Source organism: Cynocephalus volans, chromosome 5, assembly GCF_027409185.1.
Source record: "Cynocephalus volans isolate mCynVol1 chromosome 5, mCynVol1.pri, whole genome shotgun sequence".
Classification (NCBI taxonomy): Eukaryota; Metazoa; Chordata; class Mammalia; order Dermoptera; family Cynocephalidae; genus Cynocephalus; species Cynocephalus volans.
Window position 1 is genome coordinate 148,907,095 of NC_084464.1, and position 115,000 is coordinate 149,022,094.

General features: G+C 44.9%; 2 protein-coding genes and 2 pseudogenes across 2 annotated transcripts; 1 reads left to right on the forward strand and 3 right to left on the reverse strand.

Annotated features, from left to right (window-relative positions):
- Positions 1–9,744: 9,744 nt before the first annotated feature.
- Positions 9,745–28,697, forward strand: LOC134379174 (translocating chain-associated membrane protein 1-like; annotated as a pseudogene).
- A 602-nt stretch (positions 28,698–29,299) lies between these two features.
- Positions 29,300–33,676, reverse strand: LOC134379175 (UL16-binding protein 1-like). The gene is made up of 4 exons (XM_063098370.1): positions 33,589–33,676; positions 30,391–30,651; positions 29,903–30,169; positions 29,300–29,426 (listed from the first exon to the last, which is right to left on the reverse strand). Exons 1-4 carry the CDS (start codon positions 33,674–33,676, stop codon positions 29,302–29,304), a joined length of 741 nt encoding a protein of 246 aa, XP_062954440.1. The 3' UTR covers positions 29,300–29,301.
- A 14,655-nt stretch (positions 33,677–48,331) lies between these two features.
- LOC134379176 (UL16-binding protein 1-like) lies at positions 48,332–55,475 on the reverse strand. Its single transcript, XM_063098371.1, has 5 exons — positions 55,379–55,475; positions 51,106–51,366; positions 50,619–50,885; positions 50,037–50,169; positions 48,332–48,838 (listed from the first exon to the last, which is right to left on the reverse strand). Exons 1-4 carry the CDS (start codon positions 55,473–55,475, stop codon positions 50,057–50,059), a joined length of 738 nt encoding a protein of 245 aa, XP_062954441.1. The 3' UTR covers positions 48,332–48,838; positions 50,037–50,056.
- Positions 55,476–91,342: 35,867 nt separating this feature from the next.
- On the reverse strand, positions 91,343–91,827 carry LOC134379245 (large ribosomal subunit protein eL21-like; annotated as a pseudogene).
- Between the last annotated feature and the right edge of the window lie 23,173 nt (positions 91,828–115,000).

A 115,000-nucleotide genomic window follows, 5' to 3' on the forward strand; every position in this document is an offset into this window, starting at 1 on the left:
TTGTCAATTAAAAATTAAAGAATAATAACTACAATTATCACTGATTACAGCAAAAAAAAAGATCAAGATTTTGGTTTCATTGATTTTCGCTATCATATTGCTGTTTTCTACTTTTTTTCCTCTGATCTTTATTATTTTCTTTCATCTGCTTTCTGTGGGTATACTTTGCTTCCTTCCTCCACTCCTAGTTTTCAAGCCTTGGAATGGTTGATGAAATCAGGAAGAAACATTAGGACAGTCACAGGGCATGACACGCAAGTCTCTTGACATTCTCTGGTGCCCATACGGGGATGAAAGAGCAGGTAGACAGCAACTGTCAAGCACTAAGGGGTTCTGGTGAGCTGAGCCATCTCTGTCCTGGAGCAATCTTCAGCCTTCAGAAGAGAAACAACTGTTTATCTTAGATTCTGGGGAAATGCTGGGTCAGATCATCTTGGGCTCACCCCCTGTCTTTTGTCTCCCAATTTGAGATGCTCCCCGTCAATCCTTCCATCTGTCACTTAGTTTTGGTCAGTCTTCTCTCTCCTCTGTTGCATCGGCAGAAGTAATGCAAAGAATGCTAACAATGACAAAATAGGTATGTGTCATGGGCACACAGAGCTCTTTTCTTCCCCCAGGTGCTGATCCTCTGTGACAAGAAGAACCATGAGACACTGTGGGGAGGCTCTCCCCAAAGGTGGAGGAAGGGTGGGAGGATATATTTTCTATCCCCCAATTCTAACACACGCTTCTCTGGGACTGCTCTGCCTCCCACCTCTGTTCAGCTCAGCTGTGGGCACCAACATGCACCAGCAGGTGAGCTTTCTCTTCCCCTGCCGGGACATGGATCCCTTCAGCAGCATGCTCACATAGCCAGGAGGAGGCTGGCTGAGCCAGGGACCCCCAGGTGTCCATGGAGGCCCAGCCTCCTTTAAATCCTCTCTGTTCAAACCCAGTTCCTAGATCTGGTCTTCTGCTTCTCTTCCTGTTCACCAATCCTTTTTGCTACTGGGTATGGCACCTAAATCCAGCCTAGTTGGTTGGGGTAATGAAGCCTTTCTTGGTCACCTTCCACCAGGACTTGAGGTCAGACCCCTTTGCCCACAGTTCTGTGGGAGGCATCCCTTTCCATCTGTGGGCAGGTCTGGACCTACCACACCACTGTCCTCAGCCAAGTCTGAGCATACGCATCTATGTGTGCCTGCTGCCACCACTCCATCTGCCAACCAGCCACTTTTGACCAGTGGCCCTGGTCTGACTCAAGCCATATCTTGCCAAGCATGTTTGGACACTGTTGTTTGGTAAGCTCACTTTTCACCTCAGCCTTAAAATGGAGACAGACCTGAGTCTTGGAATTCTATCAAGCAATTAAAACGGTGGAATCATCACTTATACCAGAAACATTATATGGATATTGACCCTCGCTGAGTCATAGATGGAGTAGGTTATTTTTCTCATCAGAGGGAATCTTAACTTGGGCTCCACAGAGAGCCCCAGGAAGTGTGACTTTAACCCCAGAACTGCCAACTTTTCTAAACTGCTATACTTACATTTTTGGGGCCTGCCTGGGCCAATCTGGAGAAGGACACTATGAGGACAGAGACAGCAATGGAAGAAAAAAAATAAATTCTTTGTATCAGGACAGTGATGGAGAAAGAGAACTAACTAGTAGGAAAGTCCAACACTGTGTCTGGCATATTATAGTTTCTCTCTCTCTCTATATATGTATACCCACACAGTATCTGATTCCCATAAGAAAAAATATACAATGTGTTTATAATTTAATTCATCATTGAATTTATTTCTGACAGGAGAGAACTACTGGTCTGTCAAGACATTAATGAAAACTGAAAAATCTCTGCTTACATTTTTTTTGGGGGGAGCAGGCCAGTTGGCTCAGTTGGTTACAGCACAGCCTTGCAACACCAAGGTCAAGGGTTCAAATCCCCACAGCGGCCAGCTGTCAAAAAATAAATAAATAAATGTTTTTGGCAGCTGGCTGGTGTGGGGATCTGAACCCTTGACCTTGGTGTTATAACACCACACTCTAACGAACTGAGCTGACTGGTCAGCTCTACTTAAATTTTTAAAAAAATATTTTTTGTTGCGATATAACATCCCTATAGTAAAGCACACAAATTTCAAGTGGTCAGTTTGATGTATTTTTAAAACTGAAATCTGGGAGAAGCAGGGATAGTGAGAGGTTGATTGCTGGACACAAAAGTACAGCTAGATAGGAAAAATAAGTTCTAGTGGTATACAGTAGTGCAAGGCTTCTATAATTAACCTTAATTTATTGTATGTTCTCAAGTGGCTAGAAGAGAGGAGTTCAAATGTTCTCATCACAAAGAAATGATAAAGTTTTGCAGTGATGAATATGCTAACTACCTTGATTTGATCATTACACATTGTATACATGTATTGAAGTATAACTCTGTACCCCATGAATATGTATAATAAATACATTTCAATTAAAAAATAAACTCATTGGGCTGGCCTGTGGCTCACTTGGGAGAGTGCGGTGCTGATAACACCAAGGCCAAGGGTTCGGATCCCTATATAGGGATGGCTGGTTCGCTCACTTGGGACAGCGTGGTGTTGACAACACCAAGTCAAGGATTAAGATCCCCTTACCTGTCATCTTAAAAAAAAAAAAACTCATTAAATTTGTTTTAAAAACCAAAGATATATTAAAAAATGAAATCTGGTACAGCGTGATCTGGGTCCTGCCTGATCCTCTTTCTAAATATCAGAAAATCACGGGCAGGAGGGCATTTTCTTTATTACTTTTCCTCTGTCAAGATATTCCAGCACAACTTCTCTGCTCCCATTACTCTCCATTGGAAAGCATTTCCTGTGTCTTTAGACGGACCTATGCCCGGCCCAGTGAGCACAGAGCAGGGAGATGTCCAGCAGGGGAGGCGGAAGCTCTGCAGAGACCACACCGCTGCTGTGCGATCCAGCAGCCTGGCACAGTGTGCACAGAGCAGAGAGATGTCCAACAGGGGAGGTGGAAGCTCTGCAGAAACCACAGGCCCTGTGGGGCTGCCACTAGACAATCCAGCAGGTAGGCTTCACTGCCACCACCTGGCTACATTCCCAGCCTGGCCCAGGGTGCACAGAGCAGGGAGACGTCCAGCAGGGAAGGCAGAAGCTCTTTAGAGACCACACGCCCTGTGGGGCTGCTGCCGCACGATCCAGCAGGTAGGCTTCACCGCCACCACTTGGCTCCATCCCTAGCCTAGCCCAGTGTGCATGGAGCAGGGAGACGTCCAGCAGGGGAAGAGGAAGCTCCACAGAGATCACACACTCTGCGGTGCCTCCGTGCATCCCAGCAGCCTGGCCCAGCATGCGCGGAACAGGGAGACGTCCAGCAGGGGAGCTGGAAGTTAGGTATAGATGGAAGTTATCTGAACATAATTAAAGCCATATATGATAAACCCACTGCCAATATCATCCTGAATGGGGAGAAGATGAAAGCTATTCCTTTAAGAACAGGAACTAGACAAGGATGCTCACTCTCACCACTCCTATTCAACATAGTGTTGGAAGTACTAGCCAGAGCAATCAGAGAAGAGAAAGAAATAAAGGGCATCCAGATTGGAAAAGATGAAGTCAAACTGTCCTTGTTTGCTGATGACATGATCCTATATATTGAACAGCCTAAAGCCTCCACACTTGGAGTTGATAAAGGATTTCAGCAAAGTAGCAGGATACAAAATCAGCACACAAAAATCAGTAGCATTTCTATTCTCCAATAGTGAACATGCAGAAAGAGAAATCAAGAAAGCTTGCCCATTTACAATAGCCACCAAAAAAATAAAATACTTAGGAATTGAGTTAACCAAAGATGTCAAAAAAAAAAATCTCTATGACGAGAAGTACAAACCACTGCTGAGAGAAATTAGAGAGGATACAAGAAGATGGAAAGATATCCCATGCTCTTGGATTGGCAGAATCCACATAGTGAAAATGTCCATACTACCCAAACTGATATACAAATTCAATGCAATCTCCATCAAAATTCCAATGACATTTTTCTCTGAAATGGAAAGAAATATCCAGATATTTATATGGAATAAGAAAAGACCATGCATAGCCAAAGAAATGCTGAGCGAAAAAAATAAAGCTGGAGGCATAACACTACCTGACTTTAAACTATACTACAAAGCTATAATAACCAAAACAGTATGGTACTGGCATTAAAACAGACACACTGATCAATGGAATAGAATAGAGAATCCAGAAATCAACCAACACACCTACAGCCATCTGATCTTTGACAAAGGCACCAAGCCTATACAGTGGGGAAGAGACTGCCTCTTTAGCAAATGGTGCTGGGAGAACTGGATATCAATATGCAGGAGAATGAAAGTAGATCTATACCTTTCACCATACACTAAAGTCAACTCAAAATGGATTAAAGAATTAAATATACACCCTGAAACAATACAACTTCTTAAAGAAAACAAAGGAGAAACACTTCAGGAAGTAGGACTGGACACAGACTTCATGAATACGACCCCAAAAGCACGGGCAACCAAAGGAAAAATAAATAAATGGGATTATATCAAACTAAAAAGCTTCTGCACAGCAAAAGAAACAATTAACAGAGTTAAAAGACAACCAACAGAGTGGGAGAAAATATTTGCAAAATATACATCTGACAAAGGATTAATATCCAGAATATACAAGGAACTCAAACAACTTTACAAGAAAAATAAAGCAACCCAATTAAAAAATGGGCAAAAGACCTAAATAGGCATTTCTCTAAGGAAGACATACGAATGGCCAACAGACATATGAAAAAATGCTCAACATCACTCAGCATTCAGGAAATGCAAATCAAAACCACAGTGAGATACCATCTCACCCTAGTTAGGATGGCTAAAATCCAAAAGACTCTGAGTGATAAATGCTGGCGAGGTTGAGGAGGAAAAGGAACTCTCATATATCGTTGGGGGGATTGAAAAATGGTGCAGCCTCTATGGAAAATGGTATGGAGGTTCCTCAAACAATTGCAGGTAGATCTACCATATGACCCAGCTATCCCACTGCTGGGAATATACCCAAAGGAATGGAAATCATCATGTCGAAGGTATACCTGTTCCCCAATGTTCATCGCAGCACTCTTTACAGTAGCCAAGAGTTGGAACCAGCCCAAATGTCCATCATCAGATGAGTGGATACAGAAAATGTGGTATATACACAATGGAATACTACTCAGCTATAAAAAAGAAACAAATACTGCCATTCACAACGACATGGATGGACCTAGAGAGAATTATATTAAGTGAAACAAGTCAGGCACAGAAAGGGAAATACCACGTGTTCTCACTTATTGGTGGGAGATAAAAATAAATAAATAAATACACAAAGAAAAACGGGGAGGGGAGGGAAGAAAACATAACAATTACAATTCCTTGAATTTGACACTACAAGCGAACAGAAAGGACATTGTTAGGAGGGAGGGGGGAGATGGAGGAGGGAGGGAGGATTTGGTAATGGGCCACGATAATCAACCACATTGTATATCGACAAAATAAAATAAAATAAAATATATATAAAAAAAATGAAATGTACCTGCATAATCATCTGTCAGATTAAATTAGGGATCATTACCCAAAGTATCCACTATTATGACTTCCATTACCCAAGATTTGTTTTGTCTATTTAAAAAATTTATGTAAATGAAATCACACAGCATATATTCTTTTGTGTGTGACATTTTCCTCTCAACATCCTGTCCATGAAAGTTATCCATTTTTTGTGCAGCAGTAATTTTATTCTTGATCTATTTCTGTACAGTGTTCCATTTGTGAATAGCTCACATCTTACTTATCTTTTCTTGCATACGTTAATCTATTATGTTAATTGACATGTAACTTCAGCCTGTGGGCCTGTACCTGTCATGACATCTAGTGAGTCAGTACAGTTGACTTGTACTTTCTGCATAGCAATAACTTAACTTGTAAGTGAAAGTGAGTGTGAACACAAAAATATGAGTATATCTCCTTAAACAGGAATAAATATATTACTAACTCATCTTCCTCTTAACTAAATTTTAAAAATGCCAGCAGCCACTCCAATTCTATCTGACATGGAATGTGTGATGGAATGTGACATGGAGAGTGTGATGGAAAGAGTATTAGAGTAAAACTGGTGATCCTAGTTGATTGTGAGCAAATATCTTACTTTTGCAAAATTTTCAAAATGACCAAGTGGACACATTATAAATGCTCCTGCAAGCGCTATGGAACGAGCTCATGCAAATGAGGTATTTTCAAGCTTAAGCTTCCTGGAAAATTTGTCTTTGAGTGGGAGATAATACATTAGATTGGCAGCCAGACTGTCATCAAAGGTCAGCTTTTGCCACCAAGAGTTGGTCTAACATTGTCACCTCCTCAGGCTCCAGACAAGAAATAGTCAGGTAATGGAACAGCTTGTATGACATCAAGGAATATTGTTGAGCTAAATCATGCTATCCTCCGAGGGCAAATGAACTTTCCATCAAAGGGCTGGGGGAACCCCAGGTTGGGTCAGGAGGAGACCACACCCTGCCCAGGCTTTCCAGATCTAGACCTGTCCCACCTCAGGATACTTGTTTTGTCCCTCCTCTCACTGCACTGTTGTGCTGCCTATGTCAGCCTCCTCTACCCCAATAACAGAGGGGTCCCAGCCCTACTGTGAAGTGTGGGTGCTCAAGAGCTCAAGACCAAGAAAGTGCATCATTTGTGTGGAGAGAGATCGTCAGTGGGGAGGGGCTTAGGTAAGACCCATGATTCACCTCCCCCAAGTCATTATCACACTAAGACCTACCCAAGAGCCAGAGGCCAGTCTGCTCCTCACCTTCCATGGTGCCTGATCTCCTCCTGATGAGCACAATGACAATGACAATTGGAACTAGGCAGATGAAGACCCCTGGGATGATATGCAGTTAATGGGATAGATGAAGACTGGTGGGCATCTGGGGCCTTTAATGATGGCACTAAAACAAACAAAAATGCACAAGCCCTGTCAAACCTAAAAATACTTTCTTCAGCACCTGCTTTCCCCAGGCAGCATATGGGCACCTCTCATACTTTACTGACTCACTATGTGGCAGCCACTCTACCAGGTATTAGGGTATAAAGATGAATAAGGTTGTGTCTTGTCCCACCTCCTCCTATTTCCATTGAGGGAGAAAGACACATGTCCCTCGGGTTATCATACAATCTGACATGTTCACTGTGGTTAGAACTTTTGGGAGGGTGATGCAACGGGTGCTTAATTCTGTCTGAGGAAGTTGGTGAGGCTCATAAGAAGTGACATCTGAGCTGGCTGAAGGGTAGCTGGAAAAGAGGAAGAAGAGAAGGGCTGGAAGTTTACATGAGGCATGTGGACTTGGAGACCATTTAGAAGTTCTGTGTGACTGGATCATTGGGTCATGGTCAAGGAGGCTCCTACACTGAGGAAGAAGCACAGGGATGTGGGGTGAGGAAGAGAGGAGGGTGGGCTGTAAGGATATAGCCATTACTGACTGTCCAGATAGCAAGCCCATCAAGAATTCAATCGATTGGGCCATCGAATGTTCCATCACACACACATGCTGACATCCACACAGGGAGACCTTTAAAGAGAGCTTCCACACCTTCCCACCCTGCTCAGCTACCTGGCAGCTCCAGCTCTTCAAGTTCTCCAAGTTCTTCAAGAGTTTCACCCCAGTTCTCCAAGAATTCCCTGAGCCAGTGACTACAGTCTCCTGTTGAGATCTTCCTGAAATACTCTGCCAGTTCCCTGGCATTCTCCCACTCCTCCTTGATTGGTCTGGCTCCAGGATTAATTACTGACCAGTTCATGTTCATTGCATCAAGAAGGAGGGACAGCTGTCCAGTGAAAGTGAACTGCCAGGATGCACCAGTGCATAGCTCTGCTTCATGCTCACAAAACACCTTGACCTTCAGAGTGGGAGGACCTGCAAGCCACATGCAAAGCCATCATCCTTGACTCTTGAGAGACCAATCACCTCCCAACAGGTCAAATTGTTCTCTGCACATTTAGGAGCCTGCATCTTTTCTCACCAACTTTCCCCTTCTTACCCATTAGGTCCCATGTGCCTCTAAGTTTGTGCCAGTGTTCAGTTCTTTAACTCAATCAAATACATCTAATGTCCCCTCCCTACCTGTGCTCCTCTCCTTGCCCTGCTCTGCTGACTGTCTCCATCTCCCCACCTGGTCCCGCACTTACCCCAGGTCTTGTTATTCTCCAGTCTGACTTTAGGCAGAATCACCCTGAGCTCTCGCCCTACTTCTCCCAGGGTTTGGGTCAATTCTGTCCATGCCCAAAGACATGACCCAAAGGTTTGACCTTGTGGCTGTCACTGAAGGAAATGCTTTCTGTCCACTGAGCCCTGTACTTCACACCAGGGCTGTCTAGGTCTGGATTGAGATTTGACAGTGAAGTCAAGGCAAAGAGAGTGAGCATCTGTGAGAGAAAAATGCAGGTGAGCCCAGAACAGGGAGAAGCGGGCCCATTAGAGCCCACACTTCTGTGACCCTGAGATTCCCTCAGAGGACCAGCCTGGCTGTGCAAGGAGTCTCCATCCCCACACCCCATCCCCACCTGTGGATCCTTAGTCCTATCTCACCTTTTCTTGTCTGAGGTTAGTAAGATATTTGTTACTATGGATCCTTTGGGTGCACCTAGTGTTACCAGGAGGATCCATCTGACAAATAGTTTTAGTAACATCTCCAAGTGCTGAGGTACCAAAAATATAAGACTGTGTCTTTCCTCCCAGGACTTAATATCTACCTGAAAGGCAGGACCTTCAACAGAAAGGAAAAAGAGGCCTCACAGGACACATGCCAAATTCCTCATGGGTCCGGGTGGTCAGGAAAGCCTTCCTGGAGTGGAAGGCAGAAGGCAGAGCAGGGGATGGGGAGCTGCCACCCGGCAGCACAGCACCTGCTGGGTGCCTTGGGCTGGGATCCCCACGAACCGGGAGTAACATCCTGGGAACCTCTCCAGCTAAACCACACCCTCACCCCATCCTTAAGAGCAAGTACCCACTTGCCCAAAACCGGTGTGAAGCCCCAATCTCCTTCTCCACCCTCCCCACCCTTCTCCCTTCTCCCCCAGGTCTCATGATCCCAGGACACTCACGGCCCAGAGTCTTCCAGGTTTCTAACAGCAGCAATAGCAGCAAAAGAAGACATGCAGTGTGAGACGCCAGAGGCATTCTTGAGCAGATTTTGGCGAGTAACAGGCAAGACGTAGCTGAGCGTGTGCACATACACCCCCACCTGTGGGCGTGGGAACTGCCCAAAGTCTTATTACAAGAAAAATCTTAGGGCTGGCAGTTTAGCTCAGTTGGTTAGAGCACAGCCTTGTAATGCCAAGGTCAAGGATTTGGTTCCCCAAACCAGCCAGCTGACAAAAAAAAAAAAAAAAAAAAAAAAAAAGAAAGAAAGAAAGAAAGAAAGAAAGAAAAACTTTAGACAAATTAAGTTTATCAGCATCTAATAAAGCAAGGAATGATCTGTGAATCTGGCAGCCTCTAGAATCAGAACAGATTCAGAGGGACTCCACTGCTGCTGCCTGGCTGGTTAAGATTTACATATAGAAAAAAGGAAGTGATGTACAGAAAGCAGAAGTGAAGTACACAGTTGATTGCCTGTAATTGACTGCGACTTGGCTACTTGTTAGGAAAGAGAGGAGCCACAGGCACCCTCCCCTGCCTGGTAGAGGGCAGGAGCACACCAGGGACCCAGGACGCAGGCAGCAGCCATGGGTACCTCCCCTGCCCAACAGAAGGTGGGAGCATGCCCAGGGACACAGGCACAAACCACAGGCACCTCCCCTGCCTGACAGAGGGCAGGAGCATGCCACAAACACCAGTTCCAGGCAGGCGGCTCATCACAGCCACTGCCACTTCAAAGGCAGCTCACTGCTGCAATAGCAGCCATGGCCACTGTGCAGGCATTAACAAGAACATACACCGGGAAGAGACTGCCTCTTGAATAAATGATGCTGAGAAAACTGAATACTTTAAGTAGAAGAATGAGACAAGACCTCACTGAAGTTTAAATCCCCACTGTAACTGCTGATGATGGGAAATTCTATTATGGTAATTGGAAGGTGGGGCCTTGAAGAGGTCATCAGACTGTAAGGCCGTATGTATTGAAGTGAATGGATTCATAATGGTGGTCAGGGGCATGCTTTGCAGGGCTTTACGAGGAGAGTGAATGAGGAGGTTAGTTTTTCTCTCTTTCTTCTGCCATTTTCTGCCATGTGAGACCCCTGCATAGCTGTAAAGCCATCACCAAAGATGACTCACTAGATGTGTTCCCTGGACTTTGGACTTCCTAGCCTCTGAAACTGTAAGCAATAAATTTCATTTTCATACAAAGTACCCAGTTACAGGTATTTTCTTATAAACAACAGCAATGGATTAGTACACCCTTGAAATGACTGAAAAGGTATTCTGAGCAACAATCTTAAGGAAACTCACTGAGATACAAGAAATATCTCACACAATATAATAAGAAAAAAAAAATCCAGGATATGAAGGAAAAAATTTACAAAGAGATTAATACCTTAAAAAAGAATGTAGCAGAACTCATGGAACTGAAAGATTCAGTCAATGAAATAAAAAACACAACCGAGAGCTTAGGCAGCAAGCGAGAGCAAGTGAAAGAAAGAATTTCTTTTTTTTTTTTTTAAAGAGATGACTGGTAAGGGGATCTTAACCCTTGACCTGGTGTTGTCAGCACCACACTCTCCATGTGTGCTAACTGGCCATCCCTATATAGGGATCTGAACCCTTGGCCTTGGTGTAATTAGCACCACACTCTCCCAAGTGAGCCACAGGCCGGCCCTGAAAGAAAGAATTTCTGATCTTGAAGATAGTCTTTCTGAAATAACCCAGGTGGACAAAAAAAAAAAAAAAGAATTTTAAAAATAGGAAGAAAATCTAAGGGAGCTTGCAGACAATGTTAAGTACACAAACATTCAAATCATGGGTGTTCCAGAAGGGGAGGAGAAAGGAAAAGGCATGGAAAACCAATTCAATGAAATAATGACAGAAAACTTCCCAGGTATAGGGAGAGATATGGACCTTCAGATACTGGAGGTTCAATGATCCCCTAAAAGATTCAACCCAAAAAGATCCTCTCCCAGACACATAGTAGTCAGACTGGCAATGCTCAAAGACAATGGGAGAATCTTACAAGAAGCAAGAGAAAAGCATCAAGTCACCTAAAAGGGAACCCCTTTCAGACTAACAGCAGACTTCTCAGGAGAAACTCTACAGGCCAGAATAAAATGGGGTGATATATTCAAAATACTAAAAGAAAAAAATTGCCAGCCAAGAATACTTTACCCAGCAAGGCTATCCTTCAGAAATGAGGGAAAAATAGTGTCTTTTCAGACAAACAAGAACTTGGGGAGCTCATCACCACACAACCAGCCCTATAATAAATCCTCAAGGAAGTCCTGCATCTGGAGTCTGAAAAATGATAATCACTACCACGAATACACAAGAAAGAACAAAGACCCATTGGTAGAACAAAAATGCAATGAGAAAGGGAAATAAACTAAATCTTAGCATCACAAAAAACTATAATGATAATGTGATAATGACTGTGCTTTCTGATTTGAGTAATTTTGGTCTTCTCTCTTTTTCTTGGTCAGCCTAGATAAAAGTTTGCAGATTTTGTTGATCTTTTTAAAGAATCAATTTTTGGTTTTGTTAATTTTTTCTATAGTTTTTAAAAATCCCCATTTCATGTATTTCTGTTGTAATCTTTGTTATTTCCTACTTATATTCGCTTTTGGTTTAGTTTGCTCTTCTTTTTCTATTTTCTTGAGGTAGAAGTTTACATTACTGATTTGAGATTTTTCTTATTTTTAATTTAGGTTTTTACAAGTATATATTTTCCTCTAAGCCCTGCATGAGGCCTGCAGCCTATAACTTTTGATATGTTGCACTTCGACTTTTATTTCAAAATACCTCTAATATCCCTGTGATTTTTTCCTTTCTGCCCATTGTTTATTTAGGGGAGTGTGGTTTAATTTCCACTCATTTGTGAATTTTCTAAATTTCTTTCTATTATTGTGATCAGAGGACACATTTTCTATTATCTTAGTCTTTTTAAATGTTTTAAGGTTTGGTTTGTGGCAAAAAAAAAAAAAAATGCTCTGTATCACTAACCATCAGGGAACTGCAAATCAAAACCACACTAAGTTATCATCTCCCCTGTTAGACTGGCTATTATCCAAAAGAAAGAATAACAAAGGCTGGTAAGGATGCAGAGAAAGGGGAACTCTCCTGCACTGATAGTGGGACTGTAAATTAGTGCAGCTATTATGGCAGACAGTATGGAGTTTCCTCAAACAACTACAGATAGAACTGTTGTATGATCCAGCAATCCCAGTGCAGGCACAGCAAGAGAAATACTGCGTGTCCTCATCATAAGTGAGAGCTAAACAAAACAAAACAAAAATAAATAAATAAAAAGAAAGAAAAAGACTAAAAAAAAAAAAAATTAAAGAAATCTTTAGGCCAGACTTAACAGTTCCCCCTTTTTGCTCAGCCTCTCAATTTTGAGAGATTGACCACAACTTTCGGCACTGCCATCATTCTGTCGTCATTAAAAATGGACTTACTTGATCTCAAATCCCACTGGGAAATAGCACAACAATGGGTTTTATAAGGTGGGATCAGGAAAACAGAACAACAGGAAAAAACTGATTAGCATCAAGTTACTTTTTCATATGGGTTAGAACAGAGGGGACTTCCTTGTTATGCTGGAACCTCCTGTTTTTAGGAGAAAACAAGTTGGTCTGTTTTGAGATCTATCTGCTTTCTTAAAATTTTAATTTGATTATGTGACACTTAATATGAATGACTCCATTTTGGATTGGTCTTATCTGCTGGGGCACTAGTGCAGGAGCTGAGTCTAAAACAATGGCCTCATAATTTTTGTTTAAAAAGCCCCCTCTTTTTTGGTTGTGTGGCAAAAATTTAGGGTATTAGTGCCACTTTCAGTTACCATCATTTTAGGTTTCCAGTCTCAACACATTATTTATAGGTTACAGTGTCCTCATGATCACACATTTCTTTGACTTTTTATCACTCCATTCAAAGAGAGACCATTTGACATTCCACAGATGGGTGCATTGCAAACATTTAAAACTTTCGAGAGAACACAGCACACCAGGGGGACTACTATTTTGACTATCAGGAGGATAACACTAAGCTTTTGAAGTATGCTCCTTAGCCAAGGTCCCCATGAAAGAAACAAAGCAAAATGAAATACATTAAAAAATAAACCAGATGAAGAGTCTACCCATTTTAACCATTTGTTAATCCCCTGCAACTGAGTATTTATAATACTCGATGTGTTCATCCACGTGCAAGAAGTGTCAGCAACTGCACAGATTCTTCCCTGCTCATCCACTGGGCAATCTAGAGCACTTCTATCATCTAGCACAGCTTTAGCACCTAAAGAACTTAGAAAGTCTGTTGTGTAATCATAGACTTTGCAGTAGACTCTGCTATGGAGCCTATTGTGAGGGATAATTTTTAAATCATTGCCTCATGGAGGCACACTGCTGCCACCACCACCTCGGCACCCTGCCGGGGCCTGAGGCATGAAGCTGGGGGGAGCTAAACCCAGCTGCAAACAGGTAAAGAGCACCCCAAAAACACCATTTTCACATGGGTAGCCCACCATAGTCACTGCAGTTGTCATGGCTACAACAAAAGCGGCTAGTCTCTATAGCAGCAGTCACAGCCACCATGCAGATGGCACACCAGACTCTCAACTGCATTGACACAAGGGGAGGCATCAGTGGAGACCAAAAATAAAGAGAAGAGCTCATCTGTCTCCAAAAAGCACACTCGAGAGTAAAAGAAGCAGCATCTGATTTACCATAATAGGTGAGGACTCGATCACACCTGTCTCAGTACCGGACAGATCATCTAGGCAACAAACCAACAGAGGAACAGTTAATCTATCAGATGGAGAGAATGAATCTATGGTCATTAGAGGAGGGGAGGAGGAGCGGGGAGGAAGGGACATAAAGAATAAGTATGATTTGTAACAATGAATATGCTAATAAAAATAAATTTAAAAAATAAAAAAATAAATCATTGTCTCATTTATATTTGCTCTAAGCCATGGAAAACAAAACAAATGAAAACCTAACAAATGATGCCCATCCAGAAGGGTAATGCCATTCTCGCAATGTTCTCTTTAACCTATGATGCAGATTAAGAGACGTGAACTCATGTTCCGTTTCTGACTGATTATGAAACAACAAAAATATTATTAAAATTTCTAGCCCACATTGCTCCTTCATTTTTCATCTATCAAGGTTGCCCATTGTAAGGTTGGCTGCAAAATCCTCCACAAATAAAACTATATCTCATGGGTGCACACAAGGCCCTTTCCTCCCTATTATTTATAAATGCATCACTCGGGCTGTGAGGAGCAGCTGGGGGAGGAGGTGGCGGCAGCAGAGTCAGTGAGTCAGTGACAGGAGTGGACGGAGCACCTGCAGGCGGCCCCACCCTGGCGACTCACAAGAACAGCACCAAGAGCCTCCCCAGCCCACCCTCCAGTCCTGAGCCACGAATTCATCCTGCAGAATCACGCAGACATCGTCTCCTGTGTGAGGTGGTGTTCCTGCTGGGGCTCATGTTCAAGGTAACAGCAAAGCTTGTATTGTTCCTGTTACTCTGCAGTACCATGCTACCCTCCCTGCAACAGAAGAACAAGCTCCTGAATCAGCGTCCCTTTATTACTGTGGTGTCAAAGATTTGGCTACAGTTTTCTTCTACCTGCTAGTGGCAATAATCATTCTAGCCCTAACCGAAGAGCATGTGTTGCATAAAATTAAGAGGTGAATGCACTTCTCCAAAACGAAACACAGCAAGTTTAATGAATCTGGTCAGCTTCGTGCATTCCACCTTTTTGCTTGTGTTTGGGGCACATTCATTCTAATCTCTGAAAACGAGATCTCAGACCCAGCTATTTCATGGAGGGCATATCCCCATTATGTGATGACTTTTCAAATGAAGTTTTTCTATATATCACAGTTGACTCACCAGTTTCATGCTTTTCCGATCTCTACTTTCAGAAAACCGAAAATGAAGATATCCCTCATTGGCTTGTCTATATCGGTCTTTACCTCTTCCACATTGCTGGAGCTTATCTTTTGAACTTGAATCATCCAGGACTTGTTCTTCTGGTGCTGCATTATTTTGTTGAATTTCTTTTCCACAATTCCCGTCTGTTTTACTTCCACGATGAAAACTATCAGAAAGGATTTCCTCTGTGGGCAGTTCTTTGTATTTTGGGGAGATGTCTGACTTTCATTCTTTCTGTCCTCACTGTTGTTTTGGGCCTGGCAAAGGCAGAGCATGAGAAGATGTATTTCTGGAAACTTCAGTGTGTGCGCTGTTAGAATCCCTGGCACCCATCTGCATTACCCAAGCATTCATGATGTGGAAGTTCATTCATTTTCAGCTTCGTAGGTGGATGGAACATTGTACTTTTCAGGCACCAGCTGTGAAGAAGAAGCCAACAGTGAGTAAAGGCAGGTCCTCTAGAAAAGGAAGAGAAAATGGTGTGAATGGAACAGTAACTTCAAATGGAGCACACTCTCCCCGTAATACAAAAGAAAAATCTTCATATGAATTATAAACTAATTGATTAATGTCCTCAAAGAAATCTGGCTTTTTACAATACCTTTTAGCGTTGGGGCTTTTTCTGTTCCTGCAAATACAGTTTGTGCTCTTTGATTCTTGCTATTTTACAGTTTCACGCATTTTTTATAAGGGCATTTGTGGGGAGGATGCTTACTATGGGTGAAAAAAATATTTTAGCTTAAACTAAGTTACCTGCCTTCAAAATAGTTTAGGGAACACCATCATATTTTATTTTGTGTTTTAACTTTGAGCATTTTTCTAATGATTTGAAGAAAAAACATTTTACAAAAATCCCACATATCAGTGATACAATTTCTGGCTCTCACCAGTTTTTCATAATATTATCAAGGTGGCCTGTTTCTACAAGGTCAGATTTTTTAAAGTTATCTTTCAGGGTAAAATGGAAACACTATGAAGAGTTGAAATTTAATGTGTTTTCAGTGTTCTCTAATTTTTTAAAGAATTTTTGCAGCCTTTACACCAGGAAAAAAAGATTTGTAAAATCACCAAAATAATGCGTGTTTTACTTTATAGGTAGTGGCCATTAGTGTTACATCCCCACTAAAAAACAACAACAACAACATACTATGGTTACAGCATGTGGAGATTTATTGCCACATATCTTGAATCAAAGTATCTGTGTTAGTCCATTTTGTCCTGCTATAACAGAATACCTGAGACTGGGTAGTTTATGAAGAACAGAGGTTTATTCAGCTCATGATTCTGGGACAGCTGCATATCATGTGGGGCTCAGGCTGCTTCTGCTCAAGGTGGAAAGCATCAGGCAGCTGATAGGTACAAGCAGATCACAGGGCAAGAGGAAGCAGGAGAGAGAGGCAGGGAGGTGCCAGGGTGTTTTAAATAACCAGCTCTCATGGGAACTAATAAAGTGAGAACTCACTCAATACTCCTACCCCCCAGGGAAAGCATTAATCCATTCATGAGGGATCCAACCCCATGACTCAAACAGCTCCCAACACTACCACACTGGAGATCAGATTTCCACATGAGTTCTGGGAGGACAAAAATCCAAACTCCATCAGTATCTTATTAACATAAAGTACTTTTGAAGTGAAATCTTTCTTGTGCATTTTTAACACTTGTAAACTGGAAATCAGAAAATATTTTCTATGAAGAGGGAAATCTGACTTATACAGCCCTTTTTGATATGTTATTAATAATGATTCTGAATGGGGCTTGTCATAAGATCGATATGCATGGCAACTTAGAAAAATATTGTTTAGTCTGTAGCCCCTTTAAAGAATAATGCCTGCTTGATTTATATCTATAAAAACTGTATCAGGTAATTTTATTTAGAAAATGTTTAATGCACTAGCTTTAAAGAAATTGAAAATTCAGGTTAATAAATAGTCTTTCAAAAGACAGTGCTTTATGTTATAACTATACCTGTGGTCCCATCTTTAACTGAGAAACATTTATCTGTATAAAACATATTTTTGGATATATATATATGTATATATTATATATATACATATCTCTACAGAAAGGCTCTCAAAAGGATTTAAGTAAAATATTTGGTTCTCTTTTCTATAATTATCTTTTAAAATCCTTATAGCTATATTTGGTTTATTGCTGTCTTCAGAGTATGTAGTAGATTGAATGTCTCCCCAACCTCACTGAAGCTTGAATTGTGTCCCCCAAGTTTTATGTATTAGAAACTTGACCCCACTGTAACTGTTCAGGGTGCAAAATCCTATTAGGGTAATTGAAAGTTGGGGCCTTGAAGAAGTGAATAGATCGTGGTGAGTGGATTAATAATGGTGGTCAGGGGGTGGTTCTGAGGGCTTTAAAAGGAAGATCACATGAGAGGTTAGTTTCTGCTCCACCATTTTCTGCCATGTGAGACCCCTGGATCACGGTCACCACCACCAAGAACCTCACCAGATGTGTTTCCTGGATTTCAGACTTCCCAGCCTCCGAAACTGTAAGCAATTAATTTTGTTTTCTTGCAAATTACCCTGTTCTAGGTATTTTGTTATAAGCAACAGAAACAGACTAATATACACAGCACATGTATTTCTCCTTTCGGTGTTGACATCTCTTTTTCCCCATTTCTCACTTTTGTTGCCAGCTAATGCTTGTACCACTTTTAGGGAAAAGTTGCAGACCTGTTAGGTCTGCAGTTGAAGTTGCCATGTTGCTAGACAGTTGTGCCTTCTCTTTCTAGCTGTTTACCTATTTTCTGGAAAAAGCAGAAGCTCTCTACAGTGTATGGAGTTTCAGTGGAACCAAAGTTTTGCCATTAGAAACTGACTTTACATTGAACTATACATTGAGAAATCAATCAGAATAAAAATTTTTACTTGCAAAAAAAAAAAAATAATAATTCCTTGGAATGGTGAAATTAGCAGTTTCTAGCCAAGGGTCTCAGGCAAAGTTATTACAGGTTAAAAGAGCTCTATACCACCCTGGCACGTAGATCAATTAGCAAGAAATTCTTTTTGGGATTTTGGTGCAATTCTAATTGTAGCATTATTCTGCAAAGTGACATAGGTAGGCGTAAGTAAGGAAAAATGAAGAGAAATAAGAGTTTCACGATTCCAGAGAAGTCTTGATCTGTGACCTTGGGAAAGTTGTCCATGTCTAGGATATCTGAGGACAAACCTCCCTGGTTAGCTCTACCTTAAGGTCTCCTATGGGCGTGCAGTTTCAAGAGTCTGTAGGGGCCCTTGAGCAGTGAGATGTGAACCCAAGGTTCAAGGTCCCAAAGTTTTGCTGCAGTGTGAGTGGCAAGGGTGGTTTTTCTCTGATATCCTTTCCAGAAGATCTAATCTCTGGGTTTTAGATCGTGAAGGGTGTACTCAGTCGGTGGATCATAAACAGCTTCTTCCACCTGGTAAAAATACAGTTTGGCATAATGCATTAAAACCTTGCAGCATTTAGTCATATCAGAGTTAGGAAAGCAGAAATATGTGAGGCTCATTTAATAGGGGCATACGCCTTCTAGTAAATATTTCATAAGGGGTCAACTTATATTTTCCACTTGAAGTCGATCTGATTGTCATCAATCTACAATACCTTTGACCAAGACAATTCAGTCAATCCAGTCAGCTTTGCCTCATACTCTTGCATCTACAATACTTTATTTAACTGTTTTATAACTTTTCCAGTGGAACAAGTACCTTTATCACTGGAGATTTTCTCCAGAAATGTCCCATGAAAGAAACACATTCTTTCAATAACCTTTTAGCTAGTATTACAGCATTGGCCTTCCTGTATGGGAAAACTTCTAGACAGCCAGAAAACATGCATCAAAAATGGGAATTGAATGAAGTCCCTTTATAACTGTTTAAATGACCCATCAGGTAGCAGAAATGTACCTGAAGTTTTGATTGTCTTCCTAGAAATATGGGTTTGACAAACCAAGCATTGGTCGTAAACCATTTCAGCAATTTTAGAACAGTTACCACACCAACTTTTTAAAAAATAATTTGGATCATGTTATCTCTCCCATGATGAGTCATGGAGTGCAGAACTTTTAATAATAACACTTTAAGGACTCAGGAAGGACCAGATGGCCATCCAGGCTCTCCATGAGTCCATGCTTAACATTGGAGATATATATATATATATATATTTAAATACAATTTTGTTTCTCCAATTCAGGTGCATTGCATTGTTTATCAAGTGGGTTATCATAGGTAATTTGACTTGGATTATGGAATTCATTCAAATTGTGTATGTTGGGCTGGCTGTTTAGCTCAGTTGGTTAGTCTTATAACACAAAGGTCATGCGTTTGGATCCCATGGGAAAAAAATGTGTTTGGAAAAAAACATTGCATATCTTAACAATTTCAGTACAGGCTAAATTAGCATAAAAATCTGCCAAAGTATTCTCTTGTTATTTAATTACTTCTTGTTCTGCTTGATGTTGGTTAGCAGTTTTATAAACCTGTGAGTTTTTTCATTAGAGATCAGGAAATTCTTACTTAGTGCAATAACATTTAAGGTTATGAGAAATGTGTACTTGTTCAGAGTCCTTTCCATCCTTTTGTGAACCTCCTTGAAGACACAACACTTTAGGATTATAATTGTAAAAAGCCTTCAGAAAACACATCAGAATTAAGCAATTAACTGTGACAACAAAACTTGAAATGGTTATGACTAAAGATGCAATTGACAAGAAAATTTGATTATTTCTTTGACCCATGATAATTTAACAATTATAATTATGACTGATAGCATACCAATATATATTAGAACTGTAGAAATTTCATACAATTTTGGAACATGTATTAATACTATATCCATGCAAATATAACTCAAAAAAAGGTTAAGCATCATTTTTTGACAGTAATTCCCATATAACTTAATATATCTTATAAGCCTGTTTATTGTCTCTCTTTTGAATGCTTTAGGAACCAAAGTTAGTTTGAGGTCAAAAGACATAATATCGATTTTGAAATTTGATTTAGGAAAACTGTCAAATATGTCAAAGGTTGAAAACACTTGATCAAAATAGAATCACACGTCCCTGTAAAATAATAGACATTCATTTAGCCAAAGTAAGATTTCAAAAAGCAAAAACCTTTACTCTTTGATAGAGAGGATACTCAGTTATGCAAATAATCAAAAGACCTAATAAATACTACATGAGGGTAGAAAACCAAAGCCTAGTTTTCTATGAGTGTTTGATATAATGCTCAATTTTTAGAAAAAATAATAATTCATTAAAAAATAATTTTAGCCAGCTCAATGACATAAAATTTTTACAAGATTCATCTTTTACAAACTTTTATAACCTTTTCTCTTTCTCATTTTGGAACAACCAATCATTCTACTTTAGGACAAAAATTACCCTCTTTTTTTTTTTAAACTAAAACATCTTTAAGTAAGCCTCATGTACCAAAAACATGTCTTACTTTTCTCACATAACTGGTTTTAATTACCATATATAAATTAGAATAATTGTAACTCTAGCAACCTTAACTTCCAGTGAAAACGCTAGGAAGTAAACAATTACATGACCTAATTACCTCCCAAAGGCCAGGAATGTACATTTCTAACATGTCTTCCAGGTGGTTCTTTGGCTGTTAAGGTCAAAGAACCTCAATTTGAGAACAATTTCCACCTCCTGGCCTGGAGGAGGGGCCTTAAATCCATCCTGAGTGGAGTCTGTTCTGTACACATCCAGCGCTCGAGAGTGCAAGGAGAGTGACTCAGGTGCTACCACCCTACAGTGCTGGAAGGTGGGCCCATGAACTGGGTGAGTGCGGGTGTGTGCCTGTGCCTGTGTGTATCACATAACCACCTCCATAACGGGGCCAATATTTCCTACAGGTATGATCAAGCACCTTGCTTGTCCTTGGGTCCTGAAATCTATTACGGTCCTACAACTGAAGAGAAACAAGGAGCTGCCATGTGGACCTTGCAGAGCTGACAAACAGGAGTGGTCCTTCCACCCTTACTTCCCTCTGTGTTCGTGAATCACAGGTTGGCCTGAGCCTCCTAAAGTCCAAAGACAGACTGAGGTTTTAAAATAAATAGGATTGGATTTTTTAATCCCTGAAAGTGAGTCAACAACCTTTTTGTGGCAGTGTGCAGGGTTGGCTCTCTCTCTCAGGGCACACTTTTGGGTCATTTAAAGGTCCTTGCCTGTGTTCTGCCTGGGAGGTGGGTGGGGGAGCTGGGGTGTGGGGCTCTGGGCCGCCCTGACTCTGCTGGTGTGGGTCTGCCTTGGTGGAATGAGGTTGACAGGGAGGCAGCTGGGCTGTCCCTCTGTTTCTGCCTCTGCTGGAGGACACCGAGGAAGGGTTCTGGGTCCTTGGACTTCTAGCCATCCCCTCCTTGTCCCAGCTGCCTCCTGGTCCTCGGATCATGGTTTCACCGCTGGGGCTGGGGGTGCCCGAGAATGGACAACGTGAGGCTGAGAATCCTCGACAGGAGTGGAAAGAAGGATGAGAGAGAGACGAGACAAGAGGAGGGGGCAGGAAGGAGGTGGCCCAGGAGAACCAGGAGAAAGCCCTGTCCCCAAAATTGGCGAGATGGGTAACTGGTGACCCCGAGCTGGAGAGAGATGTGGATCTGAGTGGTTGGCATGCAGGCACAGGATCCACGGAGCCACCTCCCTGTGCTTCCTTTTCTCCCAGCACCCCTCATGTCCCTCTTGGTTCCCCCCCAAACCCCATTTCTACTTTACTAACCTGCCCGCACTTCCTAGACTTTCTCCCCAACTCTCTGCACCCGATCCCCACACTTTTCTCCTTTACTCACAAACAAGCGCACATCCCCCCTCCATTGCGGCTTTGGAACAATGTGTACACCCCACCTTGTGCCAGCTGGAGATGTTTATCCTTCTGCTCTTTGTAGGATGGAGAGGCCTGAGGTGAATAAATTCAGGGTACACTGTCTGAGGAGCAGAAACTGTGTGAGACAGCTGAGCCCCACTGTGCAAACAGACCTACCCACCGTGCAAGCCTGGGAGACACCACCTGGCCACTGCCACAAGCTAATCATTCCAGGGTGGGGTTCCTCATCAGTCTAGCTCAGAACTGAATTCATTATCCATGATCAGATCAAGATCAGGTTCAAGTCCCAGCAACAAAATTCTAGACACAGTTTAATTTAATTTTAGAGTTATTGAAGACCAGTATTTTGTGGCATGTATATTTATTCCTTAGTAATGTATGGGACGGTTCCCCATTTTTACCAATGTTTAGGTCTTTTAAAGGTCATAAGGGTGGTGACGAGGCCCCTACTTTGGTGGATGCTGAAGCCCTCCTGTGGCCTGACTTCTGTGGAGACACTGGGCTGTCCTGCTCTCTTCTGGCCTCGAGCTCCTGCGTCCCGGACTCTGTTTCACTGAACTGAGCTGTTCTTTTCTCTCAACTGCACTCCCATCCACGAGTGGAAGCCAACTCTCCTCCTGAGTCACCACACCCCACCCACTCCCTTAAAAAAAAAATCAAACTAATCCCAAATATATGTGCACGTAGCCAACTTTACTGAAGACTTAGGGGTTACGTGGTAGGGATGCATAGGATTTTTTAAAAATTAAAATATTAGTTGGACCTCTTTCCTACCTCTTTTTTGGACTAAAAGTAAAATATCCATTATTTGACTATGCCCTTCATCTATTAGCAAATTCTGGTTCTAAGCTGCCACCCTGTGTAGCCTGAGTTCCTGCAGTCCTGTCCTATTTGGTCTCTCTATTCTTACTGCTGCTTCCTAAGTGCCTATTGACAACACAGCACCCAAAGTGATCCTTTAAAACTGGAATCACTCATGTCCCTCCTCTGCTCACAACCCTCCATTGGTGCCCCTCTACTCTTCAGAGTAAAACCCAAAGTGACCACAAAGGCCTACGAAGCCCTGCACATCTGCTCAGCTGTCCTCTGCTCTGTCCCCTTGTTCACTCAGCTCTCATGCCCTGATCTCCTGGCTGGTCCTCCAAGCACTGCAGATGCTCTTGTGCCTGAGGGCCTTTGCACTGCCAGCGCCTAGGCCTAGGCTGGGGCTGCTCTTCCCTCAGGCCGGGCTGGCTCCTCCTACACCACCTTCTCAGGCAGCACTCCTTCAAGCCTGTTTAAGCTTGCACTCCCTCTGCCTACCCAGGCAATCCTGAACCTTCTTAATCTGAACTTTTTCCACCTAAAGTAACGACCATTTAAAAGCATACTGTATGGGGCCGACCGTGGCGCACTCGGGAGAGTGCGGCACTGGGAGCGCCGCGACGCTCCCGCCGCGGGTTCGGATCCTATGTGGGAATGGCCGGTGCACTCACTGGCTGAGTACCGGTCACGAAAAAGACGAAAAAAAAAAAAAAAATGCATATTGTATTCCAGAAAATCACCCCTTCTCCAAATCAGCTGATTAGCAAATTTACCTCCATCTGCAACCATAATACCCCTTCCATGTAACTTAACGTACAGGTTCCAGCCAGTAGGACGTGTGTGTGTGTGTGTGTGTGTGGGGGGGGAATTATTCTGCCCAACACACACAGTATATAATTTACAATTCTATCCTTTTAAAATTTCTATCTCCTTCTAGAATGCCATATCCATGAAGCCACAAACCTCACTCAAGACACAGAAAACAGACACATTGGGGAAAATGGGAGGGATGTCAGGCAGCCTCCTCTGGTCCCAGTGTTCACAGCTGGTGCCTCCCACACAAATTCCAGTGGCAGCAGTAGCCAAAGAGATGTGGAGGACAGCGTCAGGTGTCAGCGATATTCTTGACACAGCCTGGGGAGGAAAGAAACTCCCTACCCTGAGCTCCCCTCAGAAAAGCTGCAGACTAGGGTATCTACCACATTATCCAGTGGGCAGACGAAAGACAGACTTGGTTGGTGAAACTCCCAGCCTCAGGGCGTTTCTGTTTGGCGGGGTGCACCGTGCTGTTAGAGGTGTGTCCCACTTTTATTGCTCCGCCCTGTTGTGCTCTGACTTCTGGGCTCAGGCCCCAGAGACTGTGGCCAGGTGTATGACAGCCAGCACTCCCCAGGCTGGGAGCTCATTAGTCACCAGGCTTCATGCATTTTTCTTACCACGCAGCCACCACCTCCAAAGAGTTTCCACCACCTCCAAAGAGTTTCCACACCTGAGACTGCTTGTCCCTGCGATCTTACCTTCTTTGCCCAGCAGAAATCCTTAAAAGCTGCGGGACAGAGCAGACGCCTCTGAGGAAAATCTTGGAGCCGAGAGAAAGGTCCCCACCTGATTCCCACCACCCTCTGGCTCTGGGAATTGCTGGCTCTTTGACTCTCGTCATGGGGGCTCTGCCAGGCAGATCCCTCCTGCTGCTGGTCCCCGGACCCCTCAGAGAACTTCACTCTTCCAGGACACCCCTGCCGGGTAAGAAAGTAGCAAATGTGTTCTTATTGTTCATTGTTTACAATGTGTTAGGCATTATGCCAGTTGTGTCATTTGGGAAGCAGGCAGGAGAGGAGTTGGGAACGCGAGTGTTCACTGGTGGACAAGACCCGTGGGGTAGAAAATAGCGGGGAGAAGAGTCAGCCAGCGGGACGGCCCCTGCCCCGTCCTCGGCCGCGGTGGCACCGCCTGTCTTGGATCCTGAGTAGGGCCGGGGGCCCCGGGACGGTCCCTTGGGTGGGGTCGCCGGGTCGGTTCTTTGCCACGAGGGTCCGGGGGCCGCAGGACCAAGACAGGGGCGCCCGCGGCTGCGTCGCGGTAACTCGGACAATTTCTGCGAGACGGTTCCACACCGTTTTCAAGTGCAGTGACTCGCTGTTGGTTGACATTAACCTCAGTCGACTTTCCCCGAAAGTTCCAAAGTTCCTCGCGCGGGGTTTCGGTTTCGACCCTGCCGCGTCCCCTCCGATTTCTGCGCGCAGGTCCCGCGGCGCCGGCTCGGCCGAGCTCTGGCAGCGGAGCCGGGGACGGGCGGGTGGGGTCGCCGCCGGCGGGAACTGCCTTTTGGGGACGTGGGAGGACGCGACGGGTGCTGCAGGCGAGAGGCGGCTCCTGCGCCACGAGGGCCCGGGAAGTGCGGAGCCCGGCGGTGTGGGACGCGCGTGTAGGGGGACCACTAACTGTCCCCAACCACTCACTAGCAGAATAGCCTTGAAGCGTTTAGATCACATACGTTCCCATCATTTAGGTTTAGCTGCACCGAGGGCAACTGCCCCCAGATCAATCACTTTCGCTGTGTTACGATTTTCTTATCTACATCAAAGGCTTTAGTACTGTGAAAGTTTTCTTGGTCTTTCCCAATCTTAGCATTCCTACGTGTGCTTCTAACAAGTTGGCTATGGCTTAAACTACAGGACTTTGGTCCTACTGTGCTACAGCCTAAACTAAGGACTTTGGTCCTACTGTGCTACAACCTAAACTAAGGACTTTGGTCCTACTATGCTACAGCCTATTACTGTGCTAAGCCTAAACTAAGGACTTTGGCGCTACTGCGCTGCAGCCGAAACTAAGGACTTTGGTGCTACTGCGCTGCAGCCTAAACTAAGGACTTTGGTCCTGCTACTGCGCTGCAGCCTAAACTAAGGACTTTGGCGCTACTGCGCTGCAGCCTAAACTAAGGACTTTGGCGCTACTGCGCTGCAGCCTAAACTAAGGACTTTGGCGCTACTGAGCTGCAGCCTAAACTAAGGACTTTGGCCGTACTGAGCTGCAGCCTAAACTAAGAACTTTGGTCCTGCTACTGCGCTGCAGCCTAAACTAAGGACTTTGGCGCTACTGCGCTGCAGCCTAAACTAAGGACTTTGGTCCTGCTGCTGTGCTACAGCCTAAACTAAGGACTTTGGCCGTACTGAGCTGCAGCCTAAACTAAGGACTTTGGTCCTACTGCGCTGCAGCCTAAACTAAGGACTTTGGTCCTACTCTGCTACAGCCTAAACTAAGGACTTTGGTCCTACTGCGCTGCAGCCTAAACTAAGGACTTTGGTTCTGCTACTTACTGCGCTGCAGCCTAAACTGAGGACTTTGGTCCTACTCTGCTGCAGCCTAAACTAAGGACTTTGGTCCTACTGCGCTGCAGCCTAAACTAAGGACTTTGGTCCTACTCTGCTGCAGCCTAAACTAAGGACTTTGGTCCTACTCTGCTGCAGCCTAAACTAAGGACTTTTGTCCTACTCTGCTGCAGCCTAAACTAAGGACTTTGGTTCTGCTACTTACTGCGCTGCAGCCTAAACTGAGGACTTTGGTCCTACTCTGCTGCAGCCTAAACTAAGGACTTTGGTCCTACTGTGCTGCAGCCTAAACTAAGGACTTTGGTCCTACTCTGCTGCAGCCTAAACTAAGGACTTTGGTCCTACTCTGCTACAGCCTAAACTAAGGACTTTGGTCCTACTACGCTATAGTCTATGGCCCTGTGAAATACATGTGCTTTATTTCTATCTCATCAATGTCAGTATCCTCCACAGCCGTCCCTGTCGGATCCCTGGGGCTCGAATGCTGTGGTCCCCGCGCGGGGTCCCGCCTCCTCCTTACCGAGAGTCTAAGGGGCGGGCTGGGCCTTTCTCGCGTCCCTCCCCGTCCCCGCCACTCCGCTCCCGGTTTCTCCGCTGGGCTGGGGACAACCTGAGGCTGAGAAAACCTTGGGATGGATGGAAAAGAAGGATCAGAGGGGGGACAGGGGACAGGAGGAGGGAGGAAGGGAGGATCTGGAGCAGGAGAGCAAGAAGCCCCTGCCCCGAAAGTGAGGAGACGGCGACACACGCAACCCCTCACCCTCCACACTCTCCCACCCCCTCTCCACCTCCATCCACTCTGCCTAGTGACCTGGGAGGGTCCCAGCTGGTCCCCAGCCTCGCTGTCTTTTCCATCATAGCCAGCCGGGCCGGTGCGAAGGGTTTATCCTCGTGGCTCGGATTTGCATGTCCCTGGTGGCTTGTGATGCTGAAGCGCCTTCTCATGGGCTTATGGACATGTGCGTCCTTCTCTGCAGAGATGTCTGTTCCAACCCTTTGCACATATTTCAACTGGGTTATTTATCTTTATACTATTTAGATGTAAGAGTTCTTTATACATTCTGGATACCAATCCCTTGCCAGATATATGAGGATACTTCAAAAAATTGAAAAATAGAATTAAAAGATAATATAAAGCTTTCCATTTCCTTTCGAAGTATCCTCCTATGATTTGCAAATATTTTCTCCCATTCTGTAGGCTGCTTTCACTTTTTTAACTGTGTTCTTTGAAGCACAGAAGTTTTAAATTTTGATGAAGTCAAATCAAATTACTTTTTTCTTTTGTCATGTGTGCTATTGGCAAACATAAAAAGCCTTTGCCCAATCCAAGGTTGCAAAGATTTACTCCTATGTTTTTCTTCGAAGACGTTCATAGTTTTATTTCTCATATGTACGTCTATGATCCATTTTGATTTAATTTTTGTGTGTGGTGCAAGGAAGGGGTCCAACCCCATTCTTTGCATGTGGCTACCCAGTGTGGGTCTGTGGTCCCAGCACCATTTATTGTAGTGCAGGACGCTACCACCCAACCTCCTATCCGTCTCTCCTGCACTCGGGGTCGGAACTGCATGGGTCTGAATGGTTCTCCCAGGTGTTTCCCCTAATGAAATCCAGCAGGTTAATCCCATCTTGGCATCTGCTTCTAACTAACAAGTGGATTCATCAGATGAAATTATATTTAATTGTATTTGACATTCTGATTGTAACTAACATCCAGCATATCCTCTAATACATCAAAAGTGATAAACTGTATTATTTGATCGTTTTGGTCCCTCAATTCTTCTGTAAATTCAGGTGGTTGATTTTTTTTCATTCTGTATGAGTAGTTTGGGTGATGCTGTGAAGTAAAATGTTTTGTCCAGCCATAGCTGCTGATTGACTCCCAACCTCAACCTTCCTGGACTCCTTGCCTGCCCTCAACTCCTGCCTAAGACCCTGGGTGGGCTCCTGGGCCCAGAAGGGAGAGTTCCTACTAAGCACACTGTCTGGGGTTTCTCAGCTGCATCTTCAGCCTCCAGACAGGAAACACCTGTTTGCCCAAGTGACTGAGGAAATCCTGGATTAGCATTCCTGGGGTGACCCCTTCCTGGACCCCCCATCTTAGAACTGACTCTTACTAAGGGTCCTGTATTTCCCTCCACGACCGACGCCTGCCCCATGAAGCCCACATCAACTTCCTCCCTCCTTTACCACATCACAGGCCGTGCTGGCTCAGGACTCAAGCTGGTCATAAGTGGGTCTGCCCCCTACTCAGGTCCTCATACCCCCCGATGGGAGGGCCTAAAGGTCCCAGGGGGAGCCCTGTCAAAAGAGAGGTGCCCGAACCCTGGTTCCCCTGGCCTTTGGTAGGGTTTCAGGGAAACATCCTTCTTTCTCCTTCTCCTTCAGCCTCCCCTCACCTGGTAGCAGCACACACAGTTCTGAGTGTGACTGTCTCTGCCCCACCCCACCCATTCCTAGTCAGCTCAGCTGGGGACATGGAACACCAGCAGCAGCTCAGACCCCCCATCTCCAGAGTCAACTCTGCTCAAGGCAGGGGATGCTCAGCTGGCTCAGGATCTGGCATTGCCCCAGGGCCCAGCCAGGATTCCCAAGGGTCTAAGGGAGCCAGACTCCTTCTAAGCCTCATCCTAAACAGTCTCTACTGTCAGCATTCTGCTATAACTGCTGTGACCCAAGTCACTTTCCCTGAGAATATAGTCCTGAACTCTAACATTTTCTGTTGGATGTACAAACTGATCGCAGCCCCTTCTTCCTGGAATTAGACCTAATCTGCTCTGCTCTAAGCCTTTTGACTGGAATCTCCTCCCCATGGACATATCATGTGGAGCTCCCGCACTGCTCTCACCTGACTGTGAGCACTACCCAAGCCTGTGCTCCTGCTGTCTCCACACCACCCGCCTCTGGGCCCTTCACGAATAGGAATCTGGTCTGAAACAGGCCTGAAGTCACTAAGCCCTCTCTAGTGTCAACAGCCCTGAGCCTCGGTATGGTCCCTCCCTTTCCTGCTGGCCCTTGACAGTGAGGACTCATCAGACCTCAGGGCTGAGCTTGCCCATGTCAGGTCTATCAGGTGACATGAGGTCTTGTTCACCTTGTCTCATTCCCAGGATGGGAAGGTCCAGTCATGGGGCAGGGGTGGGCTCTAGGAACTCACTTTCTCATCCTCTGACCTTACCACCCGCCCGTGGCAGCCCTCTCACTTCTGCACTCAGTACCTGTCATCCTATAGGATTCTCCCTGGGATGTCAAATAGGATGGAGCAGATGAGGATCACAAGAAGTGTCCTGTCGTTGGGCGTGATGGCTGTGCCCTTGGAGTGGGCTGTGACTGGTGCTGTGGTGGGTGGTGCTGAAATGGAAACACAAGAGTGACATTGTCTAGACCCCGCATCTGAGGAGATGCCTCCTCAGCTCCTGCTGCCCCAGGTCATGCAGCAGTGCAGACATTTGCTAGCCTCTGCTATGTGGCAGTCACTGGGACAGGTCCTGGTAGGAAGGGAGAGAGGAGATGGGTCTTGTCCTCAAGGAGCTCGTAGAGCTGCTGAGGGAAGCCAGGTGACAATGTAACCCACTCTGATGCTGTGGCAGAAGACAAGGTGACACATGAGGACGGTGGCAGGGAAGGGTCTCAGGAGCTGGCATTTGAGGCAGTTTTGTACGTGCAAGATAATGATGTATTTCTTACACACACACATGCACACACACACGCACATGCACACACACAACACACGCATGCATGCGCACGCACACACACACACACACACACACAAGGTAAGTACCTCACATCTCAGCACAGCTCCCCATCCTTCCCCACTTCTCACTTACCTGTTGGCTCCAGCATTTTCTCCCAGTGCTCCAAAAATGTCTCAAGCCACCTCTTGCAGTCTCCCATTGAAATCCTCACTAAGAACTCGGTCACATCTCTGTCATTTTCCCATGTCGATCTGGCTCCAGGATGAACCTCTGTCCACTCTCTGCTCCCCGGGTCAAAGAGGAGGAATGTCTGTCCATTGAAGCTGAACTGCCAGGACCCGCTGGTGCGTCCACTGGCTTCACGCTGACAGGACATCCTGACCTGCAGGGAGAGAGGATCTGCCCCCGTGGGAAAGAGATGAGCTTTGGGTCGTGACGCATCCTTGCCCCACCCTGTCCCCTTCCTATCTCCTGGACCCGCTCTCTCCTCCACGCCCTGAACTTGCTGCGGGACCTCCTGGGTGGGACCAACTTCTGATTTTTTTTTTACATGGAAACAATAAGTGCCTGAACCTACCACAGCATTTGCTTTCTCCTGTGCTGGGCCATTTCACACTTACCCCCGGTTGTGTAATTCTCCAGTTGAATGTCAGCCAGTTGCTCTTTTAGCATGTCCACCACATCACTCAGAGTTCCAGACTGTTCTTCCCAGGACTCTGTCATAGTCACCTTCTCCCCCAGGGGACCCAAGGGCTTGACCTTGTTGCCACAGTCATAGTAAAGAAAAGTCTTTTCATCCACCTGGCCTTGAACTTCACACCACGGTTGTCCAGGTTTGGGCTTCAGATTGACGGTGAAGTCATAGCAAAGGGAGTGAGCGTCTGTTGTGGAAAAACACAGGTGAGGGTTGGGGAGGGGAGAAAGGACCCATTGACACCCCCACCCCCCAATCCCTGTGAGACCAAGAGAGTCCCTCTGAAGGGCTGGGCTGGCACAGCAAGGAGCGTCCCTTCCCGGGCTGTTCCTCCCCCACGTAAAGGCTCTTGTCTGAGGAGGAGGGGGTGGCTTCTGCCTGGGAAGAAACCATGTGTCCCCAGACATGGCCACCTCCCCTCTGCTCACCAAGCCAGGGCCACACCCGTCAGCACATGAGCTTGCCAGGGAGGGGCCAGGCCTGCTATGGGAGGAAAAGGCCAGGATGGCAGAGGGTCTCCAGAAGCAGCCCACGTGGACTGTGGGGAGGGGAAGGTCGATGGGGCTTCCCCTGAGGATGCTGGATGATGGCGGGGCAGAGTGAGGATGGAATCCAAGTAGGATAAGGGAGAGTTCCTAATTATGGGTCACAGAATTTATCATGGCCCCTAGTACATGGTGCTAATCTGCTAGTAGGTTTGCTCCTGGAGAGGGATGGCCCACGCTGCATGAAATAGAAAATCCAGAACTTGTAAGGCAAGTAGTAGGGGAAGGGGTGAAAAGGCTGAGAGAGGTGCACATGCAAGCATGGATGTAGTGCAGAGACGGAAAATGCTCCTACGTGCCAAGGGAAAGCCAGGACGACTCTGTTCACAAGCGCATAAAGAACGCACTGTGAGAAGGACACCAGCCTTCTAAGAAGCTCAGTGATGACTTCTGCAGAAGGCCAGGGTTGGTGATAGGAGATGTTGTTCCCAAGATGGGCTCCCAGAGGTAACAGAGGTGAAAATCTGACATAATAGATCGCAAGTGGAGGTGCTCAACTGTCAGAAGGAAAGAGGGTGCAAAGATTGAAATGACAAGAAAAGTCAAAACGGTAGTAAAGAAGACTTTTTATCTACCTGACCTTGAACCTCATACCAGCATTGTCCAGGGGCTTAAACCACAGAGAGGTAAGGTTGTGAATCCAAGAGCACAGGAATCCGAGGCAAAATAGATGGGAAACCACCCAGACACTGCCTGATTCAAATAATTACAGCATATGCAGAATATAGAAAGCACGAGTATGGACGATCAGCAAGCTGAAAGCAGCCACCCCATGGAAAGCTGAGCTCCATTGCCCAGTTTCCAAGACTGAGCCACTTCTCAGACTCAGAACCCATTACTAGAATGAAAGGCCGAGTTCTGATGAGGTGAGACTCTTCAACCCCACAGTAAAGGCAATGATTCTTGCCAGTCTTCCCCAAATAGATATATGGCCCCTACAGATTGCCATGAAGGCCTACATTGGAAACATTGCAGGGTTTGTACAACACGTAATCTCTGTTACAACTACCCAACTCTTCTGTTGGAGTGAGAAAGCCAAGATAGATGATACATGAATGATAAGTGTGGCTGGACCTGCCACTAAGGCCCTATGACCCAGGACAACCTATGATCCGAGGGGCATCAGGGACAGGAAAGGTGCTCTGTGGAGTTCATAGCAATTCTGAAGAGGAGAATCACAACACTGACCTCTAGTGTTCAGAAGCAAGGCCATGACACTCCCAGCAGGGAAATCACGCCCTTTAAAAGTGGCTCCCAGGTAGAGATGGGGCCTGTGGCCTTGGGATATCAGCGACCAGGCAGCCTCAGAGCTGCCAATCATGAGCTGGGCACTCCCCCACTAGGTCATTAGAGCCATTAGGTAGACAGGCACAGCAGTCAGAAGATAGACGCGATTCCCTTGTGACTGACATGAACAAGACCAGAGGGAAGAGATAACCTGCAGGAGCTGGTGGCCCCGATGCCTAGGACACAGCATTGTTGCTCCAGCACCTCACCCTCCGCTCACACCTGTGGTGTCAGGGAGTGTCCTCTCAACAGCAAAGGAGGGGAGCAGTGGCCCCAGACCATAGGACCGCTTTTCTATCACAGCCACCACCCAGAAGCCACAGATAGGACGGGACCCACTTCAGACTCAAACTGGCCGTTGAGCCAGCACTTGGAGAAGATCCCCTAGGGGATGGGGACACCACGGGTATAGTAAATCTGGGGTCAGAGCATGTTGTCTTTGGCTGCTTTTGCACTCCAGAGACATAGTACTTGTCACAGAGACGGATACCCAATGGCCCGCAAAGAAGAAACTATTTATTGCCTTCCCTTTATAGAAAAAGTTTGCCGACTCCTGTCTAATCAATGATTGTTATGTAGGATGCCGTCTTTCCAAGAGGCAGAACAGGTGGGTCCTTGGCCACAGGGTAGAAGTAGGTGTCTCCACCCGCCATCATCCCAGCGTCATCCGTGGGGCCAGGGTGCCCCACCCCTCCTACATTAGCTTCTGTAAGTGTGGCTGGAGGTGTTTGCTGGCGTGTGTCCTCAGGAAGGGGATAAGGCACCAGTTGGAGGAGCTGGTTAGGGCCCTCTGGGGGTAGGAAGGTTAAGGAGGCCTGTGAGGTGTATGACGCTGGTGTGAGACAGGAGTAAAGGTGGTGAGCTGGATGGTGGCTCAATAAGGGAGGAGGCCGGTGAGCCTCGGGAATGTGTGTGTGATCTGCTGAGAAGGTGCCCTGGGAAGTTCAAGGGCAAAGAGCCCTGTGGTGCTGGAGGGTTTGTGTGTGAGTCTGGAGGTGTCTGGTCGCGTCCCTGCGGGTCACCACCGGTCCTGATCAGGACCAGGTCACCATGGCTCCGGCTCCCAGTTCCCTAGGGCGGGGTTCCGGGTAGGGAGCGGGGTCCCCAGCGATTCCCATGGCGCCACCTTGCCCTCTCCACCTCTTTCCCCCCTCCCATCCTCCCAGTACTGTCCCGCCTGTCTTCGGCCCCTCGGCCAGGCGGCGAGAAGCAGCGGCAGAGAGGGGGACGCCGCGTGGAAGGCAGCCCTTCCTTCCCGACGCCTCTCCGGTCCCGCCCCCGACCTCACTCACCCGCCGGGGGGGCCGCGCAGGGACAGTCCCACAGTGGCAGCAGAGCCAGGACGCAGTGAACGAGCCGGGCGCCCGCAGCCGGCGCCATCGGGACCTGGACCCCGGAGTGCGACCGAAGCGGGAGCCCGCAGCGGGGACACTTGCAAAGGTGTTTAAGTGGGAGGGGCGTGGCCACCCCGAGTCTCCTCCTGTCGCTCTCCGCTGCCCCGCCCTCCGTTTTTCTGTGGAGCAGGAATTCCCAGGGTCGGCGTTAAGTTTCTCCACTCGTGTCCTCCTCGTTCCTCTAGAGACCGCCTCGTAACCCGTCTTTGCACAGGATGCCTTGACCAGATAAAAGTTTTGCACAATTTTCTCCCACTTGAGGTTTGCTTCTTTATTTTGTTAGATGTGTTTCAAACAGCACAGGGATTTGGTTCCTATTATTGTGTGCCTTCTTTGTCTGCCAGTGTCCCCCTAAGCACTGGTGTCTGTAACCGGCGGGGAGGTGGCGAGGCGGGCGAGACCTGTCCCCACCTCCAGGCCTGGGGCGGCTACTGGGCGGAACCGGCCCCGCCCGGCCCGGTCGCTGGAGGCCTTGAGGCCTGAGCCTTGTTTTAAGAATGAAACTAAAGTCAAGCTGGGCGTTGCCCCCACCCCACCCCCGCTGGGACTGTTCCTGTGTAATTTCACTCTATTTGTTGGATATTATGGAATCAGAGCTGCTTGGTGACCAATTTCAGTCACCGTGACTTTTCAAAGACCTTTATTTTTCCTATAAAAGAATAAACCAGTTGGAATAGGTTATGGAAACCTTGTTTTCCTTAGTAGAAGTACAGATTTGTATATGTATTAATGCTTGTTTTTAAAACAACTATAAGCCCGTATATACTCTGCTGCACCCAACTTATACCACAAGATAACACATCTTGAAGATCTTCGCAGACCAGCACATAGAGACACACTTTTAAGTTTACATGACATTCTTTAAAGTGACTGTATCACAGTATAGTATATGTAATCGTTGTCTATTTATGAAGATAAAGATTGTCTCTTGTTAGTGACTTTTGCATAAACAAAATGCTGTAATAGCCATAGTTGCATAAACCCTTGTACAATTTTGTAGAATAAATTTCCAGATACAATATTGCTGTGCAAATTGGTACAGTTTGAAAGTGTGTCATTTTATCCAATTTCAATGTCCACTAAACACTCGTAATGGTGAAGACTCAGCTTTGGCAAAGGACAGTGAAACATCTACGGGTAACAGGAATGAAAATTGGTACAACTTTTCTGAAGGTCAGTGTGACAGTATTAATCAAAAAGCCTAAAATTTCAAGGTCTAAAGATAAGAATATATATTGGTATTTGTTTGGAAATGTGTAAAGTCTTCCTGAAAGGATAATAAATGCAGTCATGTGCTGAATCAGGATGTTTTGGTCCCAGGACAGTGGTCCCATAAGACCATAAGGAAGCTGAAACGTTCCTATTACCTAGTGACATCATAGCCGTCATAATGTTGTAGTGCAGCGCATTGCTCACATGTTTGTGCTGATGCTGGTGTCAACAAACCTACTGTACTGCCAGTCATATAGAAGTCAAGCACATGTAATTACATAACGTACATAATACTTGATATTGATTAAAAAAAAGTATGTTACTGGTTGATGTATTTACTATCCTTTTTATCATTCTGTTAAAATGTATTCCTTCTACTTATAAAACAAAAAACTTAATTGCAAAATAGCCTCAGGCAGGTCCTCCAGGAAACACTGGAGAGAAATCAGTGTATCATGGCAGATGACAGCTCCATGCGTGCCCATGAAGACCTTCCAGTGGGACAAGATATGGAGGTGAAAGACAGTGATATTGTTCATCCTGACCCTGGGTAGACTTAAGCTAATGTGTGTGTTTGTGTCCTAGTTTTTAACAAAAAAAGTTTAAAAACTAAAAGAATTTATAAAATTTTATAAATATGAAAAAGCTTTAGAATAAAGATATTAACAAACTATTTTGTACAGCTGTACAATGTGTTTGTGTTTTAAGCTAAGTGCTATAGTGAAAGAATCAACGAGTTAGATAAACTAAAAGGTTTATAAGTAAAAAAGTTATAGTATGCTAAGTTTAATTTATTATTGAAGAAATTTCTTAAAATAAATTTAGTGCAGCCTAAGTGCATTGTTTATGAAGTCTGCATATAGAGCAGTAATGAACTAGGTCTTGACATTCACTCACCACTCACTCACTGACTCGTGCAGGGCAACTTCCAGTCCTGCAAGCTCCATTCACGGAAAGTGCTCTATACATGTATACTATTAAAAAAAAATCTTTTATGCCATATTTATTTTATTGTACCTTTTGTATGTTTTCATATGCGTAGATACAGAAATACCATTGTGTTACAGTTGCCTACAGTATTTGTACAGTCACATGCTGTACAGGTGTGTATCCTAGGAGCCTTAGGCTACATCATACAGCCCAGGTATGTAGTAGGCTATCCCCTGTAGGTTTGTGTAAAGATATTCTACGATATTTGCACCACAAGGAATTTGCCTAAGGATCCATTTCTTAGAATGTATCCCTGCCGTCAAGCGACCCATGATTGTAACTCAGTAAAAGTTTTAATCTTGGGTGTGTGAACAATGAGAGCGGATACAGGCAGGAGAGGGAGAAACTTTTCACATGTTACCTTTTAAATTGTTTTCATTATGAAACATGTTAATATATTAAGGTGAAGAATTAAATACAAAAAGCCCAAATTATTCGATCTAATAATTACCCTTCTACAAGTATGTGTTAATTTTCAGAAAATAATCAGTAAATGTACAGATGTTTAAACACAGATGTCAATAAAAGCATTATGATAAAATATGGTACCACTCTTACAAGGTCAATTATACAGCTATTAAAAGTAAAGTTCTGGATGGGGGCCATGGGCCTCAACACCCACCCTTGCCCACAAGCCGGCAGCAATGGAGCCACCTGCCCGGGGTCCTGAGATAGGAGCAGAGAGCCAGCCCTGCTTCCCCTGCAACCAAATCTTGGAATGTTCTTATTAGCCACATGTGTTTCTTTAGGGTCTGTGACTTATCTGTTCATGTCCTTCACTGAATTTCTGCTTAGATTTTTCTTTTTTTTTAATTGGTTGTGAATATTCATGAGATACAAAGCTGATTGTCACCCCTTGTGCCAAGACATGAAGGCCAGATCCATACTGGCACTACGTCCATTACCACAAATTGCAGTTGTACCCCATGTCCCCCACCCAATTATCCCCAACTTCCCTCCTCCTCCTCCTTTCCCCCACTCCACTTTGTATCCCTAGGTGTGTTCTCTCCCTCTGCAAGTCCAACAGACCACTGTGGTTTTTCTTTCCTTCCTTCTTTCTCTCTTAGCTCCCACAAATGAGTGAGCACATGTGGTATTTATCCCTCTGTGCTTTGCTTATTTCACTCAACATAAGTTTCTCCAGGCTCATCCATGTTGTTGCAAATGGGAGAATTTCATTCTTTTTTATGGCAGAGTAGTATTCCATGGTGTGTATATACCACAGTTTCTTTATCCATTCATCCATCGATGGACATTTAGGTTGGTTCCATGTCTTGGCTATTGTAAACAGAGCTGTGATGAACATGGGAGTGCAGGTATCCCTTCAACATGATGATTTCCATTCCTCTGGGTATATACCTAGAAATAGGATTGCTGGATTGTATGGAAGATCTATCTGTAGTTGTTTGAGAAACCTCCATACTGTTTTCCATAGTGGTTGTACTAATTTACAGTCCCATCAACAGTGCAGGAGTGTTCCCTTCTCTCCACACCCTGGCCAGCATTTGTTATTCACCGTTTCTTTGATTATAGCCAGTCTAACTGGGGTGAGGTGATATCTCAGTGTGGTATAAATTTGCATTTCCCTGATGACTAGTGATGTTGAGCATTTTTTCATGTACCTGTTGTCCATTTGTATGCCTTCCTTTGAAAAATGTCTATTCATCTCTTTTGCCCATTTTTTAATTGGGTTATTTGTTTTTTTATTGTGTAATTGCTTGAGTTCCTTGTATATTCTGGATATTAATCCCTTGTCAGATGCATAGTTAGCAAAAATTTTCTCCCACTCTGTAGGATGTCATTTCACTCTGTTGATTATTTCCTTTGCTGTGCAGAAGCTTCTTAGCTTGATATAGTCCCGTTTTTTTTTTTTCTTTTGCTGCTCATGCTTTCAGGCTCATGTTCATAAAGTCTATGCCCAGACCTAGTTCCTGAAGTGTTTCACCTAGTAATTTTCCCTTAGTAATTTTACAGTTTCAGGTCTTATACTTAAGTCTTTAATCCACTTTGAGTTGATTTTAGTATATGATGAGAGGTGCATATCTAGTTTCATTTTTCTGCATATGGATATCCAATTTTCCCAGTGCCACTTATTCAAGAGGCAGTATTTTCCCCAATGTAGAGTTTTGTTGCCTTTGTCCAATGTCAGAGGGATGATTTCTGGGTTCTCAATTCTGCTCCACTTGTCTGAGTGTCTATTTTTATGTCAGTACAATGCTGTTTTGGTTACTACAGCTTTGTAGTATAATTTGAAGTCAGGTGGTGTTATGCTTCTGGCTTTATTTTTATTTATTTTATTTTCGCTCAGGATTTCTTTGGCTACTCAGGATCTTTTGTTGTTCCATATGAATGCTAAGATTGTTTCCTCTATTTCTATGAAGAACGTCATTGATATTCTGATGCGGATTGCATTGAATCTTTAGGTCACTTTGGGTACTATGGACATTTTCACAATGTTAATTTTTCCAAACCAAGAGCACGGAATGTCTTTCCATCTTTTTGTGTCCTTTTTAATTTCTTTCAGCAGTGATTTGTAGTTCTCATTGTAGCGATCTTTCACCTTCTTGGTTAAATTGATTTCTAGGTTTTATTTTATTTTATTTAGTGACTATTGTAAATGGGCTTGCTCTCTTGATTTCTTTTTTTCCACTAGGCCATTATTGGAGTATTAAAATGCTACTGATTTTTGCATACTGATTTTGTATCCTGCAGCTTTGCTGAAATTGTTTATCAGCTCTAAGAATTTTCTGGTAGAGTCTTTAGGTTTTTCTATATACAGGATCATGTCATCTGCAAACAGGGATAGTTTGACATCATCTTTTCCAATCTGGATGCCCTTTATTTCATTCTCTTGCCTAACTGCTCTGGCTAGTCCTTCTAATACTGTGTTAAATAGGAGTGGTGAGAGTGGGCATCCTTGCCTTGTTCCTGTACTTAAGGGAAAAGCTGAAAGCTTTTTTCCAACCATTCAAGATGATATTGGTGGTGAGTTTGTCTTATATGGGTTCTTATTGTGTTGTGATATTTTCCTTCTATACCTAATTTGCTGAGAGTCTTTATGATGAAGGATGTTGAATTTTGTCAAATGCTTTCTCTGCATCTATGGAGACAATCATGAGGTTTTTGTCCTTGATTTTGTTGATGTGCTGTATCACATTTGTTGACATGGGTAGGTTGAACCATCCTAGTATACCTGGGATGAATCCCACTTGGTCGTGGTGTATAATTTTTTTGATGTGTTGCTTGCTGTATTCTGATTGCTAATATTTTGCTGAGGATTTTTATATATATGCTCATCAGAGATATTGGCCTGTACATTTTTTTTCATTGCTGTTGTATGTTTGTCTGGTTTTTGTATCAGGGTGATGCTGGCCTCATAGAATGAGCTTGAGACAGTGGCCTCTGTTTCAATTTTTTGAAATAGTTTGAAGAAAATTGGTATTAATTCCTCTTGAAAAGTTTGGTAGAATTCAGCAGTAAAGACATCGGGTCCAGGGCTCTTCTTTTTTGGCAAATTGCTGATTACTGCCTCAATTTCATTGCTTTTTATTGGTCTCTTCAGGTTTTCAATTTCTTCTTTGTTCTATTTCTTCTTCTGAACCAAGAAGAAATAGAGTGTATATTGTGCATATTGTGTACGGTTGTGAATGTATATAGTTGTGAAATAGAACGTATATTGTGTAGTTATTGGATGAAATGTTCTTGGTAGTTTGTATGTGTCCAAAAATTTATCCGTTTCCTTCAGGCATTCAAGTTTGTTAGCATACGGTTGTTTATAATAGTCTCTAATGATTTTTTGAATTTCTGCAGTATTAGTTGTAATGTCTCCTTTTTCATTTCTGATTTTTGCTATTTGGGTCTTCTCTCTGATGTTTTTAGTTAGTGCAGGTAATGGTTTGTCTATTTTGCTTACCTTCTTGAAAAAACACAACTTTTGTTTTATTGATGTTTTGTATCATTTTGGGGGTCTCTATTTCATTTAGTTCTACTCTGACCTTAATTATTTCTTTTCATCTACTAAATTTGGGATTGGATTATTCTTGTTTTCCTAGTTCTTTCGTGTGTAGCATTAGGCTCTTTCTTTGAAATCTTTCTGTTCTTTTGATATAAGTGTTTATTACAATAAACTTCCCTCATAGTACTGCATTTGCACTATCCCACAGGTTTTAGTGCGATGTGTCTTTATTTTCATTAGTTTCAAGAAACTTTTTGATTTCCTGTTTAGTTTCCTCCTGGACCCCTAGGTCATTGAGGAGACTATTGTTTAGTTTCCATGTATTTGTATAGTTTCCGGAGTTTTGCTTATTATGAATGTCCAGTTTTAGTCTATCGTAGTCTGAAAAGATACTTGGAATGAGTTCAAGTTTTAAAAATTTTCTGAGACTAGATTTTTGATCTAATATGCTGTCTGTCCTGGAGAATGTTCCATGAGCTGATGAGAAGAAAGTATATTCTTTAGTTGTTGGATGAGATGTTCTGTATATATCTGCTAGGTCCCGTTGGTCTAAGGTATAGATTAAATCCTGTGTCTCTTTGTTGACTTGTTGCCTGGAAGTCCTATCCCAAACTGAGAGACGGGTGTTCAGATCACCCACTGTTAATGTATTAGGGCCTGTTTCTTTCTTTAGGTCTAAGAGTGTTTGCTTTATATATCTGGGTGCTCCAGTATTGGGTGTGTAAACATTTATAATTGTTATGTCTTCTAGCTGGATTGATCCCTTTATCATTATATACTGGCCTTCTTTGTCTCTTTTTATGTTTTTTTGTTTAACTTCTATTTTGACTGATAAAAGAATAGGAACTCCTGCTCGTTTTTGGTTTTCATTTGCATGGTATATCTTTTTCCATCCGTTCACTTTTAGTCTGTGGGTATCTCTACAGGTGAAGTGGGTCTCTTGAAGACAGCATATACTTGGGTCTTGCTTTTTAATCTAGTCAGTTTGTGTCTTTTGAGTGGGAAGTTTAATCCATTCACATTTAGGATAGTTATTGACAGGTATTGTTTAATTCCTGTCATTTAATTGCTTTATGTTTAGATGATTTAAATATCTTTTGATCATTACTTCCCCTTTTATTTCTTGTCTTCAATGTTAGGTGGAAATTTGTGGTGGCATGATTTAACTTCTTACTCTTTCTCGCTGGCATTTTTGCTTTAATGGTGGCTTTTGCTCTTTCTTGTGATTTGTGATAGTGATCATCATTATTCGGATTGCAGATGAAGGACGCCCTTGAGAATTTCTTGCAGGGCTGGTTGTGTGGTGGTGAACTCCCACATCTTTTGTTTTTCTGGGAAATACACTATATTCCTCCCTCATTTCTGAAGGAGAGCCTTGCTGGATGAAGATTTCTTAGCTGGCAATTTTTTTCTTTTAGTATTTTGAATATATCATTCCACTTTCTTCTGGTCTGTAGGGTTCCAGTTGAGAAGTCTGCTGTTAGTCTGATGGGGCATCCCCTATAGGTGACTTGATGCTTTTCTCTGGCTGCTTTTAGAATTCTCTCTTTGTCTTTGAGCTTTGAAAATTTAACTATAATGTGTCTTGGGGAGGATCTTTTTGGATCGAATCTGTTTGGGGACCTTTGAACTTCCTGGATCCAAAGGTCTGAATTTCTCCCTATACCTGGGAAGTTTTCTGTTACGATTTCCTTGAATAAGTTTTCAATACATTTTCCTATCTTCTCCCCTTCTGGAATACACACAATTTGGATCTCAGAGTGCTTGAGGTTGTCTGCTATCTCTCTTAGATTTTCCTCATTATTTTTTTTTTTTTTGTCTTTTTTGTGACTGGCACTCAGACTGTGAGTGCACCGGCCAGTCCTATATAGGATCTGAACCCGCGGCGGGAGGGTTGCGGCGCTCCCAGCGCCGCACTCTCCCGAGTGCACCACTCTCCCGAGTGCACCACGGGCTCGGCCCTTCCTCATTATTTTTAATTCTTTTTTCCTTTTTTTTGTCTGCCTGGATTATTTCAAAAAGAACATCTTTGAGATCTGAAATTCTTCTGCTTCCTCTACCCTGCTGCTCAAGCTCTCTGTTGCGTTTTTTATTTCACTGAGTGAATCTTTCATTTCTAGGAGTTCTGCTACACTCTTTTAAAGGTATTAATCTCTTTGTAAATTTCCTCCCTCATATTCTGGATATTTTTTCTTGTTGCGTTGTGTTCTCTAATTGAGTCTTCTTTTATCTCTTTGAGTTTTCTTAAGATCATTGCTTGGAATTCCTTTTCAGATATTTCAAGGATTCCCTGTTCCATGAAGTCTGAAATTTGTGCATTACTGTATTCCTTTGGTGGTGTCATATCTTCTTGTTTGTTTGTACTTCTAGCATTTTTTCATTGATGTTTGGTCATTTGGTAGAGGGTTTGCTTCTTCTATTTCTCTGAGGTTGGCTCTGAGGATAAAGATTTCTTCCTCTATTTGCAGGCTTTCCTGGTGACTCTTCTTATATCAGTGTAGTTGAGTGAGAGGAAGGTTACCTGTAGAGTGGGCCTGTTTCAGAATCTATGGCCCCCAGCACCATGCAGGTCTCAGCGCTCCTTGATGGGGCTTGTTGTGGTAGCAGGCGCTTCCCTCTCGGTCCAAGGGCGGGGTGGTCCACCGGCACTGCAGGGGTCTCGGCTCACCTTGGTGGGACCTGCTGCAGCAGCAGGCCCAGGCACTTCCCTCGGGGACAGCAGTTTTGGAAACAACGACAGCTACCACAAAAGTTCAGATTCAGAGTTTCTCCAAGTGTGGCTTGAAAAGCATCTCTGACACAATCATCCATAATATGCTTGCTCTCTGCTTAGATTTTTCTAATTCATTTTTAAGAGTTCTTTTTGCATTAAGGATATTAATCTTTGAGTCTCAAATTTCTTCCTTATCAGTTGACTTTAAAAAAATAAGTCTTACTTTACTTAAAAAAAGTAAGGTTTTGAAATGTATTTATTGGCACAAAAATTGTAATATAGTATTCAGTGGGAAAGTTATGGCACAAAGTTTGCACAACATGCTGATATTTTAAAATAAGTATTTATAAAAATAATTTCTTTCAGGAAATGCACCCTAGTTATCTTTGAGTTGTTAATTTACATGTGATTTTAGTTTGTTCTTTTTACATTTGTAATTATCACATGGTCTATGATGAACATGTATTGATTTTATCTCCAGACGCTGCCATAGTTGCCTATAAACAATCCCCTTCCATGTCTGGTCCTTCCCACTCTTTCTGACCACAGGCCTTTGCTTCGGAGATGCCGTCTTTTAACCCCGTCACTCTTGGCTGCCTCCAGCACTGAATGATGTTCTGCGTAATGATCAACTCAGTCAGGAATTCTAGCTTTCAGCCAAGGGAGTGAATCTGGGACTCAAAGTGAAGGACGAACCTTGTAAAGGGGAAGAGGAAGTCCAAGGTGCGGAGAGCAAGCGTGAGAAGAGTCCCCACAGTTCTCAGAAGCTGCGTGTCCTGGGCCAGACCAAGCACATTCCAGGGCTGCGAGCAACATGCCAGCGAGAGGACTGGCCCTGTTGGGAGTGTGCTGTGTGTGATGACAGTCTGCTCTGGGGCATGGGGACAGTGTCCAAACAATGGAGGTGGACAACAGCCACTGCACGTTCCCAGAGGTTTCTCAACCTCATCCCTATTGCCACTTGGGCCAGATCCTTCTTTGCTGTGGCCGGTTGTCCTGTGTGTTGTAGGATGTTTGGGGTAGCAAACCTGAGACACTAGATACCAGTAGCACCCCCTCCTGGTTGTGAAAACCAAAATTGCCTCCACACATTTTCAAATGTTCCTTCGGTAGAAAAAAAATCACCCCTAGTTGAGAACCACTTAGAGGAGAGATTCTGTAAAGAGCAGCCCGGTGTGCTTGACATCGACCCTGGATAAGATTTAAAAAAAATTTTTTTTTATTTTTTCTTAATTTTATTTTGTCGATATACAATGTGGTTGATTATTGTGGCCCATTACCGAACCCTCCCTCCCTCCTCTCTCTCCCCCCTCCCTCCCAACAATGTCCTTTCTGTTTGCTTGTCGTATCAACTTCAAGGAATTGTAGTTGTTATGTCTTCTCCCCCCACCCCCCGGTTTTTGTGTGTGTGTGTGTGTGAATTTATTTATTTATTTTTAGCTCCCACCAATAAGTGAGAACATGTGGTATTTCTCTTTCTGTGCCTGACTTGTTTCACTTAATATAATTCTCTCAAGGTCCATCCATGTTGTTGCAAATGGCAGTATTTCATTCATTTTTATAGCTGAGTAGTATTCCATTGTGTAGATGTACCACATTTTCTGTACTGGATAAGATTTTTGAACCACTATTCCAATTTACAGAAATGCAATAGGAAAGAAGAGAGCTCATCAGTCCCCAGAATGGACTCCCTAAGTAGGTATGCATGAGTAATAATTTTTACCTGATCAGGTGACACCATTTGTTCCAGTCTGATAGGTATGGTGGGCAAATATATCTGAAGGTGTTAGATTATATCTGCTGACATGGTTTTAGAGAAGACTGTGAGATATAGATTAGGGATGGGAATTTGGGTGGTGAGTTACTCATTGGCCATTCCAAAGTGATCCAGATTAATAATCTGGAGGGTGGTTGCATCAGTCTGGGTCTGATCAGGAGACCCAAATCACTTAGTAATTTGAAGATCCAAAGTTTAATGTAAAGAAATTTTAACTGTAACAGGGATTACCCACTAAGAGGAAAAGAGAACTCTAAAGCATTCGTGGGTGGCACATATGGGGAGCAGCCACACCCTCCAGGGCTGAAGCAGAGCATTCAAGGCAGGAAAAAAAATCTCAGAGTCCCATGTTCATTTCCCGGGCTTGAGATCCAGTCCTCCTTGGAGAGGACACACCTTCACCCTCTGAGTGGCAATGAAACTCACTAAGATGGTGCACTTGTTGAACTCACTAGTTTTCAGTGCAGAAGGGACTACCCACAATAATTTTCTCCAGTAGGGGAAATCCTTGCTTAAGGTCTAAAAGTGGCAGGAGAGGTTGCCCTTCCAGAGATTTCTGAGAACAGCACCTGTGGTGCTCCTACAGCACCCTCTGTTGACCAAGTGCCAGCTGTGCAGAGCAGCATTCAGCTGTGTTCTCACAGGGGAGGGCAGGATGGATGAGGAGCTGAGCAGCCTTGAGCTATGACTGGCACAGAGACCTCTGTGGAGCACTTCAGTGCTCTGTTCTTTCGTCTCCTCATCAGCATTTCCCAATGTAGGAAAAAACATGGAGTGTTTGCTCATCAGCTTCTACATGATTTGAAACTAACTGGACAAACAAATAGGTTAGATGACAGAGCCAAGTCCCCAAAGTTTCATGATGGTGGATTAGTTATGCTGAGCGGATGTGATGACAATCATTGTGCTGCACTCATGTGTGCATGGTGCTGTTCTAGGTGCTTTATCTGTGTTATTTAACTTAATCTGCAGAACAACCATGGGCGATAGGGTACTATTAGAATTCACATTCTGTAGATGAGAAAACTGGGACCTAAAAAGCTTAAATGGCTTCCCCAGGGTCACCAGCAGTAATTGTTGGATCTGAAATATGAACCTATATGGCCTGACTCTGCAGCCCTAGCTCTTAAATGTCATGGTGTATAAAAAATGCACTCTTGTGTGTGTGTGTTTATGATTCTGCAGCCTTGGCCTCAGTCACTGGGACTGGGGTGGGACAGGATGCAAACTACACTCATTAGAGCCTCTGCCCTGGAAATTCAATATGAGGAGAGAATTACTTGTCCTACTCTGTGAGTGGGTGGGACTGACATTACGCAAATTCATTCTCTTTGAGGAGGTCTTGTGTGTGGAGGGTGGAGAATGCTGGTGTCTACAAAGCACCTGAAGCCAAAAGCAGAGGGGAAAGGGATGAGAAACTGTTGAGGGGTGGTTGGAGACACAGGCCACCAGGCTCCCAGGCTCCTGCACAGCTTGTTACAGGTCCTGCTGGACCCCAAAGGACTTCTGCCCTCGACTCCAGAACACACCTCACATCCTGATGATACTTCTTGGCACTGAAGCCAGCTGGAAGTGGGTTTCCTTTCTTGCAGTCCAAAATGGTAAACTGTGATGGGTAGAGATGATCCAATTGCAAGGAAGTGAAGGGCATTTTTGCTTTAGTTTCCTGTGGCTTTGTAGTCTCGCTCAAAAATGTGCTGCCCACTCCCATTTTGTGCAGGGTTTCTCTTATGTTTTCTTCCAGTAGTTTTGTAGTTTCAGGCCTTAAATCTAGATCTTTAATCCACTTTGAGTTGATTTTTATGTATGGTTTGAGATAGGGGTCTAGTTTCAATCTTCTGCATGTGGATATTCAGTTTTCCCAGCACTACTCACTGAAGAGGCTCTCCTTTCCCCACTGTACATTCTTGTTGTATTTAATGAAAATCAGTTGGCTGTAAGTGTGTGTGTGGACTTATTTCTGGGTTCTCTATTCAGTTCCATTAGTCAATTTGTCTGTTTTTATGCCAGTACCATGCAGTTTTGTTTACTATAGGTTTATAGTATATTTTGAAGTTAGACAGTATGATGCCTCCAACTTTGTTCTTTTTGTTCAACATTGCTCTAGCTATATGGGGTCTTTTGTGGTTCCATACAAATTTTAACACCATTTTTCTATATTTGTGAAGAATGCCATTGGTATTTTGATAGAGATTGCATTGAACGTGTAGATTGCTTTGGATAGTATAGACATTTGATGATGTGAATTCTTCCGACCCAAGACATGGGATATCTTTCTATTTATTTGTGTCCTCTTCAGTTTTTTTCACCAATGTTTTATAGTTTTCATTGTAGAGGTCTTTCACCTCCTTTATTAAATTTACTCCTAGCTATTTCATTTTTTGGTAACTATTGTGAATGGGATTATTTTCTTGATTTCTTTTTCAGCTATTTCATTATTGGTGTATAGGAAGGCTATTGATTATTGTGTAGTGATTTTGTATCCTGCTACCACACTGAATTCATTTATTAGCTCTAGTCATTTTTTGGAGTCTTTAGGGGTTTTCTATGTGTAGCATCATGTCATCTTCAAATAGGGATAGTTTGACTTCTCCCTTTCCATTTTGGATGCTTTCTCTTGTCTTTTTGTGCTGGGTAGAACTTCCAGTACTATGTTGAGTAAGAGTGGGGGAAGTGGCGTCCTTGTCTTGTTCCAGATCTTAGAGGAATAGCCCCCAATTTTAGTCCATTCAGTATATTAGCTGTGGGTTTATTTTATATGGCCTTTATTGTGTTGAGGTAAATTCTTTCTATATCTAATTTGTTGAGTGCTTTTATCACGAAGGGTGTTGGATTTTATCAAATGCTTTTTCTGCATCTATTGAAATGATCCTATGTTTTTTCCCTTCATTCTGTTGATGTGATGCATAATATTTATTGATTTGCATATGGTCAACCATCCTTGCATCCCCGAGATGAATCCCACTTGATTGTGGACAAATTTTTAATGTGTTGTTGGATCCTGTTTGCTAGTTATTTTATTGAGGATCTTCTCATCTGTGTTCATTAGGGATATTGGTCTGTAGTTGTAGTTTTTTGTTGTGTCTTTTTCTGGTTTTGGTATGAGGTTAATGTTGGCTTCAGAGAATGAGTTTGGAAGTATTCCCTCTTCTTCAATTTTTTGGAAGAGTTTGAGAAGAATTGGTATTAGTTCTTTAAATGTCTGGTAGAATTGAACAGTAAAGCCATCTGGTTATGGGGTTTTCTTTGTTGGGAGACTTTTTATTACTGCTTCAATCTCATTACTTGTTACTGGTCTGTTTAGGTTTTCTAGTTCTTCATGATCCAACTTTGTAAGTTGTATGTGTCCAGTGATTTATCCATTTCTTCTAGGTTTTCCTGTTTGTAGTGGTCTCTTATGATGCTTTGTATTTCTGCGGTATGAATTGTCTCCTTTTTCATTTATGATTTTATTTATTTATGTCATCTCTTGTTTTTCTTCATTAGATTAGCTAAAGGTTTATTGACTTTGTTTATATGTTCGAAAAACTGACTGCAAATTGGTTGCTCTGTGGGAGAGAGTGACACCAGGAACTGACTACTCCGCCATCTTGACCCCTTGTCGAAAATGCTCCTTTGTAGAGATTTTTTTGTTGAAGTCATCAGAAAGCTAAGTGGAGATATTCAATTAGTTAGCAGGAAGAGAAAATGACTGAATATGTCAAGAAAAAGTACTGAATAGAAATACCACCAAAATCAACAAAAAGAATGAGCTATAGCATCTACACTAACATTATGACCTGCTGGATGCCTCTGGATTTGGCCTAAGGTTTAAACTTGTTGCTTTGCCTGGCACGGATCTGTCACCCCACTTCCCATGGGTGACGGAGATGCAAAGGATTACGCAAAGCCCATCTCTTTTGAGCAGTGAGAGACCCCGAAGTGGTTAACTTCCCTTAGGAACGCTCAAGCAAGAGGCAACCCTTTCTCAGAAAATTAACCTCAAATTGGGGTTCTTTTCCTGCATTTATTTTCCGGACCAGGAAGTTACAGAAAGAGACATAGGTGGGGTTATAGTTTAACAATATAGGCTGGTAACTTTCAGTGAAACAAGCCAGATAACATTCCAGTAAGGCTATCAACAAAAGCTTGATCTGAGCAAATATTCCTTCTTACAGCAATTTCTCAATATCTTTACATAACAATCAGTAACTAGTCTGTCCTTGAGCCAGCAATCTTGCTGTGCCACAAATCTTTATCTTACACCAGAGACTTATAGCCTGAGGAAAATTTCCAGTCCTCTGCAACGTCAATATTTGAAACTACAAGGCTTTGGAAAACCAGGCCCTGTGAAGTACATATGCTTTATAGTATATTCCACATAAACTCCTGGTGGATGAGATAGGAATGGCGGTGGTAGTAAGATGGCCAACCAAAAGGAAGAGGTGCAGAGGACCACACTCTCAGGCTTCTTGGGAGCATCTTCAGTGTTCATACAAGAAACAAGTGCTGGTCCTAGAAGCTGAGGAAGAGCTGGGTCAATTCTCCTGGTGTGACCCTTCACCAGCCATACCCCATGTCAAGCCCACTCTCGCTAATGGTCTTGTATTTATCTCCACCTCCCACCCCTGGCCCCTGCAGCCTGTACCAACCTTTTCTCTCCTTTGCCACAACACAATCAGCCTCAGGCCCTGCTACAGACTGTGCTGGCTCAGGACTCAAGCTGGTCATGAATGGGTCTGCCCCTTATCAGAACTTCATCCTCTCTCTGAGGGGAGGGCCTAAGGGACCTGGTAGGAGGCCTGTCCAAAGAGAGGGCCTGAACTTGGTTCCCCTGGCCTTAGGTAAGGTTGCAGGGAAACGTCCTCCTTTCCCCTTCTCTCTCAGCCTCCCCTCACCTGGTAGCAGCACACACAGCTCTGAGTGTGACTGTCCCTGTACCACATCTATTCCTGCTGCAGACGTGGAATCCAGCAGCAGCACAGCCCTCCTATCTCCAGAGTCAACTCTGCTCAAGGCAGGGGCACTCAGCTGGCTGAGGGTCTGGATTCTGCAGGAGGCTATGTGCCTGCCAGGGGCATTGCCCCAGGGCCCAGCCAGGATGCCCAGGGGTCCAGGCAGGACTGACCTTCTTCTAAATCTCATCCTGGACAGACTCTACTGTTAGCCTTCCTCTTAACTGCTGTGACCCAAGCCATATTCTGAGGAATGAAAGCCTGAGCTCCAGCCTTCTGTGTTGGGTGTGCTGAGGCCTTCGCAGCCCCCTTTTCTTGGGATGACACCCAGATCCTTGTCCTCCTGGCTCACGAATGGCCCCCTTCCCTTGCTCACCAGCACAGCTACCACGCTGCTCTCGCCTGACTGTGAGCACTGCCCACACCTGTGCCCCTGCTGTCTCCACACCACCCACCTCTGGGCCCTTCCCGAATAGGAATCTGGTCTGAAACAGGCCTGAAGTCACTAAGCCCTCTCTGGTGTCAACAGGCCCTGAGCCTCGGTATGGCCCCTCCCTCTCCCACTGGCCTTTGATAGTGAGGACTTGTCAGACCTCAGAGCTGAGCTTGCCCATGTCAGGTCTATCAAGTGACATGAGGTCTTGTCTCATTCCCAGGATGGGAAGATCCAGTCATGGGGCAGAGGTGGGCTCTGGGAACTCACTTTCTCGTCCTCCCACCTCACCCACCTGTCCCTGGCTACCCTGGCACTTCTGCCCATGGTACCTGTCAATCTAGAGGACTTTTTAGTTGATGCCAAGTAGGATGAAGCAGGTGGGGATCACAAGGAGGGTCCAGTGGCTGGGCATGATGGCCATGGCGTTGGAGTGAGCTATGACTGGTGCTGTGGTGGGTGATGCTGAAATGGAAAAACAAGAGTTACAGCTCTTGTCCAGACCCTACATCTGAGGAGATGCCTCCTTGGCTCCTGCTGCCCCAGGTCATCCAGCAGTGCAGACATTTGCTAGCCTCTGCTCCATGACAGCTGCTGGGACAGGTCCTGGTAGGAAGTGAGAAGTCTTATCCGCAAGGAGCTCATACACCTGCTGAGGGAAGCCAGGTGACAATGTAACCCATCCCTGGTGTTGTGGCACAAGAAAAGGTGACATGTGAGGATGGTGGCAGGGAAGAGTTGCAGGAGCTGGCATTTGAGGCAGTTTTGTGTGTGAGAGATAATGATGTATTTCTCACACATGCACACACCCACGTGCACACACCACATGTGCGCACACACACACACACACACAGAGACAGGTGGGTAGATCTCATCTCAGTAGAGCTCTCCATCCTTCCCCACTTCTCACTTACCTATTGGCTCCAGCATTTTCTCCCAGTGCTCCAAAAACGTCTCAAGCCACCTCTTGCAGTCTCCCACTGAAATCTTCACTAAGAACTCGGTCACATCTCTGTCATTTTCCCATGTCGATCTGGCTCCAGGATGAACCTCTGTCCACTCTCTGCTCCCCGGGTCAAAGAGGAGGAATGTCTGTCCATTGAAGCTGAACTGCCAGGACCCGCTGGTGCGTCCACTGGCTTCACGCTGACAGGACATCCTGACCTGCAGGGAGAGAGGATCTGCCCCCGTGGGAAAGAGATGAGCTTTGGGTCGTGACGCATCCTTGCCCCACCCTGTCCCCTTCCTATCTCCTGGACCCACTCTCTCTTCACCCTGAACTTGCTGCAGGACCTTCGGGGTGGGACCAACTTCTGATTTTTTTTTTTTACATGGAAACAATAAGTGCCTGAACCTACCACAGCATTTGCTTTCTCCTGTGCTGGGCCATTTCACACTTACCCCCGGTTGTGTAATTCTCCAGTTGAATGCCAGCCAGTTGCTGCTTGAGCGTGTCCGCCACATCACGCAGAGTTTCACGCTGTTCTTCACAGAACTCTGTGATATTCTTCTTCTCCCACAGGGGACCCAAGAGCTTGACTTCATTGCCACAGTCATAGTAAAGAAAAGTCTTTTCATCCACCTGGCCTTGAACCTCACACCGCAGTTGTCCAGGTGTGGACTTCAGATTGACGGTGAAGTCATAGCACAGGGAGTGAGCGTCTGTGGAGGAAAAACACAGGTGAGGGTTGGAGAGGGGAGAAAGGACCCATTGACAATCCCTGTAAGACGAAGAGAGTCCCTCTGAAGGGCTGGGCTGGCACAGCAAGGAGCGCCCCTTCCTGGGCTGTCCCTCCCCCACGTAAAGGCTCTTGTCTGAGGAGGAGGGGGTGGCCCCTGCCTGGGAAGAAACCACATGTCCCCGGACATGGCCACCTCCCCTCTGCTCACCAGGCCAGGGTCACACCTGTCAGCACATGAGCTTGCCAGGGAGGTGTCAGCCCTGCTACGGGAGGAAAAGGCCAGGATTGCAGGAAGTGTTGGCCCCGATGCCCAGGACACAGCATTGTTGCTCCAGTACCTCACCCTCTGCTCACACCTGTGGCTTCAGGGAGTGTCCACTCAACAGCAAAGGAGGGGAGCAGAGGCCCCAGACCATAGGACCGCTTTCCTGTTACATCCACCACCCAGAAGCCACAGGCAGGACAGGACCCACTTCTGACTCAAACTGGCAGCTCAGGCACCATGTGGAGAAGATCCCCTATGGGATTGGACACCAACAGCTGGCACCACAGGTACAATAAATCTGGGATCAGAAAATTTGGGCCAAATCTGGTTCTCCATTCAGTGCATGTTGTCTTTGACTGTTTTTGCACTCCAGAGACACAGTACTAGTCACAGACACAGATACCCAATGGCCTGTAAAGAAGAAACTATTTATTGTCTGCCCTTTATAAAAAAAGTTTGCCGACGACTGCTTAATCAATGACTATTATGTAGGATGCCAGTCTTCCCAAGAGGCAGAACAGGTGGGTCCTGGACCATGGGGTAGAAGTAGGTGTCTCCACCCACAATCATCCCAGCGTCATCCGTGGGGCCATGGTGCCCCCTACATTAGCTTCTGTAAGTGTGGCTGGAGGTGTTTGCTGGGGTGTGTCCTCAGGGAGGGGATAAGGCACTAGCTGGGGGAGGAGGTGGTTAGGGCCCTGTAGGGTAGGAAGGTGAAGGAGGCCTGTGGGTGCCTGGGGTCGGGGTGAGACGGGAGTAAACGTGGTGATCTGGGTGGTGGCTCAATAAATAGTAGGGGATCGGGTGGGAAGAGGCCGGTGACCCTGGGAATGTGTGTGCTGATCTGATGGCAAAGTGTGGTGGGAAGTCCAAGGACAAAGAGCCCTGGGGTGCTGGAGGGTTTGTTCCGGAGGGTTTTGGGGTGACTGTGGTCACGTCCCTGCGGGATCACTCCCTGGTACTGAGCGCGCCCCGTTCCCTGTGGCTCCAAATCCCGCTTCCGAGGGCAGCGCTTCCCGCCGACCCTGTCACCCTGTCCAGCCCTCTTACCCTCCGCCGTCCTCCTAACTTTAATTTTTCGCCTATTCAAGAGAAAGCAATAAAAGGCATGCATATTGGAAAGGAGAAAGTCCAACTACCCCTATTTGTAGATGACATGATCACGTATATAGAAAATCCTAAAGACTCCACCAAAAAATTACTAGAACTAATAAATGAATTCAGTAAAGTGATGGGATATAAAATCAACACACAAAAATCAATAATAGCCTTCCTATATGTGCCAATAATGAAGTAGCTGAAGAAGAAATCAAGAAAGTAATCTCATTTGCAATTGCTACCAAAAAAATGAAATATTTAGGAGTAAACTTAACCAAGGAGGTGAAAGCCCTCTACAATGAAAACTATAAAACATTGGTGAAATAAATTGAAGAGGACACAAATAAATGGAAAGATATCTCATGTTTGTGGGTTAGAAGACTTAACTTCATCAAAATATCCATATTATCCAAAGCAATCTATGCATTCAACACGATCCCTATCAAAAAATCAATGACATTCTCCACAGAAATAGAAGAAAAAAATCTTAAAAGTTGTATTAAACCACAAAAGACCCTGAATAGCTAAAGCAATCTTCAACAAAAAGAGCAAAGTTGGAGGCATCACACTTCCTGACTTCAAAATGTATTATAAAGCTAAAGTAACAAGAACAGCATGGTACTGGTGTAAAAATAGACAAACTGACTAATGGAATAGAATAGAGAGCTCCGAAATAAACCCACACATTTACAGCCAACAAAGGTGCCAAAAATATATAATAAGGAAAGGACGGTGTCTTCAATAAAAGTGCTGGGAAAACTGGATATCCATTCACAGGCAAAAGATTAAAACTAGATTTCTATCTCTCACCATGCAGAAAAATCAACTCAAAATGGATCAAAGACCTCAATTTAAGACCAGAAACTATGAAACTACTAGAAGCCACAGATGAAACGCTGTGCTCTAGCCAGCTGAGCTAACTGGCCAGCCCTTGGGAAGTACTTTTTTGAGTGGGACAAAGGCAAAGGTAACTAAAGCAAAAATACACAAATGGGATTACATCAAACTAAAAAGCTTCTGCACAGCAAGGGATACTGTCAACAAAGTGAAAAGACAACCTACAAAATGGGAGAAAGTGTTTGCAAACTACACATCTGACAAGTGGTAACATCCAGAATATATAAAAAAACTCAACAGGAAAAAAACAAATAACCCAATTAAAAAATGGGCAAAGGACCTGAATAAACATACTTCAAAAGACATACAACGGTCAACATGCTCATGAAAAAATGCTTAAAATCAGTAATCAGTGGGGAAATGCAAATTAAAACCACAATAAGATATCACCTCATTCCAGATAGGATGGCTATTATCAACAAGACAGAAAATAGCAAATGCTGTTGAGGACGCAGAGAAAAGGGAACTCTCCCACATTGCTGGTGGGAATGTAAATTGGTGTAGCCATTGTGGAAAACAGTATGGAAGTTCCTCAGAGAATTAAAAATAGATCTACCTTATGACCCAGCTACCCCATTACTGGGTATATATCCAAAGGAAATGAAATCAATATATCAAAAAGACACCTGCACTCCCATGTTCATCACAGACTATTCACAATAGCCAAGAGATGGGATACACCTACATGTCTATCAATGGATGAATGGATTAAAAGCTGTGGTATGTATACACATTGAAATACTCTCCAGCTATAAAAAAAGATAGCCTATCATTTGCACCAACATGAACAGAACTGGAAACCACCACGTTAAGTAAGTCAGTCACATAGAGACAAATACTACGTGATATCACTCATATGTGGAATCTAAAAAAATTTTTTAAAAAAGTGGTTCTCATATAAGAGTAGAATAATGGTTACCAGAGGCCAGGAGGGGAAGTGGGGAGGAGGAGAAGTGGTGGACTAATGGGTACAAAACTGTTGTCTACCCTAAGTGAAACATTGTGCATTATAGGAGTGTATTAAAACAACACACTGTACCCCACGAATATGTACAAGTAAACGTTAAAATATTTTGAATTAAAAAAAGAGAGGTAGTTAAGTCTAGGTGAAGAAATTTAGGATGTAATTTTCAAAAGTCAACATTAAAAAAGAATGTAAACATATACATATATGAATGGATTAGTTGAAGATGTTTGGGTGTTACGAGAAATGTATTGAATTGTCATTTCCTGTCCTTTGACTTTTTAAAGCAGTATTGCTTATTTCACTTAGGAACTGGGGTGGACATAAGCATCAAGTCTGTTGATACATGTGTATACCCCTGAAACCATCACCACAATCAAGACAGTGAACATATCCAACTCCCCTAAACGATTCCTCTTTGTAATTTCTCCCTCCTTACCTGGCTATGTACTCTCCCTTTCCAATCTGCCTGTATTCCCCAGACAACTGCTGATCTGCTGTCACTATACATTGCTTTGAATTATCTGAAATTTTATATAAATGGAATCACACAGTAAAAAAAAAAAAAAAAAAAAAAAAATTTTTCGCCTCTTTTCATCCCGTCTGTTTGGGGGTGGGGGGGCGAGAACCAGTCGCGGGGACGCAGACGAGGCTGGAAGGAGCCCGCGGAGGGGACCGAGGAGGTGGCGGCGCGTGCGGGAGGATCCGTCCTCCCGACGCCCTCCCCCAATTTTGTCGTCTTCCCCTAAGTTCCAGCCCCGAACTCACCGGCCGGCGCCGAGCGGGGACAGTCGGGCGGCAGCAGCAGCAGCAGCAGCAGAACCAGGACGCGGTGAATGAGCGGGGCGCGGGCAGCCAGCGCCATCGGGACCCGAGCTGAATGGCGACAAACACAGAGCCGGCAGAGTGGTGTGAACTTTGTAAAGCGGATGAGGATAGTGGCGCGGGGAACCCTGAGCGTCCTGCCCTGACAGGGACTTCCCGGATCACTTCCGCGCGGCGGCGGCGGCGGCGGGGGGCAACTGAGGCAGCCTCGCAGCCCGTCCCGCCGCGCTCAGTCGGTCTCCCGGGGAGCGTCGGGCGGCTTGCCACAGGTCTCGTCTCAGGGCGGCGCCTCCTTTTAAGGCCCAGCCCCTGCTCCGCCCCAGAGGGCCGGTGAGTCACCATCTGCGTGGGCGAAGCGCAGCCCCCTCCTAGCGCGTGGAGGCTTTGGAACGACCGCGTCCCTCCCCGGGTATAGCCTCAACTTAGCTGAGAGTCAGCTCTTGAGCTGGAGCCTCAGCATAGCGGAGAGGGTTAACAGGTATGCAGTGTATGTATTATATGTTGTGCTCTTGCGGTAACGCACGCTGGAGAAAAGAGCGCGTCAGGAGGAACATCGACGGAAGACGAAACACGCCTGCGGTGCCTGTGCCGGGACGCGCAGGTCCAGTCCGCCCTGTGCAGGGCCGGCCGAGCTCACACCCTCGCTGGACTCGTGCCCCGCCCCACCTTGTGCCTCCACCGCCGTCCGTAGCCCCCGCATCTTTTCATAGAACGCCTTTATCAACTAGACGTTTTGCAAATAATACCTACCAGTTGAGGTTTGCTTATTTTTCTTAAATGTTTGTTTTAAAGAGCACAGGAGTTTTGCTTCGTTTCCATCTTGGGTGCTTTCTTTGTTTGTCTGCTAATGTGCACTTAAGCACTTGTTTCTTTAACCGGTGGGCAGGTCGGCAGGTGGGCAGGTGGGAAGGGGGCGGAGGGGCAGGGGGCAAGGGGGCAGGTGGGCAAGTGGGCAGGGGGGCAGGTGGGCAAGGGGGCAAGGGGCAGGTGGGCAGGGGGGCAGGTGGGCAGCGGGGCAAGTGGGCAGGGGGGCAGGGGGTAGGGGGCAAGTGGGAAGGGGGGCAAGGGGCAGGGGGGCAGGGAGGCGAGAGTCGGTGCCCAGCCCCTGCCCCCTACCAGGCGCCGCCTCTTTCCTGGACTGGGGCGGGCTGTGTTCTCACCGCGGAGTCTTCTGAGCGCAGGGCGCGGAGAACCTGCCCCTGGACCGCGGGGTCCACCTCGAGTACACTTACATCCTCCCCGCTGGGGCTGCGTTCCTGTTGTAATCTCAGTTTGATTATTATTTGGATACTGTAGAATCAGGGGTGTTTTATGACTAATTCCTGCCGCTGCGACTTTTCAAATTTATTTTTCCTATAAAGGTATAAGCAAACATGGAATATGTTATGAAAATGCTGTTTTCGCTTGTTAAAGTACAGACGTGTATTTGTATTAATGCTGATTTTTAAAACAAATGTAAGCCCATGTATACTCTGCTGCACTCAGTTTAAATCTCAAAATAATATATCTTGACCATCTTCCCACACCAGCACATATAGATTTACTTTTTTTTTTTTTTTTCCCCTGACCGGTAAGGGGATCGCAACCCTCGGCAAGGTGTCGCCTGCACCGCGCTCAGCCAGTGAGCGCACCGGCCATCCCTATTTAGGATCCGAACCCGCGGCCTCGGAGCTGGCACTCTCCCGAGTGAGCCACGGGGCCAGCCCTAGATTTACTTTTTAATACTGCATGACATTTCTTGGAATGACTATCACAATACAGTTTATGTAACCAGTTGTCTATCTATGAAGACGAGGATTGTCTCTGGTTAGCTATGCTTACAAAACAAAATGCTGTAGTAACCATAACTTGTACAAACCTCTATACTATAATTTCGTAGAATAAAGTCCCAGGCCCAGAACTGCTGTGCAAACTAATGCAATCTGAAAGTGTATCATTTTACCCAACTGCAGAGTTGCTAAGCACTTGGAATTGTTAAGACTCAGCTTTGGCAAAGAACAGTGAAACACCTACAGGTAATAGGAGTGAAAATTGGTACAACTTTTCTGAAGGACAATGTGACGGTATTTATGAAGAGCCTAAAATGTCAAAGCCCAAGGAGGTCTCAGGAAATAAGGGACTTATTGGAAACTGAGGCAAAGATCACACTTGCTACAAACTGATAAGAAACTGAGCTGCATTCCAAATTTTATGGAATGTGGCCCTTCAAGGTGCTGACTCCGATTATTTGGCAGAAGAAATTTCTAAGCAACAAAACAATCGGGAAGCCACATGGCTAATTACAACAGCATAGGATGAGTTATGATGGCAAGGGCATGATGTAAAGCCAGAATTTATAATTAAAAGGAAAGCAGAGCATAAAGATTTGAAAAATGTGCAGCCTATCCATGTGGTAGAGAAGCAGATAGCATTTTCAGAAGAAAAATTCAGTGGTATACAACTGTTGGCTAAGGAGATTAGTGCAGAAGAAAGGGATTGTCAAGAGAAGGGACAAAGGCCCTTAAGGCATTTCAGAGACCTTGGAGGCTGAGTCTTCCATTATAGGCCCAGAGTCCAAAGAAGACAGAATTTCCTTGGGGAACAGACCCAAGGTGCCCTCATGGACTCGCTGCCCAGGGCCACCTCAGGAAGCTGCTTCCAGCACCAGCACCCCGGGTGCTTTGATTGCTCCACTGGTGGCTAAACTGGCCCCAGGTGTAGCCGGATACACAACTTTGGAAAATACAAGTTGGAAGCCTTGTCAGCATCCACATGGTGTTAGGTCTTCAGGCTTGCAGAATGCCAGAGCTGTGGAGGCTTGGGAGCCTCCATCTTGATTTTGAAAGATGTATGGAAAAGCCTAGGCTAGGAAGAGATCTGTCACAGGAGTGGAGTCATCGTAAACAGCCTTGGCTAGAGCAATGCCAAGTGGAAATATGGGATCAGAGTTGCATCAGAAAAAACTCATCAGCACTATGCCTAGTGGAGTCGTGAGAGCAGGGCCATGATGAAGACCCCAGACTTGTGGAGCTACCAGAGTTGAATGCCAGCCTGGGAGAGCTCAAGTGTGGTCTGAGCGCAGAACTGCCCAAGGACTTGGGAACCCATCCCCCACACCAGCATGCAGAGAAAGTAGAACATGAAGTCAAGGTACGTGATTGGCCAGCTTTGAGATTTAATGCCTGCCCTGCTGGGTATTGGACTTGTTGGGACCTGTTACCCCTTTCTTTTGGCCTATTTCTCCCTTTTTGAATGGGAATATGTACCCTATGCTTTCCCACCATTGTATCTCAGAAGTAGATAAATTGTTTTTGATCTCATAGATGGGACTTTGAACTTTGGACTTTTAAGTTGAAACAAGTTAAGACTTGGTGACAAAATGAATGTATTTGTATGTGAAAAGGACATGAGTTTAGGGAGTCAGGGGTGGAATGCCCCACCCCAACCTGATGGAGGCCGGATCTTCACTGTAACTGTTGAGGGTGGGAAATCCTGTTATGGTCATTGAAAGGTGGGGCCTTGAAGAGGTGATTAGACTGTAAGACCATGCCATGGTGAATGGATTAATAATGCTGGTCACATGAGAGGTTAGTCTCTCTCTGCTCCACCATTTTCTGCCATGTGAGACCCCTCGGTCACTGTCTCCACCACCAAGGCCCTCACGAGATGTGTTCCCTGCACTGTGGACTTCTCAGCCTCCAAAACTTTAAGCATTAAATTTTATTTTCTTATAAATCACCCAGTTCCGGGTATTTTGTTATAAGCCAAAAAAAAAAAAAAAAAAAAAAAAAGAAAGGACTAATACAGTGGGCTTAGTGACTTCAGGCCTGTTTCAGACCAGATTCCTATTCGGGAAGAGCCCAGAAGTGGGTGGTGTGGAGACAGCAGGAGCACAGGTGTGGGCAGTGCTCGCAGTCAGGTCAGAGCAGTGTGGGAGCTCCACATGGTGACCCGAGAGAAGGGGTCCATCCACGAGCTACGAAGAAAGACATCTGGGTCTAATCCTACAAAAAGGGGACTGTGAAGGTCCCTGTACATCCAACTTAAAGGGCTGGAGCTCAGGCTTTCATTCCTCAGAATGTGGCTGGGGTCGCAGCAGTTAAGTGGAAGGGTAACAGTAGAGTCTGTCCAGGACGAGGTTTAGAGGAAGATCAGTCCTGCCTGGACCCCTGGGCATCCTGGCTGGGCCCTGGGGCAATGCCCCTGGCAGGCACATAGCCTCCTGCAGACTCCAGATCTTGAGCCAGCTGAGTGCCCCTGCCTTGAGCAGAGTTGACTCTGGAGATAGGGGGACTGAGTTGAGTGGGCCAGGAATGGATGGGGTGGGGTGGGGACAGTCACATTCAGAGCTGTGTATGCTGCTACCAGGTAAGGAGAGGCTGAGAGAGGAGCAGAAAGAAGGATGTTTCACTGCAACCCTACCTATGGCTAGGGGAACCAAGTCCAGGCCCCTCTCTATGGACAGGCCTCCCACTGGGTCCCTTAGGCCCTCCCCTCAGAACCCACTCATGACCAGATTGAGTCCTGAGCCAGCACAGTCTGTAGCAGGGCCTGGGGCTGACTGTGTTGTGGCAAAGGAGGGAGGAGGTTGGTACAGGCTGCAGGGGCCAGGGGTGGGGGTGGAGGGAAAAACAGGCCCCTTACTGAGAGTGGGCTCTGAGGTGGGGAGTGGCTGGCAAAGGGTCACCCCAGGAGAACAGTCCCAGGACTTCCTCAGCTTCTAGGACCACACTTGTTTCTTGTTTGAAGACTGAAGATGCTCCCAAGAAGCCTGAGAGTGTGGTCCTGTTCAGCACCTCTTCCTTTTGGTTGGCCGTCTTCCTACCACCTCCGTTCCTGTCTCATCCACCACGAGTTTAAACCTTGGGCCAAATCCAGAAGCCTCCAGCAGGTCACAGTGATAGTGTAGATGCTGTGTCTCATGGCCTTTTATTGAAGTTGGTGATATTTCTATTCAGCACTTTTTCATATTCAGTCATTTTCTCTTCCTACTAAATAACTGAATATCTGCACCTAAATTTCTGATGACTTGAACAGGAAATCAAAACAAAAGAGCATTTTCCATCCATTCTGTTGGTTGTAGAAAATCAGAGACTTCTCTGCATCATGACCAACATGACCTTGCTCTTGAAAATGATGGTGCCAGTAAAATATTGGGCTAGACTTCAGAACTTCAGGGATTGTTTCCGTGTCCAAGAATGAACCTCCCCATCTTCAAGAAGAACAAAATTATATTTATGATTGCTTTCTTTTGTAATTTATTACCCTGTCATGATATTTAAATAAAGATCTCTCATCCAAAAAAACCTAATTACTGTAGAATTTTGTTCGGTAATCCATGTGGTGGTTAATTTTATGTGTCAGCTTGACCATGCTAGAGAAAGTCCAGATAGCTGATAAAGCATTATTTTGGGGTGTGTCTGTAAGGGTGTTTCTGGAAGACATCATTTTTGAATCAGTAGACTCTGTAAAGAAGAAGGCCCTCCCCAGCGTGGGCATCATCGAATCCATCGAGGGCTCCTGTAGAACATAAAGGTGGAAGGAGGGTGAATTCCCTTCTCTGCTGGAGCTGAGGCGCCATCTCCTCTGTCCTCGGATATGACGTTGGTGCGCCTGGTTCTCAGGTTTGTGATTCAGACCAGGCCTTAAATCATCAGCCTCCAATTCTTAGGCTTTGATCTCAGACTCATTTATACCACTGGCTTTACTTTCTCTCCAGCCTGCAGACAGCAGATTGTAGGAGTACTCAGCCTCCATAACCCACATGCCAATTCCTATAATAAAACTCCTCACATGCACATATCTATACATAACCTATTTGTTCTGTTCCTCAGGACTGTTCCTCTTTTCCCTGCAACGTACAAAGTAAAAGGTTTAAGCAGCTTAGGGATCCCCAATGCTGGGGCCTGAGTTAGGACTTGTTTTCAATCATCAAAGGCCCTCTTTGCTTCCCCAGTCCATTCCAGAGGCTCATTTTCTGGCCCTTTGGTTGCATCATAAAGAGACTTGGTGATAAGGCCAAAATTGGGGATCCAAATTTGGCAAAACCCCGCCATGCCTAAGAGAGACCTAAGTTGGTGTTTGGTTTTTAGATACTGAAGGATACAGATTGCTCTAACATGTTCTGAAGATGTGTCCCAGGAGTGAGGACTTATCCTAAATATTAAACCTTTTGTAGTGAAATTTGGGCCTTTTTCTTGGAATCTTTGTAGCCCCGTTTAGGAAGAAAGTTAAGAACTTTTATGTTATTGACATCTGACAACTCTTGGTCTTGGCTGCAAATAAGAGCATCCACATATTGGAGAACAGTTCCTTTATCTAGTTTTATATCCCTAAGGTCCCTTTCTAATGCCCAGGCAAACAGGTGTGGGCTATCTCGAAACCTCTGTGCAAGCACAATCCAGGTATATTGTTGTTTTTTGTTAGTATGAGCGTCCTGCCATTCAAAGGCAAAAAGATTTTGAGAATCAGTATGTAAAGAGATTGGGAAAAAAAAGCATCCTTAAGGTCCAGGACCATATCCCCAGGGACCTGGGATAAAAGGGTTAGGGGTTTGCCATGAGTGGGCCAATGGGCACCACTGCCTCATTTACACTCTAAAATCTTGGATCATTCAATACTCTCCAGTTGGTTTAAGCACCAACAAAATGGGAGTATTACAAGGAGACTGGCAAAGCCTTAAAAGAATAAAACACAAAAATTCCCTTATAATTGGTGCTGAACCCTGTTTGGCCTCCAATCTTATTGGATATTGTTTTCAATTGGGGAAAACATTGGGGTCCTTGAATTGTCTTTTTATGGGGACAGCTGTCTTTGCCCTCCCTGGCTCTCCAGTATGCCAGGCAGGAGGATTGACTTGTTTATTTGTGTGGTCATAAATGTTACTTGGGGTTTGGATAATTAGGAATCTTGGAGGCCTATGTCTTAATTGGAGAATGGTCCCCAGCTTTGCCAGGGCATCCCACTCCCCAAAGAGGGGAAGGGCAGCTAGGGACTATTAGAAATTCCTGCAGAAATACTTCATTCTCAAATTGGCAAGTCAAGAGAGGCATGAAGTAGCTGATCTTATGTTTTCCCTCCGTACCCATAACAACTGTGGATCATCGGGCGGGTTTCCTCTGCACAGGTAAGAAGGACAGAGTAAGTTTCCCCTGCATCTAGAAGGAAATAAATTTGCTTACCCATGACATCCAGAGTTACCCAGAGTTCCTTGACAGTTATAACAATGTTCCTGGACAGGAGCGAGGAGGGTGACCCTGGGCCTCTTCAGTCACTCACCTCTCCTTCTTGGACAACTAGAGCTTTTGTTGGCTGTCCCCCTCTTCGGGGGCACAGGCAGTCATGTCTCCAGTGCCAGGGATCATCTTCAGTATGTTGGCAAAGGTGACATGGCACCAGGGGTGGTTGGGTGTATGCATTAGCCCAGTGTGCATTCTTTTTGCACTTGAAGCAGGAACCCATGGCCTTTTTTGTTTGGCCTTTAGGTATACCCTTGGATGGTCTCTGGTTCTCAAGGGCTTTGCCAAATGGCCTATCATTTTTCCTTGCTCTATTCCTTCCTTCCCTCCTCAAGTTAATGATTGTTAAATGCCATGAAGGCTGTACCCAGTAATACAGTCTGACTTATCTGTGGTCCCAACTGTAACTTCTGCAGCTCACATCTAATATCAGGGGCTGATTGACTTATGAAATATTGTCCTATTAGGGCTTGGCCACTGGGCGAGGCCAGATCCAAATTGGTGAGCTTTCTAAATCCTTCTTTTAATCTTTCAAAAAAGCTGCAGGGTGTTCATCCTTTCCTTGGATGATTCTCCTCAGCTTATCCTAATTTACAGGCTTTTGTATTCCTGTTTTCATGCCTCCTAACAGGGATTCCAAGAATGCTGCCCTTCCAGTCATTCCCCCTGTGGTGTTGTAATCCCAATCCGGCTGTGGGGACAGTTTCCCTGAGGATTTCTAGCAAAGATTTCATCTGCTTCTTTTCATGCCACATCTAGGATGTGGTGGGTTTTTTTATAGGGGTACAGTAAGTTGCAGGAATAAACTGGATATCCCTCCAGGAGAGGTCAAAAGCCAAGGATAGGGTCTGGAACCTGTCTGTAAATTTATCAGAGTCCTCTAAACATTTTCCAAGTGTTTCTTTACATTGCTGTATATCTGTTATTGCAAAGGGAACCTGGACCCTAATGGTGCTTCAGCACCTGCCACTTCCCGGAAAGGCAGGATGGCAGAAGGGGAGAAAGCAGGGTACAGAGTGCCACTTCTTATATGGGAAGGGCTGAGGAGAGGGCCTGCAGGGGCAAGGATGGTAGACGTTGCACAATATGGAGGGGTCTGTTTTCCCCCTGAGAGGTGGATGTTGAAGCAGGGGGTCATCAGTTAGATCTGGGACTTGCTGTGGCTTTTGGGGATTGGTCTTTGAAATTTTGTTGCATAATGAGGGGTCCTGATGCAGAGTCATGAAGGCCTGGACATGAGGAAACTCTGACCATTTCTCTTGCCTCCTACAAAACAGATCTAATTGGTGGATCGTTGTAATTGGCGTTCCCATTTAGAGGCCACAGTTCTTGGTCTCTGAGTTTATATTGAGGTCAGGCCACATCACAAAAAAAGATCAAGCATTTTTTCAGGGAATGTCTAAGGGGATGGTCCCTGGGTCAAAAATCCTCTCCAGAGCATACTCTGGAGCAGGTATTTTGCCCCTGAGGAGGATCCATTGGGCATCCCCAACCAGGGTCTTCCTTATTATACCCTCTTTGGTCGTCCCTTAAGTAGAGTCCTCTGTGATGCCAGACATCTCTGGCCTTATGATTGGCCCCAGGGCCTTTCCTTTGCTTTCCTTTGGCTTGGGCTCAAACCAACATGGGAGTGCCTATATTGAGGAACATAGGCTAACCTATGCCAGGCCCTGAAGAGAAGGTGGGGAGCAAGTTCTGTCCCTCCAGGTAGGAAGAAGGGAATGCAGTTGATATCCCATTGATGATAATGGTATTCCACAAGTATAAGAGCCCAGACTATGGGACGACTTGACAAAAATGTTAAAGCAATGGAAATTTAGATTGATTAAGGGATAATCTTAAACATTGCATGGGGGTCATGGATTTCCCCACACATGAAAATGTAAATCCTTACACAGACCAAAAGTGTCTGCAATAGCCTGTCAAAATATCCTGGGAGATAGGTGGTGGAGGTTCCCTTAACAGGGAGATTACAGGGTAATTGTGTAGGACTTAATCCTGTTGTTTTTCATAAACCTTTTGTACCTGGGTTCCCGAGACATGAGCAGGGCCAAAAGGAGCACCCACAGCCTGTGAGGGAATCACCCCTGGGAGCAGTCACCCAGGGATGGAGAAGCCAGGGGAACACGGATCAGCTGATACATATTTTCAGTTTGATTTATTTCCTTTTTTTTCTTTTTTTTTTTAACTTTTTTTTTTAAAAAAAGATGACTGGTAAGGGGATCTTAACCCTTGACTTGGTGTTGTCAGCACCACGCTCAGCCAGTGAGCAAACCGGCCATCCCTATATGGGATCCGAACCCGTGGCCTTGGTGTTATCAGCACCACACTCTCCCGAGTGAGCCACGGGCCGGCCCCTTAACCATCAACTTTAATCCTAAAAAAAATACTCCCCACTTCCTCTAATTTGCTGCTCCCAGGTTTCACTCCAAATTTCCATTCCATAACTATAAGGTGGTTAATCGTCAGAGTCTGACCTATGACTCATCAAGCAAGGGTGGAGACATTCTGCTTCCACTCTCCAGAACAGTCACTTTCTCCTCACTGAGACCCACAATCATGAAGCCCACCTAGACCTGCTCGGCTGATGGTCTTCTCCAAGGCACCATTTGGAACCAGGAGGAGGCTTTTCACAATGCTTTGGAGGGGCCAAGACTGATCTGAGCTGGAAACCTTTCCACCTCTTTTGGCTCTTAGGAAGTGGAAAAGTACTTCTGTCAGAGCTGAGAACTGCACGATCGCACACCAGGTGCCCCTTGGTCTAATGACCCCCAGACATTGTGCTTCATTAACAAGTGATGGGCAGTATGCTGCCTCTACAGACACGTGGTGTGTAGAAATTATCAGGGGCTCGCCACTATTGCTTTGCCCCCCACTTCCCCTGAGTGATGGAGCCGCAAAGGATTACTCAAAGCCCATCTCTTCTGAGCCGTGAGAGACCCCAAAGTGGTTAATATCCCCAGAACCCTCAAGCAAGAGGCATCCCTTCCTTGGGAAATTAACCCTGAATTAGGGTTCTCTTCCTGCATTTATTTTCCAGACCAGGAAGTTACAGGAAGAGACCATAGGTGGGGTTATAGTTTAAGAATATAGGCTGGTAACTTTCAGTGAAACAAGTCGTATGACATTCCATTAGACAATTAAGTGATCCACCAACAAAAGCTTGATCTTAACAAACATTCCTTCTCCCTCCAGCAATTTTCCAGTATCTTTACACATTAATCAGTAACTAGTCTGTCTTTGAGCCAGCAACCTTGCTGTGCCACAAATCTTTATTTTATACCAGAGACTTTATAGCCTGAGAAAAATTTCCAGTCCTCCACAAGGTCAATATTTGAAACTGCAAGGCTTTGGAAAAGCAGGCCCTGTGAAGTACATTTGCTTTAAGAATCCTCTACATTCCCCCTGTGTCATATGGCTCCAAAACAAAAACTTTATAGCAGAGCATGAAGCAGATCACAAACATAACAGGGCAGTTGACAATAATTGGGGAGGAAACATTTAACGTGGTTTAGAAGGGCAGTTTCCCTAGGAGACATGTACTTGTGCAACAACAATAATAACAACAATAACATACCAGGAAAAATAAGCCTGCACAGCCTGAAGGGCCTGGGGCTCTTACCTCAATGCTGGTTTTATGTCAATCCAAAGAGAGGACACTGGCTGGAGAAGCGGCAGACCCATTCCACCCACCTGCCCCAAGCTCAGCCAAACCGAGCTGAGTGGGCTGGGTGCGATCATGTCTGGCTGCAGCTCAGAGTGGTCAGAGGCATGGGAGGAGGAGGAGGTGGCAGAAAGAAAATGGTAACTATTAGGGCTGGCCCATGGCTCACTTGGGAGAGTGTGGTGCTGATAACACCAAGGCCACGGGTTCAGATCCCTATATAGGGATGGCCGGTTAGCTCACTTCGAAGAGCGTGGTGCTGACAACACCAAGTCGAGGGTTAAGATCCCCTTACCAGTCATCTTAAAAAAAAGAAAAAGAAAGAAAGAAAATGGTAACTATGGAAGCAGCCGTAGTCACACAAACCTAACTGGTGCATGGATTTGTCTTGCACCCGGCGAGTCCTAGAAGACTCGTTCCAAGACTGGGTTTTCCTCACATGGGAGACTTTTAGCAGCAGAGCCCTAACAGCTTTTAACTGTCTGACCCATGTCTGCAATGATGGCGAAATACACGAGAAAGTGAAAGTAGAAATAGAAAAAAGAGATGTCTCTCACCCTCTTGGGTCTTGGGCTTCCATGGGTCAGAGGGAGATGGTTTTCAATTCTGTATGAGAGTAGCCCATACCAAGCACTCTCAATCCTGTCTTGATCTTACCATACTTCTGACAAGAGACTTGAAAAAGCAACAGTAAAGAAAAGCAGTTACCTTTTTTGTTTCCCAGTTAGGGAACCATGACGTTAAGGGAAACTGAGGGAACTGCAAGTTCTGCCAGCTAAATCTAGGTTCCTGGTGTCTCAAACAAAGACTCAGACAGTTTTATTTAGCAAAGGGAGAGTACACTCCAGAGAGGATGGAGTGGGCTCCAGTGAGAGAATGGCTCAAGAGCACCCACAGTACATTCCTGGGGGTTTAAGTCCTCTTTGCTGGATTCATGTTGTTTGGTCACTCGTTGAGCCCTAGTATAGTCTCTGTTGATTTACGCCCTAGCTGGTGGGAGCTCATTGGTCCAACTGAGTGGTGCCCAATGTAGGGGCAGAGCTCCCTGTCTCCCAGAGCTCCCCTGGCACTTTTGCACATGTGCATGCCTATGTCCTCGGGGAGCCAGTTGTACCAGTTATCCCATTTTCATATATAACCAGGTTTCTTCTTCCCACTCTTGTCTCTGTGTAACTTCGTGCTTCAATTGGCCCAGGGCCTAGCACCTCAACCAGCTCAGACCAGCCACTTCCTGTTGTCACAAGCTGATCCCTCTCTTTGCAGATGTTCCATTCTCCACATCACTGAGAGTGAGTGGTGTCTGCCTGGTCTCCTCTGCTGATGGAGAGTCAAGGCCGGTGATGGCATGGGGGTTGGCTCTCCTAATCCACACTTTGTTCAGGGGTCAACTGTACAGAACTTCTGAAACTTGCTCGACAGCATGTGGGCAGAGCAGCCGCCCCAGCCTAATCAGAGGAGGACGCTCAGATTTCCTCCACCACCACCATCTGTATACACTTTATAAAGTGTATAAAGTCTGCTCTGCATCCTCTGGATTGAGTCATCCTCAAGGTTCGGGTCTCAATGGCACTGGCTTTTCTTGTATGGTTCTTTCGCTGCATCCTGGTTCTGCTGCTACTGTCAGTCTGTCCCTGGGCAGTGCTGACCAGTGAGTTGCGGTCTGGAACTTAAGGGGAGGCCGACATAATTGAGAGAGGGCATTGGGAGGACTGAACTGAAACAGTAAGACCAGTCCTGTGAACCAAACTGATTCCATTTTCCCTGCAGAGGACACTTTGTTACTTTTCCACTCCTCAGTCAGACCCTACATGGCACATAGTCTGCCCTGATGAAGTAAAGTGAGATAAGAGGGGAACAGAGATTCACTGAGTTGCAAAACCCTTCCCTAAGGCTTATTCACTGTGATTGTAAAAATTAAGTTACAGATTAACCTTAAGATCACTGTAGGAATTCCCCCCATGCTCACATAGCTTCAAGGTGACCACTACAATGACCCTTCTTGGTGACAGTGATGAACACCACCTCCATCTTGGACCTACTGAGCAGGTGCAAGGACCAAAACCCTAACTAAGCATGCACCCATGACACAACCAAGAAGAACAGAATGGACCTCCTCCAGTGACTCTGGCCTGTTACCCCTTAACTCCTTTCCCTATAGAAGACCCTGAACAGTTCCCCTCAGGGGCTAGCTTTACTGTAGTTATCCCCATTATACATAAGTCTATCCACTCTTTTAATAAAGTATTGCTTGCTTTACTGCTGGGTGCATCGTACATCTCTATGACCCAAGAGCCTAATTCAGTACAAGCCAGGAGGTAAGGGGACTCTGGGTGCCGGGAATGGTCCTGAGATTTTCTCATGAAGCACACGTGCTGCTCTAGTATCTGCACCAGCAAAAATTGGAAAGCCTTGGCCACAAGAGGAGACTCTAGCTACAAGAGGCAAGTGGCCACTGGGACTATTTTGCTCCTATGTCTCTGCTGCTGGTAAGTCTCTCCTGGAGTCCCCAGCCTAAATTCTGACAAGGCAATGCTTTATCCTCTTTTACTCTCCCTTTTTCCTTCCCTTTTCTTCTTTAGTTTTCTCTGATTTTCTGAGCCTTCTCCTGCTGTTTGGTATAGGTGCACCCTGGAGGGCTCCCAGCTTTGCTTTGTTTCTGATTTTCCAAGCCCTCTTCTTCCCTCTTCTTCTGTTCTGTATAAGTGCATCCAGGAAGGCTCCTGGCTATGCTCCATTTCTCTGATTTAAATCTAGTCAGTACTTTTCTTCTTCGTGCTGACAACAGTGGAGAGCACTGCTTTTATCAATTACTGTGTCAGTGAAAGAGGTTGGCCCTGCCGATTGGGATTAGGATAAAGTGGACCCCACTGTTCCTCTTTTCTCTTTGCTTTGCTTGGTCAGACATTTAATTGAGTACCGGTAATCTGAGTAAACCTTCCAATCCTTGCACCAACTTTTGGATTTGCAAGTCATTTGTTTAGTGCGAGAGGGCAAGCCGAGACTGGTCTGTCGGTAACAGAACCTTCTCCGCCATCTTGGTGGTTCCTTCCTTCGTCGCCCACTGCAGGCTCCGTCCTGGCCCATCTGCCTCACTGGGGCTGGTTCTGGCCTCCCTGACAAGCAGACAGGAGGAGAGTGAAGTCAGGCATTTCATGCACATTCTCAAATAGGATATTTTAGTCGAAGCCTTGACAATGTAACCAATGATTCCAGTCGTATTCTATTATGAACAGGGAGCAAATTTTTATTGAACTTATGTAAATAATCATATTGCCATAAAAATTATAAGGATACTCACAAACAGTTTTCAAATTTTGGCAGAATCAAGTAGAGAGGAAAAGCAAATGCTTCCATCTTTGTTCACGAAAGTATATTTTATCAAATTATTGTAAGTTATAAATAGCTTAAGAGAGAAAGTTTCCTTAAATCTGGAAAACAAAACACTTAAGAACCAACAATGTTTTAAATGAAAGTTATGAAACATTATCAGTTATTTAACCTTATGTAATTAATTTTCATTTTGCTTGATCTTGATTAGCAGTTTTATAAATCAGACAGATTCCTTATTAGAGTTCTGAAAATTTTCCATTTTGTCCATTGGTTGTTATTAGGAACCTGTATTTCAGATTACTTATGAGTCTCTTCCATAAATCTGGTTGTCTTTAAATTTGATTGTCATAAATCTAAATGTCTTTAGAGAAAAATCAAACCTTTGACAGAGACTTAGAATGGTGGTTAAAATCTGACCAGGAAATATGATTATTCCTATTGTAGACAACACTTTAAGATAACGAGAATTATGACTGATAGTATTACATCAAGACCATCAGACTTATAAATTTTATATAATCTTTCAAATATTTATATCAATAGTATATTCATATTAATATAACCTTAAAGAAGACTTAATATAACCAAAATTTGAATAACATTAGGTTTTAAGAATTTTATATAACTTTATAATACCTATATCAACAACATACTCATAAATGCAACTGAAAGAAGATATAGTGACACTTATTGTTTGATAATTCTTCCCATACAATTTACCAAATATGTCTAATCAGTTAATATCACTACAAGATGAGAGCTATATCCATTGAAGCTGTCCAGGGACGCACCTGGAAAATGCGAAAGACTTGAGAATTTTGATATTGGGGAAGCCCATCAAGAATGCTAATAGGTTTAAGACATTTGATCAGAACAGGATCACAGGTCAATGTGAAATAATAGTTATTCATTTAATCAAAGTGAAAATCAGAGACTTCAAAAACAACTCAGAAAGTTATATGGATGCAAAACTCTCAACCCTTTTAAAACTCAGTTTTTTATGTAATCAATAACCCAGTAAAGACAATGCAAGAAATTATATTTTATTATTATTTTTTATTTTTTTAATTTTATTTTGTCGATATACAATGTGGTTGATTATTGTGGCCCATTACCGAAACCTCCCTCCCTCCTCCCTCTCCCCCCTCCCACCCAACAATGTCCTTTCTGTATGCTTGTCATGTCAACTTCAAGGAATTGTAATTGTTTTGTCTTCTTCACCCCCCCAGTTTATTTTGTGTGTGTGTGTGTGTGTGTGTGTGTGTGTGTGTGAATTTATTTATTTATTTTTAGCTCCCACCAATAAGTGAGAACATGTGGTATTTCTCTTTCTGTGCCTGACTTGTTTCACTTAATATAATTCTCTCAAGGTCCATCCATGTTGTTGCAAATGGCAGTATTTCATTCGTTTTTATAGATGTACCACATTTTCAGTATCCGCTCATCTGATGATGGACATTTGGGCTGGTTCCAACTCTTGGCTATTGTAAAGAGTGCTGCGATGAACATTGGGGAACAGGTATACCTTCAACTTGATGATCTTAATTCCTCTGGGTATATTCCCAGCAGTGGGATAGCTGGGTCATATGGTATATCTATCTGCAATTGTTTGAGGAACCGCCATACCATTTTCCATAGAGGCTGCACCATTTTGCGGTCCCACCAACAGTGTATGAGAGTTCCTTTTTCTCCGCAACCTCGCCAGCATTTATCGTTCAGTCTTTTGGATTTTAGCCATCTAACTGGGGTTAGATGGTATCTCAATGTGGTTTCGATTTACATTTCCCGGATGCTGAGTGATGTTGAGCATTTTTTCATATGTCTGTTGGCCATTTGTATATCTTCCTTAGAGAAATGCCTACTTAGCTCTTTTGCCCATTTTTTAATTGGGTTGCTTGTTTTCTTCTTGTAAAGTTGTTTGAGTTCCTTATATATTCTGGATATTAATCCTTTGTCAGATGAATATTTTGCAAATATTTTCTCCCACTCTGTTGGTTGTCTTTTAACTCTGTTAATTGTTTCTTTTGCTGTGCAGAAGCTTTTTAGTTTGATATAATCCCATTTGTTTATTTTTCCTTTGGTTGCCCATGCTTTCAGGGTCATATTCATGAAGTCTGTGTCCAGTCCTACTTCCTGAATTGTTTCTCCTATGTTTTCTTTAAGAAGTTTTATTGTTTCAGGGTGTATATTTAATTCTTTAATCCATTTTGAGTTGACTTTAGTGTATGGTGAAAGGTATGGGTCTACTTTCATTCTCCTGTATATGGATATCCAGTTCTCCCAGCACCATTTGCTAAAGAGGTAGTCTCTTCCCCAGTGTATAGGCTTGGTGCCTTTGTCAAAGATCAGATGGCTGTAGGTGTGTGGGTTGATTTCTGGATTCTCTATTCTATTCCATTGATCAGTGTGTCTGTTTTTATGCCAGTACCATACTGTTTTGGTTATTATAGCTTTGTAGTATAGCTTAAAGTCAGGTAGTGTTATGCCTACAGCTTTATTATTTTGCTCAGCGTTGCTTTGGCTACGTGTGGTCTTTTGTTATTCCATATAAATGTCTGGATAGTTCTTTCCATTTCTGAGAAAAATGTCATTGGAATTTTGATGGGGATTGCATTGAATTTGTACATCACTTTGGGTAGTATGGACGTTTTCACTATGTTGATTCTTCCAATCCAAGAGGATGGGATATCTTTCCATCTTCTTGTATCTTCTCTAATTTCTCTTAGCAGTGGTTTGTAGTTCTCATTATAGAGATTTTTGACATCCTTGGTTAACTCAATTCCTAAGTATTTTATTTTTTTGGTGGCTATTGTAAATGGGCAAGCTTTCTTGATATCCCTTTCTGCATGTTCACTATTGGAGAATAGAAATGCTACTGATTTTTGTATGTTGATTTTGTATCCTGCTACTGTGCTGAAATCATTTATCAACTCCAAGACTTTTTTTGTAGAGGCTTTAGGCTGTTCGATATATAGGATCATGTCATCAGCAAACAGGGACAGTTTGACTTCATCTTTTCCAATCTGGATGCCCTTTATTTCCTTCTCTTCTCTGATTGCTCTGGCTAGTACTTCCAACACTATGTGAATAGGAGTGGTGAGAGTGGGCATCCTTGTCTAGTTCCTATTCTTAAAGGAAAAGCTTTCAGCTTTTCCCCATTCAGGATGATATTGGCAGTGGGTTTGTCATATATGGCTTTAATTATGTTGAGATACTTTCCATCTATACCTAACTTATAGAGGGTCTTTGTCATGAATGAATGTTGAATTTTATCAAGTGCTTTTTCAGCATCTATAGAGATGACCATATGGTCCTTGTGTTTGATTTTATTAATATGGTGTATCACATTTATTGATTTGCATATGTTGAACCAACCTTGCATCCCTGGGATGAATGCCACTTGATTGTGGTGAATAATTTTATGTATGTGTTGCTATATTCTGTTTGCTAGTATTTTAGTGAGGATTTTTGCATGTATATTCATCAAGGATATCAGCCTGTAGTTTTCTATTTTGGTTATATCTTTACCAGGTTTTGGTATCAGGATGATGTTTGCTTCATAGAATGAGTTTGGGAGGTTTGCGTCTGTTTCAATCTTTTGGAATAGTTTGTAAAGAATCGGTGTCAGTTCCTCTTTGAATGTTTGGTAAAATTCTGCTGTGAATCCATCTGGTCCTGGGCTTTTCTTTGTTGGGAGCCTTCTGATAACAGCTTCAATCTCCTTTATTGTTATTGGTCTGTTCAGATTTTCTACATCTTCATGGCTCAGTTTTGGGAGCTTGTGTGTGTCCAGAAATTTATCCATTTCCTCCAGATTTTCAAATTATTTGGTGTATAGTTGTTTATAGTAGTCTCAAATGATTCCTTGTATTTCAGATGTATCAGTTGTAATATCACCATTTTCGTTTCTAATTTTTGTTATTTGAATCTTCTCTCTTCTTTTTTTTGTTAGCCATGCTAATGGTTTGTCAATTTTATTTATCTTTTCAAAGAACCAACTTTTTGATTTGTTGATCTTTTGTATTGTTTTTTGGGTTTCAATTTCATTCAGTTCTGCTCTGATCTTAATGATTTCTTTCCATCTGCTAACTTGAGGTTTGGATTGTTCTTGTTTTTCTAGTTCTTTAAGGTGAAGTATTAGGTTGTTCACTTGCCATCGTTCCATTCTTCTGAAGTGAGCATTTAATGCAATAAATTTCCCCCTTAATACTGCTTTTGCAGTATCCCACAGGTTTTGGTATGATGTATCATTATTTTCATTAGTTTCAATAAATTTTTTGATTTCCTGCTTGATTGCTTCTTGGACCTATATGTCATTAAGTAGAATGCTGTTTAATTTCCATGTGTTTGTATAGTTTCCAGAATTTCGTTTGTTATTGATTTCTAATTTTAATCCAGTGTGGTCTGAGAAAATACATGGGATAATTCCAATTTTTTAAAATTTGTTGAGACTTGATTTGTAACCTAATATGTGATCTATCCTGGAGAATGATCCATGTGCTGATGAGAAGAATGAATATTCTGAGGTTGTTGGATGGAATGTTCTGTAGATATCTGCCAATTCCAATTGGTCTAGAGTCTTGTTTAGATCTTGTGTTTCTCTACTGATTCTTTGTCTAGATGATCTGTCCAATATCGACAGTGGGGTGTTCAGGTCCCCTGCTATTATGGTATCAGTGTCTATTTCCTTCTTTAGTCTAATAGAGTTTGTTTTATAAATCTGGCTGCTCCAACATTGGGTGCATATATATTTATGATTTTTATGTCTTCTTGATGGATCAATCCTTTTATCATTCCGTAGTGTCCCTCATTTTCTCTTTTTATGGTTTTTAGTTTAAAGTCTATTTTATCAGATATAAGAATAGGTACTCCAGCTCGTTTTTCTTTTCTGTTTGCATGGTAAATCTTTTTCCATCCTTTCACTCTTAGTCTATGTGAGTCTGTATGGGTGAGGTGGGTCTCTTGAAGGCAGCATATAGTTGGTCCTCCTTTTTAATCCAGTCAGCCAGCCTGTGTCTTTTGATTGGGGAATTTAATCCTTTTACATTAAGAGTTGTTATTGAAAAGTGTTGATTTATTCCTAGCATTTTATTGATTATTGTTTGGTAGTCTTAGGTGTCTTTTGTTCCTTGCTTTCTGATTTACTGTTTGTTTTCTGTGTTTGTTGGTTCCTTGGGTTGTAGATAGCCTTTTTGTTTGTTTGTTTTCTCTTCATGAATGCCATTTTTATTATACTAGTGGGTTTTGATTTTTCTTGAGTTTTTATAGCAGTGGTAGTTATTTTTCAGGAACCAAACCCAGTACTCCCTTAAGATTTTCTTGTAAGGCTGGTCGTGTGGTGGTGAACTCCTGCAGTTTTTGTTTGTCTGAGAAATATACTATTTGCCCTTTATTTCAGAAGGATATCCTTGCAGGGTTGAGTATTCTTGGCTGGCAATCTCTGTCTTTTAGTATTTTGAATATATCATCTGATTCCTTTCTGGTTTTTAGGGTTTGTAATGAAAGGTCTGATGTTAGCCTGATTGGGGCTCCCTTGTAGGTGATTTGATGCTTCTCTCTTGCAGATTTTAAGATTCTCTCTTTGTCTTTGAGTTTTGCCAATTTGACTATAACATGTCTTGGAGAAGACCTTTTTGGGTTGAATACGTTTGGAGATCGTTGAGCTTCCCAGATTTGAAGATCTGTGATTTTTCCTATACCTGGGAAGTTTTCTGCCACTATTTTGTTGAATGTGTTTTCAATGCAATCTCCTTTTTCCTCCCCTTCTGGAATACCCATGACTCGGATATTTGAGCGCTTAAGGTTGTCTGATATCTCTCTCAGATTTTCTTCAATGCCTTTGATTCTTTTTTCTTTTATTTTGTCTGCCTGTGTTATTTCAAACAGCCCATCTTCAAGTTCAGAGGTTCTCTCTTCAACTTCCCCAAGCCTGCTGGTTAAACTCTCCATTGTGTTTTTTATTTCGCTGAATAACTTCTTCAGTTTGGCAAGTTCTGCTACATTTTTTTTCAGGACATCGATTTCCTTGTACATTTCATCTTTCAGGTCCTGTATACCTTTCCTCGTTTCATCATGATGTCTAGCTGAGTTTTCTTGTATCTCATTCAGTTTCCTTAGAATTATTACTTGAAATTCCTTGTCAGTCATTTCAAGGGCTTCTTGTTCTATAGGATCTAGCGCTTGAGAGTTTTTACCCTTTGGTGGTGTACTTTCTTGATTTTTCATATTTCTGGTGTCTTTTCTTTGATGTTTATTCATTGTGGCAGGGGGTTTCACAGTCCACAGGTTTGACACTATTGTCTGACTAAGATGTTGCTGTGGTTGCCAATTTGGTATGGCTACCTCAGTGACTGCTCAGTTGGCCACTAGTGCCTTGCGTGTGTGGTTGCCTCAGGTCTTGGGCCTCTCCGGGTAGCCACCTCTCTGGTCAGCTTGGACTCAGCCGGGCTGCTGGGTCACGGGGCGGTACCACAGGGTGTGTGGTCTCTGCTGAGCTTCCACCTCCCATGCTGGACTTCTCCGTGTTTCGTGCGCTCTGGGCTGGGCTGCTGGGGTGCACGGAGGCACCGCAGAGCTTGTGGTCTCTGCAGAGCTTCCCCTTCCCCTGCTAGATGTCTCCCTGTTCCATGTGCACTAGGCCGGGCTTGGGATGGAGCCGGGTGGCTGCGATGAAGCCTACCTGCTGCTGGATTGTGCAGTGGCAGCCCCCCCACAGGGTGTGTGCTCTCTACATAGCTTCTGCCTCCCCTGCTGGACGTCTCTGTGTTCCGTACACATTGGGCCGGGCTGCTGGATCGCGCGGTGGCGGTGTGGTCCCCATGGAGTTCCCACCTCCCCTGCCAGATGTCTCCCTGCTCTGTGTGCACTAGGCTGGGCTGGGAATGGAGCCGGGTGCAGTTTCAGAGGCTGAGAAGTCCAAAGTCCAGGAACACACCTTGTGAGGGTCTTCTTTGATGGTGGCTTTACAGCAATGCAGGGGTCTCACTTGGCAGAAAATAGCAGAGCAGAGGGAGAGAGAAGAAATTATTTTGATAAAATGCAAAATTTTGTTCCTTAGGCCAATTTCCAAAAGGTATAGAAAACCTCCTGAAGTGCAACTGTTTCTTCTCAGAGGAAGCCTGTTTTGATAACCTGATAGTTGAACCTGATGGGAAGGTATTTTGAATTTATTCAGACACAGGAAGAGTGTGTCCAAGGTTGCCCTGGGAATCCTGATTCAAAATTTGGGGACAGAGCCATGGCTCATAGCATCCTTCTCTGCCTCCTGACCTCCATCTTTGCTGGATCACTGTTACACCTGTGCCTCTGTGAAGATGTGAGCCCCCTGGCAAAGAACTCCTCTGCCCTCACTTGGCCTAACCACTAAAGGTAAGTATTCTTGGTTTTGGAAGAAGATGTTGCTTCTTTGTTAACCAGCCAGGCTTAGTGAGGGACGCTGCAAAGAAATTAACAGATAGAGCCTCTTGGTTACAACAATCATCTGAGTTCTGGGGTTCCTGGTTAAAAATCTGGAATTGGTTTCCCATGGCTGCTGCCCCAAATAGGACCTCTGATGATGCTAATTCTGGCCCTGGTTTTTGGGCCCTATTTACTAGACCTCTTAATCAAATTTATCTTTTCTCATTTAGAGTCCATAAAATTACAGATGATTGTGCAACAAGGATATCAACCCCTTGGAACCGCCACTGGCCCCTACTGCACACTGCATGGGCCAGACACCAGCTTCACCCGCTAACACGCATTGGACTGACCACAACCATGTGCCCCTTATTCCCGCTCTGCTACTTAGACCAGGTAGGGTGAGAGATTCATGATCCCCAGTAGGCTGGCCCAGTACCCCTTTTCAGTGAAGAAGCAGCTATAGAAATGGACCATCATCCCTGTACAAGCCATAAAGATTTTTGGGGATCACGTCTCTCAGAGGGAAAGTAAAGGAGGAATCTAGATAGAGACAAGAGTGGGAGGAGGATATTTTCAAACTGGTTATTTGAAAATGGGTAACCGGTACCACAGGTTCCCCAGGGGCGTAGACATGCACATGTGCGAAAGTAGCCATGCGGGGGTTGGGCACCATTTGGTTGGACCGATGAGTGCCCACCAGCTAGGGTGCCAATCAACAGAGACTACACTCAGGGCTCAACCAATGACCAAATGACATGAATCCAGCTAAGAGGACTTAACACCCTGGGAATGTACCTGATGGTGCTCTTGAGCCATTCTCTCACTCGAGCCTGCTCCATTCTCTCCAGAGTGTACTCTCTCTTTGCTAAAAAATACTGCTCTTTGATTTTTGCCTCTGATGTATCTTGTCCAATTCTTTATTTGAGACACCAAGAACCCCGATTTAAGTGGAGGAACCTGCAATCCCCTCAATTTCCCTTAACACAATGATGAGAGTGCCCCGCCTGACTTTCTTTTCCTCCTTAAAACAATTTACCTCCTTGCCACTGGGAGTGTATTCCTGTTGTAATCTCAGTTTATTTGGTGGATGCTGTAGAATCAGGGGTGTTTGATTATACCTGCCACTGGGACTTTTCAAATTACTCTACATCCAGTAGTAAACAGCACTGGTAGTCTATAGAGAGAACTTATTTACAGATATACACAAAACACCTGCATTGGATACTCATTTTGTTTGTTTGCTTTTTGATATAGTATTTACTTTTATTTTATTTATTATTATTCTTTACATTCTAATATATTTATTTTTTCCTATAAAGGGATTCCTAAACTTGCAATAGGTTATGGAAATGCTGTTTTTTTTCTAGTAACAGTAGAGATGTGTAAATGTATTAATCGTTATTTCTAAAACAAATATCATCCCATACTCTGCTGCACCCAGCATGAACTTCTGAGACAAGGTTGCTAGGTGGAATTGCTGAGGGTGGAAATGCCAGGCCACTTTTCTGCAAGGGGCTGGATGCACTTTATTTCCACAGGCCCAAGGGTATAGTCATTCGTGTAGAGAACTGTCAGCTGTTTTTCTGGCTTGAGGGCTCTGGCACACAAAACTCAGTCAGTAGGTGGTGCCGGAGGTAGGAGAAGGAATAGGGTGTGGTCCACCTAAGGAGGATCTGCTTGTCTGATCTCTGGCCAGGGATGTGGGATGCGTCAGTTCAACAGGACTAGGGTTGGCCTCCCAGGCTGCAGAAGAGAGTCATAGCTGCTGTGAGTCCAGGTTTCAGGCCACCAGTAGCAGCACATTGCAGCCTCTCCCATGAGTGTCATTAATGTCTTTACTTCTAATCAAATTGGAAAGGAATTCCTGCAAACACCAGAACCAATGTTGTTGCTGAGCAGCTGGTGGGAGGGGGAGAGAGGAAGGGGAAGGGGGACAGGATGGAAGAAGGAGAAGGGGGGGTGCAGTTGAGGCCCATTGCACCCCCCATTTCAGCAGGGGAGCCCAGGGGTCTTCTGGTGGCAGCTCAGCAGTCATAGCTGGGCTGGGTGCAGATGTTGGGGGGGAGTGGCTGAGGCCCTAAGGAGCCAAGGTTGCTTCTGGAAGCAGCTCAGTGGTCATCACTGGGATGGGTGCAGAGCTTGGGGGGCATGGCTGGGTCTCTCTGCCCCCCATTGCTCCAGCTGAGGAACCAGGGGTGCTTCTGGCAGTGGTCCAATGTTCATTGCTGGGCTGGGTGTGTAAGTTGGGGGTTATGGCTGAGGCCCTCGGCCCCCCACCACCCTGGCTCAGGAGCCCAGGGTGCTTCCAGTGACAGCCTGCCTATTGGTCATCACTGGGCTGGTAGTGGATGTTGAGGGGTGTGGCCGAGGCCTGACACCCCCACTGCCCTGGCTCTGGAGACTGGAGTGCTTCCAGCAGTGGCCTGATGGTCATTGCTTGGGCTGGATTTAGTCATCAGGAAGGGGATGGCCAAGGCCTTTGGATTGCCCCCCATCCCAGGTTGGGAGCCTGGGGGGTTTCCGGTTTTTCTAAGTTTTATAGGTGATCTTAGGTAGTGTTAGACCTTTACTAGTTAATATCAAAACTTTGTCTCTGATCTGTGGATATTTTGTTGTTTCTTTTAGTTCTGTGTTGGATCATCTGCTGTTCCCACACTTAAACTCTGCACTGGAACTAATTTGTTGTCTTTAGGTTCCTTCTAAAATGGGGGATCTTCCTGTGGGAACCAGCACTTGAGTTCTGTGGTTGAGCTAAATTGCTGTTTTGCTGCTGATTCCCTGAAGAAAGCTTTTTGTGCAGCTCAGGTTTTAATTGTTGACCTTTTAAGCCCTTCTGGGTCTTGTGTGGTCTGGTGCACCTGTGTTGTCTGGAAACTCTGGACTGGGCCTGAGTCTTCTCAGCAAACTGTACCCTCTGTAGTTCTATATTCCTGGCCAGTTTCCACTGAGTGGTCCTGTGCTGATTAGAGGGCAGACCAGCTGTCCATGCTATGCCCCATTGTTCCCCTAGTGGGCCTGTCTCTCCCAATGCCTGCAGTCCAAACACTTCCCATGGGATAGGCCATGTGCCAGGCCCTCGCAATGACTCAACATCCTCTGAGTGGCTCCTTTTTCCAGTTGTCTGTGGCCCCTAACTCCTATGTGGGTCCACGGGAACTGTGTTAGTGGTCTTACTGGCCTGGGTGCCACCATGGCCCACTTCTCCACTGAAGCCTCCAACCAACTTCATATAAAGGGCACAGCTGAGGCTTTTGCTTGCTTTTGCTTTGTGTGCTCACCAGGGACAGCCATGAAGTGGCCGGGGCTCAAAACGGAGCAGTGCTTTCTTTCTCTCGTTGTGGCTTCTCCTACCTTCATGAACTCTGTAGGTCTTTCCTCCTCTTACCCTGAGCTCTAGGGGCCCCAGCTTGGCTGTAATTGCTTTTTCTTTTTTTATCTTTTTTTTTTTTTTTGACCGGTAAGGGGATCGCAACCCTTGGCATGGTGTGGTCTGCACCACGCTCACCTCAGCCAGTGAGCAGACTGGCCATCCCTATATAGGATCCGAACCCGCGGCCTCGGCGCTACCAGCGCTGCACTCTCCAAATAAGCTACGGGGCCAACCCTGTAGTTGCTTTTTAATAGTTGTAAATTGGTTGATTGTGGGAGAGGGTGATGCTGGGTACTGTCTATTCTTTCATCTTGACCAGAAGTCAATGTATTAGAATTTGCAAACTTGAAGGCAGATTGATAGATATTATGCAATCTCAAATCACTCCTAGTTTGGCGTCAATCCCTTTGGGCTGAGCTGATCCTATCACAGCTCCAAGCAGCTCTCCACCTGGAATTGAACTCTTGCCACTGTGGGAAAAGATGGCTGAGTTCTTACAAAAAGTTGCCTTGAGCCACAGGGACCTCTGGGAAATGTAGTCCATAGCTAGACCACATGAACAAGATGGTGCCAGGATTCAGGCTAAATCCCTGTCCTGGAGGCTTCAGGGATCCTGGCCCAGTATCCAAGTGAAGGCTTCAGGTGTGGCCTAACCTGCACCCTGGGGACTAAGCTTTTACTGCACTGGGAACCATAAAAAGGACTTCAAATTTGTGGAAGAACTTAATTCGGGAAGACACAGGGCCTTCTGGGAAATGGAGTCTGGAGCCCAGAATCTGGCTGGAGGGAGATTGAACTGCACTTAGTGTGGGCCAGGGAGTTTAGTCCTTTCCAGGGGTGCTCAGCAGTTGACTCTCTGGGGTTGCCATTTTTACTGTGGCCTGAGATCTGGGTTTAGTGAAATGTGTTGCATATGTTGGCGTTCTCATACCCAAACCTCACCAGGAATACTGAAGTGGAGGAACTGAGCAGCCAGGGATGGGCCCAGGTTGTCCTGTAGGGACAGTGGTTCTGGAACTGCTCCATCTGGCATGGGCCTCAGGCTGCTCCTACTCATGGCGGAAAGTAGCAGGCAGCCAGTGGGGACAAGCAGATCACATGGTGAGAGGAAGCAAGAGACTGTATTGGATACTCTTAAACACTAAAAAGTAAGGGTCAAAATGACTGTTAAAAAAAAAAAGAAAGAAAGAAAAGATGACTCTATACAATACTTACAAATGTTTTTGGAAAACTAATGTGACATTGATTGGTTGTTCCTAATGTCTTTGGACAAAGTTATGAAAGAAATGAATGAGTCGAGGATTCAAATTCCTAGCTGAATCACCACATGCATGACCAAAGAGCTTGTACGTGTGCCTTCAAGGAGTGGCTTATCTCCTGTAGCCACAGGGCTGAAATTATTGAAAATCAACTGCAGAACCTCATCCTGAGACTGGCTCAAATGCAATGCAAGTTGAGCTTTCAGCCTCATAGTGTGCCTATTGTTAATGTGAGGACATTGACTGAGAAAGAATGCGTTCCAATCATTTGGGATGGGGATGTGTGGGAAGACTCTGATGAAGCTGGGCACATTGAGCCTCCAAATTCTGATAAGTCTTCTTTACCAGTGGAAGAAGTCTTTAAGCCCCCAGCAGAATTGGCCTCCCCACTCCCAGCAGATAAGGCCTTTTCCACCCCAGTGGTGGCAGCTTCCAAACCCTAATGGCAGTGGCATAGCCACCCCCAGTCCTATTGTCCTCTCCACCCACAGTGGTATTGGCCTTTCTCTGACTGAGGGACTTAAGCCTCCATTAACAGAGGAAACTGTGATTGCCTCCTCTGAGGTAGCTGTACTGCAAGACAATGCTGATTCTTCTCAGGACCCATTCCTACCACCCCCCCTTTACTTTGAGACCTATAGCTAGACATAATTGTCAGCAGGTCCCCAAAGGGTGAGGTACAAAGTGTCACCCATGAGCAGGCACACTACACTCCAAAAGAACTACCTGAGTTTTCTAATTTATACAGGCAGCAATCTGAGGAGCATGTGTGGGCATGGATACTAAGACTGTAGGATAATGATGGAAGAAACATAAAGTTGCATTAGGTCAAATCTATTGATATGGGCCCACTAAACAGAGAGTCTGCATTTACCAGTGCAGCTCAGGTGTAAGGAAGGACTCTAACAGTTTGATTGGCTGGCTGAAACATGTACCAAGAGATGGTCCACCCATGAGCAAATTGGATACACTGGACATACCTTGGGTTAGTGCAGAGGATGGGATTGGAGGCTTAGGAAGACTGGAATGTTAGAATGGATTTCTCATTGAAGACCTACTCACTCACAATGGGAGGATCCAGAAAACAAACCTACTCCTCATCAATACTGTGAGAAATAAATTTGTGAGGGGAGCCTTAGCACCCTTGAAAGCACTGTGATCTCTCTTCTGTGTAGACCAGAACTCACAGGAATATGCAGTTGCTGAATTGGGAAACTAAAATGCAATGGAATAATTGGATCCTGGGGTGGCAGGGGCCAGTGGGTGGCACTCAACCATCAGAGGCCAGGTGGGCATAGATGACATAATAGCAGAGTAAAGAGGCAATCGAGGTAGTCTGCCTCCTGCAGATCTAGAATGTTGGCTAGTTAATCATGCTGCTCCTAGAATTGAAATACATGGGAACTCTGCTAAATTCTTACTGGGTCCGAATCAGCAGAAAAATTCTAGGTCAAATGAACAAAGTTCTTTTTAGTCTCTCTAAAAACAGAGAGTGATGACCTCTCAATCAACTTCCAGATTTGAGAGTTTACATAGCCAGAACTCCTAAAATGTAGAGGAGGCCGCGTTCCATTGAGGAGGGACCCCATACACTACCAAAAATGTATACTGTTAATCTTTCTCCCAGCCTTTCCCACAGGGACCTAAAGCCTTTTACCAGGGTAACTGAACTGGGGAAAAGGAAATAATCAGAACCTTCAAGTGTTTTAGTATTTTCCAGCTCTGAATTAGCCTCTATACTTCTGAGATCACTTTTTCTTCTGAACAGTTAAGTGATTAAAAATAAGCATGATACAATCTATACCCATAACATGGAGGAGGAAAATGGTAAGTAAGGCTCTACAAGGCGGATCACAAAATGTTAAAGCACCAAAGGATCTTAGAGATCTTTAACTGCAAGAGCACATTTTTCTTTAAACTTATTACTCTCTGAAACGTATTACTTAAAATGTGCCAAACATATTATTACTCATCATTACACATGATTACTCTGTGTCTTATTTGCAAGTACTTTTTGGATGGGAACATTGGTATATCTTTGGAATATGACCTAGGGCCCCAACAAAGAAAAATACCAAGTGAACGCTTGCTAGTGTGATTTGAAGTTTTTATACCACAAACATTTGAAGCATACCCTTTGTATATCAGGCAGCAAGAATGCTGTTAGATGACAGCTATCCAAAGATCAATAAGACAGTCTCTCCTCTGGAATAACTCATTTGGTAAACAAATAATCATATCCTATTGATTACTGTACTGACTGTGAATAAAATAGTATGGCACCTGAGAGAAGCCCAGCTAACTCTGCCTTGGGGTGGAGAAGAAGGCAAATGGCTTCCCTTGAAGGACACATTTGAGTTTGGATTTTAAGTGTGAACTGATCTTAGAATTTTACATCAGGTACAGGCCTGAGAGACAATCTAATACAGTCTTCTCCTGTTACAAATTAGGAAACTGAGACCTGGAGATGTTAATTGTCATTGCTGGGATCCAACAGCTCATCAATGTCAGAGCTACAGTTCTACTAGAACTCTACTGTTTCCACTGGAAATGGAACTTTTGGTACCTATGTGTGCTTCCCACAGAAATAATTTTGGGGAAATATAACCAACTTTGAATATATTTTCTCATGGAACAGTCTGGTGTTTATAGTTACTTTTATCATAGAACTGTCTTGAAAGATTAACTGTTAAATTCTCTTTTGTAGAAACCTAAAGTAACAACCCTCCTGGTACATGAACTAGTAGCATTATTTGAGTATTTCATTACAAAAACAGTAAAAGGCAGGATAGTCTGGAAATCTGTTAACTGGAATATCTTGTGGCCCCAGGTAATCTAGGAGCTATAAACAATTGCACCAAACATACCAGAAGGTCACACGACATAAGTAGGGTGATAAAAGAAGGAATGAAAAGATCTTATTTTGGGGGGCATATATCCTAGTACCAAACAAACTTAAAAAAATAGCATTGAATTATTTGAATGTTGAGCTCTATCCTAGATAAACCTTTTCTGTAAAATATTACAGTATCACTATACATTTTGTTTTTAACTAATTCTGATCATAAGGATTGGTTAGGTGAGAGTCAGTGAGGCCTTTTGACCTGCAGGGGTGGCTAAAAGTTCTGTTCCTAAATTTTAGATCATACGGCCACCAAACACTTATACATTTATTTTATCCTATTACTTTCAAGTCCTGATTCCTAGAAAAAGTGGACTAGTTTAATAACCTCATAAATAAACATTTCAATGCCTTCTTTCTTTATATTTCTCTAAAGTGATTACCTGGACAACCTGTAAAACAATAGAATATTTTTTTTAAAAAAAGAAAGAAAGAAAAGAAAAAAACCAGGATAGTCATTAGGAAGAAAAATTGTATTTTAAATTTAATGCTCGGTTTTTCTTCATTTGTTTGCTTTAATTTTATAAATCTTGTCCTAGGCCAGCTATGTTTTTCCTGATGCTTGAAATGAATTTATTTAGAGCAGGTTGGGGCCTATGTAGAGCCAGTGCAAGTTCTTCTGGTATCATTCATTCTTTTCAGTTACAAAATCTCTCTCTCTCTCTCTTTTTTCTCTCTCTCTCTCTCTCACACACACACACCACTCACTTTGGGCGAAGCAAGCTCATATATTATGAACAGCCCTGTAGATAGTCCCATACAGTGAAAAACTAAGGCTTTCTCTGTAACAGGCTGTAATGAACCTGAACCGAGGACTGCCAACAACCACATGAAATAGTCTGAAAGCAGATCTTTTGCCTCATTTGAGTCATGGCATGACTACAGCCTCATGAAAGATCCTGAATCAGAGTACCCCAGCTAATCTTAAAAAAAAAAATGATTCTAAGTTGAGTGTGCAGACTTAAGTATGTATATGGCAAGCCCTAGAACAACCACTAAAACATCTGTACAAAAAAAAAATAAAATAATGCAACAGAATAATGAAAATGGTGTACTAAAAGATGTTCAAAATAAGCAGAAAGTAGATAGGAAAGAGGAAGGGGGGAAGAGAAAGAACAAATATTAAATAATGTTATAATTAAATCTAAAGATATAAATTATGTATTTATATCTTTTACTCTCTTGTGTGCGTGCGTGCGTGCATGTGTGTGTGTGTGCACATATATTTAGTTTTGCTTCCAGGTCTCCCACCTCTTAGCCCTGTGACTTTATGAGAGCATTACCTAACATTTCTAAGCTTTTTTTTCCTACCTGAAAAGTTGGGAAATAATTTACTTCAAGGAGTTGAACCAATTAAATGAAATGGTCTTGTAAAACGCCTCCTCCCATGTGCCCAGCACATACTTGAGTCTCAGTAAATTATAGCTTGAATTATTTTGCTTCATTCCTTATGTGTATGTAATTAAGCATTAAGAAGGGTCACAAAGCAAACCTGCTTTGTATTGAGCAAGAATTCCATTCTTTCCAGAACATAAGACTATGATAAACATCCTTTTCTCTCCTGCCTCTCTTTTTTAAAAAGTATTTTGAGGTTCTTGTAAATATTTTTGCTGCAGGAGGTTGTAGTGATTAATTTTGAGGCCTAAATTTAAGCATTATTGCCTAAGATAAAAACCCACAAGCCTTAAGAGTAAGTACTGATGTTGGTTTAAAGCCAATAGATGGATGATGTTTAACATATTAAATATTAAATGCAGAGTCTCTTGGTTTGGTGAGTGCTGCTACTATTGCCAGTTAAAACATTCAGTTTGATTTACAGAAGTTTAGTTTTATCTTGATACAGTCCATATCACCTGACAGTTAACTATATAATAATGACAAAATATGTTTCCTAAAATACAATTTCCTAAAATTCTATGTGAATACAATCAGAAAAAAATGAAAATAACTTTGTTATTTAAATGATTATATTTTTTGGTGGGTGGCCAAATTTACACCTGTAATGTTACATTGAATTCTTTTAATTTTTTATAGTTGAAATTGTTTTTAATTTAATTTTTTTACAAACTATTTTTTAAAGATAAAACTTAAACAATAGAGAAAAAGAAATTTTGTGGAAATATAGGCATTTTCCTCCTTCATTTTTGCTTTTCTGTAATTTCTAAAATATCATTCAGAACCCTGATGTAGTAACTTTAAAGGTGCAAATCACAGCAGTAGCCAACTCAGGTAACCTTTATTTTGTGCTAGAAAACTGTTCTAAGTGCTTCTATATATTAACTCATTTAATCCTCACAACAATCATGTGAGGTAGGTGCCTATTATCATCATCATCATTATTATTATTGCTACTACTTCTACAATTGTTACAGGTACCAACTTCAGCTGCCCTTCCACCAGGAATAAAGGACTCAAGAGTCCAATGTTGATGCAAGGTTTGGAAGCTTTATCCAGGAAGTGCAACCTGGGAGGCAGGTTGAACTGTCTCAAAGGCTTGGGAGCCTCAGCAGGGTTTTTAAAGGGAACAGTGTAGGAAACAAGCGAGTGAGGTTATTCCCATCAAGGGGCTGCTACATGCAATGTTGCAGACTCCAGGCTTTGTTTTTTTTTTTTTTTTTTTTTAAAGATGACCGGTAAGGGGATCTTAACCCTTGACTTGGTGTTGTCAGCACCACACTCAGCCAGTGAGCGAACCGGCCATCTGTATATGGGATCCGAACCCGGGGCCTTGGTGTTATCAGCACCGCATTCTACCGAGTGAGCCACGGGTTGGCCCCAGGCTTTTTTTAATATTATGGCCAGTTCTGAAATTCTCCAGCTCAGCTTTGCAACACAGGTGTTATCTGGCTCCCACAGGCTGGATGCCATCTTCTCCCTGGACATCTGTAACTCCAAAGTTCCGCAAGTTACTGATTAACTCTTATTATCTCACTTTTCTCAAGCACTAAGTTCTGCAGCATTTTCTCAGGCTATGCTGTGAGCCAGGGTTACTAAAAGACTTCTTTATTGCTAGCATTCTGCTTACAGGTGTAGTCTACAACATGGCTGTAATTGTCTATGACTGTCTGCTATGATTGGCTCTTACACCATCACCTCTCTCACCTCCACCACCATTTCATATGTGAGGAAAATGAAGCATAGATCAAGTTCATTGCCCAAATTCACACAGCTAGTAACTAGGAAAGTGGAAAGCTGCATCCAGACAGTCTGGCTCTAGGATCCAGTCTCATATTATGTATTATACACGTAGGGCTAACTATGGGCCCAGCTTCCACACACTTCCACAGACTTACAAGATGATTTATATTTGAGTAATATTCTGAGAAGTGTTATTTTTCAGAGTTTTCTAAAGTACAATGTTCTAGCCCTTAAGATATCTAAATTATTTTAAATGATGTATTGGCTATGAGCAGATCAATAAGAGGGGCTGTAATGCGTACTGAGATTGCGGGCAATCCCTCTAAGCCTAGTCTTCCCAGAGTTTCAGCCCCAAAAGGACAAGGATGAATTTGTAGTCTGATCTCCTTCTTTTCCCAGTTTACAAATTAGAGGAATTCTTCCTTGAGTCCCTCAGACAAAGTTAGTCATTTCCTGCTCTGTGATCCCACAGCATTTTGTTCATACTCTATATTTTAAGCAAATACTATTTTGGAATTAATCTGTTCATATGCCACTTCTTTGCATCCCCTACCCTTAGCCCCAGGTGAGTTCTTCAAGAGCTGAAATCAGGTCTAACTTATTTTTGCCTCTTATCAACCTGGTGACAAATGTGTGAATCATGTCGCCTGCAGAGGTGAAAGGAAGAGTTCAGAGTAGTGGGCCTGAAATGTGAGTGGCTTTAATAACTCCCAGACTTGCACTCATCACTCACATGTTGCCAGAAATGATTTGAACACTTGCTAAGGATTTAGGACACAATTTCCTTTCATGTTCCTTTAGACTAGCTCATTTATAAACCAATCATAATAGTGATGAGGACGATGATGATAATAATGCTAATGCCATTGCTGTCCATCTGACTGTATCATTTTGAGGATCAAACGAAATGATATATGTGAAGGCTTTGGAACTGGTAGATCCCTTTGTGTAGAAGTATGTACGAGGGTGCTTCAAAAAGTTCATGGAAAAACAGAATTAAAAGATAATATATATCATTTTATGAACTTTTTGAAGACCCTTTTAATATTGCTATTCCTGTAGTCTGTTATTATTTATGTGTGATTTACAAAGTATTTCACATTCATTACACCTCCATGGAACAGGTGGTCTCATTGCCGTTTCACATACGAGAGAACTGAGGCTGAGATTAAACACTTACGCTAAGATGACGAGTGGCTGAAAGAAGACTGGGACCCACTCAGCTCTCTTGCTTCTTTCCAACACAGCCACCAGAAGGCGGCTGTGGAGTCCCTCAGGGGTGTCTTAGTTATCTTCTGTTGTGTTCTCAGCTCCTGAAGCCTCCAGGGTGAGCCCAGGAGAGAGATACCTTCATGAGAGATGAGAGTGAGGCTTTTTTAGGTCTAACTATATGTGTGTTTAAATGCTAGTCTGATTTTTCATTTTATCAAAATGCAGGGGTTGGACACAGAAAGCTTTATAAGATAAAATGAGCAGTTTTATTTTGAAGTAGCCAAATGTCTACTGTTGTAACAGTCAGCAGCAGCAGGTGCATGGTGGAGGGCCAGGCAGGAGGGGTTAACCTCTCCATTGAGTCTTACTTTTGGCTGGAAGCCTTGGATAGCATAAATAGTCTATTAACATATTTTGCTGATGTATTATATACTGTATTCTTACAATCAAGTAAGCTATTTTTTGTTTTGTTTTGAAGTTAATATATATATATTTTACTTAAGCATGATTGATTGTACATATTGGTGGGGTACAGTGTTGAATAGCAGTACCTATGTGCAATGTGATGCTCAAATGGGGGAAATTAGTATGTTCAATATTACACAATTTAATGATTTTTTGTGGCCCTTTACCAATTTCTCACTAACCCTCCCCTCCCCATTTCCGACCTTTGGTAGTCTCAGCTCTGTTCTCTTTTTTTGAAGGTTCAATGAATTACTTTGTTGTATCTTTCTTTCTTTTTTTATTTGTTTATTTTTTTAGCTCCCACTTATGAGTGAAGACATGTGATGTTTCTCTTTGCCATTTGCAGCAACATGGATGAACTTAGAGAAAATTATGTGAAGTGAAATAAGCCAGGCAGAGAAAGTGAAATACCTCTTATGTCCTCACTCATAAGTGGGAGCTGAAAAAAATAAACAAAAAAGGAAAGAAAGAAAGATACAACTATAACAATAATTCAGTGAACTTACAAAGAGAATTCAGAACTGAGGCCAGCAGAAGTGGGAAAGGGGAGGTGGAAGGGGATTAGCAAGAAATTGGCAAAGGGCCACAAAAAAGGATTACATTCTCCAATGATAAATATAGAATGTAAAAAAGAAAGAATGTAGGATTCTGAATTATTTTCAATATTTACAACCACAAAAACTGTGTATATTATATTGAATCTATGCAGAAATCAATACTCCACTCAAAAAATTTAGGGTTTTGTAGCCTAATGTTTGGCATTGTGATATTAAAAGAATAAAATCCCTCATTTTATAACAAGAATGACAAAAACCTACTTGCTCACTATGAGAGGTTCCAGAAAAGAAACCTACCCCTCACCAGCACTGTGAGAAATCAATTTGTGAGGGGCGCCCCAGCATCCTTGGGGAGCACTGTGATCTCTCTCATCTATGGACCGGAACTCAAAGTAGAATCTGTAGTCACTGAATTGGGGAACCAAAGTGCAATGGAGTAATTGGATCCTTGAGTGTCAGGGGCCATTGGATGGCACCCAACCCGCAGAGGGCAGGTGGGCATAGATGACATAATGAAAAGCAGAGTAGAGCGGCAATCAGAATAGTCTGACTTGTGCAGAACCAGAGTGTTCGCTAGTTAATCATGCTGTTCCTAGAACTGAAATACATGGGAGCCCTGCTAAATTCTCACTGGTCTGGATCAGCAGAAAAGTTCTAGGTCAAATGAACAAAGATCTAGGTGCAATTATAAAAACAGAAAGTCATGGCCCTTAAATCAGTTCCCAGATTTGAGGCAGTTAACATACCCAGAACTCCTGGAATGAAGGGGAGGTTGGGTTCCACTGAGGAGGGACCCCGTACCCTCCCCAAAATGTATACTGTTGATTTTTCTCCCAGTCTTTCCCAGAGAAAAGCAGAAACTCCCACAGAAGCTACAGAGAAGTTTCAAGTACAGAGAACTTCTCTTCCTGAACCACGTGGGAGTAAGCTGTCATGCAAGATACGCCTACTGCCCCCCACCTTTCATGGTGCCCTATTCTTCCCTCTACTTCAGTACATATTTCCTACCAACCAGGACTCTCTCAATTTATACTCCTCCCGACAATGTGGGAGGGCTGTGTTATTGCTTTTCCTGTATACTGCCTGCTGTAGTTATATTTAAAAATATGTCAATTTGATGATTGTATAAGAATGTTTGATTGCGCTTTCAATTTCTGTTATGTTGATGATTTGGGATATGTTGAATCTTTTTGCAGGCTCTTATGCTGGGATTGCTCATAGTATTTGCCTATATCTTAGGAGAGTTAGACTTATTTTTATTTTTCTGAAGGAGTTCTTTGTGTATTCTGGATACTAATCCTCTATTTGTGGGGGAATAAAAAAAGGGTTTTTTGTTCTTTTTTTTTTACAGTATAGCAGTCTTGGTCTTTTATTTTATATTTTTTTCACCCATTATGCCATGAATTCATAGGGAGTAGGTTCCAACAGCTCTGGCTCCTGGCCATTGGTCCTCCCAAAGTGTGCTTCTCTGGGTGGAGCAGGCTGGCGCTTCAGGTGAATCCAGGTTCCTTTCTCTTTTGCTTCCTTCCTTTTCTGATCATTTTCCTTCATGCATTTCAGGAAGCTGTCTTGGCTCTTAGAGTGCTTCATATGATTAATATGCACATTAATTCTCTGGGCAAGAATCTTGCCCTTAACTTGTTTGTTTACAGCAATGCCAACAGCGTGCTGGTAACAGAGCAGCCTCTTCCAGTTTTATCATGGTAACAATTGTGGGGCATTCCTTTTTGAACAGTTTCCATTCCCTTGATGTCTACAATATCACCTTTCTTGTAGATTCGCATATATGTGGCCAAAGGAACAACTCCATGTTTTCTAAAAGGCCTAGAGAATGTACATCAGGTACCTCTCCTCTTTCCCTTTGTGTTCAACATTTTGGAGAATTATCAGAAGATGGTGGTTCTGGCCAAAAGGAACTAAAAAAATGTTTAAAAGGAGAGATTTTTCTCTTCTGAAGACTTACTTTTAATTGAAAACAGTGAGGCCAGGGCTAAGGAGTGATAATAATGCTATCTGCCAGTGACAAGAAAAGTCACTACTGGGTTGTAGTGTGCTAGGGCAAAATCAGAAATAATCATATTCCTTAAGTGCAAAAAATATTAGTTTTTAGCCAGGTTATCAAGAAAATGTTTGAGGCCAAAGCCAGAGATCTTTTTAATTTAAGAGTGATCCTTAAATTCTGTTTCCATAAAAACTCTAGCAGAATCACTGGTTTCATTTACTCTACAATGTGAAGGAAGACTTAAATGTCATAAGCTCAAGGTTGTATTATTAGACTGTGATACTAGGTTGTAGTAGTCAGGGTTCTCCAGGGAAACAACCAATAAGATATGTATAGATATATATGTGAGGTAATTTATGTTAGAAAGTGGATTATAGATTCTGGAGGCTGAGAAGTCCCACAACGTGCTGTATCTGTGCTGGAGAGCCAGGACGGCGGGTCGTATAGTTCAGTCTGAGTCTGGAGGCCTGGGATTGGGGCCAATGGTATAAGTTCTGGTCTGAGTGAGAAGACTGGAGACACAGGAGCCCCACTGTCACACTGAGGAGAGGAGAAGGTGAATGTCTCAGTTCAAGCAGCAAGAGCCAAATTGCCCTTCCTCTGCCTTTTTGTTCTATCTGGGCCTAAAACAGATGGGATAATCCTGCCCACACCACAGAGACAGCCCAAGGCCCCAATACAGGCCTTGCTGGCTCAGGACTCAAACTGGTCATGAGTGGGTCTGCCCCTTCCTCAGGTCCCTTTCCTCCCTCTAATAGGAGGGCCTAAAGAATGGGGGACGGTGGGGCTTCCAAAGATAGGGGCCGGGACCTTGGGACCTCTGGCCTTAAGTAGAGTTGCATGGAAGCATCCTTCTTTCCTCTTCTCTCTCAGCCTCCTCTCACCTGGTAGCAGCACACACAGCTCTGAATGTGACTTTCCCCAACCCACCCCATTCATTCCTGGTCAGCTCAGCTGGGGACATGGAACTCCAGCAGCACCTCAGCACCCCTATCTCTGGAGTTAACTCTACTCAAGGCAGGGGCCGTGCAGGATCTGGAGTCTGCAGGAGGCTGACTGCCTGCCTGCCAGGGATTGCCCCAGGGCCCAGCTGAGATTCCCAGGGGTCCAGGCAGGACTGAACCTAATCCTGAACAGACTCTACTGCTTGCCCTCCACCTAACTGCTGTGACCCATGCCTCTTTCTGTGAAGATGTAGCCCTGAGCTTCAGCCTTTTCACTTGGGTCTGCAGAGGACTTCATAGCCCCCTTTTTTGGGACGACACTCAGATCCCTGTCCTCCTAGCTTGTGGATGGACCCCTTCCCTTGCTCACCATGTGGAGCTCCCACGCTGCTTTCACCCAACTGCAAGCACTGCCCATGCCTGGGCTCCTGCGTCTCCACACCACCTGCCTCTGCATCTTTCCCAAATAGGAATCTGGTCTGAAACAGGCCTGAAGTCACTAAGCCCTCTAGTGTCAACAGCCTCTCCCTTTCCTGCTGGCCTTTGTCAGTGAGGACTCGTCAAAACTCAGGGCTGAGCTTGCCCATGTCAGGTCTATCAAGCAACACAAGGTCTTGTTCATCGTGTCTCATCCCCAGTTTGGGAAGGTCCAGTCATGGGGCTGGGGTGGACTCTTGGAACTCACTTTCCCATCCTCTCACTGAACCCATCTGTCCCTGGCCGTCCTCACACTTCTGCCCACAATATCTGTCACTCTACAGGACTCTACACTGGATGCTAAATAGGAGAGAGCAGATGAGGATGACAGGCATGTTCCAGGGGCTGAGTGTGATGGTCACAGCCTTGGGGTGGCCTGAACCTGGTGCCATGGTGGGTGGGGCTGAAATGGAAACACAAGAGTGACAGTCCTTGTCCAGACCCCACATCTGAGGAGATGCCTCCTCAGCTCCTGCTGCCCCAGGTCATCCAGCAGCACAGACATTTGCTAGCCTCTGCTATGTGGCAGTTGCTGGGTCTTGGTCAGAAGGGAGAGAGGAGGTGGGCCTTTTCATCAAGGAGCTCATACGGCTGCTGAGTGACACAGCTGACGCTCAGGGTAACGGTGTACCCCACCCCGATGCTGTAGTGACAGTGTACCAGGTGACAGTGTACCCCAGGGTGAAAGTGTAACCCACCCCTGATGCTGTGGCAGAAGAGGAGGTGACACATGAGGATAGTGGTAGAGAAGGGTGTCAGGAGCTGGCTTTTGAGGACATGATGAATTTCCAGAAAAGGAACAGGTGAGATGAAAAAATAAAGAGTGATTTAGGAAGAGGGAACAGTAAGAGGAAAAGGTTTGTAAAACTAATGACCACATGTTGGGAGGCCATGTGGAAGGGTGGGCAGTACCAGACTTGGGTGGGGCAGAGCTGGGTGGATCCAGGTGATCTGTGTGGGGAAGAGACTCCCATGCACAGGCTGGGGATGGGAGCCAATCTTGTAGGGTTAGGGAATTTACTGAGTTTATGTAAAATTGAAAGATAATGGCAGAAGAATCATCAAGTTCGATCAGGCCCATGTTAGTGATATGGGCCCACCAAGCAGAGCTTCTGCATTTAATGTAGCAGCTTCTGGAGTCAGAATGGGCTCTAACAGTTGGTTTGGTTGGTTGGCTGAATCAGTAGCAAAAGGTGGCCACAGTGAGCCAGGAATGTGAGACCTACCTTGACTCACTGCAGAGAATGGGATTCATAGGCTCAGGAAGATTGGAGCATTGAGTGGATTTGTGATTTAAGACCTGCTCACTTCACTCTGGGAGGGTAAAGAGGACATAACTTTCACCATGACTATGAGAAATAAATTTGTGAGGGGAGCCCCAGCATTCTGGAAGAGTTGTGTGATTTCTCTTCTCCATAGGACAGAATATACAGTGAGAACTGCTGCCAGTGAATTGAGAAACCTAAATTAAGGGAGAGTAATAGAATCCTGGGGTGATAGGTGGCAAGTGGCAGCACTCAGTTGCCAAAGGCAGGGTGTGCATAGTTATAGTCTTGGGCAACAGAGCCAAAGCAGCAAGCAGAATGGACTGGCTCATGGAGGTCTTTGCATAAGCTCACTCAGCATGAGTGCTTGGAAGTAAAGTAGCTAGGAAGCCTACTGAAATCTTGTTTTGATCTGTATAAGCAAAAGAATTCCAGATCAACAGAACAAATCATAGAATCAGAGAGTTGAGGCCCCTCAGTCAATTCCCAGACTTGAGCCAGTTATCAGACCTAGAACCTCTTGAATGAAGAGGAAGCCAGGTCCCCTAGAGAAAGGACACTGGTACACTGCAACAATTGATATCTGTAATCCTTCTGCAGCCTTCTTCAAAGGAATCTATGGCCATTCCTGGGTAAATATGCATGAAGGAAAAGGAAATAATCAGATCTTTCAGAGACTACTGGATACTGGCTTGAAATGATATTAATGCTCAGATATCCACAAAGTCATTGTGGCCCGACAGTGAGAGTAGGAGCACATGAGAGCTGGTGGTAATGGACTTTTAGCTCAGTTCCATCTCACAGTAGGTCCCTGAACCCATCCTGGGTTTATTTCCCCAGTTCCAGAATGTATAATTGGAATAGTCAAAGCTAGTAACCGACAGAACCCCCATTCTGGTCCCCACACCTGTGGAATGAGCGCTATTATTGGTGGGAAAGGCCAAGTGGGAGCCACTAGAACTGCCTCTACCTAGGAAAATAGCAAACCAGAAGCAATACCACAAAACTTTCTAAAGTTACTGCAGAGAATAGTGCCACCATGAAGGACTTGAAGGATGCAGGGTGATAATTCCCACCACATCCTCATTCAACTTTCCTACTTGGCCTGTTGAGAAGACAGATGGATTTTGAAGAATGACAGTGGATAATCATAAGCTTAACAAGGTGGTAACTTTAATTGCAGCCACTATAGCAGATATTATTTATAACTTCAGCAAATTAACATATTCCCCGGTACCTGGTAATCAGCTATTTATCATGTGAGTGCTTAGCTTTCAATCCCTGTATGAAAAGACCACCAGATGCAGTTTGCTATCCGCTGGCAAGATCAGCAATATACCTGTACTTTCTACTTTAGGGGTATGTTAACTCTCCTGCCCTATCACATAATTTAGTTCACAGGGATCTTGGTCATCCTTCTCTTCCACAAGATCTCACATGGGTTCACTACACTGATGACATTATGCTGATTGGACATAGTGAGCAAGAAGTAGCAACGACTCTAGACTTATTGGTAAGACATTTAAGTATAAGAGGGTGGGAAATAAATTTGACTAAAATTCAGGAACCTTCTTCCCCAGTCTGCAGATCTCAGATTTTGCGTCTCCTACAAAGCCAGGTCCTCCTCCACGGTTCTTTCTCATCCTGCTGTTCTCTAGCCTTACGCAGCTTCTCCCTCCTCCTCATCAGCACAGTCAGCCCAGGCCCTGCTGAAGATTAAAGCCGATAGGGCTAGAGCAGGATGTGGGGACATTCATGTCTACAGATCCTGACCCTCACTAGGATGTGGGAGCTGGAAGGTGACTGAGTCAGAGGAAAACACTTAGCAGCTCCCCTAAAATTAGATCCACATGGTAATCTGTGTGTGTCTGTGATGCAGGAGCCGGCAGGTGACTGAGTCAGGAAAAGGGCTTAGAAGATCTTCTGAGATTCAGTCAGCTCCATAACGTGTGTGTGTGTGTGTGTGTGTGTGTGTGGTGTGTTTCTGATAGATTTTCTGCCTCAAACTCCTGACTGCCATAGGAATTTCCACACATCCTCCCTGTCTTCCTGTCCCATCTCAACTCCTGCCACCTCTTCCTCTCCAATCCCCTAAGGTCAGGCTGTCCTGGCCTGCCTGGTGGACCTACCTTTGTGACTCCAAGCTTTCTGTTCTGGCACATTCCTCTAGCAGGTATTCCCCTTTCCCACCAGCTAAGGGGCAGTCATCTTTGAGTAAGGCACAAATATTACCTCCCATTAAGCCTGCCTTACCTTCCTCCGGCTAAATTAATTCTCCCTTCCTGTGAGTCTGAACACCTGAGCCCACAGTGAGAGTGTGTCACTTAATCAGTGTTGATTGTATGGTGTGTGCTTTCCTCTTCAGGACAACACTGGGAACAGTGTTTGTCCCTTTCTCACTTTTGCAGTATATGGTCTGACACAATTCTGTTGCTCAATAACTGTGTGAATTACTGTGGGCAGCAGGATCTGAGGGAGGGGTCTTCTCATGTTTGGGGCTCACCTTCCTGTGCCACCATCCCTGTCAAGACTTGCCTGACACATGGCTGCAGCCTACCTCCATACAGCGCATCGCTGTGGTCACGCCAGCCATCCACATCAGGGACACACTGATTACATGCTTGTCTTAGTTCTTATGAAAACAGCAGGTACTGTGGGCAAAAATGAGAGGGAGGTGAGGGGACAGAGCTGCCAGGCTACTGGGGAGGTCTTAGCCTGGGTTGAGGACCTGGGAGAGCCCCCATTCACTGAGCCCTTTTCTCATGAAATGAGAAAACTAGACCAAGACCTCCTACCCCACACATTCCTCGTGTGGGGAGAATCAGCACCTGGTGACGGTAAGTCCCCACTGTCCTGAGGCTGTGGGAAGGTGAACGAAGCCTGTGCCAGCATATGGCCTGTCTCTGTCTGAGGAAACAGCTAACTCTGTGAATCCACAGGTACAAAGGGGCAGAGAAGATTCTGGCCTGATTCCCTACCCAGGAGGGCCATGTGGAGGGGGTAGGGAGGACAACAGAAACTCAGGGGTGGGAGTACTCAGGAGTGGGTGGAGCAGAGCTGGGTGGGTCCAGGTGATCTGTGTGTGGGGCTGGGTACAGGAGCCTGGGCCATCCGTGGGAGGAGGCAGGCAGGAAGGGCTTGACACGAGGCTGGGTGCACTAGGCAGGGGACTGGGAGAACAGGGGAAGGCAGAGGCTGGCGTGAGAGTCCGGGGCAGGACTGCCAGGTGAGAGAGGGATGGAATGGAAGACTCAAGGGAGAGGTCACGCAACTAACCTCGTGCTTGCAGAAGCTGAGGACTCACCCCAGGTCTGCTAATTCTGTTACTAGTCCTGCTTTCCCTGACGTCATGGGCCTGGGTCACATGCAATGAGAGATGGGCTCTGTTCAGGGCCTCCTCATGGCATTGGAGGTCTCTGGATGGGTGGGAAAGAAGCCAAAGACCCACTTAGCAAGATTCAGGAGTCTTTTCTAGACTCACCAGGGGGTGATTTTACTCTTCATCACGAGAATGGCCCAAAATGTAAATTTTAAGTTATTCCAATGGAGTTCACATGCTGTTGGGTGAAGGCATGAACGACTGAATGAATGAACCAGCCGTGAAACTGATCGGGCCACAGAGGCTGAGACCACCTCGTGCAGGACAGGAGCCTGCGGAAGCGGCTGCGCCTCGTCTGAAGCCTGGGGCGGCAGAGCCACACAGCGGGGCCTCACGCTCCTGTCCAGGTCACACTGGCAGTGCAAGTCCCTGCCTCAGGGCCCCAGCTTCTCCAAGGAGAAGATGCTTTCGCTTTTAAGGAGTTTTCCCCTGAAGGTCCGAAAACTCTCAGTTCTTTTAAGAAGAGAAAGGACGAGTCCGTAGGTGGGGATGCGGATGGGAAAGGACACGGGTGCCAGGGAGGGGGACGGAGGGAGGAAGGGGTGACAGGCACCCGACAGAGCAAGGATTTGAGCAGCTCGGGAACTTCTGCAAGTCAGGAGACAGTGGCGCGACCCCCGACGGCCCATCAGCCGGGAGACTCGGTGATCAGTCCCCAGGAGTTGTAAACCGCGCGCGTGATGCTGCTCCTGTGGCGGTCGCCTGTGACGGTGGCTGTGGGCACTGTCACTCCGCCCTTTGCGGCTAGCCTTGCCGGTCAGTCCTCTCCCACAGAACGCCATTGGAGCGCGGGGAGGCCGGGGTGGGGACGCGCGGGGAAGAGGGAACCTGCCCGCCCGCTCCGCGTCCTCCAGGCTGCTCTGTCCCCTCCCCTGCTCCGGAGCCCCGCGCACAGGCCTGGGGGTGGGGGTGGGGGTGACGGAGAAAGTGATCGCAGGAGGACGAGAGGGGGCGAGAGGGCCCTGCGGGAGTCACAGCTGAAGCCCCCGAGCCCCACCCCGCCCTTGGGAGGTGGGAGCGGGGGGCCGCTGGGACCAGGGAATGATCAGGACCAAGAGGCAATCCCGCAAGGAGGCGACCAGACACCTCCAGGCTCTCCCAGGCAAGCCCTCCAGCACTCCAGGGCTCTTTGCCCTTGAACTTCCCACCACATGTGGCTTCAGATCAGCCCACAGGAATCCCCAGGGGCTCACCGGCCACCTGCCACCCAGTCCCTCTCCATTTATTGAGCCACCACCCAGCTCAGCTCACCACGTTTACTCCAGTCTCATCCAGACCCCAGGCACCCACAGGCCTCCTTCACCTTCCTGCCCCCAGAGGGGCCCTAACCACCTCCTCCTCCACCTGGTGCCTTATCCTGTTCCTGAGGACACATCCCAGCAAACACCTCCCTGCCTCTCTGGCAGAAGCTAAAATAGGAGGGATGGGGCACCATTGACCCAAGGAGACCCTGAGCTGATGGCAAGTAGGAACACCTACTTCTATCCTGCGGTCTCACGTCTATGTATTCTGCCTCTTGGAGAGACAGCATCATTTAATGGTATCAATTTAGGTAGGAGTTGGTAACGTTTTCAGTAAAGGGCAGAACAGTAAATATTTTCTTCTTTGCAGGCCACTGGGTATCTGTCTCTGTGACAAGTACTGTGCCTCTGGAGTGGAAAAGCAGCCAAAGACAACATGCAGAGAATGGGGGACCAGATTTGGTCCCAATTTTCTGATCCCAGATTTACTGTACCTGTGGTGTCCCAGCTGTTGGTGTCCCATCCCCTAGGGGATCTTCTCATGGTGCCTCAGCTGTGAGTTTAAGAGTCAGAAGTGGGTCCTGTCCTGCCTGTGGCTTCTGGGTGGTGGATGTGATAGGAACGAGGTCCTATGGTCTAGGGCCACTGCTCCCCTCCTTTGCTGTTGAATGGGGTCCCTGGTCCAGGTGGGCCATAAGGGACACTCCTTGATGCCACAGGTGTGAGCAGAGGGTGAGGTGCTGGAGCAACAATGCTGTGTCCTGGGCTTTGGGGCCACCAGCTCCTGCAGGTTATCTCTTTCCTCTGGCCCTTCTCCTGCCAATCTCAGGAGAATTATGTCTTTCTTCTGATTGCTGGGCCTGTCAGTCAGTGGGTGGAGAGCCCAGCTCATGATGGGCAGCTCTGAGACTGCCTGGTCACTGATAGCACAAGGCGACAGGGCTTAGACCCTTTCTCCCAGGCCTAAGACCACACCAGAACCCACTGTGGCGTGGTTTGGTGTCCTTGCTGTGAGTGTCACAGGCTTGCTTCTGCACAGTAGCTTCCACGTTGTGATTCTCCAGTTCAGAATTGCCATGAGCTCCACAGAGCACCTTTTCTACTACAGATGACTTAGCATCTGTAGGTCATCATGGGTCGCAGGGCTCTCTGTCAGGTCCAGCCACACTTGTCATTCCTGTATGTCTGTGGCTGTTTTCAAGCTACAACAGCAGAATGAAGTGGCTGCAATAGAGCCTGTAAAGCCTGAAATATTCAGCACGTAGCCCTTTATAGGAAATTCCAGTGGACAGGGTGAAAATTAAATGAGAGGATGGAAATGACACTCCTGCATTTTTTAAGGTTGGTACTAATGCCTGTCTTGTCCTCCAGGGTGAGATATTGTTTCACATATACCATCTGGGAATGGAGAAGGCAGTGTCAGAAGATGGAACTTGGCCTACCCTACAAAGGTATCCCTCACCTCACAAGTGATTCACTAACTACAAAGATTGTTCATTCCTAGGCCGGCCCGTGGCTCACTCGGTAGAGTGCGGTGCTGATAACACCAAGGCCACGGGTTCGGATCCTATATAGGGATGGCCGGTTTGCTCACTGGCTGAGCGTGGTGCTGACAACACCAAGCTAAGGGTTGAGATCCCCTTACCGGTCATCTTTTTTATTAAAAAAAAAAAAAAAAAAAGATTGTTCATTCCTGCTACACATCCACGGAATGTGAAATGACCATTGAGTGGGTCTGTGGACCCAGAACCCCCCTGTGAGCAAGATCTTGGACAAGAGTTCATTTATTACCTGGCCACATATGTGCCTTGTGTGTAACGGGGACACATGATGCTTCAGATCCCTAAGTGTGATGTCAACTGCACTCTGGGTCCAGTATGAACATCTGGGTATTTTCAGTTTCCTGGCATACAATTACCAGAGTATATGGCCATGAGCCCTTTGGGGAAGCCCAGAAGAAGCTATTGCATTTGCTGTGGGTTCAAGGGTCCCTCCTCGTTGGACCCTGGCCTGTCCTCCTAGTAATGGACTCTATGTCTGAGACATGTCTCAGTTCTGGGCAAAATTGGGCAAAAGAGCCAGACTTTTTATTGGTGTTTGAGTCCATTTCCTGTGCCTTATAATAGAATACTCAAATCTGGGTAATTTATAAAGAAAAGAAATTTATTTTTTACAGTTTGGAAGGCTGGCAGGTTGAAGGTCAAGGAGGTGCATCTGGCAAGGGCCTTTTTTTGGTCGGGACTCTATGCAGAGTCCCAGGGTGACGCAGAGTATCTCATGGTGGGGGGAGGCGGGAGGGGACAAAAGTGTATTAAGGTGCTCACTTGGTTGCCTTATAAAGCCCACCAGTGCCACTCGTGTGATAACCCATCTATCCATTAATCCATTCATCCATGAGTGATTGAGCCATTCAAGAGGGCAGAGCCTTCACAATCCAATCACCTCCCAAAGGCCCCAGCTTTCAAATGCCATATTGCAGATTAAATTTGAATGTGAGTTTTGGGGGGACATTCGAACTATAGCGGTTGGGGTGGCTTCTTTCAGCCTCCTGGTCATACATCCTTGTGTTTTGTCTCTGTTGTAATTATTTAAATCAGGCGGTGTCCAGGAGGATCCCTCCTGGGCCCCTGTATTCTGTTACTCTGGGCACGGCTCTCTGTGGGTCAGCCCTGCTGGTATTCCACCTTCTAATCATGCTGAGCACCGCACGCACTTTGCTTCTGACTGTTAAAACACCTCCATTTGGTGTCTATTTATTTCAGGATCTTTCATTCCATTTGCTCCTGGGAGACCAGCTCTGGAACACCATCTTCTACCACCAACCTGGCCCTCAGCTGCAGTCACCACAGAGCTTCTTGACGACGCTGGTGCTGTCTCACCATGCTTTGTTTACATGCCTGTAAACAAAAAGCCCCCAGGCTTTCCCACAGAGCAATGTGACTGGACATTTTTCTGTGTTTTCATACTGCATCCACTCTGGCTTATGCACTTCAGGAACCTACTGATCCCTTGCTACAGAACCTGACTTGGAAGTTCCAGATTTTCTATTTCAACCTGTGGGGGCCATCGCTTTCCAGGCTTCTAAGAGTCAACCTACTAGCACATTAGTGCCATCTTTCAGGGGCCATACTAAATCCTGTGACCCATGATTACAAACACTCCCTTATCCCGCTTTGATCCCACCCTCTCTCTCCCCACAGTCATCTAGCATCCTCAGGAGCAGCCCCCCACACCCTCCTACCTCCTTGCAGTCCACATGGGCTGCTTCTGAAGACCCTGTGCCATTCCGGCCTTTTCCTCCCACAGCAGGCCTGGCACCTCGCTGGCAAGGGCATGTGCTGACAAATGTGGGCACTGGCCTGGTGGGCAAAGGTGATGTGAGCTGTGTTTGGGGACACTTGGATTCTTCCCAGACAGAGTCCTGCTCCTTCTGAAGCAAAGGAAGGAGGACTAGCCTTTAGCTGGTGGAGGGGACAGCCCGGGAAGGGGCAGTCCTTGCTCTGCCAGCCAGACCCTTCAGAGGGACTCTCTTGCTGTCAAAGAGCTGGGGGAGGAGGTGTCTCTGGGTCCTTTTCTCCCCACCTCAACCTCACCTGCATTTTTTCTTCACAGATGCTCACTCTCTTTGCTACCAATTTGCCATCAGGCCTAAGCCCCATCCTGGACAATGACGGTGTGAAGTTCAAGGCCAGATGGATCAGAAGATTTTTTTCTCCTTTGTGACTATGGCAGGGACAAAGTCAAATCCATGGCTCTCTTGATAGGGGAGGTGAAAGCCACAGAGACCAGGGAGACAGACCACAATGCTGGAAGATGTGGGGGACAGACTCAAACAGCACCTGCCTGACATTAAACCCAAGAATTACGAATCAAGGATAAGGTAAAATAGTCCAAGGGCAGGACAGTGGACTGTGGCTTTATGGATATTTATCATATTCATGTCAAAAAAATTTGGACATAGGTCCCTCCAACAAGCCCAGCAGCAGGACTTGGAGGACAGAGCAGGGCTATTTAGAAGTGGACCAGAGGAGGTGGGTACAGAATGGGGACTAAAGGATTTGTCAATACCAGAGGCTGATCTCATTGCAACAGGGGCAGGTCCTCTCTCCCTGAAGGGAAGGATGTCCTGTCAGCGTGAAGCCAGTGGATGCACCCGCAGGTCCTGGCAATTTGGCTTCAATGGACATACCTCCTCTTTGACCTGGACAACAGAAAGTGGACAGAATTTCAACATGAAGCCAGACTGATGAAAGAGAATTGGGAAAATGACGAAGATGTGGCTGGGTACCTTCAAGAACATCTCAATGGGAGATTGCAAGAGCTGGCTTGAGAAATTCTCAGTGCACTGGGAAAAAATGCTGGCGAAAACAGATAGCTGAGACGAGGGGGAGAAAGTAGTGGTTCTCTTGAGATGAGAAGTACCAACCCTACCACATGTGTGCACCTGTGGGTGTGTGCACTTGTGTATGTGTGCACACGTGTGTGTGTGCACTTGTATGTGTACATGTGTGTGCACTTGTGTTCATGTGTGCATGTGCATGTGTGGGGGTGGGTCTGAAGTTGTGATTCATCCACAGAGAGGTCTTCTTGGGTCCCTATGCCCCTAGGTGTGGTCTCCCATCCTCCCTTTCCCTTCTGACCTCCTGACAGCTCTTCCTCACTGCACACAGTTTTGGTCTATTCACCCTGGATTTCTTGCTGGCCCCAAACATGTGGGCATTATTATTTTTCCAGACCTTTTCCTCCTGTTACTCCCACTTGCTAGAAACACTTTTTAATTTTTTCATCTCACATGGGCTCTTTCTGGAAATCCATCAAAGCCACCTGTGTTAGTCCGTTCTGTGTTGCCATAACAGAATTAATTGAAACTGGGTAATTTACAAAGAATAGAGGTTCATTTGGTTTATGATTCTGGGACAGCTGCATCTTGCACGGGCCTCAGGCTGCTTCTACTCATGGCGGAAAGTGGCAGGCAGCTGGTGGGTACAAGCAGTTCACATGGCTAGAGGAAGCAAGAGAGAGAGAGAGGAGGTGCCAGGGTCTTTTAAACAACCAGCTCTCGTGGGAACTAATAGAGTGAGAATTCACTCACTACCCCTCCTCCCCCAGGGAGAGCATTAATCCATTCATGAGGGATCTGCCCCCATGACTCAATCAGTTTCCAACTTTGCCACATTGGGGATCAGATTTCCACACGAGTTTTGGAGGGGACAACACATCCAAACTCTGTCACCACATCAAATGCCAGCTCCTGAGACCCTTCTCTACCATGATCTGAATGTGTCACCCCCTCTTCTCCCACAGCATCAGGGGTAGGTTACATTGTTGCCCTGACTCCCTCAACAGCTCTATGAAATCCATGAGGACAAGACCCATTTCCTTTTTCCTTCCTATTCCAGACACTGTCCCAGTGCTGCCACATAGCAGAGGCTAGCAAATATCTGTGCTGCTGGATGACCTGGGGCAGCAGGAGCTGAGGAGGCATCTCCTCAGATGTGGGGTCTGGACGAGGACTGTCACTCTTGTGTTTCCATTTCAGCACCACCACCTAGGCCCCAGGCTCAGCCCACTCCAAGGCCATGGCCCTGGGCCCTACCTGTCATCCTCACCTGCTCCATCCTACAAGGCATCCAAGAGAGTGTCCTTTAGAGTAACAGGTACTGTGGGAAGAATTGTGAGGACAGCTAGTGGCAGGTGGGTGAGGTTGGAGGACAGGAAAGTAAGTTCCCAGAGCCCACTCCTGCCCCACGACTGGACCTCCCCATCCTGGAAATGAGGTAAGGTGAACAAGACCTCGTGTCACTTGACAGACTTGACATGGGCATGCTCAGCCCTGAGGTGTGACGAGTCCTCCCTGTCAAAGGCCAGCAGGAAAAGGGAACAAAGATTAGGACCCGTTGGTACTAGAGAGAGGTTAGTCAAATCAGGCCTCACTCAGACCAGAGACTCAGCTGAGAAAGTCACCATGTGGAGTAGCAGGAACACAAAGAATGAGAAATGCCCAAATGTGCGTGACAGCAACACGGTAGCTCCACATGAGCTATACAGGGCATGGGATCCATCCAGGAGAGTAAGAAGAGAGGCCACTGGGTCTAATCTCAGTAACAGGGGGCTGAGACATTGCCAACCCAATCAAAAGCCTGGAGTTCAGAGCTTCATTTCCATGGAAGGTGGCTTGGGTCTCAGCAGTCAAATGGAAGGTAACAATAGAGACTGTCCAGGATGAGGTTTAGAAGGAGGCCAGTCCTCCCTGGGCCCCTGGGCATCCTGGCTGGGCCCTGTGGCAATGCCCTGGCAGGCAGCCAGCCTCCTGCCGACTCCAGATCCATTGCCAGCTGAGAGCCTCTGCCTTGAGCAGAGTTGACTCCAGAGATGGAGGGGCTGAGCTGACCAGGAATGGATGGGGCAGGGCAGGGACAGTCACACTCAGAGCTGTGTGTGCTGCTACCAGGTGATGGGAGGCTGAGAAAGAAGGGGAAAGGTGTTTTCCTGCAACCCTACCCAAGGCTGGGGGATCTAGATCCAGGTGTCTCTTTTCAGACAGAGCTCTTCCTAACCTCTCCATCCTTTAGGCTCTTACATCAGGGGGAGGATGGGGACCTGAGTAAGGGGCAGACCCATTCATGACCAACTGGAGTCCTGAGCCAGCACGGCCTGTAGCAGGGCCTGGGGCTGACTCTGTGGTGTGGTAAAGGAGAGAGAAGGTGGTACAGGCTGCAGGGGCCAGGGGTGGGGGTGGAGGGAAAAACATGGACATTAGCAGGAAGGGGAGCTTAAATGGGGTGTGGCTGGGTAGGAATCACCCCAGGAGCCCCGTGAGTGTGGTCTAGTTCAAGCTCCCCTTTCCTGTTGGTCTCCTGCGCACCACCTACTGTTCATTTCGAGACCACCAGGAGTTCAAATCTTACAGGAGCCCCAGAGGCCTCCAGCAGATCTTGCTGATACTGTAGATTCAAGATCTCATGCCCTTTATTCCACTTGGTGGTATCCTATTCTGCACTTTTTCTTAACACATTATACCCTTTTCTTTTGCTGCTAACTGACAGAATTTCTGCAGTGAAATTTTTAACTCACCGAACAGGAAATCTCAACAGCAAGAGCATTTTCTATCTCCTGCTTTGGTTGTAGTAAAGTTAATAGTTCTCTGAACCAAAACCATGTTCTCGCTAATGATGTTGCCAGTAAATATCATGTAGGACTTCAGAACTTGTGGGATTCTTTCCACATCCTGACAAAGAACCTTTCTTTTCTTTAATAAGAAAAATTATTTTCATGATTGTTTTTTTCTTTAGTTATTTATTACCCTGTAATGACATTTAAAGAAAGAGCTCTATTTTCCAGAAAACTTATTTACTTTTAAATTTTGTTTTGTGACCACGTAGAGCATTATGGAATTTCAGTCTTCCTCCATGTTAATTAGTGATTCTGCTAGATTTCTTATGGAACCAGAGAATTTGAAGATCACTCTTTAGCTACAAGTGTGCCTGTTGGTCTCACACATCATCCTGATACCCTGTATGCAAACAAATGCTCCTGTGCTTAGAGAATGTGATTTGTTCTGGTTTTGTACCAGCATACTCCACCCCCAGCTGTGACTTTTCTTGTCACGCCTCAGCTCTGACCTAACCATTTTCAATGAGAAGTCCTCACAACAGAAAAATATGTATTTTTAAAAGTTGTTTTCTCCCCCATGGACCAAATATCAGTATCCAGAATATATAAAGAACTCCTACAAACAAATAAGAATACATCTATTTCTTCTAAGATGTAGGCAAATACTAGAAGCGTTCACAGATGGTAAAGAAACCTGTGAAAGACTCAACATAGCCCAAATAATCAAGATAACACAAATTAAAAGAACAATTGGGTACCCTTACATGCCCATCAAAATGACAAATTTTAAAGTATATCTGTGCCAAATGGTGGGCAGGAAAGGGAACATCACAGAACTCTTACATTGTTGATTGAAGTATACACTGAATTAATCCTTTGACATATAATTTGGTAATATCCAGTACAGTGGACAATATGTTCATCCAACTTCGGAATTTCAAAACTCCACTCTGAGATTCATCAATCCCAGTGTTGGTTCCAGGCTTCCAAACCTGTTCCACGAAGTAGGTACATATAAGGTTGTTTATTGTAGTGTTGTATGTCATAGCAAAAAATTTGCAATAAAACATCCAACTACAATACAATATATTTCTCAATGTTGGCAAAAGATTTCTGTTTCTCTCTATGTCAGACTAGGTGATATAAACTATCAAAAATGAAGCAACCAAAATACAGAGCAAAAAATGTTTAAATCTTTGAAATATATTAATGAGGATTTCTGATTGACACACAATAATAATAACAACCACATGAATCCAAATCTCTCCACATGTCTTTCAACAACATACAGACCAAAAAAGGGGCAAATACAAAACCATAACTCATGTCTCCAGCAATTCAAGGAGACAGGAAATACCTAAATCTACCAGATCTTTAGGCTATTAGAGACGTTATTGGAACAATTATTGAAACTTGACTGGTGTCCGAGGTTGAGATGGTAGTGATGTATGGATCTGAGACCTATTTTGTTGCTTGTATTGTGGTAACTGGGAGAGTGTGCTGGTTTGCAGCAAATACAGACTGAAGTGCAGGGCATGGGACGGCGTCATGGGGGGGCATCACATATGTGACAGCTTAGTCACTATGATTCAGGAAGGGACGTTCTCTGGACTTCTCTTTACTTCAAGTACTTGCAATTTCTCTGTAAGTTTTTGCTTGTCTCAAAATATTTTTTTTATTAAAAATGGGAATTTTAGAAAAACTTAGTTTTCAGAATTTTATGTAAGGAGGTAAATACCTCAATGAACACAGTACAGATCCTGCTCCTCCTGCAAAACCAGGTCTTCCCCCATGTCACCTTCTCGTCCTTCTGTTCTCCAGCCTCTCGCAGCACCCCCCCCCCCCCAGCACAGTCAGACCAGGCCCTGCTGGAGGCTAAAGTAGCTCAGATTGAGAGCAGGAGGTGGGGACATTCACGTTTATAGATCCTGACCCTTTCTCTGCTGCAAGAGCTGGCAGGTGACCGAGTCAGAGAAAAGGACTCAGCAGCTCTCCTTTGATTACATCAACCCTGTAACGTGTGTGTGTGTGTGTGTGTGTGTGTGTGTTCCCAGTGGATTTTCTGCCTGGAACTCATGACTACAATACACATCCTTTCTGTCCCATCTCCCCTCCTGACATCTCTTCCTCTCTAATACCCTGAGGTGAAGCCATCCTGGACTGCCTGGTGGACCTACCTTGGTGCTTCCAGGCTTCTGCTCCCATCAAATGAGAAAAATAGACTAACACCTCCTACTCCACACCTTTACCATGTGAGGAGAATCAGTACCTAGTGACGGTAAATCCCCACTGTCCTGAGGCTCTGAGAAGGTGAGTGAGCCTGTACCAAGCACAGGGCCTATCTCTGCCTGAGGACAGGGACATGGGACAGCAGCACACTCTGAATTCACAGGTCAAAGGAGCAGAGAAGTTTCTGGCCTGATTCCCTTGAGTCTCTACCCCGGAGGACCATGTGGTGGGTGGTAGGGAGGATGACAGAAACTCAGGAGTGGACAGTACTCAAACTTGGGTGGGGCAGATCTGGGTGCGTCCAGATGATCTGGTTGTTTTGCTGGGGACAGGAGCCTGGGCAATCCCCGGGAGGAGGCAGGCATGAAGGGCCTGGAAGCCCCCACCCATGAGGCCGGGTGCAATAGGCAGGTGACGGGGAGGACAGGAGAAGGCAGAGGCTGGCATGAGAGCCCTGGGCAGGATGGCCAGGTGAGAAAGAAATGGGCCTCTATGGACCCCTGCGGGCCCTGCCTCAGCCTGATGCAGGCTCCTGGCCGCCAGACTCAGGCCAGCCCCAGATGGGGATGCAATCGGCCCAGGCACCCATTTAGAAACAGAAACCAGTATCTGGTATTCTGGTTGGTAGGGTTGTGCTGGTTGCTTAATCTTTGTGTACCATTTTCTACCTGTGTAGTACGGGAAACACTGCCTTATGCAATGAAAGAAACTGTGTGGGGAGATCATGCATGCAGCCCTGGCCTTGCACAAGCTTAGCACTCACCCAAAGTTTCCTAATTTGGTTTTTAATTCTGCCTTCCCTGAAATCATAGACCAGGGTCACTGTGATTGAGAGACAGACCATGCTCTGCAGTCCGTGGTATATCCCCTGTCATTCGAGGTCTCTTTGAATGGGTGGAAGCAAAGACCAAAAATTAGGACCTGCTTAACAAGAAACAGGAATGTTTTTGCAGGTGAAGATTTTACTCTTCGTATTAGTCTGCTTAAGCTGTCGTAACAGAGCACTACACATGCTTATTTTCTCACAGTTCTGGAGGTCAGAAGCCAGGATGAAGGTGCAATCAGGAATAGTTTCTGGTGAGTCTTCTCATCCTGGCTTGGAGATGGCACCTTCTTGCTGAGTCCTCACGTGGCCTCTTCTCTGTACAAAGAGGGAGACAGAGAGAGAGAGAGTGAGCTCTGGTGTCTCTTCCTCTTCTTGTAACGGATTCAGGACACACTCTTCTGACTTCATTTCATCTTGATTACCTCCCTCATGGTCCTATCTCCAAACAGTGATATCGAGGGTTAGGGCTTCAAAATGAGAATTTTGAGAGACACAATTCAGTCTACAACACTCTTCAATAGCCTGACATGTGCCTTTATCTTTATTTAAAATTATGTCAGTGTTTGCTGAATGGATGAATCCATGATTGAATGAACGAGACAGTTGTGAAAGAGAGCAGATGACAGAGTGTCAAAACCATCATTTTCAGAAGAGGTGGTGATTATTAGAAGCCTCAAGATGGCACAGAGCTGGGTTTTGGAAATACAAATTCCTGCCTAAGGACAGCAAACTTTTCCTAAGACAGACTTACTTTAACTTTTTAGGATTTTTTTTTTCCTGAAGGTCTTGGGCTCCATTGGATAGAACCTACTAGAAATCATATTGTTGATGATAGGACAGCTAATTACCTGCTGCTTAAGACTGGAGAGTACCTGAGGATGGTAAATCTTAAGTCTTTTAAGCAAATCCGGAAGGAGTGCAAATGGAGAAATGGAGATGGGCAAAGACATGGGGGCCAGAGAGAAGGTGGTGGTGAAAGAAGGGCTGAGGGACAGGAGAAGGAGAAAGATGTAAACACGACTCCATGCTGGTGGCTGCAGGTGAGCCAAGACCACCTTTAGGCTCCCAGGACCTCTCATAGGGATGAACACTAGGTGGGATGTGCCCTCTGGGTACAGAGTCCCCACATGGTGAGGGTGGGGCCCTGACCAGGGGTTTGGTGTTCCAAGGCTGTGCTGTAACCAACTGAGCTAACTGGCCAGCCCCTCAGAGTTTGGACATGCTCTCGGCTCCAGGACATGATAGCTGTGTCTCCAGACACGAAGTTCCTGCTTTGCCTCCTGGTTCTGTGACAGCTGTTGAACGGAGGGAGGGGAGATCAGTTAGGAGAGGGAAACTGAGATGACGGGAGACAGAACTGAGAGCTACCAACCCCCCACTCCTTTTTGATCAAGAGCTCCCCTTCATTCCTTCCTGCCCCTACTCAGCCTTTCTCCTTGCCCCCCTTTCAACCAGCAATTCTGATTGGGCGAGACGGCCTCCTGAGCCAACTTCCCAATTAGTCCTACCAGTTTGGACTGGATCAGGGAGTTTCCTGGCTAGTCTCAACTCTGCCCCTAATTTCACCTTCTGCGGACACGAGGCCAAACCTCTTTTATTTTGATGCCTTAATCTCGACCCCAAGGGAACATGGGTCACATGTCATGTACATGATGTGGCAAAGTGCATGCCTGCTTATCTCTACTTGAATGCGCATCTAAACAACCCAGCCCTTGTTACATATGTACAAGTTCCTGTAAGGAGACCCTTAGAAGTTGTAACACCTGCATGCTTGTGAGATGGAGCAGGTACCCCTGTTCCTTAAAGCCTCTCAAAAGTTTAGGTGGAAGGGGGTTTTGGTCTGGGCTTTCCCCACACCCATACAAGATGTTTTAGCTTCCAGGAACTAGGTTCTTCAATTAAGAAGCTAGAATTTACAGATAACAATTAAGGGAGGATTGGACAGGGAGCTGGGCATATGGGATGTAACCTAGATGATTGAGGGAGCCATAAACTAGGGCTGAGATTCCAAAGGATCAAAGGAACAATTTTGATGTGTATCCTTGAGATGTTTTCACAGCAACAAAGGTCTAACTTTCCCAGCTAGTGCAATGTGCTGACCAGGTGTGGGCAGCAAGGACACTAGACCAATTGGATTCAAAAGATGATAAGCAAAGTTCCAGAGAATGTTCTTTGTTTCAAGAAATTCAACAACCAGAAGCATCTACTGGCTGCCTGTGCTGCCTTAACCCCTTCCTCACCCTGTCTGCCTTGAAAAATCTTGGCTTGGAAATTTTCGAGGAAATTTTTTAGCATTAGCTTCTTTGGGTCTCCTTACTTGGCCCAGTAGTAAATGTCTACTTTTTATCTCTGCAGTGCTGCTCTCAGTGTATTGGATAACTGGGAGCAAGGTGAGGGGGCCCAATTGTGTCTTTAGACAGACCTTGCTCCTGGCTTATTCAATCCACAATAAAACCCTGTCTGTTAAATGCTCAGACCGCTGTCTTTTGAGTTTCATTGGCATACACAATAGACAAGGACCCTATGGGTATTTTCCTGGGACAACATGATCAGAAGAGGGATGTTAAGATGGTGGTGGTGGGGGGGCAGGATTCTAATGAATTAGAAGATGAAAAGTAAGTAGGGGGGCACTTAGGAGAAGAAAGCTAAGGCAGGGAGGGAGAATTAGAACAGGGAAGTAAAATGGAGAGGGGGAATTAGAGGAGGGAGCTGCTGTGTACTCATGGAATTGTGTTCCCCAAAGTCCATGTATTAGAAGCTTAATTCTCAGTGTAACTGTCGAGGGTGGGAAATCCTATTATGGTAATTGAAAGGTGGGGCCTTGAAGAGGTCATTAGATTGTAGGACTGTGCCATAGCAAATGAATTAATGATGTTGGTCAGGGGTTTGGTTCTGAGGGCTTTAAAAGAGGAGCACATGAGAGGTTAGTCTTTCACTGCTCTGCCATTCTCCCACATAAGACCCTTGGGTCACTGTCACCACCACCAGATGTGTTCACTACTTTAGACTTTGCAGCTTCTGGACCTGTAAGCAATAATTAAAAAAAAAAAAAATTACCCACTTCCAAGTATTTTGTTATAAGCACCAGAAATGAACTAACACAGGAGGTAAGACAGAGCCAGGCAGTTAGGAGAGGAAAGCTGGGACGGCAGAGGGGGAATTAGAAGAGGGAATCAAAGATGGGGGAGGGGGAATTAGAGGAAGGAAGTTAACATGGGGGAGGGGGAATTAGAAGAGGGAAGCTAAATGTGCAGACGGAGAGGGACTGACATTGGTGGCAGGCAGCCAACTGTCCAGGGTGCTCTTGGAGTAAAACGTGTTCTCAGAGCTGCTGGAAATTGAGGCAGAAGACTGGAGCTTCTGCCTCCACTCCCAGGCACCACACGGCTGTCCTGGGCTAACTGGAAACTTGTGTGAGTCATATCCTCTGCTTGGCAAGTTGCCAGTGACCACAGCTGTGGGCTGTCATCCGCTCCATCCTTGGAGCTGAGGGAAAGGCGGCACCTCTCATGTGTGCATGCAAACCAGGGCATAAGACAAGGTTAGGGACAGCAGTTGCAATGAGCATCATTAAAGCCATTTTGCAGGAAGCAGCCACCGCTGCAACTGTTGCAAGGCCCTTCCTTAAAGCTATTTCACAGAAAGCTCCAACTGGATTGGTTAAGTTTCTAGGGCCAAAGAGCTGAATGTTGGCGGATTTTGCTCGTTATAATGCTAAATTCTCCATTGAGGGAGGTGCCTAAGTCTCATTAACAGCACAAGGGACATAGGAACAAGCATGATGTGAACATGCATGTGCCAACAAAATCCCACCTCTACATGACCTAAACGGGATCTTTGCATATTCATGTTTGTACGAAATAAGAGGCTGTAACTTTCTCTTCAGGGAGACGCTGTTTTGGGAGCTATCCCCAGTGTTCTCCTTGTTACAAGGAATAAAGTTTTTCTTTCTCCCATCTGAGCTCAGTGGAGTTTGTCTGGAATGTACTCTCCAGGAGGTAGCCCCACTGAGTACAGTGACAGGTGCCCACAACGCCCACTGGAAGTGCCTACAGACCAGCTCTGGTCTTTCCAGCAATAGGAGCCCCTTGAACACTTGCTTTCCGTCATTTGCTTTGAATCCTGCCATTGCTCACTGCTTTGTTTTATTTTTTTTTCATGTTCTTAAAAGTATTTAATGATACAGCAGTTAATAGTAAGAAGTGAAAAGAGCTGGATAGAAACCGTACATACCGGACACCGATTTTGTAAAACACACAGGTGCACGCCCGCACGTGGGAAGAGCCCGGATGGGAGAGCGTCACGGTCTTCCCAGTCACCGCCTGTGCAGGGCTCACCACCACCACCGTTTTAGGGATGCACATCCCAGGCCCAAGATCCGCCTCAGCTAAGCCTCACAGAAGTAAGATGCAGAACATGCCAGGGCGGCCCTGTTGTGACTGGGAGGTTAGAACATAAGCCCTGTCCACACAGGACTTGATCCCAGGGCTGCTGACTTCAGGTCCTGTGATTCATCCAGGACTCAGCGTCCAGGAAAGGCACAGGAAGGAGCAGGGTGGGTTCCGGTGGTCGTTGTCAGTGCAGATGTGTACATCACGCCCCCAGTTCCCTATTCTTTCCAAAGCAAGGTATGCGGTCAAAGCCATTAATGTTTCCGGCTCTAAATCTTTTATCTGCCTTGTTCCTCTCTGAGCTGTGCTTCTTTCACTGTCACCGAGTCTAGTTCCTTTGTGTTGTTTGTCCGTCCTCACCTGGAGAAGAGTTTTTGCCTCCATCGAGGGATGAGGGAGGCCTCATTCTCAAGCACTTGTGTTAACTGGGTTCTGCAAACTTTTCTTGCTTATTGTGGTATAACCCTCACTTTCAGGGTGTGTGTGTATGCGTGTGTGTGTATCTGTATTTGTGAGTTCACTTGGCCATTTATGTGTTCCTATTGAAAAAATTCTCTGGGGGACACCAAACGCCCCTCCAGTCCCGAGGCAATCTTCCCATATGGTCCATCCACTCTGGATTTCTCGCAATCCCACAAACATGTGGGCATTATTATTTCTCCAGACCTTTTCCTCTTACTGTTCCCTCTTCCTAGAATCACTTAATTTTTTTTTTTTTATGTCTTTCTGGAAATTCTTTTCTGGAAATTCATCAAATCCACCTCCAATGCCAGCTCCTTAGACCCTTCCCTGCCATCATCCTCATGCGTCACCTTCTCTTCTGCCACAGCATCAGGGGTGGGTTACGTTGTCACCTGGCTGCCCTCAGCAGATGTGTGAGACCCCTGAGGTCAACACCCATCTCCTCTCTTCCTTCCTACCCCAAGACATGTCCTAGCAGCTGCCACATAGCAGAGGCTAGAAAATGTCTGCACTGCTGGATGACCTGGGGCAGCGGGAGCTGAGCAGGCATCTCCTCAGATGTGGGGTCTGGACAAGGACTGTCACTCTTGTGTTTCCATTTCAGCATCACCCACCACAGTTCCAGTCACAGCCCACTCCAAGGCCACAGTCATCATGCCCAGCCACGGTACCCTACCTGTGATCCTCACTTGCTATGTCCTATTAGGCACTCAAGGGAGAG

Excerpts from the sequence above, each read along its gene's own strand:
- LOC134379175 (XM_063098370.1), bottom strand. The coding sequence starts at position 33,676 with ATGGCGCCGGCTGCGGGCGCCCGGCTCGTTCACTGCGTCCTGGCTCTG. Across the intron at positions 30,170-30,390 it reads GGAGAATTACACAACCGGGG|ATCCTCTCTCCCTGCAGGTC; the intron begins GTAAGTGTGAAA and ends CCACGGGGGCAG. Across the intron at positions 29,427-29,902 it reads GAAAATGCTGGAGCCAACAG|CACCACCCACCACAGCACCA; the intron begins GTAAGTGAGAAG and ends TTTCCATTTCAG.
- LOC134379176 (XM_063098371.1), bottom strand. The coding sequence starts at position 55,475 with ATGGCGCTGGCTGCCCGCGCCCCGCTCATTCACCGCGTCCTGGTTCTG. Across the intron at positions 51,367-55,378 it reads TCCCCGCTCGGCGCCGGCCG|ACGCTCACTCCCTGTGCTAT; the intron begins GTGAGTTCGGGG and ends TTTCCTCCACAG. Across the intron at positions 50,886-51,105 it reads GGAGAATTACACAACCGGGG|ATCCTCTCTCCCTGCAGGTC; the intron begins GTAAGTGTGAAA and ends CCACGGGGGCAG.